Source organism: Lolium perenne, chromosome 6 (assembly GCF_019359855.2).
Source record: "Lolium perenne isolate Kyuss_39 chromosome 6, Kyuss_2.0, whole genome shotgun sequence".
In the NCBI taxonomy this organism is placed as follows: Eukaryota; Viridiplantae; Streptophyta; class Magnoliopsida; order Poales; family Poaceae; genus Lolium; species Lolium perenne.
In genome coordinates, this window is record NC_067249.2 from 257,163,772 (window position 1) to 257,307,950 (window position 144,179).

The 144,179-nt window shown below is 44.6% G+C and overlaps 5 long non-coding RNA genes and 2 pseudogenes across 11 annotated transcripts; all 7 read left to right on the top strand.

Moving 5' to 3' along the window:
* The first annotated feature begins 12,926 nt into the window (after positions 1-12,926).
* LOC127305291 (uncharacterized) lies at positions 12,927-16,920 on the top strand. Of its 6 annotated transcripts, XR_007853798.1 has the most exons (9): positions 12,927-13,310; positions 13,422-13,518; positions 13,624-13,710; positions 13,809-14,018; positions 14,134-14,257; positions 14,415-14,635; positions 14,734-15,525; positions 16,038-16,193; positions 16,610-16,920. It is a non-coding gene; the product is annotated as an uncharacterized lncRNA (long non-coding RNA). The 6 variants fall into 6 exon arrangements; XR_007853793.2 differs by lacking the exon at positions 14,734-15,525 and having other exon boundaries at positions 12,937-13,310; XR_007853796.2 differs by lacking the exons at positions 13,422-13,518; positions 14,734-15,525 and having other exon boundaries at positions 12,939-13,310.
* An 8,527-nt stretch (positions 16,921-25,447) lies between these two features.
* On the top strand, positions 25,448-70,008 carry LOC127305293 (uncharacterized). The gene is made up of 3 exons (XR_007853805.2): positions 25,448-25,504; positions 26,066-26,140; positions 69,577-70,008. It is a non-coding gene; the product is annotated as an uncharacterized lncRNA (long non-coding RNA).
* Positions 49,036-50,825, top strand: LOC127305292 (uncharacterized). The gene is made up of 4 exons (XR_007853804.2): positions 49,036-49,746; positions 49,835-50,042; positions 50,164-50,261; positions 50,745-50,825. It is a non-coding gene; the product is annotated as an uncharacterized lncRNA (long non-coding RNA).
* LOC139829842 (uncharacterized) lies at positions 53,064-55,024 on the top strand. Its single transcript, XR_007853800.2, has 4 exons — positions 53,064-53,793; positions 53,882-54,089; positions 54,211-54,308; positions 54,789-55,024. It is a non-coding gene; the product is annotated as an uncharacterized lncRNA (long non-coding RNA).
* A 23,482-nt stretch (positions 70,009-93,490) lies between the features above and the next one.
* LOC139832711 (uncharacterized) lies at positions 93,491-96,819 on the top strand (annotated as a pseudogene).
* A 5,564-nt stretch (positions 96,820-102,383) lies between these two features.
* On the top strand, positions 102,384-105,713 carry LOC139832712 (uncharacterized; annotated as a pseudogene).
* A 7,559-nt stretch (positions 105,714-113,272) lies between these two features.
* On the top strand, positions 113,273-116,132 carry LOC127309159 (uncharacterized). Of its 2 annotated transcripts, XR_007856970.2 has the most exons (4): positions 113,273-113,540; positions 113,629-113,722; positions 114,101-114,963; positions 115,928-116,132. It is a non-coding gene; the product is annotated as an uncharacterized lncRNA (long non-coding RNA). The 2 variants fall into 2 exon arrangements; XR_007856969.2 differs by having other exon boundaries at positions 114,101-116,132.
* Positions 116,133-144,179: the final 28,047 nt, after the last annotated feature.

A 144,179-nucleotide genomic window follows, 5' to 3' on the forward strand; every position in this document is an offset into this window, starting at 1 on the left:
TAGTTGGTTATAAATGATGTAATTATATACTTGATTAAAAGGTTTCATTGAGAAATTAATTTCAATGAAAGGATATGGACTGAAACATATCTAGTGTCAAGATCTATGAAGATAGATTGAAACACATAATAAGTTTAAGTCAAAGTACATAGAATGGATATTGAAGTAGTTCAATATAGAAATATTAAGAAAATGTTCTTGTCATGTGAAGGATTAACAAGACTTGAGTGTGTCTGACACTCGATGAGTAAAAACACATGAGTGATTTTAGATCACGAATAATATGTACACAATCAGATATCATGTGCTATAAAGTGTTATGAGCATATACCAGAATGATTCATATGATGATCATTGGACAACAGTAAGAATATCCTTGAGTACTTTAGAAGAACTAAGGATATATATATATATTTGTATGAAGAAATGACAAACAAATCGCTGTAAGGTGTTACACCGATATTGGTTTTGTCACATATAAAATATAATTTCAATTTCAAATTAGACTAAGTATTGTTTAAAAGGTAGCACAATGAGCTAGAAGTAGTCTATGCTAGATTTAGAAGAGTTCTAAATATTGTGACGGATTCTACAAAAGAAGGCAGAGTATGTCATTGTTTTGACAATGACAAAGGATGTTAAGTCAAGAGGTTCTTTGAGAACTTGGTGTAGTTCCGACAGAGTCAGAACTTTGAAGCTATATTGTGTGTGACAATGTTAGTGACATATTTCAGACCGCGGAATTAAGGTTCCACCAGAAGACCAAACATATTAAATGCTGACTCATTTGGAAATGAGTGACGCGTTGAGACGCAAATGAATTACAAAATACATACGGTTCTGAGCATGTCAGATCCGTTGACTAAAACCTCTCCCGTGAGCAAAACATGGTAAAGCATCGGAAGGCCAAGGTGTTATATCTTTACAAATGTAAACTAGATTATTGACTCTAGTGCAAGTGGGAGACTGAAGGAGATATGCCCTAGAGGCAATAATAAAGTGGTTATTATTTATATCTTTATGTTTATGATAAATGTTTATATATCATGCTAGAATTGTATTAACCGAAACATTAGTACATGTGTGATATGTAGACAAACAAGAAGTCCCTAGTATGCCTCTTAAACTAGCTTGTTGATTAATGGATGATTAGTTTCATAATCATGAACATTGGATGTTATTAATAACAAGGTTATGTCATTGTGTGAATGATGTAATAGACACACCCAATTAAGCGTAGCATAAGATCTCGTCATTAAGTTATTTGCTATAAGCTTTCGATACATAGTTACCTAGTCCTTATGACCATGAGATCATGTAAATCACTTATACCGGAAAGGTACTTTGATTACACCAAACACCACTGCGTAAATGGGTGGCTATAAAGGTGGGATTAAGTATCCGGAAAGTATGAGTTGAGGCATATGGATCAACAGTGGGATTTGTCCATCCCGATGACGGATAGATATACTCTGGGCCCTCTCGGTGGAATGTCGTCTAATGTCTTGCAAGCATATGAATGAGTTCATAAGAGACCACATACCACGGTACGAGTAAAGAGTACTTGTCAGGAGACGAGGTTGAACAAGGTATAGAGTGATACCGAAGATCAAACCTCGGACAAGTAAAATATCGTGAGACAAAGGGAATTGGTAATATATGTGAATGGTTCATTCGATCACTAAAGTCATCGTTGAATATGTGGGAGCCATTATGGATCTCCAGATCCCGCTATTGGTTATTGGTCGGAGTGAGTACTCAACCATGTCCGCATAGTTCTCGAACCGTAGGGTGACACACTTAAAGTTGGATGTTGAAATGGTAGTACTTGAATATGGAATGGAGTTCGAATATTTGTTCGGAGTCCCGGATGAGATCCCGGACATCACGAGGAGTTCCGGAATGGTCCGGAGAATAAGATTCATATATAGGATGTCATTTTATGTGAAATAAAATGTCGCGGAAGGTTCTATGGAAGGTTCTAGAAGGTTCTAGAAAAGTCCGGAAGAAACCACCAAGGAAGGTGGAGTCCACATGGGACTCCACCTCCATGGCCGGCCAGCCCTAGATGGGGAGGAGTCCCAAGTGGACTCCTCCATAGGGGGCCGGCCACCCCCCACATGGGAGGTGGAAATCCCACCTTTTGGTGGGAGTCCTAGTTGGGCTAGGTTTCCCCTCTTATGGAAGGTTTTTGGTTCGGGTCTTATTCGAAGACTTGGACACCAACACTTGGGGATCCACCTATATAATGAGGGGCCAAGGGAGGGGGCCGGCCACCCAAAGACCACAAGCTGGCCGCCCCCCTTGAGTGGCCGGCCACCCCCTCCCAAACCCTAGCCGCCCCCTTCTCCTCCATATCTCCCGCGTAGCTTAGCGAAGCTCCGCCGGACTTCTTCACCGCCACCGACACCACGCCGTCGTGCTGTTGGATTCAAGAGGAGCTACTACTTCCGCTGCCCGCTGGAACGGGGAGGTGGACGTCGTCTTCATCAACAACCGAACGTGTGACCGAGTACGGAGGTGCTGCCCGTTCGTGGCGCCGGAACCGATCGTGATCAAGATCTTCTACGCGCTTTTGCAAGCGGCAAGAGATCGTCTACCGCAGCAACAAGAGCCTCATCTTGTAGGCTTTGGAATCTCTTCAAGGGTGAGACTCGATACCCCCTCGTTGCTACCGTCTTCTAGATTGCATCTTGGCTTGGATTGCGTGTTCGCCGTAGGAAATTTTTTTGTTTTCTATGCAACGTTATCCTACAACAACTCATGGCAAATCACTCTTACTTCAGACAAGACGAACATGCATAGCAACTCACATGATATTCAACAAAAGAACAGTTGATGGCGTCCCCAGAAACATGGTTACCGCTCAACAAGCAACTTATAAGAAATAAGATACATAAGCGACATATTCTTTACCACAATAGTTTTTAAGCTACTTTCCCATGAGCTATACATTGCAAAGACATAGAATGGAATTTTAAAGGTAGCACTCAAGCAATTTACTTTGGAATGGCAGAGAAATACCATGTAGTAGGTAGGTATGGTGGACACAAATGGCATAGTTTTTGGCTCAAGGATTTTGGATGCACGAGAAGCAATCCCTCTCAATACAAGGCTTTGGGCTAGCAAGGTTGTTTGAAGCAAACACAAATATGAACCAGTACAGCAAAACTTACATAAGAACATATTGCAAGCATTATAAGACTCTACACTGTCTTCCTTGTTGTTCAAACACCTCACCAGAAAATATCTAGACTTTAGAGAGACCAATCATGCAAACCAAATTTCAACAAGGTCTATGGTAGTTTTTCATTAGTAGGTGCAAAGTACATGATGCAAGAGCTTAAACATGATCTATTTGAGCACAACAATTGCCAAGTATCAAATTATTCAAGACATTATACCAATTACCACATGAAGCATTTTCTGTTTCCAATCATATAACAATGAACGAAGCAGTTTCAACCTTCGCCATGAACATTAAAAGTAAAGCTAAGAACACCAGTGTTCATATGAACAAGCGGAGCGTGTCTCTCTCCCACACAAGCATGAATTTATTCAGAGAATGAAAATAACAAAACGAAAATAAAAGCACACAGACGCTCCAAGTAAAGCACATAAGATGTGACGGAATAAAAATATAGTTTCACTAGAGGTGACCTGATAAGTTGTCGATGAAGAAGGGGATGCCTTGGGCATCCCCAAGCTTAGATGCTTGAGTCTTCTTGAAATATGCAGGGATGAACCACGGGGGCATCCCCAAGCTTAGACTTTTCACTCTTCTTGATCGCATTATATCATCCTCCTCTCTTGACCCTTGAAAACTTCCTCCACACCAAACTCAAAACAATCTCATTAGAGGGTTAGTGCATAATCAAAAATTCACATATTCAGAGGTGACATAATCATTCTTAACACTTCTGGACATTGCACAAAGCTACTGAAAGTTAATGGAACAAAGAAATCCATCTAACATAGCAAAACAGGCAATGTGAAATAAAAGGCAGAATCTGTCAAAACAGAACAGTCCGTAAAGACGAATTTTTCCGAGGCACTTAACAGGCTCAGATGAAGAAGCTCAAATTGAATGAAAGTTGCGTACATATCTGAGGATCATTTAAGTAAATTGGCAGATTTTTCTGAGTTACCTACAGAAGGGGCTACTCAAATTCGTGACAGCAAGAAATCTGTTTCTGCGCAGTAATCCAAATCTAGTATCAACCCTACTATCAAAGACTTTACTTGGCACAACAATGCAATAAAATAAAGATAAGGAGAAGTTGCTACAGTAGTATCAACTTCCAAGACTCAAATATAAAATAAAATTGCTGTAGTAAAATAAAAACATGGGTTATCTCCCAAGAAGTGCTTTCTTTATAGCCATTAAGATGGGCTCAGTAATTTTAATGATGCTCGCACAAGAAATAAGAGTTGAAGCAAAAGAGAGCATCAAAAATAAGTATAAAACAAATTTAAGCCTAACCCACTTCCTATGAAAAGGAATCTTGTACACAAATAAATTCATGAAGATCAAAGTGACAAGCATTGGAAGATAAAACACGAGTAACTTCAAAATTTTCAGCATGTAGAGAGGTGTTATAGTACCATGAAAATTTCTACAACCATATTTTCCTCTCTCATAATAATTTCCAATAGCATCATGAACAAACTCAACAATATAACTATCACATAAAGCATTCTTATTCACATGCATAAAAGTATCATTACTCTCCACATAAGCATAATCAATTTTATTAGTAATAGTGGGAGTAAAACTATCACAACCATCATTGTAATCATCATAAATTGCAGGCATGGTATAATCATAATAAACTTTATCCTCCATAGTAGGTGGCGCCAAAATACCACTATCATTATAATCATCATAAATGGGAGGCAAAGTATCATCAAAGTAAATTTTCTCCTCCATGCTTGGGGGACTAAAAATATCATGCTCATCAAAACCAGCTTCCCCAAGCTTAAATTCTTCCATAGCATTAGCAATAATAGTGTTCAAAGAGTTCATGCTAATAACATTGCTACAACTATTTTGCAAACAAAGTTCCATGGGTTTTTTAATTCTCTCTTCAAACACATCATGTCCTAATTCAATATAAAGTTCATAAAGATCTCTAATTTTTTTGTTGTTTTCCATTAAGCCTAACTAGTGAAAAATAAAAAAAGAAACAAAAAGATGCAATTGCAGGATCTAAAGGAAATAGCTTCGAGCACTCACACACCGGCAACAGTGCTAGGAAATAGCTTAGTAGTCGGAGGATGTGAATACCTTTTACCTTACCTCCCCGGCAACGGCGCCAGAAAATAGCTTGCTGTCGACAACTGGCGCGTGGTTGACGTGGGAGGTAGAAATCTCTGTGGTGTAGCTTTTCTTCGTTCCCCGGCAACGGCGCCAGAAAATAGCTTGCTGTCTACAACTGGCTTCTTTCCTGTAGACAGTGTTGGGCCTCCAAGAGCAGAGGTTTGTAGAACAGCAGCAAGTTTTCCCTTAAGTGAATCACCCAAGGTTTATCGAACTCAGGGAGGTAGAGGTCAAAGATATCCCTCTCAAGCAACCCTGCAATCACGATACAAGAAGTCTCTTGTGTCCCCAACACACCTAATACACTTGTCAGATGTATAGGTGCACTAGTTCGGCGAAGAGATAGTAAAATGCAAGTGATATGGATGAATATGAGTGGTAATAACAATCTAAAATAAATATGGCAGCAAGTAAACATGCAGTAGAACTTGTTGGAAACGGTGTTTCAATGCTTAGAAACAAGGCCTAGGGATCATACTTTCACTAGTGGACACTCTCAACATTGCAATCATAAAGGAATATAAATATAAGCACTTCACTATGCTATTCTGAACTACTCTCTGGCGGGATAACGAACACTAATTCACCGTGTAGGGCTGCAAAAACAAACCTTAAAGATGTATTCCCAAGTACTAATAAACACCCCACGCTGTCACTGTGAGCATTCATAGGAGGTACTAACACACAACAATTTCATAGAGACATCCAACTCAAATCATAACTCAGTGAATAAGTATTCTGTGAAATATAGCCTAAGAGACCCACACGGTGCACACACTGTCACCTTTACACACGTGGGACAAGGAGTCTCCGGAGATCACATAAGTAAAACCCACTTGAATAGCATAACGACATCTAGATTACAAATCTCATCATATGGATCTCAATCATGCTAGGCAAATCATGAGATCATTGTATTGAAGTACATGAGAGAGAGATTAACCACATAGCTACCGGTACAGCCCTTAGCCTCGATGGAGAACTACTCCCTCCTCATCATAGGAGACAGCAGCGGCGATGAAGATGGCGGTGGTGTCGATGGAGATGACTCCGGGGGCAATTCCCCGTCCCGGCGGCGTGCCGGAACAGAGACTTCTGTCCCCCGAATCTTGGCTTCGCGATGGCGGCGGCTGCGTAACTTTTCTCGTCCCGTGGCTTATTCCCTTAGGGTTTTCGCGACGGAGTCCTTAAGTAGGCGGAAGGGCAGCCTCGGAGGGGCCCTGGTGGGGCCACACCATAGGGGGGCGCGCCCAGGGCCTTGGCCGCGCCGCCCTGGCGTGTGGGCCCCCCTGGCTCCTCTCTGGCCCTTCTTCGGTGCTCTGGAACCTTCCGGGAAAAATAAGATGCTGGGCGTTGATTTCGTCCAATTCCGAGAATATTTCCTTTCTAGGATTTCTGAAACCAAAAACAGCAGAAAACAGCAACTGGCTCTTCGGCATCTTGTCAATAGGTTAGTGCCGGAAAATGCATAATAATGACATAAAGTGTGAACAATAATGTAGGTATTGTCATAAAACTAGCATGGAACATCAGAAATTATAGATACGTTGGAGACGTATCAGCGATGTAGATGCCTCCGGCGATGATTTCCCCCTCCTGCAGGGTGCTGGGAAGAGCTTCAGAACCCTCCCGAGCTAGGGTCTGCAATGGCGGCCGCGACAGAACTTTTCGTGGATGGAGGCTCAGGTGTTTAGGTTTTTCCCGAGATCATGAATAAATAGGCGGAGGGGCGATGTCGGTGGAGGCCAGGGGAGGCCCACACCACCCCTAGGTGCGGGCCAAGGCCAGGCCGTGCCTAGGTGTGGTCTGGCCACCCTGTTGCCTTTCTTCGACCCCCCCCCCTCCTTTGGAGTCTGTCTTTGTTACGGTAAAATATTGACTTCGGCTTTTGTTTCGTGCAATTCCGAGAATATTTCCTATACAACTTTTCTGAAATACAAAACAACAGAAAACAAGGAACTGGCACTGTGGCATCTTGTTAATAGGTTAGTGTCAAAAAATGTATAAAAGTGCAACGAAGCATGAGCAAAACATATATAAATTGGTGTAAAACAAGCATGGAGCATCAATAATTATAGATACGTTTGAGACGTATCAAGCATCCCCAAGCTTAACTCCTGCTCGTCCTCGAGTAGCTAAGTGATAACAAAATAATTTTTGAGGTGACATGCAGCCAACACAATCTTGATGAAGTTAATGTAAAGCATTGTGAGCTGGGATCAAAGTACTCTAAACATAGGCATGATAGATATAATTCTAACAATAGAACTTAGCAACTATGTTATAACATGAAGAGTAACTCAAACAAAGGATCATGAATAATAGTGCATTGAAAGCAACTGTTTGTTTATAAGCATAGAGTAAACATAACAAAGTGGTACTCAACATGTCCTTTATGAAGTAGCAAAACATAAATGCTAGGACACCTTTAAAGTTCAAAGGGTGACTAGATACAAGTAATTTAAGAACAAGCAATAGTCATAATCATGAATCAATCAATAATAATTTTGGGACTATGCACATTGAACTAAGAATGACAACTATGCTCTCTTAATTGGTGCATAAAGAAGAAGATGAAGACTCAACATAATAGTAAAAGAGAGACTCTTTGCAGAGTAAGCAAGATAAACAAGTTTTATAAACCTTCCAAAAAGTATGGTACTCATTAGCTTTGAGCTCTGATTGCCCCTATCATAAGCATCTTGAATGATTAAAGTTAATGTGAGGTAAATATGAGCTATATGCTTGACAAATCACAAGTTGAAAATCTCATGCCCCTTGAATACGAGTACCTAAACCTCATGCTACTCAACTTAGGTCCCAAATAAGTTCTTATCATTGTAAGTATACATGTATCATCGAGAACCGCCAACGGGGTACCTCTTGCCCGATGATATGGAAGTACTCTTGTAGGAGCAATCACATGCCAAAATGACAAGACAAATAGACAATGAGCATCTCAGCAATATTTTTATTTACTATGGGTATAGCTTTTTATTGAAAATGCTTCATAGAATGCTCACTATGGTTCGCTGTAAATTTCCACCATGAATGATGCATGGCTTAGATTAGCGGCCCAGACATTTCTCTAACTCATATACAAACTCCATGGACTTACAAGTTTCCATTTTATTTCGCACCGCTAGGCATCCATAAACAAAAGAACATGACATCAACTAAATATGAATAAGTGCAATGTTGAAAGCGTTCCCCATGAAAGCATGGTTGTGCTAACTCCCAACTTGCAATTTGCAAACATATAAAATTCATAAGATACTCACAATGATCAAGTTTATTAAGTGCAAGAAAGTAAATGTGCCATCAAGTTCGTGAGAGCTTTACTGACTAATTTTCTCTTGCCAAAATTTAATTTGGAAGATAAATAAAAACATGATGAATATACTTGGAATAACAATAATGCTACTAGGTAGATAAGGTGGACACAATTGGCAAACTTTAGTTATTGGTGGTTGGATGCACGAGTAGAGCTCATACTCAGTACAGGCGAAGACTAGCAAAAGACTGGGAGCGACCAACTAAGAGAGCAATAATGACCATAATCATGCATAGCAACAAAACATTATCAATCAAAGCATAAAGTGATATTACAAGTCAAAAACTAAATGATCATAGAGGCTTTAGTTGACTGGTTATAGTCATAGCATGGTATAAGCATGTGCCAAGTCAACCCAATAAAGCATCAAAGGAGAATACCACAATATTATGCTTTTATGATGGAAACAACACATGATTCTTTCAATGACACATTATGCACTCTCAGCTATTTGAGACAAGTCATGCTACAATAATAAATACTAAGCATATGACAAGAATAACATCCAACATGACATGCCAAAGTCTATACCACAGTCTAGACAAGCTTCATTTTGCATCACTATAGGCATGAAACATTTTACTCGTCTCCAACACCAATCAACTTATTTGAAATAGCTCTCAGAGATGAAAATCAATATGGACCAGAGAGCTAATCATACATAAATAAAGAATACTAACGAGCTCTGAACAAAATTCAAGTGAAAGAAGCTAAACGCAGTACTAGAAAACTAGAACACTCGCAGAACAATAAGAGCGAAAACTAGAGCGTTCTATGCAATTAAAACGGAGCGGATCTTTCTCCAAAACAAATGTGCCGGGGTCCAACATATGCTACAGCAAACTAAACTAAACTAAACTAAAAACAAAAATAAAGACGCTCCAAGAACAACACATACCGTATGAAGCAATAAAAATATAGCGCATAGAGAGATGACCTGTTGCTTTGTTGATGAAGAGGGGATGTCTTGGGCATCCTCAAGCTTTGACGCTTGTACCTCTTGAATATTTCTTGGGGTGCAGGGGCATCCCCAAGCTTGAGCTTTTGTCCATTCTTCATCTCATTACATCATTTTTCTTTCCCTACACTTGAAAACTTCCTTCATACAAAACTTCACAGAATTCTTTATTAGCAGCATTAGTACAATCAAAATAAACAAATCCACTTGGGTTCAGTTCTAAGATATATCAAACATTTATTAAAGCATTAGCTACTGTAGCAACTCTTCAAAAAGCTCTTTGATCAAAAGAACTCAAAAAGAAAGAGATTAAGAGGCAAATAAAAAATAGTGTAGAAATCTATCAAAACAGTCTTAATGACCCACAAGTATTTCAAAGGGTTCAGTTCTAACATATATCAAACATCTATTAAAGCATTAGCTACTGTGGCAACTCTTCAAAAAGCTCTTTCATCAAAAGAACTAAAAAAGAAAGAGATTAAGAGGCAAATGTAAATAGTGCAGAAATCTGTCAAAACAGTCTTGATGACCCACAAGTAATCCAACTGTGTCTATGACTAATAATCCACCTTCCGGTTATCGTCCGAACCCCTTTCAGTATTAAGTTGCAAGCAACAGATTATCGCATTAAGCAATGTGTGTAAAGTAAACAATAGAATTACCCTTGGATAAAACATTGTTGTTTTCAACCTAGTAGCAACAACACATCTACAATCTTAGAAGTTATTGTCACTCTTCCATAAACCTAGAGGCATGAACCTACTATCGAGCATAAATACCCCCTCTTGGAGTCACAAGCATCTACTTGGCCATAGTATCTACTAGCAACGGAGAGCATGCAAGATCACAAATAACATATGACTAGAATATATAATCGATCTCAACATAGTATTCAATATTCATCGGATCCCAGCAAACACAACATGTAGCATTACATAAGGATGATCTTGATCATGTAGAGCAGCTCACAAGATCTAAACATGAGGCACAAATTGGAGAAGACAACCATCTAGCTACTGCTATGGACCCATAGTCTAGGGATGAACTACTCACGCATCACTTCAGAGGCGGGCATGGCAATGTAGATGCCTCCGGCGATGATTTCCCCCTCCAGCAGGGTGCCGGGAAGAGCTTCAAAACCCTCTCGAGCTAGGGTCTGCAATGGCGGCCGCGACGGAACTTTTCGTGGATGGAGGCTCGGGTGTTCAGGGTTTTCCCGAGATCGTGAATAAATAGGCGGAGGGGCGATGTCGGTGGAGGCCTGATACGTCTCAAACGTATCTATAATTTTTGATGCTCCATGCTTGTTTTACACCAATTGCTATAAGTTTTGTTTACACTTCGTGGCACTTTTATACATTTTCTGGAACTAACCTATTGACAAGATGTCACAGTGCCAGTTTCCTGTTTTCTGCTGTTTTGCATTTCAGAAAAGTTGTACAGGAAATATTCTCGGAATTGGACGAAACAAAAGCCGAAGTCAATATTTTACCGTAACGAAGACAGAGTCCAGAGGGGAGACGAAGAGGAGGCGCAGGGCGGCCACACCTACCCTAGGCGCGGCCTGGCCCTGGCCCGCGCCTAGGGGTGGTCTGGGGCCACCAGGCCTCCACCGATCTCGCCCTTCCGCCTATAAAAAGCTCCCGACGCAAAAACCCTAAATCAATCAGCCTCCGTCCACGAAAAGTTCCGTAGCTTCGCCGCTGTCGCAGACAAGATCCGGGGGACAGAAGTCTCTGTTCCTGCCGGGACGGGGAATTGCCCCCGGAGCCATCTCCATCGACTCCACCGCCATCTCCATCGTCGTTGCTGACTCCCATGATGAGGAGGGAGTAGTTCTCCCCTTGCCCACCGCTGCCTGCATGCCCCGGTCGGCGGTGAAGAGCGCGGCGAAGCAGTTGCGGTAGGCGAGGATGACGGCCATGGCGAGCAGGCCGATGAGGAGGGACTGCAGGATGACGGCCACGACGGCGTGCTTCGCCGCCCGGGGACGGCCGGAGCCCAGCTCGTTGGAGTCCCGCACGCGCTGATCGCCGCGTTGAGGCCGATGAAGAGCATCGCCGACCAGCGAGCTCGAGCTAGGTCAGTGACGATGTGAGGCTGCACGTAGACGCGGGCAAGACGGCGGGATTCCACGCACAGGAGGTCTCGCTCGCGTGCATTCGTGTGGATGCGGTTGACACAACATTTATTTTATTTTCTTTTCTTTTCGAAACACGGAAACAACAACATTTATTTTAGAGTAAAGTCTGTTTTAAACCTTAAGTTTATAGAGTAAGACGAAATTGAACCTTAAACTTCATATCCCTGAAATTAGCACCCCAAACTTCCATTCCCGGTCATTACTTGCGAGGTGCTCGTTTTCCGCCTAGGATTTGCTGATGTGGCAGGTCAACGATGGGATTGCCGAACTCTGACGAATCTGAAGAGAGAACCTGCACCTCCTCCCCATCGTCTTCCCCATGTCGGAGCAGTCCATGGAGACAGCACAACCATCCACGATGGCACCGGAGGCGCATACTCGCTGGCCATCTTTGAGTTCAACGGCAGCAGCGGCACCCGGTCGACAGCGACCTCCGCGTTCAAGCGTCGCTCGGCCATGTCGACGCGCTCTCCGAGCTCGAGCACTATGACGGCTACGGCGTGTGCTGCTCGCTACTCCACCTGTGTCGCCTCCTCATCCATGCCAACGGCCGGGAGCTCGTGGCTGCAGTCACCGCGGATGCCTCGTTGTTCAGCGCCACGGGCATCGGAAGCAAAGTCTTCGTGCGGCACTCGTGCCTGCTCGGCGACTTCGGGTGCCGTGCCGTCGTAGATGCAGCTGTATGCGAAGTGCACATCGCCAACCACGTCCTGGCCGAGTGGTTCACAGTGCGGGCATGCGGCCGCTTGGCAGTTGGCACGGACAGAGACCCAGCGCCATTAGAGGAGGACGCGGGGATTGCATCTGCGCTCGAGCTGTACGGTAGTACGAGTGAGACGAGAGTTCAAGAGAAAGGAGAAGATTAGGTACAAATTAGGTACAGAGGATGAAGAAGACATATTGGACAGGTGGGCCATGGACGTCAGCGACAGAGATGAGAGGGCAGAGTAATCCCACTGTTTGGCAACGACCAAAATAATACCTTAGACCGGAAATGCTAAGTTTAGGGTGCTGATTTCCGGGATTAGAAGTTAAGGGCTCGATTCGAACATCCTGTACGAATTCAAGGTTTATTTTAGACTTTACTCTTTATTTTATTTTCTTTTTCTTTTCGAAACACGGAAAGAAAGCCGCAAACCCACGTTCCTTCATTTGCCTCCACTCACACACACCAACACAACACCCATTCCATTCCATTCCGTTCTCTCCTCCTCGCCGCGCGCTCTTGCCGGCTGTGCAAACCCTAGCCGCTCGCTCTTGCCGGCGCTCCCCACCCAGCCTCGCCGGCGCCGCACCTCCTCCCTCCCGACCTCCCTCCCTCCCTCCTACAACGCCACTTGATCCCAGCGCCACCAATCGCGCCTTACACAGCCCTAGCTGCTCGCGTACGGCCGGATCACCTGCCCCACAGCGACCAACGGGGCATGGACAACATGGCCGTCAACTTCCCGGCCGGCGCCCTCCTTCACCGGCCGCCTTCTACTGCGGCGACCCGCCACCGCACCGCCTGGGCTCCCACGTGCCCGCCCGCCCGCCGGAAGCAAGGCCTTTCCCGGTCAGACCTCTAATCCCTCCCTCCTCCTCCTCCTTACGGTCTTGAACAAAGCCACATCTAGCTGATTCGACAAACTGCTTTCTTCCTAACCGATTCCTTCCGTATCTCCAGCCAAAATGCTGCTGGAATTCGATTCCAAGCCCGGAACCAAACAAAAGCGTCTTCTGTATGAGAAACAAAGAACTATCAACTTGTCCTACCTACAGATGTATGCTACATCTTGGATTTGTTATCCATATAATAATCGCGACCTAATGGATGGATAACACAGCATTTCAAAACTTCTGATTTCTTTTTCTTTTTTCGCTTGTAGCTGCCTACTTGCTTGAACATTGTCAAATGCTGTAATTTGCCGATTTCATGATGCCCCCACAGTAATCGCGGCCTAAAAATTTGCAAGGTTTCTTCCTTCGACATTCCTAAATGAAATCGTTAGTACTATAGTTTGCACGGCCTCAAGCTTTGATTTCATTAAGTTGGTGCATTTTTCTTTTGCAGCACACTGCCTACGACTGTGACCGTTAATGGGTCCAAAGCAAGCCGGTCTCAGTAACAGTGACAAGCGAGCACTCTTCTGCGATGCGTCTCCCTGCTTTTCCCTAGGTGTCTACCCGTCCTGACCAATTCCATAATGTTTGTGTGTGCTGAAGGAGGCCTATCCCACTCCCACCCTTCCCCTGGACACCTCCAGTGCACAAGTTTGAGTTGGTAAGTAATCCTGGGCATATTCATTCTGGGCTGCCTTGTTGCTGATTCTGAACTTCTTCCTCATATTTTTTGTGTGGCGCTGACACTCTTTTTCTTGATTACGCGGATGACGAAGCACGAAGGGAGGATGGGGACGGCGTCAACATGCAGTACCCCACCCCGGAGCTTGACGACGAGGTAGTTCAGTCCCATCTCGAGCTCAAGGGAAACGTCGATCACTATGGGGCGCCCTGCAAAAGGTCCCTTTTCCCCATCTTCTGCTATGCTCTAGCCTATTTTCCCATGGCTGCAAATTAACTACTGCACAGAAATTTTCCTTCCTTGTGTTGCTGCATCTGCTCCCATGTGGCTAGCAGCACTAGCCGAGCCGTTGACATCCTTGTGTCCTTTATGCAGCATCTGTGCTCATTAATATGAAGAAACAAGCTGCTGCCATCTGTGATGCCACAATGTTGACGATCCGGATCAACTATGAGCTCTCCGTCAAGAGCAGTGCCACCTCACCAGTCCTGCCAGTCCATACCACAACCAGGCTGACCCTTTCCGGCGAAGTGATGAAGAGCGGCAAGTACACGCTTGGCTATAAGACAGGCTTCAAGATGTGCGTAGCTCCAAGGGTATGTATCTGCACCTCTTTTTTTTTCTCACCGCTGAGTGGATTATTAGCTGTGGCTGATTGATTGCTTCATTCACTTGCTGGATCGGCATAGAACAGTGGTTTAGAATCTGGACTCTACTGGAGGCGTGATGAACTTTTCGTACTTGACCCTTTTCGTAATTAGCACTGACCTCTAATGTCTAGTCGATAATGGAAGGCTGAAACATTTTCGTTTGCTGATACTATTTGTGTTTTTTGGTTGGTATCGTGTATCCCTAAAAAAAGGAGTTGTCTTGTTACTAGCTTTTCCATTTCTCAAATTTATCCCATCGTACCCACCTGGGTCTGTTTAGTTCTCGCGTCCTTTTCCACTTGTGATATTTTATCCCATTGATACTATATGATGAAGACTTAGGTTATCTTGTCCCTGGAGCATGCCCCTGCTACTTCTGTGTTTTCGTCTAGTTCTCCCTTGTTCTTCCTCTAGTTTGTCGTTCCGTTTGGCTAAGCTGTATGCCGCAGCACTGTAAACCTTGTTGAACCTGAGGGCTTTATTAATTTAAAGTCGGGCACGTTGTTGCCTTTTTTTTATATTTATATACTATATGATGAATATTTGTACGTATTCTGATGTGCTGTATCAGTCTTTAAATGAAAATTTCTAGTTCTGGCAATAGCTGCTATTCTATCTTGCTATCTAATTTACTCTTGTCTTTCTACTTACTGAAATTATATGCGATCTGTATCTTTCATGGATGGTCGCCGATTGGGACCATCTGTCCAACGAGTTACACAGTGATGCTCTGCTGATGTTGCCGGAGAGGACATCACTGTCCTGCTGCCGTGTACAACCAGGACCATCTGTCCAAGATTTATCCCCGACCTCTGGTGTCTAGTGGATAATGGGAGGTTGAAACATTTTCAATTGCTGATACTTTTTGTATTATGTGGTTGTAGTCTTGTATCCATCACAAGTTTTCTGGTTACTTCAGATTTTCTACTTCTCAGATTTTATTCCATTGATACCCGCCTGGCTCGTTTTTGTTGTGTCTTGGCATTGTTTTCCACCTGTCCGCCCTCCTAAGTGTACTGCCTAATTAGTACACGGTTGAAGATATGTTTCATTACTACATAACTTGATAGATGTCCCTTCAACTTGGAATGTTCTGCCATGTGATTTAACAAGAAACGATTCATTTTATCCTGTAGAGTCTTTTTCTGGATACATTTCAACTCTATGTCAACCGCTGGAGCCAGTAGTGTTTAGGGAGAGTTCTTGTCATTACTGCCTGTTAATATTTGTATGCATTCTGATATCCGTCTTCTACATTAAAACTGTCTGGAAATTACGTTTTCTTTATGTCATGATTATATATATATCTGCAGTGGTTTAGAACCTACTGAAATGATATTTGATTCAGCACCACCGGCAGGAAGGGGCTCTCATGGCTGGTTGCTGATGGGGATCTCCAACCATCTATCTGATGTGCTGCTGATGTTGTCGGAGAGGTTGCTCGGCCATGAAAGACCAGACTTGCTTGACACACTCTGGCATCACCATCAAGTATGACGTCGAGGTAATATCACTCTCCTAAACCCTGCTGGTTTGGTATGTATGGTTGCTTCAGATGGTGATCGTTGTGCATTATGCTCTTGCCAAATGTGAGGAATATGTTAAGAATTCTGTCCCTGGGTCTGAAATTTTTCTATGGAGGTGTTCATGTGTGCATGTACTCTGCACAAGAGAAGAGGGTTAGGAATTTACACATGGGATAAGATATCATGCTAGACTTACTCTCAAAGGTTTGTTAATATGTTTAGTTAATGTTGCGTGATATAAACAAGTTGTACGAGATTACAAGTTAAAACAGGTTAAATGCAGCCATATGTGGGCATCACTTTATCATTTTATATTTCTCTCTTATATTTAAAATTGTATGCCAGACGTACTGGAGTTTTTTTCCTCTTGACTTAATTTTTTTTTTGCTTGTAGATGATACAGCAAAGCAACATGGAGCCATTGTTCCAGAACTTAGAGAAGGGTTAAGAGTTGTCTATGTGACTGAGCCATATATGCGCATGAAAATTGATGGGTGTTTACTGAAGCGTGTCTCCCTTGCGGCCTGCTGCCTCTTTCATGCTCGTCTGTTTTGTCGAATGGTGTCTTGTTATTTTTGCCAAGATCATGTCATGTAATCATTTGTAATCTTCAATTCTTAGCTATTGCTTGTCTTTGGTTAAATCTCAGGTGGAGCTGGATCCTACATCTATATAATGTCATATATGCTTGTCGTGCTGTATGTATCTACTATTATCTTGAACTGTTTTGCTGTTTGACCCTAATGTCTGAATAATTAGTCTAGGTCATGCCAAAATTTTGGGTGAATACGGGGAAGCAATTTTGAGATAAAATAAAGGGCTGTAGAAAAAAAAGGAAAATGGTACTGTATATGTTTTTCATTGAAGTTTATTTCTGCGGCAAAATGTTCATGTTTATGAAGTAAAATGTACTTTAAGAAATTGACTGCTTGATTTTTAAATTATATATATGTATTTTTCATTGAAGTTTCTTTCTCCGGCAAAATATCCATGCATCTTCGTATATGCTGTAGATTGATCCATCCAGGCTAGGGATCGTGTCGACGCGGATATGGTGTGTGTCCAGCTCAGCGAAACGGGGAGTCGAGGGAAAGGTCACCGAGTCCATGTTCTTTCGAGCGAGCCGACGGGCAGGGCGACAATTTTGTACTGATTGCCATAATGCATGCATAGGAGCTCGTACTTAATGTAGGAGAAGGAGACGATGAATTTGAAGAGCCTCCTTAATTAATTATTGTGTTGCAATTAACGGCGTGTGTATATGCAAAGCTTATTAATTGGGAGGAAGTCACGCACGCAAAGTTTATTAAATGTGAGGAAGTCGAGGAGGTGCCATGATTTTCCTGGTCGTCTTAATTAACAGTGGTAATTGATGATCAATCACTCCACATTCCAGTCAATGAAATTACTCCCTCCATACCGGATTAAAAGGCAACTTTGCAATCGCCGCGGGACCAAGACAGAGCTTGATTGGCTCCAAATAGTTGCGTTAATCCTTCCGTTAATTTGGGTTTGGAACGGAACCGTCGGACGAGGCCCACGAGAGTTACTCCTCCTTCCCTGCATGCAAACGATTGAGCGCATGCATTGGCTGAAACTGGATACGCACCGTGTGCATGACCACGTTCACACTGCATGCAACCTAGTACTGGGGAGGAAAACGAAAGGATGGGAGTGATTATAGGAGCCCAGTGCAGGAGTTAATTGTGCGAGTTAATTGGGGATTCCTAATAAAACGGTTGCCCTTCAAATCCGAAAGTTGTCTTTTAATCCGTTATGGAGGGAGTACTCAAATTCGTCTCCTGCGGATCGCCCCCCCGAGAACCCCGTCTGAGATGTCCCCGATGATATTTTTAACAACAAGGTGGTAATTCATTGAAGTAACACATGGCAGGTACAAATTGCAGATAGGCCCTTTACAACACTCGCCCTAAAGAACCTGATGTTTAAGGATAAGACATGTATATTTACAAAACACACCCTAGAAAAAAAGCAATCATGTCCTGGGACTTCTCCGCCACCGGTCGCCAGCACTCTCAAAGCGTCGCCGCCAAGGAGCATGGAGAGGTCATTCGCACTCCTTCTTCCGGCGAAGAACCGCCTCCGCTGGTCACCTCCACTCCGCAGCCAGTGGCGGAGCCACACATGAGCTGTGTAGTCAATACAATGGAGAAATCATGTGAAAAATAATGAAAAATTCATATAAATACATGTATTTGACTACACAGTTTTGAATTGACTACACAAGGTTGAAGTCCTGGCTCCGCCACTGTCTGCAGCCGGACAAAGAAAGAAGCAGGGCAGAGTAGCATCTCCATAAATAGCCCAAGCCAACCCTACATGTCGCACTCTTAGCAGGGGAAGAAGAAGAAGAAGCAGCAGCAGCAGCGCAAGATCCCTCCTCGCCTCCACGGCCGGCCAGGGAGCAGAGCATGTTGATGAGTTCAATGCCGCCACACTTCTTCTCCTCACCGCCACGGCTAGCCAAAAGAAGTGAGAAAACCTCCAACCACTTGCAAAGAGAGAGACATCCAAAGATCCCTTTATTGAAGGAGATCCCGGCGCAAAAGAACCTCCATGTTTGCTCCAACCAACGGAGCTCGCCGCTGCAGTTCCACCGTAGGAGATACTAGATCCTGGCCAAAGATGTAGTTGCCCTACTCCTAAAACCGGCAAACAGCCGAAAAACATACTCATGGTCCTAGATCCTACTCTGGCGCCTCTCCTTCGCCATCTCCGGCCGGTTAATACGGCGGAGATAGCTCGGGATTGACCCGGCCAGGACTCTCAGAGAAGGAGGGAGGAGAAAGGGGAGGGAGGGGGAGAGAAGAGAAAAACCTAGGTCCCGGTGATTCAACGGCCCCGAAAACGCCTCGGTCTCTCCCTCCATTCCCGGGAACTTTAATCAACTGGTTCCAGTGCATCGACCATGCAACCTTAGTTCAAAAAAAATGCAACAGTAATTAACGGGAGTAATTATCGCGCATTAATTACTTTCTCGTCGTCTCGCATGCCTACCAAAATCGGGATTCACTCGGCCATGAGAGGTCAACTCTCAGAGATAGAGGGAGGAGAAAGGGGAGGGAGGGTAAGCTCCTCGGTTCCTCCCTCTGTTCTCTGCTCCTCAAGCCGATGACCTATGGTTTAGGTTTGGTGGTGGTGGTATGACTAGGATTTGGTCATGACACTGAAAGGGCTGGTAAATTTCATCTTCTGTGATTAGGGATTGTTTGGTTGTTACTGGAGGATTTTTAGCTGTTTGGAGGGTTGGTGTCTATAGAAGTTTGTTCATGTCCATGCACATGATAGAATCGTAAGCTTGATATTAATGGTGCATGACTGGTGCCCTAGTTGTTGTGAGTATCAGTGTATCAGCATCATTGCTGTGGTTGCTATCTTTCCGCAACAAAATAAATGTCATCTCGTGGCAATTTCTCTCTAGGTGTCAATGCATATGTAAATATGCGTCGTTGTATCTAATAATAGGTGATGATGGCATGCAACTGTGTAGGCTTATCTTGTAACTGGGCTCTCATTTTTTCTTTGATGTTTGGAAATTTGTAGGGCGACTTGTGTGATTATTTTCTTCTAGTGACATCCATGTAGCTAATTTCTGGTCATAGTTCTCCTGGCATTTGTTTCTTCGTTGCTTATACAATTTTGATTGGTTGCTCTGATATGAATTCTACTGAACTGAGACACTTCTCTGTTGTTGCTAATAGACTAATCAGGGCAACTCCTTCTAAATTCATTATACTTATAAAGTTATCTTGCTAAAATTGTCTGCCAAGTTCAATATGAATAATCAAATTATATCTTCCTGTTTGAATTGTATTCTCTATGTGAATTTTTTTGGTCGCTTTGTTTCCAGCAGAAGTGAGAATGGCATGGGTGAACGGCAAGCTGGAGGGAGGATGTTTTGTTCCTTAAGGTACTTCTGAATGTGAACTAAACTTACGCATGTTCTCTTTGGACAGTACTAGATTGGTGCATTTGATGCTGAGAAATATATTGTAGTTATTTGGAATCTGCCTTGCATGAGAAGTGTGAGGCTGTGGTTGAGAAGGACACCTGGCTGGAGTAGCACATGACTGCACTATCCACTTCTATCTTGTCTCTCTTAGGGTATTGACCAAATGCACTGGTTGCGTGATGAATAGCTGAGCTCTAGAATTTGTTGTCATTGCGGAAGTACTCTAGATTGCGTGCCCTAATTAAATGCTAATCTGGTTGTTCTTGGTGGTTGCACTACATAGCTAGCTTTGTAATTGTGGTTAATATATTGAGAAGTTAATATGTGATCTTATTACTGTCTTTTAAATCTTCAGTCTTGTTGTGTATGCTCTCACCATTTGATGAGGTTGAACGGCTTGGTTTAATCGTAACAATGCGGCAATATAAAATGTTGTGAGGGTAACACATAAATACTTGCATGCTTCCATTTCTTTGTTGTTTAGATTTGTTATCAAAGATTATATGCAGCAGATGGTGTTGTACAGAGAGAAATCACCACTTGATGCATGATTAAAAAGAATCTGAGTACCATTGCCTTGTAAATTAGGATTTCTGTTGCTTATATATTCTCCCTTGATGTGTGTGTAGATGCTGTGACTGATGGAGGATGGATGCTGATCCGCTCGGCATGGTGTTGGTCTCCGGCACCATCCTGGTCGTCAAGAATCCACCATCATTATCAGCGGACTGGCACACGGCGAGGAGAAGGGCCAGGCAGCACCGGCGAACTCCTCTGTTTGCCCATTCCATGCCGTTTGGGTCGTGGGTCATTGTGACAGCATCCATGATGATGCCGGAGGCTGCGCCGGTGCAAGAGCAAAACCTTGTCTCCGACACTTTGTCACCAGGAGGTTAGTTACCAGACCATAAGGTACTCTGCTCTGTGCTCTTCTTGCGACCGACAGTTAGCAGTTACAAATGTTGGTGTGTTGACGCTAAAGCAATGTGCAGGGAGAGGCATCTTCGTGTGCGTGGAGCGGCTGGAGCTGGGTGAACAAGCAGTGCGCTGGTCCAAGGAACGGAAGGTTGTTTTTTCTATCTCCATCCTCTTTCTTTGAACTTAACATTCATCGTATTTGGCACCTCAACACAAGTCTGGTGTTCAGAAAATTGTCACCGAAAGGTGCAAATGCATATTCAGTGTTAACATGAGGCACCTAATTCAGTTGGTGCATATATTAGAAGCAAGCAATCTAATTTGTGGTCACCTTTTTAATTACGCGGTTTGGTTTATAAAGGAAATTGATTTTCTATAAATCATGGACGTTTTCTTAATCTGAACATCAACCCATCCATCCAGAACGTGATACTAGAAATATTTTTTGCTATAATTGGTGTATAAGTAGATCTTTTGTCTTTTTCCAGGAGGGATACTAGTACTAAATGTAATTTATCAATATTTCTTCTTGTTATAGGCCGTTTTCTTGTGGACGTCATGGATTGGTGTTGTGTTGTAATGATGATCAAATTGTGTGTATGTAGTGATCATGTTGTTACATGCTTGCTGTGGCCTGATTCTGATTATAGCATCGATAATAACTAATTAGTACTGCATTTGCTCTTATACCTTGTTAAATCCTGCATGCTAGTAGGTATTCTTGCTTCATAGAATCTATTTTCCCTCCGTGTCTAATAATCATCATTTTATGTAACTTCACTACTGGGTATACTAGTGGTATCATGAATTACAAAGTTAGTTCTATGTACCTTTGTGAAAATGAAATGGCAGTGCAGACTATTCTTGATATTCAAGTCTTTTCATGTTCAGAACCAGCTATGCTTGTATAAGGAAAAGTCGGTTCTAAACTGATAATTATCTGTTCTTAATTTCAAGTGTCTTTTCTCTGTGCAGGGAGTGTGAAGCTGGTTGCACACAAGGCCTACCGGGGTGAAGTTGCCACCACCATTCAGGAGTTCTTTGACATCAGCATCCAAAGGTACCTCCTTGGTCGCGCTCGAGTCGGTTGCTGCACTTGTATTCATATATTGTGCCAGTTATTGCACTTCCAAGCATAGACATGTCAAGCAGATAGATCTTGTAGCAATTCCATTATCCAACGAGTCTCTGGTCTTGTAGAATTTGCAGGTAGATCATGTCGACGAGGTGCCTGTCCTGCTGCTCGCCCTCGTGGGTGGATTACCAGTACTTTGGGTGCGACGCCAACACACCGCAATCTACCTCTGATGTCTTGGCCTCTGCTATTATAACTTATGGTGAGATCTGGTTTCCATCTCCTCTACATTCTATGTGGTAGTATTTGCTCTGGTCGTCGAGGCCCCCTGCGTGCTTTTGGTGATGTGGATTAATGAGTTCCTAGGTATTTTTTAACTAGTGAGAAGAAGTTGATCTCTTCTGTTGTCCAGGAGGGATACTAGTACTCAATATGCAATTCATCATTTTTTCTTGTTGTTAAAGGCCTTCTCTTATGGACATTATGGATTGGTACTATGTAGCAATCTTAATGAAAATTTGTGTAGCCTTTTTATTTTCTTGATTTTATTTGATTCTGATGATAGCATAGACAGCAACATAAATATATTACATTTGATCTGCTGCTTTGCCTCCCTGTCAATGCAATGTTTGCTAATGGTAGTGATGTCTGTGAAAAAATGTTTATTTGTAGCTCTACACCAAGATCTTGACTAGTTGCTTGCAAGGCAGATCGATGCAATAGTTCTTAAATATAAATAGTTTGTACATATTTTTGAGTCAGGTTGATTCTAGCCGTTGATGTTCACCAGATTACATGTATTGCACTCTGCTATGAATCTTGAATTTCTCATGCTAAATTTTCTTGAATATCTTATGCTAAATTTTCTCTTGCACTGGTTTGATGGATCTATTAATTATTTTGCTGCTGTTGTGCCTGGTTATGTTACCTGCAAGTGTTCATCTCTGACAAGGAATTTACCTTTCAGGTCGCTCGCTTGATACCCTTCTGCCTGCTCCTTCCCTGCCTCTTGGTGGACCTGGCAGTGGCCGAGACAACGCTGAAGACTGTGCTTCTGAAGGAGCAATACCTCATCTTCATCGCCGGCTCCATGGAGAAGGTCGGCTCCCAGACCGCCAGGTACTCTGTTATGTGTTCTGCTCTCTTGCGTCCAATAGTCTATTCCATCTATTGCTGCCCCTACTATTGGTGGTTGATTTCATTATCTCTGGCTAACATATTCACCTCTACAGTTTGGAACCGAAGTAACCGATTTGGAACCACCGGCAGGACAACCGGGATTTTGTGCACCATCTGTCCCATGAGTCCTGCTGCTTGTATCGAAGGAGTGGCTGTGCTGCTGGCCCGTTGGTTGATCACCAGGACTTGCAGTGCGATGGCGGTGTCTTGACTGCTGTGCCGAAGCAACCGGTGATGTCTGGGTTTAGCCGCACTGACCCTCTGGTGAGCTTCCTCTACGTGCTCCATGGTGCTATCTGCTCTAGCCCTCGAGCTCCCATGCTTTATTTGTTGAGATGATAGCTAGTAAGTTCTTTAGGTTTTAACTACTATAAGAAGTGGATCTCTTTTATTGTCCAGGAAGGATACTAGTCAATGTTATTCATCAAATTTATGTTAAAAAGGGCCTTTTCTTGTGCACGTTATGGATTGGTGCTGTTTAGTATTCTTGTTCAGTTTTTTTATTTGCCCTGGTTCGATTCTGATGATAGCATGGATAAGAGCAGAATAACTACTACCTCCACCACAGAATATAAAACGTTTATGTAGACTATTGTAGCCTACCAAAACATTTTATATTTAGGAATGGAGGTAATACATTTTTATCTTAGCTTATTCTTCCTAGTATTCTTGTTTCACTAAATCAATTAGCAAGCCCTCTTCCCAAATTTTGGAACCAGGCCTTTCCTGGGCCCATTAGGCTAAGCTAAAAAATTATCATCTTTCTCAGTTCCATTTAAACAAATATCGTTCTAAAACCACATGGACTTGCTAATCAGTAGGCAATAACCGGCAACCGAATGTTCAATCATGAAGCATCAGAAAAGGGCACTATCTGAACTGACGCCCTACCAGTGTTCGATTAAATTTTTTATTTGATCCAAGAAACGTTCTAGTGTATACCAGACCTCCTAGGTCGATGATTTTCTCCAGAACCTTTGTTTGTCAATGTGGTTTTAAGGCCATAGATATGCTTTTGCAGTATGCATGTGTTGAATTTACAGAAAAAGACAATTCTCTCTTTGATGCTATCTTTTTGTGTGCTGAAAAATGCAGAGCTAGATGCTTTGGAAGCTGACATGGACTTTGAATCAAACTCAGTCCCATCTTACCTTCAACCGGACAAAGAGCTGGATTTGGATTCTGAGCTCAACTTTCGTGCTGCGCCAGGTGGTCATGTAGCAGACCCGGACTTGCAGCAGGTATGTCAGCTGTGAAAATTTCCCTTATTCACTTTGATTGTGGTCCTGATATCCTGTATCCATAAGGAGAAAATCAATGTTATAATCACATTTCCTGCTAACTATGGGTGCAACTCTCTAGTTTCAATACCTGCACATGGTTATTTTGTTTTAGTCACTCCGTTTTTCATTTGAATGCCTCGTTCTACTCTAGACTTGAGATTTTAATTATGCAACTCCTGGCTGATGATAACCTTTTAACAATCTTACCTATTGTTCCCCTAATATTGCGCATTTATTGTTTGATGCCGTAATTGTGGTTCAGTTTTCTGGGTTTGCGAAATTTCCTGAACACCACCGGTGTCTGGTGGTGAGTTGCCTGCAAGTTTTCTGTAAATACTTCTTTTTCACATCTGTTTGTAGATTTCTTCTACTAATGTTGCCCCCCATATCATATGTCGTTTCGTAATCTTGCAATAAATGGAACTTAGTTTCTCGTACTGGAAACATGAGCCTGCTGGTTGTCCTCATCCTAGGTGTAATTTATTGCTTAGGATTGCTATTCATGTTTGATGGTCTGTAGGTGGCTTGGTCTGTTTGTATTGTCCCCTTGTGCTTGCGGCACCAGAAGTGTGTAGGAAATGAGGAACCCAGATTCATTGAAGTGTATGCTCCTGTAAACTTATTCAAGTGTATGCTTATGCTTTTTTTTCTTATATATGAACAGGGGGCTGTGAATGATGGAGATGAGCAACAGGAACAGGTTGGATGATCATCTACATCTGTGTTCGAAGGAGTGTGCCGAAGCTGAGAAGCAGGATATAATCAGATGGTTCTGCTGCGGTGGATCGTTGATTCGTGCGTGGGGCGTGGAGCATGTATGCAGACTGAAGGAAGTTGCAGCCACAAAGTGCCGTTTTGCAGGTAACTTAATGGCATTGATCTAGACTTGTATGAATTAAGCTTCTGGACCTTGGAGCAAGCTACGTTAGCATTTGGCGCTCCATTTTATTTTGTCTTACTCCTCTGCATATACTCTTTACATAGGTAGGTATCTACATAGACCTGGGAACTAGCTACACACAATTTTTTGCCAACTTGATATCCTTATGATGCACATATCTCCTTCATGTATCCCTGGTTTGACTTGCAATTTCAGTAAAGGAACCAAGTAGTTAAGACTGCTAATCTTAATGGACACAAATATACTCGCTGTCAACTATTTGGGATTTGTGTACATGAATGTTATTTTTACAATGTGGCAGACTCTATGAATGCATATGTGAGCTTTGCTGTTTGATCCCCTGTTTCTGCATCATGCTATATAAGAATATCAAGCTCCTCTATGCTTTGAAGTTCGATGTTATACTATTATCTATTCTTTTTGATTGCTTTGAACTCGATCCTATTGATTTAATTTGCAATACTACAACATTACCTTTCTTGTACTGATATCTGATGTATCTTAACTGCGAGTTTTGGAAGCCTTGGAGCATAGGAGGTTGTTTTCCGATGCATGCTTGGAAGGTGGTCTTCTTCTTTGACTCCTGTGGGTTTTTGGTCAGTTTCTCATGCCAGTCTCCTCTCCGTGTTGTGGTGATATGGCTATATGAGCTGTAGCTTTAGTTTGTTCCGGCCATGGAGCCGATGAATGTGTATATTGCTAGGTTCTTGCGTTCAAACCTGGCTTGGGGACGCAAAAAATACCTTTGCAGGTAGGACAGTTGCAACTGGTCCTGAAAATGCATATCGTAGTTTTGATTAGATGTAGATTCAAGCGAGAAAAAACAATGTCTCTCGAACCAAGTGTTGTGATTTTGAAGTCACTGCTCAGCATGCAGCCGTTTTGTAAGATGTTGTGGAGGAAAACACATATGGCAGTTTCTTGTTATGTTGTATTTTGCCGTTTTACGATTCATGGGACATGTTTTGTGTTTATGCCAGTCTCCAAGATGTGAATGTGCTGTGCACAGTACTAGATGCCTACTTTAGCTTAATCTTACTGCTCTGCAGTGGCATTTGTGTTTAGCATCCTTACATCTGAAGAGATACAGAGATAGAGAGAGAACGAATGGATGTGAATGATTGCTTTATTGATACTTTGGTCAGGTTTATATACTACCCGAACCGTCGCTTACAATGTCGGTTATTACATGTTGGTGTCTCTTGGCAAAGGACACAACTGTTCGCTTCGCACAGCGATTGGACAAATCACTAATATGCTAACTGCTATAAGGAATATTCTAAGGAATCTGCTAACTGCTTGATTAGCCTAAAACTAAAGCTAATTTATTCCTAACACTCCCCCTTGGACAACGCTGCATTCTAATCTTTATTGTCTTGATAATCTTCATATATCTCCGAGTGATGGAAAATCTTAGTAAGATCCTGATAATTTTCAATCTTGAATAACAGACTTTTTGTGACCTTCTTGAGTTGATATCCTCCAACGAAACCTGTAAAATTATAAGGAGAAAATATAGGAATCCGATATACCATTGGTATAATAATTGTATCATTTAAAACCTATATGAGAAATCCATTGAAGATCTCATAAGGAAAGATTACAATATATTATTATCGGATGATAAATACTAAGTTCAGTCCTGGGAAATTTCTCCCCCTGAATTTTGCAAATTTCTAAGTCGTCTCATACCAATGCCATGAATGCATTTTTGAAATGCAGCTGCTGGTAAAGACTTAGTGAACAAATATGCAAGATTGTCACATGATTTTGTTTGCAAAATATCAATTTCTCCATTTTTCTGTAATTCATGAGGAAAAAAACAGCTTTGGAGCAATATGTTTTGTGATATTACTTTTAATATATCCCATATGCATTTAAGCAACACATGCAGCATTATCTTCATAGATAATAGTTGGTGATTCTAATGAACCTATGCCGCATGAGGACTGGATGTGATTAATCACTCTGCGAAGCCATACACACTCACGTGAAGCTTCATATAATGCAATTATTTCAGAGTGGTTAGTGGAAGTTCCTACTAAAGTCTGTTCAGTTGACTTCCATGAGATAGCAGTTCCACCAAATAAAAATACAAATCCAGTTTGTGATCTAGCATTATGGGGATCGGAAAGATAGCCGGCATCAGTATAGCCAGTTAAAGTCATGTCTTGATTTTTCTGATAGAATAAACCAAGATCTTTAGTACCTTGTAAATACCTGAAGATATTTTTCACTCCAGCCCAATGGCGTTTTGTTGGAGCTGCACTGTGTCTAGCCAGTAAATTTTCATCAACATAAACTGAGATGATACAAAATCCTTTTGAGGATTTCTTTATGAAAACGCATGAGCAATCATCATTATTTGCGTATCCTTTCTGAAGAAGGAACTCACTAAGCCGGTTATACCACATTTTACCCGACTGCTTTAAGCCATAGAGTGACTTTTATAATTTTACACAATACATGTTGTGATTAGGGATTTTAAGTCCATCAGGGACTTTCATATAAATATCCGCATCGAGTGACCCATATAGATATGCGGTCACTACATCCATTAACTGCATTGATAAATTCATTTGTACTGCCAATGATATTAAGTATCGAAACATAATTCCACTCATTACAGGAGAATATGTATCGTCGTAGTCGATACCGGGTCTCTGCGTAAACCCTTGTGCTACTAGTCTCGCTTTATATCTCACCACCTCATTATTTTCGTTCCTTTTTCGAACGAAAACCCATTTAGCTCCCACAGGGAAGACTTTATGAGGAGTAGGTATTACTTTAGAGAATACATCTCTTTTATTAAGCGAGCGCAGTTCTGCCTCAATTGCCTCCTTCCATTTAGGCCAATCCGAGCGCTTCATGCACTCTTTCATAGATTTTGGCTCTGGATCCAGTTGAAGGGTTTTAGCAATTTTAGAGGAGAAATATGTGTCGACAAGTGTAGTCTTTCTATTATATGATTCTCCCGAATCGATATAGTTTATCGAAATTTCATTAATTTCTTCAGGCACCGTGTGATTTCCCATAACAACGGAGTCTGATTATTTCGATGTCCTAGCATTAGAATTTGTGTGAACATTTATGCTAGGTTCTTGATGTTGAACATCATCTTGGTGTCTATCAACTTCAGGTTGATTTGCATTTACCGTCATAGATTTTCTTTGTTTCCGCGGTGGCTTTGGAGAAGCCTTTTTCCCTTGAGACCAGATTTCTCCCCCTTTTATTTGCAATTGGGAGTTGAGTAGTTTTATTTGGTACCTCTACTCGTTCTGGTGCATTGACTGCAGGGATATATGATTTAGTGACACCTTTGTGATCAGTAAATGCGTCTGGCAAGTTATTTGCAAAGTGTTGCAAATCTATTATTCTCTGAACTTTAGATTCAGATTCTTTAGTACGTGGATCTAAGGATTGGATGCGTGTTACATTCCAATTTAATTCCTGGCATTCTTTGTGATTTGTTTCTCCCCCTAATGCCGGGAAATGATCCTCATCAAAAATTGAATCAGCGTACCAGGCTGTAAACAGGCCTCCTGTTAGGGGTTCTAAATATTTTATAATTGACGGAGATTTATATCCCACATAGATTCCAATTTTTCTATGGGGTCCCATGGAGGTACGCTGCGGTGGTGATATCGGTACGTATACAGCGCAACCGAATTTTCGCAGGTGGGAAATACTTGGCTGATTGCCTCGTGCTATTTGAAATGGGGAAGTTTCATGATATGCAGTTGGTCTGACTTGTATCAGATCTGCGACGTGTAAAACCGCATGTCCCCAACAAGAGGTTGGTAAATTGCAATTCTGCAATAATGGTCTAGCAATTAATTTTACCCTTTTGATTAAAGATTCAGCCAATCCATTTTGAGTATGAACATAAGGTACAGAATGTTCTAGATGAATGCCTAAGGCCATACAATAATCATTGAATGCGCGTGAACTAAATTCAGCCGCATTGTCCATTTTTATTGTTTTAATCCCGTGTTCAGGATGATTTGCTCTTAATTTGATAATTTGAACTATTAATTTGGCAAAAGCATGGTTACGTGTTGATAATAAACACACATGTGACCATCTAGTGGATGCATCAATTAGCACCATAAAGTACCTAAATGGTCCAGATAGATCCTTGAATTCTTTCAAGAAAATTAAGTGACTCATTTTTAACTTTGAGGTAGGATGTCCTAATAATTAATTTCCCGGTAGCACATGCGGTGCATACAAAATCTGATGACTTGGAAAATCTTTTAATTGGTAAATTATGACCAATAGAATTTCTTATAATTTTTCTCATCATACCTATTCCAGGATGACCAAGGCGATCATGCCAAGTCTTGATTTTATCAAGATTTTGAAAAACTATTTTGTACGCAACATAAGGTACGGGTTTGATGTATGTAAAGTATAATCCAGATGAAAATGAAGGGAATTTTTCAAGAGTTTGTTCCTCATATCCGTCGCTTTTTGTTAAAAGCAAATATTCTTTCTTATCCATCTTAACAGTTTTAAGATGGAAATCATTTGATCGGATATCTTTGAAACTTATAAGGGTACGTGTTGATTCAGGATACAAAAGTGCATTCTGAATTACAATAGTAGTACCCATAGAGAGTGTGAATGTGGCTCTTCCTGAACCAATTATTGCTTTGTTACTCCCGGTTATAGTCATAACATCTTCCTTTCTCTTAGTAAGAGTTTGGAAGTATTTTGTTTCCCTTAAAATTGTGTTTGTGGTAGCACTATCCACTAAACATAATTCTTCTTCCATCGGATTTTTCCCGTAAGATTTCTAAAAATAGAAAAAAAATTAGAATAAATTTATTTTATTCATATATTCATCAAATTACATACATAGTATTTATATTACAAATTCAAAATATAAATACATTACAATATTATGTCTGATTCACATAATACAATACATGTAGTCTGAAAGACTTTATTCTACTTGTTGTTATACAATATATAACACATCGTAGTATTTGAATAGCTAAGTGACATCAATTGTTTAGGAGATCAATTGAGGTCTCCAAAAACATCTTGGGTGTAGTCCACAAGCATGTCTTCATCGAGGATGATGTTGTCCTTTGGCTTGAATTCTTCAATAGCACTTTGAGAAGGACTAGCTTGAGGGTTGTCTTCAATGGCGTTGAAGTGAGCTTCAGCCTTGTTTCCATGAACTTGCTTCCCTTTTCCTCCATACTTCATGTATAGATCCACTAGGTGCTTGGGAATACGACATTTGTTTGTACGATGATTCACACATCCACACCTTTGACAAACTTGAGAGTTGTCAATTTGATTAATTTTCTTGAAATGACCTTTCCCCTTAAATTGACCATTAGTCTTCTAACCATTGTTCTTCCACTTTCCCTTAAATTTTCGGAAGTTCCTTTTACGATTTCCGAATTTATTAGTAAAATGAGCATTAGCATGTGCTTCAGGGATCAGCATGGCACCCGTTGGGCGAGCATTGTGATTTTTCATAAGAAGTTCATCATGCTTCTCGGGCTGAAGTAATGTGTATATAAGCTCAGAATACTTCGTGTATTTGTGTTGACGATATTGCTGTTGCAATATCCTCATCGAGGGGTGGAAAGTGCATAAGGTCTTTTCTATTAAATCTTCATCTGAAACTTGCTTATTGCAAGATCTCAGTTTGGAGTTGACTTTATGCACGGCAGAATTATATGCCGCAACAGACTTAAAGTTCTGGAACCTTATGAGAGCCCATTCTCTCTCGGCTTCCGGCAACATAACCGCTCTTTGCTGGCCATATCTCTCCTTAAGGGAGTTCCATAAAGCTGGTGGGTCCTCCTCCATCAAGTATTCGGTCTTCAAATCAGGATGGAGGTGGTGCCTTATGAAATGTAATGCCGCATACTTTACCATTTGAGGTATTTCTGGAGCATTTTCGGGGGGTGTGATAATCGTGGGACCAAGGTTACGTCCAGTTAAATTTATTTTCATATCCATGGCCCATGATAGATAGTTACTTCCATCAAGTTGCAGTTCTTGGAATTCTCTTTTATTGATGCTACTCATTTTTCCTGCATGTGTGATCATGCATTTAATTAATTTTACCTGATAGTAAAATTAATTTTGGTAAACAACAAGTATGTTCTAGAGGAACAATTTGGAAATGGATGCTTATAAGCCATATATGTGTAGATTTTCGAGATAGTCACATATTTTTATCTCAAAATTTGTTAATGAGAAAATTGAAAGAAAATTCAATTTCAAGCGTGAAATAATCATGTTCTACCAAATAACATATTATAAAAAGCTAAAGGCAAATATATTGACAATATGTCATATTACATACTTGTGACTTCTCACAGACGTAAGGTCTAGAGTAGATGTATTTACATCACACTACACTGCTAATTTAAGTAGAGCAAACCGAAAGTTCCTAAACAGATTTATTAAATAAGCTTATACTAGTACTGCACAGGACTGAGGTAACATCAGACCGTGGCTTGTAAGACTTTAAAGGTGTGTTTGGTAGCCCGGGGCTACTCAAATTTGCTATCTCATCTTAGCAATGCTGACCTTAGCTATGTTGAGGTGAGATTTTAGCATGTGTTTGGTAGGCTAGGGCTGTTGAGATATGTTGAGCTAAGATATTGTTTGTTAGACTGTGTCTGTTGAGATGTGTTGAGCTGAGAGGTTGTTTGGTAGGTTGCATCTGAGTTAGATGTGGTCACCTCCTCTCTGAGTTGGTGAGATTACCATCAAATGAATACATATTTCAGAAAGTATACATCATAATTCTAAATACACGTTAAGCAAATTTACAACACCAAATAATGCATTTTAATACCATAAAAAAATAATTGAACCAAAGATGATTGAATGCATAATCCGAAGTGCATACGTGCTCCATAGCAAGTCAATATTACAAAGTCTACATGATGTTCTAATTAGCATTACAAAATAGATAGATATTTTTCCAAATTGCATCAATCAACACCAAGTCAAAGAAGATCAGGATTCTTTGCTATGATACGCTTGAATGCGGCTTCACGGACGGCATCTTCCATTTTCATGAAATTCAGGCCTTTACCCTTATGCTCTGTCAGATAATCTAGAACAGCCAACTTATGATCCATTTCAAAACCAGGAAGGTCCATGACAGTTTTGCACAAATCAGGGTGTGTTTCGGCATGGCAAGTGTTATTGATAGCACCAGCCACAACACGTAATGCATCAGACATGTTGCTAACCTGAACTGAATCTTCATCACTCAACATAGAAGCCCTTTTTCTCTTCTTATTTGAGCCAGAAGAAGGTGAAGGAGTGGTTGCATCCATACCTTCACCACCAATTCCAAATGCAGCTTGAGCTTCCACAAACCCTTCTCCATTTGTTTCACCACTCTCCAAATCAATAGACTTTCCTGGACACTCTACCTGAATGGGTTTCCCCAAAGCCTCATTAGATCCCATAGCAAACTTACCCGTGGCTAGCTTATTAGCAAAGCAAGCTTCCATATATTCATAGTTTAGAAGGGGTGTGTTCAGAAATTCTACATCCCCTTTATGATCCTGCACATGTTTCCAATAGATTTCAGCACTAAAATACATAGCTACAACACAATGATAGAGTACTAGCAGCATGTATATGCATACCTGAGTGTGATCCAAGTAGTGTTGGTCGGCTAGAACAATCATTTTTTCATCATCATTCCAAAGCGCCCCACTTAAAGTTCTAAGTTTGTCAATTTTCTGCCACCTAGTCTTCCATTTGCGGAGATGATTCGTCACTTGGGTGGTAGTCACCTCATATCCAACAAGTTGTGTCACATCTTTTGCAGCCTTGGTAATATGGACCTCCTTAAATCCTTTATCTGTCTTGACACCTTTCGCTGCTATGTGGGCGAGACATTTCAGCAAGCAAGCTGACATAGGAGGCGTCCAGGTCATAATCTTCGCTGCCTTCTTAGGTTGAGGAGCATCATCCAGAATTTCCTCAACAGGTTCAGCCATCTGCACCAAACAGATTTCATCAGCAAATGACGCATTCCAGCAATATAGAAGTCTACCGCTGCCATGACATTTTGGGTAGTGCCATCTTTCCTACCCCTAAAGGCGGCTGAGATATTGACTGGAACTCTAGCCTGAACATGCGTTCCATCTATTGCTCCAATACAATCCTAAATGGGAAAATGACATTATGGACTATTCATGGCTGTTATAGAGATAACAATATCTAAATGTTCAAAATAGGTTACTGATACGTCCAAAACGTATCTACTTTCCCGAACACTTTTGCTATTGTTTTGCCTCTAATTTGTGTATTTTGGATACAACTAACACGGACTAACGCTGTTTTCAGCAGAATTGCCCTGGTGTCTTATTTTTGTGCAGAAACTCAACTTTCAGGAAAATCCCCGAAAATAATTGCAATGGGCCTATTTTCACAGAAGATTGACGGAGCCAGAAGACGAGACGGAGGGGGGCCACGAGGCGCCCACCCCACAAGGCGGCGCGGTGGGCCCCTGGGCCGCGCCGCCCTATGGTGGCGTCGCCTCGGCCACCCCCCGACGCTCCCCTCTGGACTACTTAAGGCTTTCGACCTAAAAACGCACGGGGGTTCGACGAAATTACCAGAAGACATCCAGAACTCCGCCGCCATCGCGAAACTCCGTCTCGGGATCAGAAACTCCATTCTGGCACCCTGCCGGGATGGGGAATTGGAAGAGATCATCGCCATCATCACCACCGACGCCTCTCCATCGACCATCCATGTTTCCCCCATCCATGTGTGAGTAAATCCCCGCTGTAGGCTGTAGGGGATGGTAGGGATTGGATGAGATTGTTCATGTAATAGCATAAGATTGTTAGGGCATAGTGCCTAGTATCCGTTGTTGGTACTTTTATGATATTGTTGCAACTTGTTATGCTTAATGCTTGTCACTAGGGCCCGAGTGCCATGATTTCAGATCTGAACATGTTATTGATTCATGATGATATTCATTGTTTTATGATCTTACCTGCAAGTTGTATACACATATTGCTGTCCGGAACCCGAGGCCCCAAAGTGACAGAAATTGGGACAACCGGAGGGGAAGGCTGTGATATGAGGATCACATGTGTTCACGGAGTGTTAATGCTTTGCTCCGGTGCTCTATTAAAAGGAGTACCTTAATTACCAGTAGATTCCCTAGAGGCCCGGCTGCCACCGGCTGGTAGGACAATAGATGTTGTGCAAGTTTCTCATTGCGAGCACGTACAACTATATACGGAACACATACCTATGGTTATTTAGTACTTGGATGCTGTTTTATTACTATCTGCAAATGCCCTGCCTTGATTGTTACATGAGTTCTCTTATCCATGCAGCGCCCGTTCATCCATCCCTGTGCCTACAGTATTTTAATCCTGCTGTTTACTATAATCACTACTGCTGTCTTTATTACACTGCTGCTTATATTTCACTACTGCTACTGCTATAAAACTGTTGCTACTGATAAACTCTTGCGAACAAGTCTGTTTCCAGGTGCAGCTGAATTGACAACTCCGCTGTTAAGGCTTACAAATATTCTTTGGCTCCCCTTGTGTCAAATCAATAAATTGGGTTTTACTTCCCTCGAAGACTGTTGCGATCCCCTATACTTGTGGGTCATCAAGACTATTTTCTGGTGCCGTTGCCGGGGAGCATAGCTTTATTTGCAAGTTCACCTGGATTGATATTGTTCGCTGCAAATCCTCCATCATGGGTAAACCTCGCGATGCTAAAGTCGCCATATTACCATCCACTACAAGAAAAGGTACAACTCTGAGTACCTCTGCTGCTCTTGATTCACCATCCGTGATAAGTCAACTTGTTTCACCACCACAAGCTTCACATGCTGGTACTTCTGCTGAATCTGAAAATTCCTCTTATAATCTTGATGATGCTTCTGCTGTGCTTGATGATAATGGTTCATTAGGTTCTTTTCTAGATGCTACAATTGCTAGGTCTAGACAAATTGAAAATACTGAAATTCCTAATGAAAATACTGTTACACCTGTTAATTCACCTGAGTCTGTTGAACACTCTAGTGATGATCTTGATGAAGATTATGTGGAACTTCATGATGATTTTATTGATAAATGTAATGCTACTACTGGTGCAAGTAACATTAAAAAGCTTCTTGCACAACATGCTGTTAGATATAAACTGTCTCCTGATCCTAAATTTGCCACATCTCCTGTAAACATTAAGGATAAGGATTATGATTTTTCTCTTGATTTATCTCATATATCAATTGTTGAGAAAACACCTTTCTGTGGTACTGAAAAAGAAAGTGCTGTAGAACACATGAATGAGCTTTCTACTTTGAGTAGCTTGTTTTCTGATGATATTAAGAAGCGTACTTATTTTGTTGCTAAAATTTTTCCTTTCTCATTAAAGGATGATGCTAAAACCTGGTATAATAGTTTGCCTCCAGATTCTATTGATAGTCCAAGTGGTTTGCTTGATGTTTTCTTTCGGAAGTATTTTCCTACTAGTGCTCAATATATTGCTTTGCAGAAAATTTATAGTTTTGACCAGGAAGATGGAGAGAAATTGCCTGAAGCTTGGGCAAGGTTTTGCTCTCTTATCAGAGCTTGGCCTGGACATGATTTGGAAAAGCATGACTTACTTGATATATTTTATAGTAGACTAACCATTGAGTCTAGGGCATACCTGGATAGTTGTGCTGGTTGTGTTTTCAGGAAAAGAACTCTGCATTTAAGCTGAAGAATTAATGGCTAGAATAAGCCAAAATCATGATGATTGGACTACACCTGAACCAACCCCAACACCAATATTGAAGAAGAGGGGTATGATTAAATTAAGTGATGAAGATATGAGAGAAGCCAAGAAATCTCTTAAAGAGAAATGTATTAAATCCGAAGATTTGAAGAATTTACCTCCCATAGAAGATTTATGTAAGATAACTCCCCCTTCATCCACAATTGAGGTACATTCTCTTCAACGCTTTGATAAAGAAGATATTCCTTACTCAAAACCTCCTGATCAATGTTTAGATGAGTTTGATAATTATGTTGTTAAGCAAGATAATTTTAATATGAGAGTAGAGAATCATTTAATGGAAAATTCTCGAGCTATTAGTGAATTGCATGATATTGTGGAGAGAACCTCCAATGATGTTAAGATGCTTGTTAAACATTTTCATATGGTTCAAACTCAAATTGATCAACTCACTAAAGTGCAAAATGACTTGTTAAGAGATACTTCTAAAGAAAAACATGCTTATGAAGTAACAACTAGAGGCGGTGTTTCTACTCAAGATCCTCTATATCCTGAGGGGCATCCCAAAAGAGTTGAACAAGATTCTCAACGAACTAAAGAAATTAGTGCTCCTTCTAAGAAAAAGAAGAAGAAACATAAAACTGTTGTAGAATCTTTTGAGCCTGTTAATGATCCTAATAGTATTTCTATTTCTGATGCTGAAACTGAAAGTGGTAATGAACATGATAAAGATAATGATAAGAATGATGCTTCTGATAAAGAAGAGGTTGAAGATGAACCTGAAAAGCATGCTAAAAATAAAAAGTACACTAAAGAAGATTTTATTGCTAAGAAACATGGTAATGAAAGAGAACCTTGGGTTCAAAAGCAAATGCCTTTTCCTGCTAAGAAACTAAAATCAAAGGAGGAAGAACACTATAATAAATTTTGTGATTGGATGAAACCTTTGTTCCTGCAAATCCCTTTGACTGATGCTATTAAATTGCCTCCTTATTCAAAGTATATGAAAGATATTGTCTCTAACAAAAGGAAGATTCCTAATGAGGAGATTTCCACTATGCTTGCTAATTACTCTTTCAATGGCAAGGTTCCAAAGAAGCTGGGAGACCCAGGTATACCGACTATCCCTTGTTCCATCAAGAATAATTATGTTAGAACTGCTCTATGTGATTTGGGAGCAGGAGTTAGTGTTATGCCTTTTTCTCTTTACAAAAGACTTTATTTAGATAAGTTGATACCAACTGATATATCTTTGCAAATGGCTGATAAATCTACTGCTGTTCCTGTTGGTATATGCGAGGATGTTCCTGTTCAAGTTGCTAATAATTGCTTAATATTAACTGATTTTGTTGTGTTGGAAATGCCTGAAGATGATAATATGTCTATTATTCTTGGAAGACCTTTTCTTAACACTGCAGGGGCTGTTATTGATTGCAATAAAGGAAAAGTTACTTTTAATGTTGATGACAAGGAGCATACTGTTTATTTTCCCAAGAGGATTGATAAAGTATATGGAGTTAATACAATTTCTAATTTGAGAACTATCAAAGTGGGAGTTATTGATTGTCCTATATATGAGCCTATACAAGGATATCAAAGTATTATGATTGGATCCATATCAATACAATATAAGGTAACATGATTGATTTGAGGTTTATTTCTTCTTATGTCATGTAAAATTTATTTGGTGGCAAGACTTGATCAACCTTGTTAACAAGTACATTTTATATGCATAGAAGAGCTAAACAACATTTCTTTCTTTCTCCCCACTTGTTTGCTTGCTATAGTACTACTTGTTTTGCAAGATGTTTTAGTTGTTTAGAAGTTTGAAAATTTTTTCTGTCCTGAAATAGTAATTTTAACACCCAGAAATGTGCGTTTTTTGAAGTTTTCAAAAAATTACAAAAATTATACCGCTGGTCTTATTTTTCGAAATGCAACCTGGGAGTGCCTGGGGCTGACCAGTGGGGCACCCCAGGGCTGGCCCCCATGGGCCGGCGCGGCCAAGGAGGGGGGCGCGCCACCATGTGGTGAGGGCCCCACCTGGCCCCACTCAGTCATCTCTTCCACTCATTCCACTCTCTCTCCCGAAAAAACTCGTACCAGTTCATTCTCACTCGCGTTTTTGCCCGAGAGCTCAGGATTTCTCGATCTCCTTACTCAGCCCAGATTTCTGTCTGAAATTTGGCACATTTGTTCTCCGGTATGTGACTCCTCCGATTATCCAAATGGAATTTTGTCTGGTTGAGTATATCTTGAGTATTTTGCTGCTGTAGGTGACATGTTAAGTGAGTTTGCATGCTTGTTCTAAGTTGTAAAAATTAGTTTTGATGCATGTTTAGTACTCTACCAAGTTCCTATAGTAGTTTTCCTCATTTATATTTCTCAAAATCAACTTTTATAATGATTGTTGAAAAATTTCAGAAAATGGAGTGGAATAGACACCAACTCAACCAACATGAATTGGAGGTACATGAAGTTATGAGAGTCCACCGTGAAGAGGGAGTATACTCCTCCTACTACCCATGCACCGATCTCATGAGGAGTGCGGGAATTTTTCAGGATGTTCAAAATCTGATTTCTAATGCAGGGTTGGAAGATTTTGTTGTTGGTGAACCTTACCAATATGCAAAACTAACCATGTCAGTGGTGCAGGATTTTGAATTCCATTGGTCCCAATCTAACCCCATGGTTCGATATAAAATCTACAATAAAATTATCAACTTTCCCTTTGATGATTTTTGTGCAGCTATTAAAGTGCCACAATGGGGATCATGTGAGAAGATTAGGGGGCTGCCGCAGGAACTCTTGAGTCTATACAAGATGATCTGTCAAGGGAGAAGCTTCTCAGATGAGAGTGGTAAAATTCGTAGTATTCAACTCTCAGCTATTCGCTATTTTGCTTACTTTATCACCAAGTGCGTACTTGCTAGAAAGAATGCAAATAAGTTATCCATCCATGATTTGGTTTTCTTAGCTGCTGCATTGCAACGTGATAGAACTTATAATTTGGGTGCTTTGATAGCTTTTAGGCTTGCTACTAACCGTGATAAAGGAGAAATTTGTGGAGGTCTCATTGCCTCTCGTTTGCTAGCTATGCATGGTGTAGAACCTCACCCTCTTGATGTTCAGCTCTCTATAGAGAAACTTGATATTGTTTCCATGATAAAACATGACTTTGTTTCTAATTGGTCTAACTTGAATAACCTGTCCTATGAGATAACATTTTTCAAGAAAAAGTGGAGAGTAACTAAATCTGAAAGGCTAGTTGGATTGCCTGCACCTGCTTTGTTTAACCTTGGTTCCAGGGAAAATTGGTCGGTCACAGAAGATGAACTTGATGCATACATAGAGAGGAGCGGCCATCATGCAGGGGACGGCATGGAGGAGGCCGAGGAACCCCTCGACTTGTCATCCGATGCAGCAAGTTCTTCACATCAGCACTTTGGGCATGTGGAGCCTTCATCCTTTTCTGCTGCACAGGGATCTTATTATGACCACGCCATGTATGATCCACCGGCGTGGAACCCTGACCCTTGATGGGGTTGATCTCCACTTAGGCCAAAAGCCTAAGCTTGGGGGGAGGTATGCCGGCATCACTCATTCATTGCATATTACTATTGCCGGTCATTTGTATATACTTGTTTCGCTTCTTTTGGTTGTTTCTCTTTCGGTTATTTTTATTTCAGTAGGCTCTTATTTTAGTTTTTGAAGGTTGTTACTACTGTAGTAACCTTTACTTTTACCTTTTTATTTCATTTGTGTACCGATAGTTGCCTCTAATATGAGGAAGATGATATTTGGGGAAGTGCTGTCTAAAAAACAGATTCTGGACTGATACTAAAAAAATTCTTAAAAATAGCCAGAACGTTATTTTGAGCAGCCAATTTTTGTACATGTTCCCCAGGTTATCATCTAACTTTCATTAGTTGATCACTTTTCGCGTTGAACAGCGGAAGATTTTCGTAAAAAATGATTACTGTACTGCTATCAAGTTTGACGGATTTCTGCTGCTTTGCTTTTATGTGACTCTTTTAGTTTTCATTCTCTTGTTTTTGCTTTGTTTCTTTCCTAAAACACAAAAAGACCAAAAATATTTCTGTTGTTTCTCTTTACCATTTGTTTATTTGGTTTCTCGTTCCTATTTTGCTTTATTTACTACCGTTGGTTTGCTATGAGAAAATCCAAAAAGATTTTACTTTGTTTGCTTGTTTCCTTTTGTTCTTGTTTCCAATTCGAAAACACCAAAAATATTTGTTGTTCTTCTTTGGTTTTGTAAAGTTCACTATGGAGTTCAGCGGTCTTCGGTGGTTGGAGCTTGGTTTTCATTCCATCTTATTTAAGCCACACAAGTGAAAGGCAATAATGACGACCTACGACAACTCGACTGTGGTGAGAGGCTGGTATGAACTCTATTTGTTTTCATTTTTGTACATATACTCATCCATGTGAGCATGCTTAGTTGGTTCATGTGAGGTATATGTCATTTAATGAAAGTCTAGTAGTTCATGATCTCTCATGTTTAGTTCCAATTTATTAATATGAGTAGCATGTCATGAATACTTGCTTGCATTGTTTTATTCATAGATAGGTATGACATTGTGGTATCCTCCTCTGAATAATTCATTTGAATCGACTTGGCACATGCTCACGCATGCATATGACTGAAACAAAAGTCAATTAAGCATCGGTGATTTACTTTGCTTCAGAGTTCTTGTATCACTTTTATGCCTCCGTTAATTTTATTTTGTCGCAAGCATGATTATGACAGTTATTGCTCTCTTGATTGTCGCTTCCCAGTCTATTGCTAGCCTTCACTTGTACTGAGCGGGAATACTGCTCGTGCTTCCAAACCCCTGAAAACCAAGTTATTCCAAAGTGTCCACCATAAATACCTATGCATGGCATTTCAAACCATTCCAAGTAAATTTTCATGTGCTACCTTTAAAACCTTCAAAGTACTTCTCAATTTGTGTCAATGTTTTATAGCTCATGAGGAAGTATGTGGTGTTATCTTTCAACCTTGTCATTTACTCCTGACAGACTTTCACCAATGGACTAGTGGCATATCCGCTTATCCAATAATTTTGCAAAAAGAGCTGGCAACGGGGTGCCCAGCCCCAATTAATTAACTTTCATTAATAATTCTCTTCACATGTTCTGCCCTGATTTATCAGTAAGCAACTTAATTTGCAAATAGACTCTCCTCCATGGTATGTGAATGTTGGAAGGCACCCGAGGATTCGGTTAGCCATGGCTTGTGTACGCAAAGGTTGGGGGGAGTGTCATCCATAATGAAACTAAAATACATGTGTAAACAAAAGAGAAGAGGGATGATTTACCTTGCTGGTAGAGATAACGTCCTTCATGGGAGCCGCTCTTGAAAGTCTGGTTGACGAGGTAGTCAGAGTACCCACTACCATTCGTTGACAACAACAAACACCTCTCAAAACAATTTTACTCCTGTTTTTAAAATGAAAAGCTCTAGCACATGTTAATCCCTGCTTCCCTCTGCGAAGGGTCAATCTTTTACTTTTATGATTGAGTCACCATCCTTTCCTTGAGCACCTTCTTGAGAGCATAATTGTCATTCTTAGTGTAATATGCTTGTCCCAGAATATGGTTAACTGTGGTATAACTTTGATGCTTTTATCTTTGATAATCTTTACTTCTAGTCTTTCCATGAAATTCAGAGGTGCCTGGGCATTTATGTTTTGCTATGCAAATACGGGCAAGCGAGATACCACTTTATCATATCTTTTTATGAACATTGCAATCCTGCTGATAGATATGATTCATGATGCTTATTATTAGTTTGTTGGTATCTTTTTCATGATTGACATAACTATTAGATGACTTTATTTGCATGTATCTTATTATGAATTGCCTAAGTACTCGTCCATATCATGAGAATATTTACATCATATGAACAAATGTGTTCGTGAAAGTTCTTTTATCGCACTCAGTTGTTAACTGAATTGCTTGAGGACAAGCAATAAGCTAAGCTTGGGGGGAGTTGATACGTCCAAAACGTATCTACTTTCCCGAACACTTTTGCTATTGTTTTGCCTCTAATTTGTGTATTTTGGATACAACTAACACGGACTAACGCTGTTTTCAGCAGAATTGCCCTGGTGTCTTATTTTTGTGCAGAAACTCAACTTTCAGGAAAATCCCCGGATATAATTGCAATGGGCCTATTTTCACAGAAGATTGACGGAGCCAGAAGATGAGACGGAGGGAGGCCACGAGGCGCCCACCCCACAAGGCGGCGCGGTGGGCCCCTAGGCCACGCTGCCCTATGGTGGGGTCGCCTCGGTCACCCCCCGACGCTCCCCTCCGGACTACTTAAGGCTTTCGACCTAAAAACGCACGGGGGATCGACGAAATTGCCAGAAGACATCCAGAACTCCGCCGCCATCGCGAAACTCCGTCTCGGGATCAGAAACTCCGTTCTGGCACCCTGCCGGGACGGGGAATTGGAGGAGATCATCGCCATCATCACCACCGATGCCTCTCCATCGACCATCCATGTTTCCCCCATCCATGTGTGAGTAAATCCCCGCTGTAGGCTGTAGGGGATGGTAGGGATTGGATGAGATTGTTCATGTAATAGCATAAGATTGTTAGGGCATAGTGCCTAGTATCCGTTGTTGGTACTTTTATGATATTGTTGCAACTTGTTATGCTTAATGCTTGTCACTAGGGCCCGAGTGCCATGATTTCAGATCTGAACATGTTATTGATTCATGATGATATTCATTGTTTTATGATCTTACCTGCAAGTTGTATACACATATTGCTGTCCGAAACCCGAGGCCCCAAAGTGACAGAAATTGGGACAACCGGAGGGGAAGGCTGTGATATGAGGATCACATGTGTTCACGGAGTGTTAATGCTTTGCTCCGGTGCTCTATTAAAAGGAGTACCTTAATTACCAGTAGATTCCCTAGAGGCCCGGCTGCCACCGGCTGGTAGGACAATAGATGTTGTGCAAGTTTCTCATTACGAGCACGTACGACTATATACGGAACACATGCCTATGGTTATTTAGTACTTGGATACTGTTTTATTACTATCTGCAAATGCCCTGCCTTGATTGTTACATGAGTTCTCTTATCCATGCAGCGCCCGTTCATCCATCCCTGTGCCTACAGTATTTTAATCCTGCTGTTTACTATAATCACTACTGCTGCTTATATTTTGTAACATCCCAAGTTTCAACAATAATAAACAAGAAAGAGAAATTACCCAAACCCCAAAATGTGCAATTAACAAAAACTTTTTCTATGCATATAGTGCCACATATAGATATATGCATTTGAGTGATATTCTTTTGTGCAATTGCCATGATGAGTGTTAGTATGTTGAAACATTGCTATGTGAACCCTAAGCAAGATCACTAAACCCTAATTTGAGGGGAAATGGAGAAAATGAGAAAAACTCATTTCTCACTCACATACACAATATGCAATTTAGCAAATCCTCAACCAAGGCCAAGATTGCTTGCTCCCTTGCTTCTAAAATACTTCAATGTGATAAACTAACACAATTGCACCCTTGAACCAAGAATCAAATGCAAAGAAATCAAAATTCTCACATACATATGATAATGGCCACTTGTCACAAAAATATTTTCTTCACCTCTTTACCCCCCTGGTTTTCTCAATTCTTGAACTAAACTTGGTCAACCAAAGCCATGTCATCCAAGACCATGTCAAGGTGAGCAACTTTGATGTTGACCATCATGGCTAGAGTTGACTAGGTTGACCAGAATAAAAGTGACAAGAGGGGATGCTGAAATAAAGAGAAGATTATGTCACTTTTGACATTTTGCAAAACAACTCCAAATTGAGTGCCACCACCACCAATACTTCACATTATTTATATAAATGAGATTCCCCAAAAAGATTTCCAAAATTCAAAAGAAAAGTTCATGCGGCCATTGTGTCGAACAGGTGGCAGGCATCATTTCCAAATTGAGACACACACTATTACACACTGGTTTCTTCCCTAAACCCCTTTAATTCTTGATCATCACACTCTCTTACAACCCCTGCTTCACCCCAGTACCTTGCTTGATCGGTTAAAGTGAGAGGAGAGGGAAAGAAAACCTAGTCTAATGCACACCGTGGCCATGCCGGCCACCTTTGGCATCTCCACCTCCAGCCCTCATCTCAACTCTTGCCCTTGTCCTAGAGCATCTACACAGCACAAGGACACGAATGGTACAAGCCCCTGCAACGCCACGGCTCTACTTTGGCCGGAACGCCCGCGTCCAGAACCTTGCCAGCACGCGCCCGTGCACGCGGTGAGCGCGCACTGGCAGCGCCAGGACGTCGCCCACTTGATCGCCACCGTCCTCGCCCTGCATCCCTACCGCGGCGTTGAGCAGCTACTCCCCGCCCTCTACACGCTAGACGAGCGCCCGTGCCTGCCCTGCACCGTCGCCGTCGTCCTCGACCAAATGATGCCGCGCGCCCAGTGACAGACTTTGCAAAAGCTCGAGCAATCCCGTCGCACTTTCTCTGCGCCAGCTAGCCGTTGAGCATCGCCAGGACGACGCCTACACGCTGCCGTCCTCGCCTTGCCCTTTCGACCACCGTAGACGCCGTGCCATGGACGCCCCTTCGCAACACCCCGCGGCATCCTCCATCCGCTATAAATAGGGGAGCTCTGAGCTCCATTTCTTCACACAACTCGCTCCCCTCCCTTCTCTGAACAAGCTCCCCACCTCAATTTGGCACCACCTCGCCGGAGCAGAAGCAATCGGGAGCTGAGGTCCACCGGAGCCCGCGGAAGCTCTGCTTCGATTGGCGCTTCCCCGAGCGCCGCCGCTGCTCCCAGGGCTTCCCCATCTACTACACCTTCTCCGCGCCTACTGCCCGACCCCTGCACCGGCCTGGTACGCCCTCCGACCCCCTAGGCTCGCCGCCAGGGAGCCCGCTGCTCGTCGGAGAAGACGACGTTCTCACGCCGTCGGATCCTAGTCTAATCCTACGGCCTAACGCGCGCGTACCGATTCGGCGTTTAAAGAGGCGCCGACAGGTGGCCCCCACCCTGTCAGCGCGGCCCGAGCGCACCAGATGCGTGTTGGGCTGCGAAGTGGGTGTTTAAACCGTTTCGGCCCAGTAACGCTTCCCGCCTAAGCCCAAGAATTCAAATTTGGTTTAATCTTATTCAAATTTGCTCTGCTGAAGGTTTAGTAAATTTTGAATAGTTTGAATTCTGCCAAACCAAATTTAGCAAACTTTATACCGTTGGAAAGCCCATGAATTTATCTATCCAATGCCACTGGCCCCATCTCCTTTTTAATTATAGATTTAATTTGACAAAAAAGACAAGACAGGGACTTTTGAACATTCAAACTTTATTTAAAATTCAACCAGAATAGATTTTGAAGTAATTCCAATTCTAATAAATCACAAATGATGTCCTCTAATTGATTATGCAATAACATAGCCCTGTTGTTTGTATGATCATGGACTAGATCAAATAGAATGGCTATGTAGTCATTTCTAGAGCTTTTTAAATTGGAATTCAAACTCAACCCTAATATGACAGTTACCTCTCATTTAAATTTTGATCCTAAGTACTAATAACCAGGGGGAATGACTTAGGCTAATGAACCCTTGAGAATTATTACTTAGAGATTTTAATTCATTTAGAGGTTAAGTATTAAAACTATGTGAAGTGTAGCACTTCAATTAAATTGAACTCACATATAATAGATATGAAATGTTGACTTTGGGTCAACCTATATTTCATACCTTATTATTATATGAAGAGATTAAATCTTAATATTAGGTAATGAAAAGAAATGAATTCCTTTAAAGACCTACATACCAATTTCAAGAAATAGGAGTAATGAGAGGAAGTTAATTTCTTTCAAATAAAGACTAATCAAATAATCCACCATGCCATGTTTGATTGATACTAGGACTAGTGTGTGAACCCTTTGGAGTGTTTCTAGTATAGTATGTGAGCTTGGTTTAGTATTTATACCTCGTATTAGTATATAGACGCTAGTAACGAGGAATACCAAGAGGAGGAGGGCTACTCTCAGGAAGAAGAAGAGAACTTCGATAACTACCCAGCTCAAGGCAAGCTAACCCTTGCTAAACACAAGTGCTTAGCTCTACAAGAGCAAAGGCACCATCACACTTTACTTTTATGTATTACCTATCCCATGTTTTTACCTACTTTTACTTTTGCTTATTTATCTCAAAGTACCTTTTTGATTGATGATTCAATTGGTCTAGAGTAGAAAAATACTTGGAATGGATTAGCACCACTCAAAGCTAGATAGCACCCCTCATATAGTTGCTAGTGCTAATCAATTAAAATTGACTACTCTAGATGGGAACATGGTGAAGTGAAATGACTTTGAAAGAAAGTAAAGTGGAGGTGGTTTTTGAACAAGAGAAGATGGTGATTTTTGATAAAATAGATGATTGAGTTTGAATGCGATACCTTTCCAATTATACAAGTACCCCCACAATACCTGATTATGGGTAGGGCTTAACTAGAAACTTGTGTATTTTAGTATGGGTTCCCTCTTAACAAACATCATAGGGGTTACGCTGCGGCTGCCTCCGTTACTTGTGGATTGAGGTTGAAATGAGGTGAATGTACGGCCCAAGCCCTGTGCAGTTCCCGGGTTAACTGCGGTTTCCACCGGGAGGCCAAGCTCATGGGGAGAGGTGCTCATACTAGCATATATAAGTGAAAGGTTTCGATTGATGATCCGCGTACTGTGTTACGATGATTCGGGGTTATCCTCGACGGATGAAATCAAAAGTTGTGGCACAAGAGTACAACCTCTGCAGAGTGTTAAACCTATTCGAATAGCCGTGTCCACGGTTACGGACGATTGGAAAGGCCATACTACCTCCGTTATCATTAAAATGTTTTGATTCTAGAAATGAATGGTGGATTGAAAGGTGACATTTTGGTGAACCATAATGAGTTGTGGGAATGACACTAATGTTCCCACTTGAGTTAGTCTAGCACATGATATAGGCTTTTACCAAAGATTTATGAAACTAAAACTTGGCTTTATGCAAATCAACCTAGAGCTTAGTATCCCCTTACACTTATTGAGTTTTTATCTTAGAGTTAGTTTGCGAGTACTTTAAAAGTACTCATGGCTTTGCCCTGGCTATTCCAATGCCAGACTATGAAGGAGAGCACCAGTATCAGGATGACGGACAACAGGACGTCTACGATAACTAGGATCGTCTTCTAACGTCAAGCGTTGTCTGTGGAATAGATCGTCCACTACTACTTCGCTTCCGCTACTATTTGTGATGTTGAACAATATATTCGTGTAATATTGGATCATGTGATCTATGGTTGTAAGACAATATGTGTTGTAATAAATGATGACTCTATGCTACTTACTATTATGTCTCGCAAAAACATTATTCCTGGGATTGCGATGTACGGCATAATAGGCATCTGGACTTAAAAATCCGGGTGTTGACAAGTTGGTATCAGAGCCATTGTTTGACCTTAGGAGACCCTAGTTAGAATGGACGCTCAAAAACTTAGTTTCAAATTCCATGATTTGACTAGTTATGAAAACCTTATTCACCTTCTTACCTTGAAGAGTCTTTTACAAACTTTAAATTCATGCCCTTCTTCTAAGTGAATTAAAATTTGGAACACTTGCACTTATCTAACTTAATCATCTCATCTCTCTACAGATGGATCACGTCGTGGACGCGCAGCCCTTTCTCCAGGTCGAGTTCTATCGGTTGGGGAACGGTGGAGAGATCATCTTCGAGAGGGACCTCTTCTCCCTCTCGTAGTTCCTCGGCGCCCACCACCGGAAGTCTTTGGCGGAATGCCGAATGACCAACCCGGTGGTCAACTTGATGGGTGATCATGGTGGACCTTCGTGGAAGGTTCACACTCCCAATGAGCGCAAGGATCCGATTCTCCTTCGGGGAGAACAACTCGGGCGGATGGTCTCGCAAGGGGACTTCAGAAGGACTCGCACGTACGTGCGAGCAAAACTTCATGGACTTCACGGATAGTCGCTTTGTGCACTATGCAAGGCACAACTCCCTCGGAGTGCCAATGAACCTGCCGTCGCACCCGCAACTTCGCCACCATGTTGATCATCTTGACTTCATGCTGAGCGAGACCCGCATCGACCTCGACAACTCCCGCGAATACGCCAACCACACTCACATCCAGTTGGCGCAGCAGGCGGACACCATCAGGGTGATCGCCGGAGAACGCAGGGCACTCCGCCGTGCCAACCAGAAGAAGGATCACGCCATCAACCGCCTGAAGGCCAGGATCGCCACTCTGAAGGCGACCATCGCTGCCCAAGCTGAGCAGATTCAGGAGCTGGAAGGCGAAGGTGAAGGGGAGAACATCCAGGGGGACGGCTACTCCTACGTCAGCAATGACAACGACTACGAGGAGGAGGAAGACGACGACCTGGAGTTCCACCCTTACGAGGATGGCCACGAGCACCTCGATGCCGGGGTAGACTGTAACGGTCCAGGGTAGTACCCCTATAGATTTTGTTTGTTATTTTTCTTTTATGCATCATCATGCATCATGCATCATATCATCCATGTTTGTTCTTACAAATAAAATTATTTTATAAATCCTATATTATTTTGTTTTGTTTCCTCTCATATGGTTTCTATGTAAAACTTTTCCTCATCTTTTCTTTTAATAACACTCTAACACCAAACCTACCTAACCAATAAAATTATTTTTAAATGTTCAAAATTCAAAATAAATATTTGTACTGCTTTGGTTTGGTTTGAAATGGTTTTCCAAATCTGGTTTTAAAACAAAGAAAGAAAAAGGTTTGAAAAAACCCTAATCTAACCTAACCTACCGGAGCAGCCCAGCAGCCCATCTAGTTCCACCCCGGAGGCCTGCCTCTCCCTTTTTTTTTCCGCGACCACCTCCCCTCTTTTTCCTTGGCCCAGCCCGGCCTGCTTACCCTTTCGATGAGAAAAGTATCTCCCTCCGTTGTCGTCTACCTCCTCACGAAGATGGCGTGGAGAGCCTGTGGTCCTCTCCCTCTCAACCACCACCGCTCCTGCGTTGCCCTCCCCTTTTTAATCCATGTGCCAAACCCTAGCCCCTCTCCCCTCCTGCCGCCGCCACTTCCTCTGTCTCCCCCTCCACCTTCTTCTTCTTCTTCACGCAAGGATACAGAGAAGAAACGAACAAACAAACCATGGCCGGCCTTACAGTGACCTCGACCATGCCGTCGCCACAGGTGCTCCCTCGCCGAGCTGAGACGACCAGAGGAACCGCACCATCGTCCTCTCCATCTTCCCCAAAGGAATCGAGCCGGGGCATCTCCAATCACCCCCAAATTCGCCAATTCCATCTCCGATGTCGGCGAGAAACTCGACGAATCCGGCCGTCTCCGACCTCCCCCGCCATCTCTGACCTTCTCCTCACGATCCTGGTGAGTTTCCCGTCCTCCCGAGCTTCTCCACGACCTCCCTCTCTCTCCCTAGCGTGCTCTCATCGTTGGCTGCTGCCCGCCGCTGCAGGTACCCGTCGCCGGCGGCGCTCCGGTGGGTCCCTGGCACCATGACCGCCACCAGAAAGTTCCCCATGTTCTTCCGCTTCAAACGCGCTATCTCTCGCATCCTGGCCCGCCCCGAATCGCCGGATCGATGCTCTACAGTATTGTTTTCCGTCCGCCATGGTCATATCCTGGAAGTCCGGCCTGTGCTACCTCATATTGTTGTACGCCTGGTACTGTTCATCAACCCTCTACCAGCCCAGCTGGTTCGGCCCTGGTTCCATACCAGCAGATCCCGAGTTCAAATCCCATTGGTGTGTTTTAACCCAACCTTTTTATGTTCTTTTCCATCAGATCTGGCGTCTACTGGACCTTGGCCCATTTCTCTCCCGGTGTAGCCATCGCCCACGCGCAGCAGCCCGCTAATCATCGCCTCACGCGGGCCAGAGCTGGTCCGGCCCTCTCCCTTCTCTGTTTTCTTGTTCTTTTATTTTTGTTTTGCAAAATCTTGCTAAAATCGTATCTCTCAAACCGTAACTCGAAATAAAATGTGTTATATATGAAAATTGATCAGAAAAACGTGAGGAACATGAATATGCCATTCATATGCTTGTTTGCATCTCGCATCATGTCGCGCGTTGATAGTTATGCATGTTCACCTAATATATATGCGGAGTATTTCGGATACCGACTATGGATTTCCCCGCTCCGTTTAATATTGAAGTAGCCCACCCCTGCCATGTATGCCATGCTAATCAACACTGAACTTTGTCGGTAGAAATGCAACTCCAACCTAATTTGTTTGTCCGGGGTTCCGACTCCGATTAATATGGATAAGTTGCACCGCCGCATCATGTTTGCCATGCATATCATATCATGATCATGCTGATCCTTATATCCGTAGTAGTAAGACTTGCATGCGTTGTGTGTTCCAGCATTTGCTTCTTCTCGGATAGGATCACGAAGTGATGATGTGAGATACGACGAGTTCTCCGACAAGTTCTCCTGCTGACTTTTCACAAAGTGAGCCCACCCCTTCACCTATTTTACTTTTACATGCTCTTTTGATCTATTGCTATCCTTATGTTGCGATTCTGTTGTGTCACGTGTCCTATCCACCTGTTACCTATATGTCCGAGATACACCTCCTCGCCCTACCTATTGTTTGTTGTTTGCCAGCTTTGCGAGTCGTAGGCGAGTTTAGGGTCTTGTTGATATCTCGAGATGTTCGGGATATCTTGTTGGGAGGTTATCACATGCTATATCTTTTGTTGGAGATAATCACACTTTACTTTATTGTTAACAACTAAAATTGTAAGCAGAGGCATCATGAGCCCCTTTGCGAAAGCATCTAACTTTGACTTGCTAATGTCCCCTAGGACCCGAGTTCTTGTTATCTGTTCCGAGATTGAGCGCTCTACCCGTACGTGGGGGAGTGGGACCCCCATCACCCACTACCTTTCCTCGAGTCTGTTTATTGGGAGCCACAACCTTGGTTTTATTTGCCCATATGCACGATGCACGATTTACTTCTGTTGCCTTCGGGTGTTTATATTATGTATTGTACTCATCTCGTGGAACGATTAGCGGCAGAGTTGTTCACACTTAGCTTAGCCGTTGGCACAAACCTCTGGGTCCGTATCGGATGCACGGCCGAACTTCGTCACGGGTAGCTTAGCGGGGTGGCTCCCCTTAAACTTTCTCTTGCATTGGGAACGGTCTTGATGTGAGACTCCACCGTAGTAAGTGGGTTCGAGCATGCGTATGGTTACATTTGGGCAACCCTGCGGTGTACATCTTATCGATAAGCCGTGTCATGGTTATGGACGACTTGGAATTGTATAGCTTGATCATAGAACAACTTACACCGTTATTTTGTTGCTAATAATCTGATAATAACTTGCGTAGTAATATAGCCTTACTACAACCGTTACCCAATAAAACTTGTCCACCGTTGAGTGCCTTTTACATTGCCTCTTCGCAATTGTTGGAGGGGATATGTGTAATCGGCTGGGTTATGTTTGTGTAGTATTTATCTGTTACCTTGTGCGCTCTCTTATCTTCTCTGAGTAGACGGATGTTGTAGCGTGTCTCTATTGGATAGTAGCTTTGCTGCCGCTAAACTCCACATATAGCCGGGTGAAGTTTATACCGCCCACCGAGCATAAATGGTCTTGTCTCGCAAGTACGTGCCAATGGTACTTACCCTCGCCTTTCTTTTCTTTTTGTCTCCTCCCCCTTTTGTCGACAGCCGATGGCCCGACTTTGTGACAGTACGAGATGACGACGTTAGCAAGGTTACCCTTCCGCTTGGCACAGGCGGGGTTATGGACGCCACTGGTTATCTTCAGGACTCTTAGTCCAATTTGTATCTTGTCCGTACTCGGATGTATTTGATCTTCTGTATGATTTGGATCTTTGTATATATCTATTTGTATCTTGACTCGTTGGAGTTGTTGTTGTAATATATGTATCTTGTGGGCTCTATTGTAATCCTGTTGTAATGCTACCGCTCGTGTTAATTCCTCTGGCATCACGTGTGTGATTTGTCGCGCACGTCGTGTCGGAGGGCGTCACAAGTTGGTATCAGAGCTCAGGTTGACGGTACCCCACTAGTCCAGCCTGTAGGATAACCTTGCCAACGGACGTTGTTGTGTCTAGTGTCAAAACTATTTTCTGAAAATTCGTTGGATAGATCTGATTAGCTCTATTTTTCTCCTTGTGCCATTCTTGCTCCTCTTATCCTTGCGAGTTTTGAATCTCCTCTTATCTGTTTCTCCGAGTCTTAGGTCTCTACGTGGGTTGGACGATCTTTACCTTTCACCTATTAGTTCTGATCTTCGGAGGTCCCGACGCAAATGCATCATCAACATCAGAACCACGACTTCTTGTTAGTGGTGTCGCCGATCTACGTGGAGCAAGAACTCTTGTTAGTGGTGTCGAGGAGATCGACACGTCGCCAGAAGATCCGATAGTCCACCTCTCTCCCCCGTACCTTGACGTGGAACCTCGGGGCGAGGTTCCTTGTTAGTGGTGTCGATTGTAACGGTCCAGGGTAGTACCCCTATAGATTTTGTTTGTTATTTTTCTTTTATGCATCATCATGCATCATGCATCATATCATCCATGTTTGTTCTTACAAATAAAATTATTTTATAAATCCTATATTATTTTGTTTTGTTTCCTCTCATATGGTTTCTATGTAAAACTTTTCCTCATCTTTTCTTTTAATAACACTCTAACACCAAACCTACCTAACCAATAAAATTATTTTTAAATGTTCAAAATTCAAAATAAATATTTGTACTGCTTTGGTTTGGTTTGAAATGGTTTTCCAAATCTGGTTTTAAAACAAAGAAAGAAAAAGGTTTGAAAAAACCCTAATCTAACCTAACCTACCGGAGCAGCCCAGCAGCCCATCTAGTTCCACCCCGGAGGCCTGCCTCTCCCTTTTTTTTTCCGCGACCACCTCCCCTCTTTTTCCTTGGCCCAGCCCGGCCTGCTTACCCTTTCGATGAGAAAAGTATCTCCCTCCGTTGTCGTCTACCTCCTCACGAAGATGGCGTGGAGAGCCTGTGGTCCTCTCCCTCTCAACCACCACCGCTCCTGCGTTGCCCTCCCCTTTTTAATCCATGTGCCAAACCCTAGCCCCTCTCCCCTCCTGCCGCCGCCACTTCCTCTGTCTCCCCCTCCACCTTCTTCTTCTTCTTCACGCAAGGATACAGAGAAGAAACGAACAAACAAACCATGGCCGGCCTTACAGTGACCTCGACCATGCCGTCGCCACAGGTGCTCCCTCGCCGAGCTGAGACGACCAGAGGAACCGCACCATCGTCCTCTCCATCTTCCCCAAAGGAATCGAGCCGGGGCATCTCCAATCACCCCCAAATTCGCCAATTCCATCTCCGATGTCGGCGAGAAACTCGACGAATCCGGCCGTCTCCGACCTCCCCCGCCATCTCTGACCTTCTCCTCACGATCCTGGTGAGTTTCCCGTCCTCCCGAGCTTCTCCACGACCTCCCTCTCTCTCCCTAGCGTGCTCTCATCGTTGGCTGCTGCCCGCCGCTGCAGGTACCCGTCGCCGGCGGCGCTCCGGTGGGTCCCTGGCACCATGACCGCCACCAGAAAGTTCCCCATGTTCTTCCGCTTCAAACGCGCTATCTCTCGCATCCTGGCCCGCCCCGAATCGCCGGATCGATGCTCTACAGTATTGTTTTCCGTCCGCCATGGTCATATCCTGGAAGTCCGGCCTGTGCTACCTCATATTGTTGTACGCCTGGTACTGTTCATCAACCCTCTACCAGCCCAGCTGGTTCGGCCCTGGTTCCATACCAGCAGATCCCGAGTTCAAATCCCATTGGTGTGTTTTAACCCAACCTTTTTATGTTCTTTTCCATCAGATCTGGCGTCTACTGGACCTTGGCCCATTTCTCTCCCGGTGTAGCCATCGCCCACGCGCAGCAGCCCGCTAATCATCGCCTCACGCGGGCCAGAGCTGGTCCGGCCCTCTCCCTTCTCTGTTTTCTTGTTCTTTTATTTTTGTTTTGCAAAATCTTGCTAAAATCGTATCTCTCAAACCGTAACTCGAAATAAAATGTGTTATATATGAAAATTGATCAGAAAAACGTGAGGAACATGAATATGCCATTCATATGCTTGTTTGCATCTCGCATCATGTCGCGCGTTGATAGTTATGCATGTTCACCTAATATATATGCGGAGTATTTTAGGATCTGACTATGGATTTCCCGCTCCGTTTAATATTGAAGTAGCCCACCCCTGCCATGTATGCCATGCTAATCAACACTGAACTTTGTCGGTAGAAATGCAACTCCAACCTAATTTGTTTGTCCTGGTTAGACTCCGATTAATATGGATAAGTTGCACCGCCGCATCATGTTTGCCATGCATATCATATCATGATCATGCTGATCCTTATATCCGTAGTAGTAAGACTTGCATGCGTTGTGTGTTCCAGCATTTGCTTCTTCTCGGATAGGATCACGAAGTGATGATGTGAGATACGACGAGTTCTCCGACAAGTTCTCCTGCAGCTTTTCACAGGCGAGCCCACCCCTTCACCTATTTTACTTTTACATGCTCTTTTGATCTATTGCTATCCTTATGTTGCGATTCTGTTGTGTCACGTGTCCTATCCACCTGTTACCTATATGTCCGAGATACACCTCCTCGCCCTACCTATTGTTTGTTGTTTGCCGACTTTGCGAGTCGTAGGCGAGTTTAGGGTCTTGTTGATATCTCGAGATGTTCGGGATATCTTGTTGGGAAGGTTATCACATGCTATATCTTTTGTTGGAGATAATCACACTTTACTTTATTGTTAACAACTAAAATTGTAAGCGAGGCATCTGTGAGCCCCTTTGCGAAAGCATCTAACTTTGACTTGCTAATGTCCCCTAGGACCCGAGTTCTTGTTATACGTTCCGAGATTGAGCGCTCTACCCGTACGTGGGGAGTGGGACCCCCATCACCCACTACCTTTCCTCGAGTCTGTTTATTGGGAGCCACAACCTTGGTTTTATTTGCCCATATGCACGATGCACGATTTACTTACATTTGCCTTCGGGTGTTTATATTATGTATTGTACTCATCTCGTGGAACGATTAGCGACGACAGTTGTTCACACTTAGCTTAGCTGCTGGCACAAACCTCTGGGTCCGTATCGAATGCAGTAGAACTTCGTCACGGGTAGCTTAGTGGGGTGGCTCCCTTAAACTTTCTCTTGCATTGGGAACGGTCTTGATGTGAGACTCCACCTGTAGTAAGTGGGTTCGAGCATGCGTATGGTTACATTTGGGCAACCCCCCAGGTGTACATCTTATCGATAAGCCGTGTCCGCGGTTATGGACGACTTGGAATTGTATAGCTTGATCATAGAACAACTTACACCGTTATTTTGTTGCTAATAATCTGATAATAACTTGCGTAGTAATATAGCCTTACTACAACCGTTACCCAATAAAACTTGTCCACCGTTGAGTGCCTTTTACATTGCCTCTTCGCAATTGTTGGAGGGGAGATGGGTCATCGGGTGGGTTATGTTTGTGTAGTATTTATACATTACCTTGTGCGCTCTCTTATCTTCTCTGAGTAGACGGATGTTGTAGCGTGTCTCTATTGGATAGTAGCTTTGTTGCCGCTAAACTCCACATATAGCCAGGGTGAAGTTTATACCGCCCACCCGGCGAGCATAGTCGGTCTTGTCTCGCAAGTACGTGCCAATGGTACTTACCCTCGCCTTTCTTTTCTTTTTGTCTCCTCCCCTTTTGTCGACAGCCGATGGCCCGACTTTGACAGTACGAGATGACGACGTTAGCAAGGTTACCCTTCCGCTTGGCACAGGCGGGGTTATGGACGCCACTGGTTATCTTCAGGACTCTTAGTCCAATTTGTATCTTGTCCGTACTCGGATGTATTTGATCTTCTGTATGATTTGGATCTTTGTATATATCTATTTGTATCTTGACTCGTTGGAGTTGTTGTTGTAATATATGTATCTTGTGGGCTCTATTGTAATCCTGTTGTAATGCTACCGCTCGTGTTAATTCCTCTGGCATCACGTGTGTGATTTGTCGCGCACGTCGTGTCGGAGGGCGTCTCTGAATCGATATCGTGCGGATTTCGGCGGGATCGCTGGAATCCTCAGGGTACCGGTTCCGGGGCGTCACATAGACAATGTCTACCCTATCAACGTCGATGGCGAGTAGTCCCGTCTGAGCACTTGCGTCCCGTGTTATGTATCGGTCCTTTGTATCCGCCCCATGTATCGTAGTTTGTTGAAAGGGTTCTTAAAACCCTCCTGAACATTTGGCTTGTAATATGTGCTACCTCCATGACTATGTTTGTGTGTGTGTAATATTATTATTATTATGAATCAAGTTTTAAGTTGAAAATTTATCCCAAAATGAGCCATAGACATTTCCCTCTTATCTCATTATCCATATCCCTGTTCAGATGGCACCTCCAACTCGCAACATGACTCAGGAGGCGATGATGCAGATGTTGCAACAGATGTTGGCTGATAGAGAAGTTGAGAGGGCTGAACGACAAGCCAACCTAGCTGCACTTCAACAACTTGCTCAGGGCAACCAAGGCCACGAAACCACGACCACCCAGCGTCAAAGCAGAAAACCTTCCGAATACTAACCCACCTGTGTTCGGCAAGACAGAGGACCCCCTCGAGGCTGATGATTGGCTGCATCCTAGGGAGAACAATCTTGGGGGTGCCGGAGTGGAGGACCGGGGGAAGGTGTGGGTCGCCACCCACTTTCTGGCTGGACACACGTGCACGGTGGACAAGTACCGCGCCTTACATGCGGGGAACCCGATGACTTGGGAAGACTTCAAACTCAAGTTTAGCAAGTATCATGTGCCCCGGGTTTGATTAAGAAGATGAGGATGAGTTCAGGGAGGCGAAGCAAGGCGAGAATGACCGTGGTAGAATACCGCGACAAGTTCCTCACCTTGTCAAGGTACGCCCGGATGAGACGGACACCGTCGAGAAGAGGAAGGAGAGGTTTCGAATGGACCGCATGATGAGATGCGGTATCGCATCGATCAATATCCCCTTTCTTGACTTAGAAGCCCTCGTTGACTCCGCCATTCGGATGGAGGAAGATACACCAAGCCAATGAGAACGCAAGCGCCGTATGATGAACCAGAGTGGGCCCGACAACAACCACAAGTATCGCCCCAACTCGGGTGGAGGGTTCGCCCCAAGAAACAACAAGCCCCCGATGCGAATCCACGTCCGAGTTATCGGAACCGGAGTGGAGGAAACCCCGGATCAGAGGACACAACAACTACAACAACAACAACAACTTCAACCGCGCTCCACCTCGCGCCCCAACAATAACTCCAACAACTGCTCCAAGGAGGGAGTAACGCCTGTTCCCATCACCCCCAAGGACAAGTCCACCTACAAGCGCTACGAGTGCGGAGTAGCTGGGCACTTCTCCTATGAGTGCCCCAAGAAGCTCGCCAAGACCGCCGCCAACACCTCGGGCCTGCGCGGCCAGCAGCGTCGCGTCACCACCAACAAGAAGTTCGCCCCCAACAACCCGAACAACCGCAACGGCCGCCTCTACCACATGAATGCGAAGAAACTCAGAAGCCCCAGACGTTGTCTTTGGGTATGTTCTCTGTTAACTCAATACCCGCAAGAGTCTTTGTTTGATTAGAGCATCGCATTCATTCATTACCGAAGATTTTGCATGCACTAGTAAGATTCAACCCATCGGTTTGAAGCATGTCATGATAGTTCAAATACCGGATCAACAACTAAAGCTAGAAAAATTTGCAAAGATGTGCCAATCAGAATACATGAAATAGAATTCTATGCAAATTTGATTGTTTTGGGAGCCAAAGGTTTGGAAGTAGTCCTGGGAATGGACTGGATGGCGAAACATCATGGACTGATTGATTGTGCCAAGAAGGCCATCACCATGACTAGTAGCACCGGAATAATAGTCGAACACCTATCACGAAAGATGCCCCAAAGTTCACTGTAACCAAAGCCTAGCCAAACCCACCTTGGATCAGATCGGGGTCGTTTGTCGATATCACGATGTGTTCCAGGATGATCTACCGGTATGCCCCCGGATCGGGATATCGAGTTTATCATCGAGTTAATCCCCGGAACCGGACCTATAGCCCGAGAGCCTACGGCATGAACCCGGCAGAGTTAGTGGAATCGAAGAAGCAACCGGATGATATGCTATTCAAAGGTCTGATTCAACCAAGTGCGTCACCTTGGAGATCGCCGCTTTGTTTGTGGATAAAAAGGGACGGTGCCACTCGTTTGGTTACGGACTATCGTAAGCTTAACGATGTCACCATTAAGAACAAATATCCGTTGCCCAAGATAGAAGATCTGTTTGACCAGTGGCCAGGAGCTGAGTATTCTCCAAGATTGATCTGCGGACGGATACCATCGATTGAAGATTCGTGCCACCGATATCACCAAAGCGCCTTTACCACTAGATATGGATTGTATGAGTACAATGTCATGTCATTTGGATTGACCAATGCCCCCGCTTACTTCATGAATCTCATGAATAAGATCTTTATGAACTTCCTGGACAAGTTTGTGGTTGTCTTCATCGACGACATCCTCATATACTCCAAGTCCGAGGAAGAACATGAGCAACATTTGGAAGTGGTCCTAGATACCCTTCGGGAACATCAGTTGTATGCCAAGTTCAGCAAGTGTGAGTTCTGGTTGGATGAAGTAGGATTCTTGGGTCATATCTTGTCGGTAGGAGGAATTGCCGTGGACCCCGCAAAGATCAAGACTGTTGAAGAATGGAAAGCCCCAACCACCCAGACCGAAGTCCGTGCATTTCTCGGATTGGCGGGATATTACCGCCGATTCGTTAAAGGATTCTCGAGCATAGCAAGACCGATGACCCAACTGTTGAAGAAGGACCGGAAGTTCGAATGGACCGACAAGTGTGAAGAGAGCTTTCAACAGCTCAAGTTAAGGCCGACAACAGCCCCAATACCGGTGATGCCGGACATTACCAAGCCCTTCGATGTGTCTTGTGACGCCTCCAAGATTGGTCTTGGATGTGTCTTTGATGCAAGAAGGCAAAGTGATATCTTACCTATCAAGGCAGTGAAGCGGCATGAGCAGAACTATCCAACACATGACTTAGAGCTAGCGGCGGTGGTGTTAGCACCGAAAGTATGGCGTCATTACCTCATGGGTAATCGATGCGAGGTTTACTCGGATCACAAGAGCACAAGTATATCTTCACGCGAAGGAGCTGAATATGAGACAGTATGAGATGGATAGAGTTAATCAAGGATTACGACATGGAAATCCACTATCACCCCGGCAAGGCCAATGTGGTAGCAGATGCTCTGAGTAGACTGCCATGTCAGTTGAACTCCATGTTAGCAATAGAGCAACCTAGCCTGTTTGAAGAGTTTGAGCAGTTTTGGCTTGAACTGGTTAGCGAAGGATACCTCGCCAGCATTGAACTCCAACCCACCCTGGTTAGTCAGATCAAGGAAGCTCGAGAAAGGAAATGCTAGCATTGACGGAATCAAGAACCAAATAGCCGCCGGAAAGGCGCAGGATTCACCGTAGATGAAGAAGGAGTGCTATGGTATAACAAGCGCCTTTGCGTGCCATCGGACTCCGAGTTGAAGCAAGTTATCCCTGAAAGAAGCCCACGACACCACCTGTACTCCATTCACCCGGAGGAACCAAGATGTACCAGGATTTGAAGGAACAATTCGTGGCATGGAATGAAGAGAGAAATTGGAAGCTACATCGCCAAGTGTGACATCATCAAAGAGTCAAAGCGAACACCAACGCCCCGCAGAGCTGTTGCAACCCCTACTGATTCCCGAATGGAAGTGGGATTCCGTAGGAATGGACTTCATCACCGGACTGCCCAAGTCTAGTAAAGGAAATGATTCCATCCGGGTAGTGGTCGACAGATGACCAAAGTCGCCCACTTCATCCCCGTCAAGACCACCTATCAAGGACCGAGACTCGCGAGTTATATATCTCAAGGATAGTTAGCCTGCACGGAACCCCGAAGTCGATAGTATCCGACGAGAGGATCCCAATTCACCTCCCGATTCGCGGAAAGTACATGAAGGACTCGGAACTCGTCTGAATTTCAGCACAGCCTATCACCCGCAGACAGATGGACAGACTGAAAGAGTCAACCAAATATTAGAAGATATGTTAAGAGCATGTGTGCTAGAGTATGGATCTAAGTGGGAAGACTGCTTGCCGTACGCAGAATTCTCGTACAACAATAGCTACCAAGCCAGCTTGCAGATGGCCCCTTTCGAAGCACTGTACGGAAGGAAGTGCCGTACCCCTCTGAATTGGTCGGAAGTAGGAGAGAGTCAAATCTTTGGACCAGATATTCTCCGAGAAGCCGAAGAGAAGGTTCACAAGATCCGTGAGTACCTCAGGACAGCCCAATCAAGACAGAAGAGCTACGCCGACAAGAGACGCCGAGAGATGACCTTCGAGATCGGAGATTTCGTATATCTCAAAGTGTCCCCTCTTAAGGGAATGCAGAGATTTCAGCTTAGAGGAAAGCTCGCACCCCGATATGTCGGACCTTTCAAGGTCCTGAGTCGCCGAGGAGAAGTATCCTATCAGCTGGAGTTACCGGAAGAAATGTCAGTGGTGCACAATGTGTTTCACATCTCGCTACTCCGGAAGTGTTTAGAAGTGCCTGAGAAGACCGAAGTTTTCAAGAACATCGACCATCGAGCTGTGGATATCAACTCAGATCTGACATACCGCGAAGTACCTATTCGCATCCTGGAAGAAGCTTTCAGAACCACCCGTACCCGAAGTATCAAGTTTCTGAAGATCCAATGGAGTAATCACACCGAAGAAGAAGCCACTTGGGAGAGAGAAGACTTTATGAGGACTGAGTACCCAGATCTCTTTAGTACCTAGTTTTCTCAGATCTCGGGACGAGATCTTTTGTAAGGGGGAAGGGTTTGTAACATCCCAAGTTTCAACAATAATAAACAAGAAAGAGAAATTCCCCAAACCCCAAAATGTGCAATTAACAAAAACTTTTTCTATGCATATAGTGCCACATATAGATATATGCATTTGAGTGATATTCTTTTGTGCAATTGCCATGATGAGTGTTAGTATGTTGAAACATTGCTATGTGAACCCTAAGCAAGATCACTAAACCCTAATTTGAGGGGAAATGGAGAAAATGAGAAAAACTCATTTCTCACTCACATACACAATATGCAATTTAGCAAATCCTCAACCAAGGCCAAGATTGCTTGCTCCCTTGCTTCTAAAATACTTCAATGTGATAAACTAACACAATTGCACCCTTGAACCAAGAATCAAATGCAAAGAAATCAAAATTCTCACATACATATGATAATGGCCACTTGTCACAAAAATATTTTCTTCACCTCTTTACCCCCCTGGTTTTCTCAATTCTTGAACTAAACTTGGTCAACCAAAGCCATGTCATCCAAGACCATGTCAAGGTGAGCAACTTTGATGTTGACCATCATGGCTAGAGTTGACTAGGTTGACCAGAATAAAAGTGACAAGAGGGGATGCTGAAATAAAGAGAAGATTATGTCACTTTTGACATTTTGCAAAACAACTCCAAATTGAGTGCCACCACCACCAATACTTCACATTATTTATATAAATGAGATTCCCCAAAAAGATTTCCAAAATTCAAAAGAAAAGTTCATGCGGCCATTGTGTCGAACAGGTGGCAGGCATCATTTCCAAATTGAGACACACACTATTACACACTGGTTTCTTCCCTAAACCCCTTTAATTCTTGATCATCACACTCTCTTACAACCCCTGCTTCACCCCAGTACCTTGCTTGATCGGTTAAAGTGAGAGGAGAGGGAAAGAAAACCTAGTCTAATGCACACCGTGGCCATGCCGGCCACCTTTGGCATCTCCACCTCCAGCCCTCATCTCAACTCTTGCCCTTGTCCTAGAGCATCTACACAGCACAAGGACACGAATGGTACAAGCCCTGCAACGCCCACGGCTCTACTTTGGCCGGAACGCCCGCGTCCAGAACCTTGCCAGCACGCGCCCGTGCACGCGGTGAGCGCGCATCGGCAGCGCCAGGACGTCGCCCACTTGATCGCCACCGTCCTCGCCCTGCATCCCTACCGCGGCGTTGAGCAGCTACTCCCCGCCCTCTACACGCTAGACGAGCGCCCGTGCCTGCCCTGCACCGTCGCCGTCGTCCTCGACCAAATGATGCCGCGCGCCCGGTGAGACTCTGCAAAAGCTCGAGCAATCCCGTCGCACTTTCTCTGCGCCAGCTAGCCGTTGAGCATCGCCAGGACGACGCCTACACGCTGCCGTCCTCGCCTTGCCCTTTCGACCACCGTAGACGCCGCGCCATGGACGCCCCTTCGCAGCACCCCGCGGCATCCTCCATCCGCTATAAATAGGGAGCTCGAGCTCCATTTCTTCACACAACTCGCTCCCTCCCTTCTCTGAACAAGCTCCCCACCTCAATTTAGCACCACCTCGCCGGAGCGAAGCAATCGGGAGCCGAGGTCCGCCGGAGCCCGCGGAAGCTCTCGCCGATTGGCGCTTCCCCAGCGCCGCCGCTGCTCCCAGGGCTTCCCCATCTACTACACCTTCTCCGCGCCTCGCCCGACCTCGCACCTGCCGGCCCGTACGCCCTCCGACCCCCTAGGCTCGCCGCCAGGAGCCCGCCGCTCGTCGGAGAAGACGACGTTCACACGCCGTCGGATCCTAGTCTAATCCTACGGCCTAACGCGCGCGTACCGATTCGGCGTTTAAAGAGGCGCCGACAGTGGCCCCCACCCCGTCGGCGCGGCCCGAGCGCACCAGATGCGTGTTGGGCTGCGAAGTGGGTGTTTAAACCGTTTCGGCCCAGTAACGCTTCCCGCCTAAGCCCAAGAATTCAAATTTGGTTTAATCTTATTCAAATTTGCTCTGCTGAAGGTTTAGTAAATTTTGAATAGTTTGAATTCTGCCAAACCAAATTTAGCAAACTTTATACCGTTGGAAAGCCCATGAATTTATCTATCCAATGCCACTGGCCCCATCTCCTTTTTAATTATAGATTTAATTTGACAAAAAAGACAAGACAGGGACTTTTGAACATTCAAACTTTATTTAAAATTCAACCAGAATAGATTTTGAAGTAATTCCAATTCTAATAAATCAAAAATGATGTCCTCTAATTGATTATGCAATAACATAGCCCTGTTGTTTGTATGATCATGGACTAGATCAAATAGAATGGCTATGTAGTCATTTCTAGAGCTTTTTAAATTGGAATTCAAACTCAACCCTAATATGACAGTTACCTCTCATTTAAATTTTGATCCTAAGTACTAATAACCAGGGGGAATGACTTAGGCTAATGAACCCTTGAGAATTATTACTTAGAGATTTTAATTCATTTAGAGGTTAAGTATTAAAACTATGTGAAGTGTAGCACTTCAATTAAATTGAACTCACATATAATAGATATGAAATGTTGACTTTGGGTCAACCTATATTTCATACCTTATTATTATATGAAGAGATTAAATCTTAATATTAGGTAATGAAAAGAAATGAATTCCTTTAAAGACCTACATACCAATTTCAAGAAATAGGAGTAATGAGAGGAAGTTAATTTCTTTCAAATAAAGACTAATCAAATAATCCACCATGCCATGTTTGATTGATACTAGGACTAGTGTGTGAACCCTTTGGAGTGTTTCTAGTATAGTATGTGAGCTTGGTTTAGTATTTATACCTCGTATTCGTATATAGACGCTAGTAACGAGGAATACCAAGAGGAGGAGGGCTACTCTCAGGAAGAAGAAGAGAACTTCGATAACTACCCAGCTCAAGGCAAGCTAACCCTTGCTAAACACAAGTGCTTAGCTCTACAAGAGCAAAGGCACCATCACACTTTACTTTTATGTATTACCTATCCCATGTTTTTACCTACTTTTACTTTTGCTTATTTATCTCAAAGTACCTTTTTGATTGATGATTCAATTGGTCTAGAGTAGAAAAATACTTGGAATGGATTAGCACCACTCAAAGCTAGATAGCACCCCTCATATAGTTGCTAGTGCTAATCAATTAAAATTGACTACTCTAGATGGGAACATGGTGAAGTGAAATGACTTTGAAAGAAAGTAAAGTGGAGGTGGTTTTTGAACAAGAGAAGATGGTGATTTTTGATAAAATAGATGATTGAGTTTGAATGCGATACCTTTCCAATTATACAAGTACCCCCACAATACCTGATTATGGGTAGGGCTTAACTAGAAACTTGTGTATTTTAGTATGGGTTCCCTCTTAACAAACATCATAGGGGTTACGCTGCGGCTGCCTCCGTTACTTGTGGATTGAGGTTGAAATGAGGTGAATGTACGGCCCAAGCCCTGTGCAGTTCCCGGGTTAACTGCGGTTTCCACCGGGAGGCCAAGCTCATGGGGAGAGGTGCTCATACTAGCATATATAAGTGAAAGGTTTCGATTGATGATCCGCGTACTGTGTTACGATGATTCGGGGTTATCCTCGACGGATGAAATCAAAAGTTGTGGCACAAGAGTACAACCTCTGCAGAGTGTTAAACCTATTCGAATAGCCGTGTCCACGGTTACGGACGATTGGAAAGGCCATACTACCTCCGTTATCATTAAAATGTTTTGATTCTAGAAATGAATGGTGGATTGAAAGGTGACATTTTGGTGAACCATAATGAGTTGTGGGAATGACACTAATGTTCCCACTTGAGTTAGTCTAGCACATGATATAGGCTTTTACCAAAGATTTATGAAACTAAAACTTGGCTTTATGCAAATCAACCTAGAGCTTAGTATCCCCTTACACTTATTGAGTTTTTATCTTAGAGTTAGTTTGCGAGTACTTTAAAAGTACTCATGGCTTTGCCCTGGCTATTCCAATGCCAGACTATGAAGGAGAGCACCAGTATCAGGATGACGGACAACAGGACGTCTACGATAACTAGGATCGTCTTCTAACGTCAAGCGTTGCCTGTGGAATAGATCGTCCACTACTACTTCGCTTCCGCTACTATTTGTGATGTTGAACAATATATTCGTGTAATATTGGATCATGTGATCTATGGTTGTAAGACAATATGTGTTGTAATAAATGATGACTCTATGCTACTTACTATTATGTCTCGCAAAAACATTATTCCTGGGATTGCGATGTACGGAATAATAGGCATCTGGACTTAAAAATCCGGGTGTTGACATATTTCACTACTGCTACTGCTATAAAACTGTTGCTACTGATAAACTCTTGCGAGCAAGTCTGTTTCCAGGTGCAGCTAAATTGACAACTCCGCTGTTAAGGCTTACAAATATTCTTTGGCTTCCCTTGTGTCGAATCAATAAATTGGGTTTTACTTCCCTCGAAGACTGTTGCGATCCCCTATACTTGTGGGTCATCAGTTACCTTGAAGTATGGATTGAAGCGGCTGTTTTCTTCAATTTTATCATGGATGTGAGTGGAGGGATTACGGATCATTTCAGCTCGCAACTCACCAACAGCATATAGCACCGCTTTAAAATACCTACTAATTACTTCTGTAGATCTCCTAAAAATCGGTTGTAGAGCTCTAAACCTTGTGTTGTGGCCAACTACTAGGAGAAACATGGCTACTTGTTCCTCTATAGAGGTATGAATACTATCTTGCAATAACTCTCTCTCTCTAAACAAATTGCACAAATGAAAGAAAGGTGCTTTTTTCATTCTTAGCTGGTTTGAGCAATTTATGTCACTAGAATGATAGATATATCTCAGATTTGATTCCCTAGCAGCATCCATATCAATCCTACGACCTATTAACATCGGAGTTTGTTTCCTAGCTCTCCTTGAGATAAAGATCATGTATGCACCCAATACAGCTGCAATACCGGCTGCTTGCACAATTAGTTGGCGCCGCTTTCTTGCCAAATCATCCATCTAGCAGAAACAAAAATAACAACTCGACACATCAATTTTACAGCAAACAATAAACAAAAGGGTGCAATTTTAATGCCCACAAATAGTTAGCAAAAGTATACCATACTGCTAACCACAAACGTATATCATACTGCTGCAATTTTAGTGCCCACAATCGTATATCATACTACTGACCACAAATTAATAGCAGGAAGAGGGTGTTGTGCTACTACCTTGGGAGCTGCTTCTTGCTGGTGATGCACAAAAGGGAGACGCATGATCTGGCGGGGCGAGCTGGCTGCTGCTTTGGTCCTGGTCCTGTGCAGGGGAGATGGAGGTGGACGGCCGTCGGAGAAGGAGGCCGACGCGCGAGGTCGAGGGATGGCCTGGTCAGCCTTGACCGACGGGCGCTGAGGTGGAGCTCGACAGCTCCATGCCGGCTCGATCTGCGAGTTCGCGGCCGTCCAGGGGAGGAGCGTCGGGAGGCTGCCTCGATCTACCTTCCAGCGGGTCTCAGGGGAGCAAGGGGAGTCGGGGGAGCCGGCGAGCTTGAGGCGATGGCGGCGGCGATGCGTGAGGAGGAGAGAGGAGCGGGGGTTTCTGGCTCGGGGGTACGAGGTGGAGGTGAGACGATTCGCGAGAGTGGGATGCGCGGAGATTTTTTTGGGGCCGCACGGTCTCGCTTTCCGGACGAGCTCAACCGAGCTGAGGTGAGAAGCTCGATTCGGGCTTCGCAACCGGGCAGGGCTGAAGGCCGTTTTCCATATGAGGTGGGCACTGCCCAGATACGCTGACCCGACCTAACAAACACTGGATGGCCCAAAATTCTCGGTTGGGAGGAGATTTTCTGGGTATACCCGACCTACCAAACACACCCTAAGTTCACGGGCACCGCTTGGACCAGGGGTCAAAAGTGTGGTAGAGGATAGCTACACAGCCTATAGGATAATTAATCCCGTCGTCTCCTTCCTCTGTCCCCACGATTTCTCTTCCTAGCACCGCACCAGCGCCCGTGGCCAGCGATTTAGCGCCGGCTTGATCCCTCCGCTGAGAAGGAGTAGTGGGCAGGCTCGTCGAGGCAAAGCTCCGCGACGCGGCCGCTGAGGCCGAGGGCCTCGGGGGACCAGGTCCCTCTGCGGATGCCGGCGGGGCGGGCCGCCATGGATGACGCCAAGCGGCGGAGGAGCACCCGGGCCTCCGGCGAGGCTGTGGGGAGGCTGGGCGTGTGTGGCGCGTCCTCGTTCTTCTCCTCCTCCACGTCCTGTGCGGGGAGGTTGAGGTCGGGGAGTGCCGTCGGTGGCGCGTCCGCGGGAACAGCAACCGGCGGTTCGAAGAACTCCGTCACTGGGGCGTAGCCCGGCGGCGCGAAGTGCTCCTGCTCCTCGTCGGACGGCGTCGGAGATGGCAGGCACGGCCCGTACCCGTGGCGCATGTAGTAGTACACCGGCGGAGGCGGCTGCGTCGCGAGTTCGTCGTCGCTGAAGTCGCGGTCGGGGTCGTCCACGAGCCATCCGGCACTAGGCCCGCCCAGCAGCCAGTCCATGGGCGGGACAGTGAATGCCGGCGGAGGAGGTAGAAGTTCGTCGGCGTCCGCGGTGATGTTGGAGGCGGAGGCGTCGTTCTTGAACTCTGCAGCAACTTCTGGCTCGACGGCAACGATCTCCGGCGCCGCAGCAGCGACCTCCGGCACAACAGCAACCTCTGGTAAGGCCGGAACCTCTTCCCGGGGCACAACTGCCCTAGTACTTGCTTTTGGTGTTCCAGTGAAATTGCTATTCTGCACACAGCGGTGAACATGGTTGTAATGCTGCCGATGGTTGTGGCGGCGGCGGAGGCCACCACCAGGGCTGTAGCGACGGCGAGGGACTGCTCTGCGGTGGCGGAGGCTACCGTTCATGCTTTGGCGGCGGTTGAAGTTCCGGCCGAAGTTCCGGTGGCGGTTGAAGTTCAGGCGGAAGTTCCGGCGACAAGCAGCAAGACCGAAGGTCCGACGGTGACGAGTATGGAAGCGACGCTCCTCTCGTGCCACAAAACGAGCGAAAGAAAAAGCCAAGGATGGCAGGATCGCTAGGGACAGAGCAGAGTGCTGATGACATGAAGAGATACAGAGATAGAGAGAGAACGAATGGATGTGAATGATTGCTTTATTGATACTTTGGTCAGGTTTATATACTACCCGAACCGTCGCTTAAAATGTCGGTTATTACATGTTGGTGTCTCTTGGCAAAGGACACAACTGTTCGCTTCGCACAGCGATTGGACAAATCACTAATATGCTAACTGCTATAGGGAATATTCTAAGGAATCTGCTAACTGCTTGATTAGCCTAAAACTAAAGCTAATTTATTCCTAACAACATCAACCACATTTATGCGAGGTGCACAAGTGTTCCCTGTTCTTGACAAGATTATGTGTGTGTATATTGCTGTGCTTTTTGCGAACTTGCTCTATCTAGTGTAGCGAAATGATTTCTATACTTTGGTAATAAACTTGTGTTTTTTTCTGTTATCTGCTGGAGAGCGTGAGACGCCGGTCGAATGCTGTAGTGGGTGGCCTGGAGCATGTGTGTAGACCGAAGGAAGTCATGCACCAGGGATGTGCAAGTTGTAGCGACCGCTTTGCAGTTATTGGGAACTAGCTACCTGGTCCGGTTCTGGGAGTTAGCTAAGCTAGAATTTGGTCGACATTTTGATTCGACTTCAACTGGGCACACTCTCTAGTAGATCATAGTATCACTTTAAATGTGGTTGTCGTGCTTATAACTTGAAACTTTGTTACTATTATATGGCAGCCTCTTGCAAAGCCTGGATATTTGTTCTTGAGTGAATTTTGCATGTGGCAAATTCAATGCTTACCAACTAGGTAGACCTAGTGCTCGTGATTAATCAGTGGCATGCATGAAACAGGCAGTAGCTACTAGTGTTTTTCCTCCTTGTAAGGAAATGAAGATATAAAGTTTCTTAGCTAAAGAAAGATATATAGTACTCCGTATTTGATATGATGTAAGAAAACAATCTGGTACATGCTCACCTTGATAGGAAGTTCCACTGGAAAAAGAGAACACCTTGCGGCTATCCATCCATCACCTATCGAACGAGCAGTAGTAGTTCATGGAGCTACTAATAAACACCTTGTTGTAATTTTCACCTATTTGTCGAATGGACTTCCCTTGCTTGTGCCTGTAGTACATGGTGGTTGATGTTTATAGCTTAGCACATCTTGAAGCCTGTTGTGTGCTTGTGCTTACTTAAGTGGAGTTGAACCTCTATCTCACTTGGTCTCTTGTTGTTTATGCAGGTGATGGATAGAGGACGAGCTTGCCGAGCCTTCTTATTTGGCCGGTCTGTGGTATCTGGCTGGTGCGCGATGCTAGAGGAGATGTGCAGGGAGCAGTAGTCGTCGGACTGCTGTGGGTGGCGCTTGCGGAGGGGAGGGGTGGATGCGCTGCCACCCGCCACCGCCTGATGCAGCAACGGAGAGAAGTGTCTTGGAGGGAGTCGTGGCGGCTGGCCTGACTTCCTCTTTCTCTTTTTTATTTTCTTGAACTGAAGTAGTGATGTGGTGTCCTGGAAGGTTGATGTTGTTTGCTTTTTTTCGATAAAGGGAATATATTAATATCAAAAGATACCAATTGCACCCAGGCTCTGCAACAAATGTGATACCAATTTTTTGTTGTGGTGTAATTGTCCACAAAACAACAGAATCTTTGCCAAAAATTTGATCACGGGTGGTCGTACAAGTTTACTTTTTTCCCTTTCCTTACTTCGTCAGGTGATCTTGGTCCGCCCTGTAGTGAGCTGATGTTCATGCATCACTGATGCCACCAAATAATTAACGTACTTTTACTTTGTTTTGAACCTATGATGTCTTGAAGTCTCTAATAGTTGCTGTGTGATGTATATGTCCAAAAATTCTGGAAGGTCATGTCAAAAAGTGTAATTAACTTCTAAACTAGTTCAACCGCGGACTAGTTGTTTCTCTCGTCTACATGCAAAATGGCATCAGGCCATCAGCCAATGAAATCTGGCAAGGGGTAAAGACGACGCCATGGACGTCCATCCTTCAAAACAGAGCGTCATAGATTCGTTTCTCTTCTGTCACAGATTTGTTGTCGAATGGAATTTATCATCCCTACACGTTTAGGATATTATATATACGCTTCCATGGGAAAAAGAAAACTCGTGAAGTCGTGAAGCTGCATGCTTTTAAGGGCTAGCTTCCCCGGAAAGCTCAAATGTAGCCCAGGCTACATGTAGACCGGTTTTATGTTTTTTTTTTCAAACTTCAAATTTTTTGATTTCAAAGTTTCAGAAATTTTTGAAAAAATAAGTAGACATAGAGAATGCTGAAATCTATTGGTGTGTAAATTTTTAGATTGAAATACATCATATATTGCTCTCAGTAAAAATAACAAAGTCTAACAAAATGACGAATTCTAGATTTTAGTATCACCAATACTGAAATGATACTAAAATCAAGATTTATTATTTTTGCTGAGCCCAAAATACAACATATTCCATTCTGAAAATTTACACATCAATAGATTTTAACATTCTCCACATCAACATATTTTTTTCGATTTTTTTAAACATGTTTAACGTAGCTTCCCAGCCATTTGATTAGTGGATTATATTGGCATGACCGCTGGTATTGCCACTGAGCAATTGTGTAGAACTTGCATGCTTTTAAGGGCCAGCTTCCCAGCCTTTTGATTAATGGATTATATTGGTACGACCGTTTTATTTTTGCGGGTAGGTATGACCGTTGGTATGCCACCGAGCAGTTGTGTAGAACTTGTTGTACTTACGTTAGGGCTGCTTGGATCCTCGAAAAAGACCCAATATATCATTTGACAAGCATGCTCTTTTGTGCACTATTCCATCTAGAGTAGAACAATCTAAGAGCTCTCACCTCTCACGTTATTGTTGCATGCCGCAATACTACTTTGTCAATAGATTGCTGCAGCCGATCACTGCCCATATATAGCCCATCTACTATGTGGGTATATTTCATTTAGCTAGAGAATGCTACCATAGTACGGTAATGCTGGTTAGGATGATGAAGTGGATGGAGATGAGGCCAGCACTCTTGATGTCCATCGTGCATGCTCTTAATGTCCATCGTGCATGCAAATAGTATTTTGTTGTAATTTTGTGCGTGGAGAAGTGAAGCAGCTGTGAAAAGTTAGGTGCTGCCTTGAGTCATGTGACTAGCTAGATTTTTAGTAAGAGGTCATATGAGAGTTTCCGGCCCTGATTGTATTCGTAGGAGCCGAGTAGTCCCGATTATCTCTTTGTTGTATAGCATGCACAGCTTGTTCATGTTGAGTCAGGATGCAGGCGGACGCGTGCGTGGAGTCCATTACGTCTACTGACTAAGCTGTTTAAGGGCATGTACATTGGTTTAGATGGATGGTATCTGTAATACTACTCCATGTCATCTATAGACAATGATATAGACAGTGTATACAATAGTCTGTCTGTCTGTAAGTTATCTATTTTTAGTCATATCTATATGTGAGTATAAGTTAGAGACACCCTTCATACAACAACAAAAATGGTATCTGTAAGCTGTCTGTAAGAAGCCTACAGACTGTCTGTAACTTTACAGACAGCCTCCTTCTCTCTCCTCATTCTCTTTCCTTCACATCACCAAAATCACATATAACTACCACTAGTGGAAAACATGGCTTCCATGGGAGCCTTTTGTCGCGGGCGCGCCTGCACCCGCGACAAATGGCCTGGCCACGTCGCCCCGAAACCATGTGGAGCGCGCAGAGGCTTTTGTCGCGGCCTTTTGTCGCGGGCCGTATTACGACCCGCGACAAAAGGGGTAGGAGCGACGTGGCCACCCCTTTTGTCGCTGGTCGTAATACGGCCCGCGACAAAATGTCCCCCCTATATATATAGAAGCAGCCAGCCACCCCCCACCTCATTTTTTCCTTGGTGGTGAAGGTGGAGGTGTATGCTAGCTCATTTTTTCTACATGTGCACAAGAGGTGTTTGATGGAATGCTTGTGAGAGGGATGCCACTTGGTTTTATTTGATAAGATTTCTCCTCTTTTTGATCCTAAAAGGTTAGCAACTATTTTCTCGACTATATATATATGCATAGTCCGTACAATACTAATTTTAGCAAGGTGATTGCATCTGATACATATATAATTGTACTTATGATGCAGATGAGTCATCCATGGATGTACGGTAACCGATGTGCTCCCGCTTTCAGAGAGGGCGTGAATTCTTTCTCGCTTGTGGCCGAGGCCAACAAGTCGAAGCAAGGTTTTATGTGCTGTCCATGTCTAAAATGTAAGAACGAGAAGGATTACTCTTGCTCAAGAGATATTAAGAGCCACCTGCTTCGGTTTGGGTTCATGTCCAGCTATAATGTTTGGACCAAGCACGGAGAAGAAGGGGTTATGATGGAAGACGGCGATGAGGAAGAAGATAATGATGAGAAGTACCGATCTATGTTCTCTGAATGCTTTGATACCGCAATGGACGACAATGAAGAAGAAGGAGGTGAAGAACAGGCATCGATGATCCTGTTGATGATGATCTTCGTCGGGCCATTTACGATGCAAGAAGAGACTGTGACACGGATAAGGAGAGGTTGCAGTTCGACAAGATGTTAGAGGACCACCACAAATTGTTGTACCCAGGTTGTGAAGATGGGCATAGAAAGCTGGGTAGCATATTGGAATTGCTGAAATGGAAGGCAGAGGTCGGTGTAGTGACTCGGGATTTGAGAAATTGATGATAATATTAAAGAAGCTGTTTCCAAGAAATAATGAATTGCCCGTCGGTACATATGAAGCAAAGAAGCTTGTCCGCCCTCTAGGATTAGATGTGCGAGAAGATACATGCATGCATTAATGACTCGTATCCTCTACCGCGGTGAGAAGTACGATAATTTGAATAAATGCCCGATATGTGGTGCATTGCGGTATAAGATCGTAAAAGATGACCCCTGGTGATGTTGAGGGCGAGCCACCCAGGAAGAGGGTTCCTGCGAAGGTGATGTGGTATGCTCCAATAATACCACGGTTGAAACGTTTGTTCAGAAACAAAGAGCATGCCAAGTTGTTGCGATGGCACATGGAAGAACGTAAGAAAGACGCGATATTGAGGCACCCCGCTGATGGTCGGCAGTGGAGAAACATCGGGAGAGAGTTTCCGGATTTTGCAGGTGACGCAAGGAACTTATACTTTGGTCTAAGTACAGATGGCATGAATCCTTTTGGGGAGCAGAGCTGCAGTCACAGCACCTGGCCCGTGACTCTATGTATCTACAACCTTCCTCCTTGGTTGTGCATGAAGCGGAAGTTCATTATGATGCCAGTGCTTATCCAAGGCCCAAAGCAACCGGGCAACGACATTGATGTGTACCTAAGGCCATTAGTCGATGAACTTTTGGAGTTGTGGGCCAAACCAGGTGTACGTGTGTGGGATGAGCACACGGAGCAAGAATTTGACCTACGAGCGTTGCTATTCGTAACCATCAATGATGGGCCTGCTCTCAGTAACATTTCAGGACAGACGAACAAAGGATACAATGCATGCACACACTGTTTAGATGAGACTGAAAGTAAATATTTGGGAAAAAGCAGAAAAGTTGTGTACCCGTTCAATCGTCGTTTCCTTCCACGCAAGCATCCCTTAAGGAAAAAAGGCAATCATTTTGATGGCGAGGCAGACCGCCGTCCGAAGCCTGTCCCCCGTAGTGGTGCTGATATATTTGACATGGTCAAGGATTTAAATGTTATCTTTGGAAAGGGTCCAGGCAGTCGACCTGTTCCGAAAGACGATGACGGACACGCGCCCATGTGGAAGAAGAAATCTATTTTCTGGGAGCTAGAATATTGGAAAGTCCTGGAAGTCCGCTCTGCAATCGACGTGATGCACCTGACCAAGAATCTTTGTGTGAATATTCTAGGTTTTCTGGGCGTGTATGGAAAGACAAAAGATACAACAGAAGCACGGGAGGACCAGGAACTTCATAAAGGACGAAACGGCAATCATCCAGGGCAGTTTGTAGGGCCTGCCAGCTATGCTCTTACCAAACAAGAGAAGGAGATCTTTTTTGAAGCCCTATTCAGTATCAAGGTTCCGTCTGGTTTCTCGTCGAATATAAAGGGGATAGTAAATATGAAGGAGAAAAAATTCCAGAACCTGAAGTCCCATGACTGTCACGTGCTTATGACACAATTGCTTCCGATTGCATTGAGGGGACTTCTACCAGAAAATGTTCGACTAGCCATTGTGAAGATATGTGCATTCCTGAACGCAATTTCTCGAGAAGGTAATGGATCCGAAACTTTGTCGGGATTACGGGAAGATGTGGTCCAATGTCTTGTCAGCTTCGAGTTGTTGTTCCCACCATCCTTCTTCAATATTATGACGCACCTCCTCGTTCACCTAGTTGAAGAGATTAGAATTCTCGGTCCTGTATTTCTACACAATATGTTCCCCTTCGAGAGGTTCATGGGAGTCTTAAAGAAATATGTTCATAACCGAGCTAGGCCGGAAGGAAGTATCTCAAAGGGCTACGGAACCGAGGAGGTCATTGAGTTTTGTGTTGACTTTCTTCCTGACCTTAAGCCGATTGGTGTTCCTGAATCTCGGTATGAGGGGAGGCTGTTGGAAAAGGCACACTAGGAAGGAAAGCAACGGTGTGGAGGGACAAGATTTCTTTCAATCAAGCACACTACACAGTTCTATACAATTCCAGCTTGGTGGCTCCGTACATCGAGAAACATAAGAATGTTTTACGAGAAATAAACCCGGGCCAGCCCGAGTCCTTGATTACACGTCAACACATGAATACCTGTTGGTTGCAAAGACATCTCATTAATGACCCATCTGCGGTGGAGCAGCTGTACTTGTTGGCCAGGTTACCATCTTCAAACATATGTACATTCCAAGGGTACGAGATAAATGGGAATACATTTTACACGATCGACCAAGATAAAAAGAGCACCAACCAAAACAGCGGTGTCCGCTTCGATGCAACAGACGAGAATGGGCAGACCACCACATATTATGGATACATAGAGGAGATATGGGAACTTGACTATGGTCCCACTTTTAAGGTCCCTTTGTTTCGGTGCAAATGGGTGAAGCTCAGCGCTATACATATTGACGATAAGTACGGTATGATAACAGTGGATCCCAACAATCTTGCGTACCTGGACGAGCCTTTTGTCCTAGCCAGCAAGGTGGCTCAAGTTTTCTACGTGAAGGACATGTCTAGCAAATCAAGAAAAAGAAATCAACAAAAGAATACATCAACCGAGGAGCCAAAGCGCCACATAGTTCTTTCGGGGAAAAGAAACATCGTGGGAGTGGATGACAAGACAGACATGTCAGAAGATTATAATAAGTTTAAAGAAATTCCGCCCTTCACGGTGAAAATTGACCCAAGCATCTTGCTAAATGATGAAGATTCTCCATGGCTACGGCGTAGAAGATCACAACACTAGATGGCGATGTAATAATGTATTCTTCATATATAGTTCCCAAGACAATCTCTACATTTATGTAATAATGAGAACCCTTTCCCCAACACTGTTAGAGGAGACGGAGTCTTTCACGGGCTTGCATGGAAATTTTTCCGAGGAGCAGCTTCCGAAGATGCCGTAGGGCGTGTGCACCAACGACATCTTCGAGAAGCTGCGCCACGGGAGATTTCCCAACCCTTTCCTTCATCCATGGGAATGAAACTGTGTTTGGCTTGTTGATCTGCTTGGCAAGGCGTATCGATGCTTTTTTTATAGGCACGGCACCGCTTCTACTTTGTCTTATTCCTTCGACAGGCCGTCGTGCGCTACATGCTTTATCTCATCGAGCAGTGCGTCCACCCACGCGTCCTTATCCTGCCGACACCTTTAGTCGCGGTTGCAGCCACCAACCGTGACAAAAGGTTACCGACACATCCTTATCCTGCCGACAGCTTTAGTCGCGGTTGCAGCCACCAACCGTGACAAAAGGTTACCGACACATCCTTATTATCCTGCCGACAGCTTTAGTCACGGTTGCAGCCACCAACCGTGACAAAAGGCCCTCCTAGATAAGCCTCCCCCAGTCTTTTGTCGCGGTTTGAGCCTCCACCCGGGATGAAAGTTTCGCGCGCCACTTCGTTCCCGCCTATTTTCTTCCCGCATTCCCGCCATTTTTCCACTATATATATGTAGGCTTGGACTCATATCTGCAAACCTCATCACTCCCTCCCATGGCTTCCATCGTATGTCTAACACCCCGGGAGGCGGAGGCGCTTTGCGCCTCGAACTACCCCTGCCCGCCCGGCTACCGCGTCCCGACCGGCTGGTTGCTGAGCGTCGGAGGCGTACCGGTCCCTCCTATCCCTCTTGGTGTGCCACGCGAGATGGCCATCACGAACCACTACTATTTCGAGCTCACGCCTGAGCAGCGGAGGAATCCCCAGTGGCATCCCGACTACAGCCCGACTTGGGACAGCTTCTTCATCAATCGGCGTGAGAGGGCGGTTGCCAGGTACGAGGAGGACGGCCCGCCTCCTTCGAACTTCAACGAGGCCGGCCGTCGGATGTGGTGGCGCGGCCGGACTCTCCAGAGCGTCCTGGCCTATCGTGGCCCCCGCCTGCGCTACCCTCAATCCCAGCCCACGCATGCTCACCCGCCGAGGTTGGACAACCGCGACCCCAATCCAACGGCTCTAGGCCGTTGGATTCAAATGGCCAGAGCCGTTGGATGGGCTGTGCCGCGGATCAGCCCCAAAGGCCTTTTGTCGCGGGTGGGGGCTTGACCCGCGACAGCCCCCACCCCCTTTTGTCAACCACTTTATTGAACAAACAACCGTCAACGACTTTATAAACTAAATTTAAACTAATAGAACCGACAACGACTTTATTGAAATTACAATAAAATAGATAAATTACTAGTCTAGTCTCAGTCGTCGTCGGAGGTTGTCTCCGTCCAAATGTCATCCCACCGAGGGTCGTCTTCGGTCCAAGTTGTATTCGGGTTCTCGAGCTCGAAGTTGGCGACGGCACGACGGTGGCGCCTGTTGGACCTGCGTTGTGCCCTAAGGATAGCGAAGAACGCGGCGGTGTTCTCGACGTCGTTGGGGAACTGCGCCCTCCACTGGCGCATCAACTGCTCGTCGTGCTCGGCGATGGCGATCCTGCGCTGCACCTGGCGGTGCCGTCGACGGTCCTCGTCGTCGACGAGGCACGGCGGTGGCACGAGGAACTCTGCCTCCTCTAGCGATTCAACATCCGGGAAGTTCATGTCGCGCCGTGGCCGCCGAAAACGCCACGCCGCCGCGTCGTAAGCGCGCGCCGCCAGCTCCGGCGTGTTGTACGTGCCGAGGGTGAGGCGGAAGCCACCGGCGCGTATCTCGGCGTAGAACCTACCGCTCGGACGCACTCGAACGCCACGGAAACCGGACGCCCTCGACGACGTGGAGGCATCCCGGAGATGAATGAGCAGAGGAGGCGGTGGCGACGTGTGGTTGCACCCGCACTCGTCGCTATATATAGCGCACGCGGGGCATGGCACGTGTAAGCCACGGCTACACACGTCGCACGCCGGCGTCGACGGGTGAGGCACGTGGAAGCGGTGGCCACACGTCGCACGACGGCGTCGGCGGGTGAGGCACGTGGAAGCGGTGGCCACACGTCGCACGACGGCGTCGACGGGACGCGACACGTGGCACGGGGACGCGACACGTGTGGCACGGCGGCGGTGCACAGGGGTGAAACATACCCGACTATCAACGTTTCATATGACGCGAGATGCAAAAAGGTATATGGATAATTCATGTTCATTACCTTTTTCTGATCAATATTCATATATAAAACATTTGTATTTGAGTTACCATTCAAAAGTTATTGAAATAATAGTTTTTTTAATTTAAAATACAAAAAATAAAGGGTGAAGAGGCTCTAGATGGGCTGATCCGTGGCACAGCCCATCCAACGGCTCTAGGCCGTTGGATTCAAACGGCGAGCCGTTGGATGGGCTGTGCCGCGGATCAGCCCCAAAGGACAAAAGACCCGCGACACGTGTGGCACGGCGGCGGTGCACAGGGGTCTTTTGTCGCGGGTCAAGCCCCCACCCGCGACAAAAGGGGGGTGGGTATAAGAGCGCGGAGCCGCGGGCGGAGCCGCCACCCGCGACTCCTGGAGGCCAACACTTAGCCGATTTTGCGCCGCCAGGCTGCCAAAATTGGCCGCGCCGCCGCCGTCTTCCTCGCCTCCGGCCGCCGCCCTCTGCGCCGCCCCGCCTCTTCCTCTCGGGCCGCCGCCGTGCCTCTGCCGCCTCTCGCGCCGCGCCTCGGCCGCCGCCTGCGCCCTCTCTCTGCGCCGCGCCGCGCTCGGCCGCCACTGCGCGTCGTCCTCGGGCCGCCGCCGCCGCGGCCGCCACCTGCGCGTCGTCCTCGGGCCGCCGCCGCCGCCGTCTGCAAGCCCGAGGTAGCGCCGCCGCGCCTCTGCTCGCGGGCGCCCTGCCAATTTTTTTTTCATTTTTTATACTTAATTGTGTTAATTAGTTATTAATTAGTTAGTATGTAATTAGTTAGTAATGTAATTAGTTAGTTTAGTTAGTATGTAATTAGTTAGTATATAATGTTTAGTTAGTATGTAATTAGTTCGTATGTAATTAGTTTAGTTAGTATGTAATTAGTTTAGTTAGTATGTAATTAGTTAGTATGTAATTAGTTAGTATGTAATTAGTTAGTTTAGTTAGTATGTAATTAGTTAGATTAGTTAGTTTAGTATGTAATGTAATTAGTTAGTTTAGTTAGTATGTAATTAGTTAGTATGTAATTGATTAGTTTTAGGTTGAAAAATGTTTAGTATATGTATTTACGGTTTTTTAGTATATGTATTTGCTTTATGGGTTTAGTTTGTGCCGACACCCTCTCTCCACCGACACCGACACCCTCTCTCGCAAACCGACACCCTCTCTCTCTCGCAAACTAGCGTCGCCGACACCCTCTCTCTCTCTCGCAAACACGCGTCGCCGACACACTCTCCCTCTCGCAAACACGCATCGCCGACACCATCTCCCTCTCGCAAACACGCGTCGCCGACACCCTCTCCCTCTCTCTCGCAAACACGCGTCGCCGACACACTCTCCCTCTCGCAAACACGCGTCGCCGACACCATCTCCCTCTCGCAAACACGCGTCGCCGACACCCTCTCCCTCTCGCAAACACGCGTCGCCAACACCCTCTCCCTCTCGCAAACACGCGTCGCCGACACCCTCTCCCTCTCGCAAACACGTGTCGCCGATTAGGGTTAGGGTTTGGTTTGTGTTTGATTAGGGTTAGGGTTTGGTTTGTGTTTGATTAGGGTTAGGGTTTGGTTTGTGTTTGATTAGGGTTAGGGTTAGAACATGTACTTATCGATTTAATTCTTTTGCAGAAACAATGGATCCATTCGAACGGGACTTGGAACAGGAAGACATGTTCGCGGAGATAATCCGCGATGGTACAGAAGCCGACCGAGAAGACCGCGGCTCCGGTGATGGAGAAGCCCGCGGCTCCGGTCATGGAGAAGCCGACGGCTCCGGTGACGGAGAAGCCGACGACGGCTCCGGTGACGGAGAAGCCGACGACGGCTCCGGTGACGGAGAAGCCGACGGCTCCGGTCATGACGAGGTATTAATGGAATTCTATATGTACATATGTATTGAGGCATTAGTATAGAGGCATTAATGCAATTCTATATGTATTCTCTTAGGCCTCCGAAGATAAGATAGAGAAACGAGGCCCGGCAAAGAAGTTGACCAAAAAAGACCACTTCACAATTGAAGCTATATCGCCGGAAGGCCAACCGGTGGTACCCGAGAATGTCGGAGTGAAGTTCAAAAATCAGTGCGGAGTTGTGGTTAGAGATCGTATCCCGATCACTGTCAGAGAATGGAACAAGACCAAGAATGTGTCCGAAAATCTGGTTGCCGATAGGTACAAAGACACACTTTTCAGAGACCTCATGGCACATTTCACTTTGCCAGATTTGGGATCGGAGTCTGAGAATGCTAAGCAGCGGGCGCTAGTGAAGAAATGGGCTCTTAAGAAGATGGGGGAACTTTTCCGGGCGTATAAGAACCGGTTATGGAAAAATTATAAGAAAGACAAGAAGCCTCCATTATTCGAGAACTACCTAGCGAAGCAGGAGCATAACTGGGAAGAATTTGTGAGGTACAAAGAATCAGAGGAGGCTGTGAACTCACAACGAAAAACAAGAAGAATGCAAGCGAGAAGAAATATCACCATCATACGGGGCGAGGGGGCTACGGAAGAGCCATGCCTAAGTGGGATGCACAAGAGGCTGAGATGGAGCTGAACGGGATCACTCCAGAACCCACGCGAGAAGGATGGGACACTAGGGCTCGAAATTGGTTCCTCGCGCATGGCTGTGAGTATGACATGAAGACAGGGAACATTGTTGAAAGTGACACCAGGGTTAGGGTACCCAGGCAAAAATGGATTGAAGTGACGACAGATATAAAGGCGGGAAAACTAAAGTTTGCTCCCGATAGAGAGAAAGACTTGCTGACGCAACAGATGCTGCAATACCCACTGCTGATATAGCTCCTAAATTTGTCTACGGGGCTGTTATCACCAGAATTTGACCAAGTCAGAGGTGGGCCGCGATCAAGATGGGCTTGAAGATTATATAATGAAGAAATACGTGAATCGGCCTTATATGCGGAGTTTGGGCTAGTTTGCCCTTGTATCTGTAATATAGTAGATCGCATCTTAGATTAGAAGATAGAGCTTGACCCGTGCACGGTTAGGTGCACGCCTAAATTAGAAAGTCCCCTGGACTATAAATATGTATCTAGGGTTTATGGAATAAACAACAACTCACGTTCAACCCAAAACAAACCAATCTCGGCGCATCGTCAACTCCTTCATCTCGAGGGTTTCAATCAGGTAAGCGACATGCTGCCTAGATCGCATCTTGCGATCTAGGCAGCACAAGCTCCACGTTGTTCATGCGTTGCTCATACTGAAGCGTCTTTGATGGCGAGCAACGTAGTTATCATAGATGTGTTAGGGTTAGCATAGCTCTTCGTATAACATGCTTACGTAGTGCAGCCCTTGCATGTCTAGCCGCCCTCACGCCTATCTCAGGCGTGGGGCGGCACCGCTTGTTCATCATCTAGTAGATCTGATCCGTTACGATTGCTCCTTGTTCTGCAAGGATTAGTTTAATATCTGCAATAGTTAGGCCTTACAAAGGGGGGGAGGATCCAGCGGCACGTAGGGTGGCGTTCGCAAGTCCTAAACAGGATGTTCCGAGGATCAACGCCATGTTGGTTTTTAGGCCTTGTTTAGGATCGGCTTATGAGCACCGTGCGTGGCCGCGAGGCCCAACCTGGAGTAGGATGATCCGATTATGCGGTGAAAACCCTAAATCGTCGTAGATCTCATTAGCTATATCTTGATCAAGCAGGATCGCCAAGTATTCGTGCACCCCGTACGAATCATGGGTGGATCGGCTCTTTGAGCCGATTCACAGGATAACCTGAGAGCCGATCGAGGCTCGTATTTAATGTTTACGTGTATGCCATCCAGGAACTAAGCGAGGCATCCCCATCACCTTCCTGACCAGGTATAGGTCAGGTGGCATGCCCTTGCACTTCGCATCGCCGCGTGTGACCAGAAGAGCATTGCGGGCCGTCGCTCGGAGGGGTCTCAGCCAGCCGCAGCTCTAGGCTCTTCCCGGCTCTACACTGTGTTGACAGGCCGCTGCCCGCCGGTGGGTTTTGGCAGTCAACACATTCTGGCACGCCCGGTGGGACACATCGGCTTGAGAAATCGAGGAAATCGGCCAGTAAAAAAAAATTCTCATGGTATACAGTCGATGCACAGCCATCGACTCTAGTACAATTACACAAGATCTACCAGCTGCGTGTTCAATATACGGATTTCGACCAAGTCGGTTTTCAGTTCAGCCTCAAGGCCAACCTCCAACCTTTTACTCATTAGGCCGTTGGTGTTTCGTCTGCAATATCGGCTTTCAAAGGAAGAAAAGGTGATCGGCTCCGGTGGATCTACCGTCGGCCTGGCTAAGTTGGCCACCTTCTCAGTTACGCTCGTAGGAATGGCTAGGACCTCTGCATGGTGGCTGTCTCAATGGCCTGAGTTCGAGGCCCTTGGACTGAACTGTGTGTCCTCGCCACTGTTCTCACCTTAACTGAGGCTCGGGGGGCAGCTGATTTGGTAGACACTCTGTTTTTGGAAGCCGATTGGAGTGTCATCGGCTGACCCTGCATCATAACCTTCTTCGAAAGCGGCGAGTTGTTACAGAAGAAGACTACTAGAGCTGCGGAAAGGAGCCTGAAAGGGAAGCCGTCGTCATCTATAGGGTCTGGACCGTCCTGTTGCTGCAAGAAGATGAAGGAGACTAGATTCTCAAAACAGCCGATGAACAGCCATCGGCTATAGGATTGCAAAGTATTATGGTCAAATGTTAACATGGCAGGGTCTGTTTACCGCCATGGCAAAGACAAAGAAGAGAGCAGGCACTCTGGTGGCAAGGACAAAGAGGAGGCCGGTTCAAGCGATCGGTTTCGATATAATGATAAAAGGTACAACAATGAAGACGGTATAGAGTCTTATAATGCTTTCAATATGTCTTTTATGTGAGTTTTGCTGTACCGGTTCATACTTGTGTTTGCTTTAAACAACCTTGCTAGCCTAAACCTTGTATCGAGAGGAAATACTTCTCATGCATCCAAAATCCTTGAGCCAAACACTATGCCACTTGTGTCCACCATACCTACCTACTACATAGTATTTCTCCGCTATTCCAAAGTAAATTGCTTGAGTGCTACCTTTGAAATTTCTATTCTTTATCTTTGCAATATATAGCTCATGGGACAAATAGCTTGAAACCTATTGTGGTATTGAATATGTACTTATGCATATTATTTCTTATTAAGTTGCTTGTTGGGCAATAACCATGTTCCTGGGGACGCCATCAACTATTTCTTTGTTGAATATCATGTGAGTTGCTATGCATGTTCGTCTTGTCTGAAGTAAGGGTGATTTATCATGATCAAATGGTTTGAGTATGCATATTGTTAGAGAAGAACATTGGGCCGCTAACTAAAGCCATGATCCATGGTGGAAGTTTCAGTTTGGACAACAAACCTCAATCTCTTATGAGAATTTTATCTGTTGTTGAATGCTTATGCATTAAAGAGGAGTCCACTATCTGTTGTCTATGTTGTCCCGGTATGGATGTCTAAGTTGAGAATAATCAAAAGCGAGAAATCCAATGCGAGCTTTCTCCTTAGACCTTTGTACAAAGTGGCATAGAGGTACCCCTTTGTGACACTTGGTTAAAACGTATGCTATGCTATGATAATCCATGTAAATCCAAGCTAATTAGGACAAGGTGCGGGCACTATTGGTATACTATGCATGAGGCTTGCAACTTGTAGGATATAATTTACATAACTCATATGCTTTATTACTACCGTTGACAAAGTTGTTTCTTATTTTCGAAATAAAAGCTCTAGCACAAATATAGCAATCCATGCTTCCCTCTGCGAAGGGCCTTTCTTCTACTTTTATTGTTGAGTCAGTTTACCCATTCCCTTCTATCTAAAAAAGCAAACACTTGTGTTAACTGTGCATTGATTCCTACATACTTGCATATTGCACTTGTTATATTACTTTATGTTGGCAATATCCAGAAGATATACACAAGACTGCATTCAGAGTACCAGGTGCGCAGTGGGCTTGTTTGAATATGTAGCCATGACATTTGGACTGAAGAACGCCGGTGCAACGTACCAAAGAGCCATGAACTACATATTTCATGATCTGATCGGCAAACTGGTTGAGATCTACATTGACGACGTGGTGGTCAAGTCTGTCTCCGTAGAGGGACACTTGGAGGATTTACGACGCATCCGGGACCGAATTAGGAAATTCGGACTAAGGATGAATCCAAAGAAGTGTGCATTTGGAGTGACGGCCGGTCAATTCTTGGGCTTCTTGGTTCATGAACGCAGAATGGAGCCGCCTACCACGAAAAGGGAACTACAGTGTCAAATCGTGCAGAGAAGTTGAGAAGGTGAGGCATCATGATAAAGGATACTGCGACGGTTCTGCCACGACATGACCCGACGAAGAAAAAGCAGAGTGATTTTGGAATTATCAATTCCAAAACCAGGGGGGCATGTGTTATCACCAGAATTTGACCAAGTCAGAGGTGGGCCGCGATCAAGATGGGCTTGAAGATTATATAATGAAGAAATACGTGAATCGGCCTTATATGCGGAGTTTGGGCTAGTTTGCCCTTGTATCTGTAATATAGTAGATCGCATCTTAGATTAGAAGATAGAGCTTGACCCGTGCACGGTTAGGTGCACGCCTAAATTAGAAAGTCCCCTGGACTATAAATATGTATCTAGGGTTTATGGAATAAACAACAACTCACGTTCAACCCAAAACAAACCAATCTCGGCGCATCGCCAACTCCTTCATCTCGAGGGTTTCAATCAGGTAAGCGACATGCTGCCTAGATCGCATCTTGCGATCTAGGCAGCACAAGCTCCACGTTGTTCATGCGTTGCTCGTACTGAAGCGTCTTTGATGGCGAGCAACGTAGTTATCATAGATGTGTTAGGGTTAGCATAGCTCTTCGTATAACATGCTTACGTAGTGCAGCCCTTGCATGTCTAGCCGCCCTCACGCCTATCTCAGGCGTGGGGGCGGCACCCTGCTTGTTCATCATCTAGTAGATCTGATCCGTTACGATTGCTCCTTGTTCTGCAAGGATTAGTTTAATATCTGCAATAGTTAGGCCTTACAAAGGGGGGGAGGATCCAGCGGCACGTAGGGTGGCGTTCGCAAGTCCTAAACAGGATGTTCCGAGGATCAACGCCATGTTGGTTTTTAGGCCTTGTTTAGGATCGGCTTATGAGCACCGTGCGTGGCCGCGAGGCCCAACCTGGAGTAGGATGATCCGATTATGCGGTGAAAACCCTAAATCGTCGTAGATCTCATTAGCTATATCTTGATCAAGCAGGATCGCCAAGTATTCGTGCACCCCGTACGAATCATGGGTGGATCGGCTCTTTGAGCCGATTCACAGGATAACCTGAGAGCCGATCGAGGCTCGTATTTAATGTTTACGTGTATGCCATGCAGGAACTAAGCGAGGCATCCCCATCACCTTCCTGACCAGGTATAGGTCAGGTGGCACGCCCTTGCACTTCGCATCGCCGCGTGTGACCAGAAGAGCATTGCGGGCCGTCGCTCGGAGGGGTCTCAGCCAGCCGCAGCTCTAGGCTCTTCCCGGCTCTACACTGTGTTGACAGGCCGCTGCCCGCCGGTGGGTTTTGGCAGTCAACAGGGGCCGACTTGGTCAGCAGAGAGCAGCTGCATAAACTGCCAACACATATGCGGTATTTGCATCAGTGGTACCTTGATGCATGCAAGGAGAACATAATGTACATCGTGGCGAGTATACCATGAGAATATTACTACCGAAAGGAGGAGATCCATATTGAGATGAATGAACTCTGGCAGTTATTCAATCTAGAAGCCCTCGACAAATCTCTCATGAGTTGCTATTGCTTGTAAGTTGTTAACTACATATAAGTTCATTTTCATTCAGTTCATGTTCGTTTTCATTGCATATATATACTCATTATATCTTATGGGTTCTCTTATGCAGACTGAAGATCAGTGAATGCAAAAGTAATAATATTATCAATGTTGGGTTTGTTGACCCAGATAAAATACATGTTGAAACGGTGAAGCATAAACGCTAAGAAACGGGGGGAAACCTACTAAGGTTTTTGGGGGAGCAATATTTCTGTGATTCAATATTGTTTCCTTACAACTACGAGTGAGAGTCTTAATGATCTTTTATGCACATTCAATTTTTCTTACTCGATGTTAAGTGTAATTCCTGACGTATATGCATAACATGTGCAGCTTCCACTGGATTCTACTAGACATTCAACCTGATAAGGGAATAGTTGAAGTAAAATACCCACTGAGTAGAGGCCTGGACGGGTTCCAGGACTTGCAGAAGTTGCTCCAAGTGTAATTTCCTTCATCGCCGCGCTTTATCTTTCGTGAGATATCAATTAATTATCCACTCATTCAATCATTCTTTTGCCTGGCAGGGCTTGGCAAGCTTTGAAGAATCATCATAAGGAGATTACCTTTGCAAAGAAGCTAACATTTACTCCTGTACCGTGCCCCCAGCAGCCACAAGGGACGAATCTATGTGGATACTACATTTGCGAGTCCATTCGCATGTTAACCACTGAGAAGCAGAACAAAAATAAATTCGACGTAAGCAATAACATTCACAACTTTATTTATTATCATCAATATTTCGTTATCAAGACTGATATAGTCATACTCATCTCATTTTCGTATATAGGTCGACTTCATGCGGGACAGACTCCAACCAAAGGAACACGCACTAGGAATCGCGGAGGAACTGGCGGGACAAACAACAAAGGCTTGTTTAGTCCAAATAGATGCTCTACCTCCAAATAGACGGTCGTTAGTACCGTTTGTCGATCGTGAGCTCCATGTATATATGTAGGAAATCTACGAATATGTGTAAGGGGAATCGACTTTTGCTTCCAATATTTGTTTGATCGATCTATATATATATATAATGAATGAACGTGTACAACTTCTAGTAGCGTACAAATATATGCAACTTTTATTTTCGAACGAAAAAAATGAAATAACAGGCGGTCGGTGGCGGGGGGGGAGGGGTGCTGCACCCCTCAAACCCTAAAGCAGCAGCGTTGTGCGCGCGCCACGTAGAGGGCCTTTTGTCGCGGGTGGTAATACCGCCCGCGACAAAAGGGCCTGTGCCCTGCGCGCCCCGCGGCTGCCACGTGGTGGACCTTATGTCGCGGGTCGTAAGCGACCCGGGATAAAAGGCCTCCCTTTTATCGCGCCTTGCTTGTCGCGGCTGGCCGCCCGCGACAAAAGGCCCTAACCACCCGGATCAAAAGGCCTGTTTTCCACTAGTGTACCTCTTACAGACAACTGAGTCATCATCATTGTACATGCCCTAAGATAGTTTAATTGTCTGTGGAACCCACATAACTGCGTTTAGCTTTCCGTGAAGTCCGCCGGGCAACACGGATATGCCGATGCACACTAGCTAGCTTGTTAGCTTGTATGCGTAGCTTTTTTGATCAACAGCATGTATACAGTAGCTAGCTTAGCGCCTAGCCTGTACAGACATACTTTGATCAAGGGCGGTATATATTCTATCTTGTATACACAAAACAATTCAGAGAATTTATACTTCAGTGTACATACTCTGGTACGAACTATTAAGAAATTCAACAAACTCTTCTATTATTGTTGCACTTCACTCATATCAAATACAAACTAGCACTCCAGTAGGCAATCAGTGAATTTTACTTGGCACAGTTGTTCAAATACATAATTCGCTCTAATCATAATCTATCGTCATGTAGCTATTGCCTACATGCAACCTACACTAATAATCAGTTTCTTTAATCACAGTTTTTTTTTATTTTTTTGCGGGTATTAATCGCAGCTTCTTTGATCAAGCTACATGAATCGTCCACTTCGTTGATCGTCCAGATTGTTCGTTTCCCCCGCTGCCGCCGGACAACGACGGCGGGCAAAGGCCGTCGGAGGCGCTGGTGGTGGTGCCTAATGTGGCAGCTGCATGGGCGACGTAGGGCAGGTGCCTGTGAACTGCAGTGGCGGCATGTACTTCGTGCATGACTCCCAAAAATCAAGCACGACTAGAAGTAGCGGCCATCTCTAGTTTTGGCTTGCAAACAGTGTCATTCCCTTAGCTCTTTGGTGGACTATATGTGTTATTAAGCAAATCATGTCGTGCTGATTATAATTGGTACTCTCATCTGAGAACAAAGTTATATGTTTCAGCGAGGTTGGCACTACTAGAAAAATAGCTATAGGTAATTTTATTACCCGTGGCGCACTGAAATTGTGGTGCGTCACCTATGCTAACTTACCCGTGGCGCACCACTTAGCTATAGGTAATTTTATTACCCGTGGCGCACTGAAATTGTGGTGCGTCACCTATGCTAACTTACCCGTGGCGCACCGTTAGAAGTGGTGCGCCACGGGTATTCCTGGGCTGGGCTGGCCGGTCTGGCCCCTCTTAGCCGTGGCGCACGCGGGTATATTTGGTACCCGTGGCGCACCTGTATGTGCTGGGCCGCGGCTAAGTAAAAATTCAAAATTTGGGGTCACCATACCTGTGCGCACCAGGTAAGTTAGCCATGGGTTGGTCCCCCCCCCCCCCCCCCCCATGGATCGCCTTTTCAGTTTTGGAAAAAATAAAAGAAAATGATAGAAACATCAAAATTTAAAATCCTTTGAGATGTCCATATGTTATGTAATCTAGTTGTTAGGAAAAATAACAAACATGGATTTCGATATATTTTGCAAAAATGATAGAAAAAGCATCTACAGAAAAAGTTACATCCGAATTCAACGACAGTTGGTCGTTTGCGATTTTTTTAGAATCCTCAAATTCCAAAGAGAAAAAGTTAGGATTTTTTTTAGATTTCGCTGCAAAAAAAAGGGGGCCAGACTTACCCGTCGCGCACCGATACTAGTGGTGCGCCACGGCTAAGTTTGAAATGCCCACCTACCCCCACTAACTCCACCATATCCCCTTATCCACCCATCCCTTATCCTCCCCACCCGAGCACTCTTCTTCCTCCCTCCCTCTCTCTCTCACCTCAGCCGAGCCGGCCTAGGGCTCCTTCGAGACCTCAACCTCCTCTCATGCGCAACGGCAGTGCCCCTTCCCCGCCTCATCCTCCTCGGCCTCATCCCCTTCTCCTGCGCGACGGCCGGCGGCCAAGGGCTCCACCTCAGCCTCACCCTCCTCTCCTGCGCGGCGGCAGCGTGGGCCCTTTCCCCGCCGGCCTAGGGCTCCTCCTCTCCCCGCCTCCATGCGCCCTGCCCCGACTCGGCCACCTCCGCCTCCACGCACCCTGCCGCCCCGGCGACCTCTGCCTCCGCCTCTCCCTGCACGACGCGGAGCCGCCGCCATGGAGCAAAAAAAAACGAGAACAAAACGAGCAAAAAAGAATAATTCGAAAAAAACAAGCAAAAAAAATCGCAAAAAATTTCACATTTCAAAAATATACCCGTGGCGCACCGATTTTCCTTACCCGTGGCGCACCACTTGGTGCGCCACGGCTATATGCATTACCCGTGGCGCACAAAACCGTGCGCCACGCCTATTTGTTACCAGGGCGTGCTAGTCGTGGCGCACGGGATGTGCGCCACGGGTAGCAAAAACAGGTGCGCCATGGGTAACCTTTTTCCTAGTAGTGTGGTAGTCATCACGTCGTACCTAGATCCACGTGTGTGGTGAAGCAAAGACCATCTCTCCAGAGGTTCGTGCTCTATCCACTGTTCAGAGGTTTTAATGTGCCTCCCAATCCTTCTTCAAGTACCGGGCGGGTCAAATCCGGGCATGTCACAAAGACCAACAGGTTCGTCCTCCGCGGGTACTGGTCCTGTTGCTGCCTGTGCAGCTACTGCTGCTACATGTGCTGCTACTGTTGCGTCTCGCGCAGCTTTCCTCTGCCTAACATGTTGCTTACTGAACTCATCAACCTGGTCCCGCAAATAAGTGTACTTCCATTCTTGGTTCTGCTTGCAGAGTTTTTTGAACAGATTCATAAGGCTCTTACTCCTAAACTGTGAGAAAAGAATTGCCCCTAGATGGCGCATGCACCATCGACTCTGCATGTTCTGCCATGGCGTTTTTTCGTCGGGCCCAGGCTGTTTCAATCTCTTTATCGCACTGAGTATACCTACATGTCTGTCATGAAGGATGCACACATTTGGCTTATCCTTCACAATTGCTATTTTTAGCTGCCTGAAGAACCACAACCAGCTGTCAGTGTTCTCGCTCTCCACGAAAGCAAATGCGAGTGGGACGAGTTGATTGTTGCCGTCTTGACCAATGGCGGTCAGGCTCTAGCCCTTGTACTTGCCTATGAGAAACGTGACATCTACACATAACACCGGTCGACAGTGCCTGAAAGCTTCGATGCATATAGCAAAAGAGAAGAACACTCAATGCAGAACCCTGACAGCTGGGAACTCAGGCATAAAGAAGTCTTGGATGTTGACATATGTTCCTGGATTCCTCGCCTGCAGTGTGTGGAGCAGACGAACAACAGAGTCGTACGAGTCTAGGAACGACCCAAATCTGATCTCCAGTGCCCTCTGCTTAGCCCTCCAGTGCCCTCTGCTTAGCCCTTCAAATCTGACTCTAACTTTTTTCTGGAGAGCACTCACTTCCATCGCTTTGCTCTCCACTATCTTCATGTAAAACAACCGAGCCAGAAGAGTCAACGAAAGGTTCTGATGATCCTGAAGCATGTGTGAAATAACACATGTGTGCAACACTAAGTCGCTCACCACCCACGTCGTGTCATACTGAGGGCAATAGCCATGCTCCCTGGCGGGACAATCAACTGCTCTGCATACCATTGTCAAATATTTTTTAGATGACACGGTTGTCTTGAAAACCCTTTACGTGGACATTGCCCACGCAATGATTGCGTCCTGCATATGTTTATTGTCGGGATATCTGGCCCCCTTGGCGATGTTGTTCTGGTGATAATCCCAGGCAGAATCATGGCCATCGTTCACGGTCATTGTGGACGAGAAGTTTTGATTCCGTGAATCAGGAATCAGCGCATCCTCTTCATTCTCTTCTCTATCCGAATCATCGGAATCATCGGAATTACCACTATTACCATATGTATCTTCCTCTTCCATCTACCTCTGCAAATTGCCATCTTCATCGTCAGCATCTGCCTCGCCACTATCACCGTCTCCTCTTGTTGCCTGACTACTCTGCCATGATTCGTAACCACCACCTCCAGTGTGTGCTTCACTTCTCTGCCCTGATTCGTAACCACCACCTGCAGCGTGTGCCTGGCTGCTCTGTCCTGATTCGTAACCACCACCTCTAGTTGGTTCACTGCCATGACCAGGATCGTACCCACCCCCGCCTTCAGGCGAAGAGAGCTCCTTCGCCACGGGAAGAAGTAAGGTGATGGCATGAGTTCCCCTGTTTTCGCATCCTTCTAACCAGTGCACCCACTGAGAGGTCCGATCTATCGGCCTCAAATGCCAGAAAATGTTTGATCTTGACTTGGTCCACAATGCATGCACACCTACAATGTATGGTTTAGGATTGATCCCGAAACTTACTGTCAACCAATCCTTCAACAGACTAACGGTCCATGTTTTAGGGGCCGTCAATTCCAACTCCACAAACTGAAACTCACTCAATCAGCTCCCATCTGATTTGTTCGGACAGTACCAGAACCATGGTTAACGACAAATTTAACAAACTCAGACATTGCTGTGCTGGCCTAAAAAATATTTACACTCGTCAAATACTATGCAGAACAACATAATACCGTCTAAAAGATACCGCCGAAACAAAAAGAAACTACTAGGCCACCTAAATAAATAATACCGCACAACCGGTAGCTAACTACAAAATCTAACTAATCCACCGGCAATAAATTCAAACAGCTAACTAGCCATACCCTCATACACGCATTACCAATATACAATAAACTATATTTAGCGAGGGATTAGGGCTTACCCTTGAAGCGTGCGAAGCACCTCCGTCCACCAGCCTTGAATCACCATATGAGCACCACCACCACCACGCAGCTCACCCTACCCACACCAAACTCCAACACTGCACCACCATTGCTTCAAAAGAGCACCACCAAATCGCCTCCACCAGCTAACCCATCAGTACATCGGGGTTTCCCTTGCTCCCTACTAGCTCTAGGATGAAATTTTGGTGGAAAATCGTCTCAAAATCAGCTCAAAATCGATACAGCATTGAGCTGTTTTTGGGAATAGAGAGAGAGAGAGCGAAGGCGAGAGGAGGAAGAAGGAGGAGCGAGGCGTCACGGTTAATTCCTCTGGTGCTGGACCCTTTCGGCGTGGGGATGGCCGAAAGCCCTTTCGGTGTCGACGTGGCCGAAAGGCCGCCGCTCGTGGCCGACAGGCCTGTCGGTGGACGGGCGGGCTAGGCGATACGACCGGTCGGCGTAGGCGTGGCCGACAGGACCTGCTCGGTTTCGCCGTGGCCGATAGGCCCTGGTCGGCATCGCGGTGGCCGAGGCCGTACTATTTTTTGGAAAAACCCAGATTCACGTATTATTTGTGGAAATTAATAAAAAAATCGTATTATTTAAAAAAATAGCAATTATATAACACAAAAATTATACCGTTAGAAAATAGAACATCTAAAGTTTCTAATGATATAACTCTTATTAAGTTGGTCAAATTAACGACCTAAGTATACACGTAGGCCTATTGAGTAGTGTCTCAAGTAACAGATCGTTTGACTATTTATTTGCAACAACACCTAGCGGATGAGGTTGATTGAAATAAAGTTAACACTTCCACATGCGTGTTATTTTTTGCCCTTTCTTAATGCCTTTCCTGTGTCTACTTTAGACATTTGCAATCAGTTCTTCAAAAGAAGAAGAGAAATGACATGCAAGCAGCCATGCACGAACATTCAAGATACACTAGTAGAAAAGAGGGATTTCGCCCAGCCCGAAATTGGGCTTTAGCCCCGGTCGAGTCACGAACCGGGACTAATGACAGCATTAGTCCCGGTTCGAGTGGCCAGGACGCCGCACGGGGACCGCGACGCATTAGTCCCGGGTCGTACTGGACCTTTAGTCCCGGGTCGTGGCTTGACCCGGGACTAAAGGCGGTGCGGCCTGGGTGAGAGACTTTAGTCCCGGGTCGTGTCTTGAGCCGGGGCTAAAGGGTGGGCCTTTAGTCCCGGTTCAAGCCACCGACCGAGACTAAATATTCTTATAAATGCAACCGTCCCAGCCAGCCCTCTCCTCTGTTTTTCCCTCTTAGAAAGTGAGAGGTGAGTACTAGCCTTTTTTTCTTTGTATGCATATGAGGTGTTCGATGAAATGCATGAGAGAATGATGGCACTTAATTTCACACAAAAACAAACATGATATGAGGTGCCGCACTTAAGCTTTCTCATATTTCTTTCCTCGCCGATCGAGGTTAGCAACTTTCCCATTTGATCTGTCATTTGTACAATGCATGTGTGTCATTTCTCTATTCATTATATATATATGTTCTGAAATGGTTTTTTGATATACTTAATTATATGATGCAGATGAACCGGCAATGGATGTACGGTAACCGACGCACTTTCGAGTTCATTTCGGGCCTGCATAATTTTCTCGGTATGGCTCAGCCAAACAGTGAGAATGGTTTTATGTGTTGTCCATGTGTTGACTATCAGAACAAGAAGGATTACTCTTCCTCGAAAACCCTTCACAGCCACCTGCTTCGGAAAGGTTTCATGCCTAGCTATAATTGTTGGACCAAGCACAGAGAAAGAGAGGTTATGATGGAAGACAATGAAGAAGAAGAGGATGATGACAACTATATGTTCCTTGAATACGGTGATACTGCAAGGGGGGAAGCTGAAGATGAAGAGGCACCAGATGAGCCCATCTTAGATGATGATCTTCGTCGGGCCATCGTTGATGCACATAGAGAAGCAGACACTGTAAGGAGAAGGAGATCTTGGAGCGCATGTTAGAGGATCACAAAAAAAAGTTGTACCCAAATTGCGAAGATGGCACCACAAAGCTCGGTACCACACTGAAATTGCTACAATGGAAGGCAGAGAATGGTATACGTGACAAGGAATTTGAGAAGTTACTGAAAATGATGAAGAAGAAGCTACCAAAGGATAACGAATTGCTTGACAGTACATACGAAGCAAAGAAGGTTCTCTGCCCTCTAGGATTAGATGTGCAGAAGATACATGCATGCATTATTGACTGCATCCTCTACCGCGGTGAGGAGTACGAGAATAAGGGTGAATGCCCGGTATGCGGTGCATTGCGGTATAAGATCAGACGAGATGATCCTGGTGATGTTGAGGGCGATGACGAGCCCCCCAGGAAGCGGGTTCCTGCGAAGGTTATGTGGTATGCTCCTATAATACCATGGTTGAAACGTCTGTTCAGAAACAAAGAGCATGCCAGGTTGTTGCGATGGCACAAAGAAGACCGTAAGAAAGACGGGATGTTGAGACACCCCGCTGATGGGTCACAGTCGAGAAAAATCGAGAGAGAGTACAAGGACTTTGCAGATGACGTAAGGAACTTAAGATTTGGTCTAAGTACAGATGACATGAATCCTTTTGGGGAGCAGAGCTGCAGTCATAGCACCTGGCCTATAACTCTATGTATCTATAACCTTCCTCCTTGGTTGTGCATGAAGCGGAGGTTCATTATGATGCCAGTGCTCATCCAAGGCCCGAGGCAACCCGGCAACGACATTGATGTGTACCTAAGGCCATTAGTTGATGAACTTTTACAGTTGTGGGGCAAAAAATGTGTACGTGTGTGAGATGAGCACAAACAGGAGGAATTTGGCTTACGAGCGTTGCTTTTCGTAACCATCAATGATTGGCCTGCTCTTAGTAACCTTTCAGGACAGACAAACAACGGATACAATGCATGCACGTATTGTTTAGGTGAGACTGAAAGTGTACATTTGGAAAAATGTAAAAATATTGTGTACCTGGGACATCGTCGATTTCTTCCGACCAAGCATCCCGTAAGAAAGAAAGGCAAGCATTTCAAAGGTGAGGCAGATCACCGCCCGAAGCCTGTCCTCCCAACTGGTGATGATGTATTTGGTATGGTCAAAGATTTGGATCAAATAGTAACCTTTGGAGAGGGTCCTGGCGGTCAATCTGTTCCGAATGACGCCACCGGACACGCGGCCATGTGGAAGAAGAAATCTATATTTTGGGAGCTAGAATATTGGAAAGTACTAGAGGTCCGCTCTTCAATCGACGTGATGCACGTGACGAATAATCTTTGCGTGAACCTGCTAGGCTTCCTGGGCGTGTATGGGAAGACAAAAGATACACCGGAAGCACGGGAGGACCAGCAACGTATGGATGAACCAAAGAGCATGCATCGAGAGAAGAACGAGAAGGATAAACGTCCTGCCAGCTACGCTCTTACCAAAGCAGAGAAGGTAATATTTTTTGAATGCCTAAGCAGTATCAAGGTCCCGTATGGCTTCTCGTCGAATATAAAGGGAATAATAAATATGGCAGAGAAAAAATTCCAAAACCTAAAGTCTCATGACTGCCACGTGATTATGACGCAATTGCTTCCAGTTGCATTGAGGGGGCTTCTGCCGAAAAATGTTCGAGTACCCATTGTGAAGCTATGTGCATTCCTCAATGCAATCTCTCAGAAAGTAATCAATCCAGATATTCTGCCAAGGTTACAGAAAGATGTGGTCCAATGTCTTGTTAGTTTTGAGTTGGTGGTCCCACCATCTTTCTTCAACATTATGACGCATCTCCTGGTTCACCTAGTCGAAGAGATTTCCATTCTTGGTCCTATGTTTCTACACAATATGTTCCCCTTCGAGAGGTTCATGGGAGTCTTAAAGAAATATGTTCATAACCGTGCTAGGCCAGAAGGAAGCATCTCCAAGGGATATGAAACAAAGGAGGTCATTGAGTTCTGTGTTGACTTTATTTATGACCTTAAGCTGATTGGTGTTCCACAATCACGGCATGAGGGGAGACTGAGTGGAAAAGGCACACTAGGAAACAAAGCAACAATATGTAGGGACGGGCATTCTTTCACTGAAGCACACTACGCAGTTCTACAAAGTTCCACCTTAGTGGCTCCGTATATCAATGAACACAAGGATATATTACGCTCCCAACACCCGGGGCAGTCTGACTCATGTATTACACGTGAACACATGGCGACTTTCGGTGGTTGGTTGCGAACACATCTCATGAATAACACCACTGTTGGAGATCAACTGTACTTCTTGGCCAAGACACCATCTTCGACTGTATTGACTTTCCAAGGGTATGAGATCAATGGGAATACATTTTACACGATAGCCCAAGATAAAAAGAGCACCAACCAAAACAATGGTGTCCGCATTGATGCAAAAAATAGCAATGGGCAAAAGGACACATACTATGGTTACATAGAGGAGATATGGAAACTTGACTATGGACCTTGTTTTAAGGTCCCTTTGTTTCGGTGCAAATGGATCAATCTGAATGGAGGAGGGGTAAAGGTAGACCAGCGGTACGGAATGACAAAAGTAGATCTCAACAATCTTGGTTACAGAGACGAACCGTTCGTCCTAGCCAATGATGTGGCTCAGGTATTCTATGTGAAAGACATGTCTACCAAACCGAGGAAAAGAAAAAATAAGCCAACGAATACATCATACGATGAGCCAAAGCGTCACATAGTTCTTTCAGGGAAAAGAAATATCGTGGAGTGGAGGACAAGACAGACATGTCAGAAGATTATGATAAGTTTCATGAAATTCTGCCCTTCGCAGTGAAGGATGACCCAAGCATTCTGTTAAATGATGAAGATGCTCCATGGTTACGGCCGACGCGATCATAAGCAATGGACATATGCTAGATAGGGTAATAATGTATTAAACAATTTATGTAGGAGTGTGTATCTCAAATGAGCCAATTTTTGGCACAACTGTGTATCTAAACATGGCAATCAATATACCATTCCTTTTGGTACCACTTGGTTCTAAAGAAAATGCACTTTTCATTTATTTAGTGCAAAAACAGTGTTTTTTCATTTATTTAGTGCAAAAATAGTGTTTTTTGTGAAGGAAGTACCACAATTTTTAATTTCTAGTGGTCCCCACCACCCTGGGTGGGTTCTAGGGGACCTTTGGTGGACACTTGAGCAGATGGTTGAATTTGGAATTGACCTGAGCATCCATTTTGTGTCTGGTCAACTGTCGGTCAAACCTTCCGAAATTGTGGCAGTTTTGAACTACAGCTACATGATAGCAACCTCATGATTTTTTGCAAAATTCTAGAAGGATGTCAGTCCGGAAATAATCAGCCTCTACACCCTCCGTACTGTGTTTAACAACCTTCAGGACAATCTTCTTCATCTCTTCTTCATCTCTTCGTCTGGTGACTGGAATTCCCTAATTAGGACTTCGTTCAGTTTGCTAAAATGATGTCACGCGGCTTCGTGGGATTTTCTGACTTCGTTCAGTTTGCCATCTGGCCAAAACAGGGCCCCGGGGACCCCGCAGATCTACCCCTATAGCTTTCTCCGTACGAGGGCTGACCAATGGAGTTTTTTCCTTGTTTTGGTTTGTTTAGGACATATGTACATGAAAAGCAGAGGTTGGGCCTACTTTACCTTAAAATAGGCTCCGGTTGACCCGTGGCGGGAGTTTCCACATACAGATCCAGAATTTTACCAAGTGTTTGCCCATCTCGCCAATATACTCAAAGAGGAATGAGAGAGATTTCAAAACACCATTCTCGACATTCAACAGAGTGGCCAACACATCCTGTGGCCCAATTGCCTTCGCAATATAACCAAATGTGTTCACAGTGGCTCTTCTGATGCCCTTCTTGTGAGCCTTCAACATTTCCAGCAGCTCAAAACAAATTCTCATCCACTCCCTAGTTGGTACAAATTCTGCTCCACGATCAGCAATCCTACCAACTAGATCAATGCAGTTCTCTTGGACCTTCTCGTGCCTATTCTTCAAGATGGGGGTCAGCCGAGGAAGAAGATCCTTGATAGGCGATGTCAACTTGGTCATACCAATCACATTCACGATAGCCTTCAAAGCTCCGAGAATTGAACCCAGGACCTCCGGATACTCCCCTCCCAAGTACTTATACAGCACAACACCGAGGTGACTCATAAGCTGCTCCTCTTGGCACTGCTTCATCACAATGGCTATCCTTGAGATCAAATCAGCAGCTTGCTGCCTAACTTTTGATATATTTCATAGACCCATCCTCCGAAATTTGCCGTGGCCACCAAAAAATCAAAAATAAGAAATATTAAATAATTGATATCTCATAAAGAATAAATTATATTTTGGATGTATTTATTTTATGAACATTTTGATATGCTATATGCATTTTTATGATTTATAATTATTTTACTATGTATTTTACGAGCTTGATGATAGTTTCAATATGAAATAAGGCGGGAACCAAATTTTACACGAAAATTAAAAAAAAATCCAAAACACCCTTTAGCCCCGGGTCAAGCCACGACCCGGGACTAAAGGTGGCAGTTGCGCGCACCTTTTCGGCGGCCTGCGAAAACACCCTTTAGCCACGGGTCGTGGCTTGACCCGGGGCTAAAGGCCTCTGCCTTATATGCGGTTCCCTTCTCCCCTTCCACCAAATCGAGCTCTCGCGAAAATCCACCAAGTCCCAAGTCCCCGTCATCGTCTCCGGAGGCCGCCGCTCGCACCGACGCCCTCAGGCTGCCCAAATCGCCGCCGCCGTCGTCCTCTCCCGCCGCCGTCGTCCTCACCCGCGCCGCCGCCCCACCAGCGCTGCGCGCTCTCCCTCCACACGCGCCGCCCATCCGCGTCCTCTCCGCCGGCGCTCCTCCGGCCGCCCGTCCGTGTCCTCTCCGCCGGCGCCCGTCCGACCGCCAGTCCGCGTCCTCTCCACCGTCCTCGCGTGCAGCTCCGCCCGTCCTCGCGCGCGCGCCGCCCGTCTCCGGTGAGCCTCCCCCTGCCCCCTCTCCGTAAGGGTAGAATTAGTTAGTGTAGAATACGTTAGAATTTAGTGTTTATTTTAGTTAGATATACATTATATTCTATGTATTGATATACATTATATTCGTTGCAAATACTCTATGTATTGATATACATTATAATCTATGTATTGATATACATTATATACGTATAGGTAGAATTTAGTTTGAAAATACTCTATGTATTGATATACATTATATTCGTTGCAAGATTAGGAGCAAGAATTCGTTCAATGAAAGCTGCGATTTTTTTCTCCAAGTATAGGTAGATTTTTTCCCCAAGTGTAGGTATAAATATCGGGACTGGCGCGGCAACGCACGCCACCATTGTCCATATAGTACCGGTCCATAGAGTACCCTGCAATATCGGGACGCCTGCAATATCGGGACTATGGACGGGCGCGGCAACGCGCGCCACCGTGGTCCATATAGTACCTCAACATCGCCGTTAATATGAAACATCGCCGTTAATATGGAACATCGCCGTTAACCACAAGTCAGTTATCTTTGCAGAAACTATGGAACACGACAAAGATGAAGATAACGAATACATCCTCCAGGATATGATCTTCGATGGAGGAAATAACGAAGGAGATGGAGATGACGATGTCATCTCATCGTTTCTAAACAACCACGATGAGGGAGTGGAGCTCTCCAGTGAGGAAGTGGAGGGGGAAGCTGAGCGCTCCGGTGAGGTATATTAATTAAGCCTCTACTAGCTAGCTAGATGCATTAATTGTTTTTATGTACATATATTAATGGTTTTTCTTCTTTAGCCCTTCGGATCGAGCCAATCTTCTGTAAAGAAGCGAGGCGCGGCCAAAAAGTTGGAACAACATGAAAGGTTCAAGATCGAATAAATCCGTGAAGATGGCGAACTGATTGCTCCTGTGAGGCACGCAAAAATATTCACAAGGCAATGCGGAGTTATTGTAAGGGACAACGTCCCGATCACAACTCAAGAATGGCATAAGCCAAAGCAGGATGGAGTAAGTTATGTGGATGACAGAACCAAAGAAATGCTTTGGACTAAGCTCATGGTAAATTTCACCCTACCGCCCGCTGGACCCAGCTAATATAAACATAGAGGAAAAAGTCAAGGAGTGTACTTTGAAAAAGTTGGCCACACAATTCAAGGACTATAAGAAAAGATTGAACTTGGACTATATCCAGAAAAACAAGACTCCGGATTTCACAGGAGCCACTGAGAAGCTAAAAGATCAGTGGGCCGATTTTGTGAAGTACAGGACATCGGAGACAGCTAAGAAAAGGTCAGCAATAAATAAGATAAATGCTGCAAAGAAGACATATCACCATTGCATGATGTCAGCTGGCTACAAGGGTGTCATTCCTAGGATGGAGAAAGAAGAGAACGACCTGGTTGATAAAGATGTCGAACCAGAGACTAAGGACTGGGCCCGAAAGGCAAAGCTTTGGTTCTACGGAATGGGTGGAAGGTTGGACCCAGTAACAGGGAAGTGTATTTTTACGGAAGAACAACTTGCAGCACCCCTCGCAGCCCTTAAAACTGCAATGAACGACGTGAAGGACGGGAAGTTCCGTCCCGACAGAGAGAAGGACGAGCTATCACGCGCCCTCGGGAATAAGGAAAAGACGGGACAAACACGGGACACAGAAGGCTCCGTACCGTGGAAGTATGGGTTTCCCGACAGCACTGATACTTATAGAAGCCGAGGGAGGAAAAAGAAAGGGGATGATGACCGGCTGAAGAAGCTAGAAGAAATAGTAGCGGGGCAGCAGAAGGTACTAGAGTCAATTACCAGCCAGCAAGGTACCGACCCATATAAGCAGCTCGGAGATCCTGCATTATTGGATAGTACCGGCCCAGGATCTCACCGGAAAAGCAGCGTGGCTTCCGCGGAGCTCCCGGCTGATGATCATGATGCAATGACCGAGGCTGCTCGCTACCCCGTGGATGATATCACGCAGCAGGAAAACTGTGAGATGCATGTGAAATTCATGAACATCTCCGTGAAGGTGGCGGACGGCTTTGCCTTACCTTGTAAGGCTAAAGGAACTTACCATTACGTTCCTATTCCAGATGGCTATGCTGTTGTTGGGGTGGATGAAGTTGTGAAGGAGTGGGAGAAGCTGGAGCTTGAAATCCCTGCAGGTGAAGATCGGGAACTGACAGAACTGGGAGAAGATAAAGGTAATACCATTCTATGGCGAAAGGAACACATCGTGCTTCCAGATTGGACGCCAAGGCCACCGACTCAGCAAAGTAGCAATCCAGATCGGTCTCCACCGCCTCCGCTGTGTCCGCAGCCTCTTCCGTCTCCTCCGGCGCGTCACCCATCTCTGCCGCCTTAGCCGTCTCTGCAGCCTCCGCCATCTCCTCCGGTGCATCACCCATCCCCGCCGCCTCAGCAGACTCAGCCGCCTGCGAAGACTCAACCCCGGGTGCTAAAGCGGACCAACAATCCGGCCGCTAGTGCTACAACTCCCAAGAAATCCTCAACAGGTAGTACAAGCAAGAAAGACAAGGCGGCTCCTCCCAAGTTAGCATACGAGATGACTGAAGAGGAAACTTCAGCATCCGTGAAAGCCGATGTGCAACGCCAGTTAGCACCAAAACGGCCCCAGCCGGACAGGTCATAGACCTGGTCAAAGCGAAGAGACTTCTGCAAAACCTGAAGCGACCACCGCCTGATCTGTTATCAGACTATGACCGCTCTATTACGAAGTCACATGAAAAAACTGTGAAGAAGCGGCCGCGTAGAATCGCGAAAAAAGTTCCCCAGCTCGGAGAACAGGAAAACCAATCGTGCCCCCCGCTCAAAGTGTTTTCCGATAACCACTAGTAGAAAAGAGGGCTTTGGTTTTTTGCTCCAAAGAGCATTAGCACCGGATTTGGCACGAACCGGTGCTAAAGGGGGTCATTAGCACCGGTTCGTGCGGTCTAGACGTCCAGGGGACCAGCCGCGGTATTGGTACCGGTTCGTGCGGTATCTTTAGCACCGGTTCGTGACACGAACCGGTGCTAAAGGTTTGTCGCCGGGCACGTGGCAGCCACGAAACCTTCGAACCAGTGCTAAAGGAAAACATTAGCACTGGTTCGTGACACGAACCGGTGCTAAAGCTCCCCTTTGCCCTATATATTCAGCTCACCCTCCAACTAGCCCCCTCGGTTCATTTTTTCTTGGTGGAAGGTGTGAGGGTTGTGTGCTTGCTTGCTTTTCTTTGCCATGCACATGAGGTGCTCGATGAAATGTCTGAGAGAATGATGCCGCTTGATTTCACACAAAACAAAAATGATATGAGGTGCCAGATTGATACTTAAGCTTTCTCCTCTTTCTTTCCTCCTCGATCAAGGTTAAGCAACTTTACCCTTTCATTTGTACGGTGGTAATTTCCACTATTTATATAGATTATGATGTTTTGTAATGGTTTTTTGATAAACTTAATTATTTGATGTAGATGAACTGGCGGCAATGGATGTACCTTGACCGACGCCTACCCGAGTTCACTTCGGGCCTGGAAGATTTTCTCCGTGTGGCTGCCGAAAACCCACAGGAAGATGGTTTTATATGTTGTCCATGTGTTGGTTGCCGGAACTTAAAGCAATACCGTGAATGGCAAGTCATTTACTCCCACCTGCTTTGGAAAGGTTTAATGCCCAGCTATAATTGTTGGACCAAGCATGGAGAAAGAGGGGTTATGATGGAAGACAATGAAGAAGAAGAGGATGATGATATGTACCCTAACTACGGTGATACTGCAACATGGCATTATGAAGATGAAGAGGTAGGAGGAGCTGAAGATGAAGAGGCGTCAGATGAGCCCGTTGATGATGATCTTCGTCGGGCCATCGCTGATGAACACAGAGAAGCAGAAACTGAAAACGAGAAGCGAAAATTAAAGGGCATGTTAGAGGATTACAAAAAAAAGTTATACCCAAATTGCGAAGATGGCAACACAAAGCTCGGTGCCACACTGGAGTTGCTGCAATGGAAGGCAGAGGCTGGTATATGTGACAAGCCATTTGAGAAGTTACTGAAAATAATGAAGAAGAGGCTTCCAAAGGATAACGAATTGCCTGACAGTACGTACGAAGCAAAGAAGGTTCTCTGCCCTCTAGGATTAGAGGTGCTGAAGATACATGCATGCATTAATGACTGTATCCTCTACCGCGCTGAGTACGAAAATTTGGAAAAATGCCCGGTATGCACTGCACTGCGGTATAAGATCAGGCGAGATGATCCTGGTGATGTTGAGGGCGAGCCCCCCAGGAAGAGGGTTCCTGCCAAGGTTATGTGGTATGCTCCTATAATACCACGGTTGGAACGTCTGTTCAGAAATAAAGAGCATGCCAGGTTGTTGCGATGGCACAAAGAAGACAGTAAGAAAGACGAGAAGGTGAGACACCCCGCTGATGGGTCGCAGTGGAGGAAAATCGATAGAGAGTTCCCGGACTTTGCAGGTGACGCGAGGAACGTAAGGTTTGGTCTAAGTACAGATGGCATGAATCCTTTTGGGGAGCAGAGCTGCAGTCATAGCACCTAGCCTGTAACTATATGTATCTATAACCTTCCGCCTTGGTTGTGCATGAAGCGGAAGTTCATTATGATGCCAGTGCTCATCCAAGGCCCAAAACAACCCGACAACGACATTGATGTGTACCTAAGGCCATTATTTGAATAACTCTTGCAGTTGTGGGCCAAACCAGGTGTACATGCGTGGGATGAGCACAAACAGGGATCATTTGACCTACGAGCGTTGCTTTTCGTGACCATCAATGATTGGCCTGCTCTTAGTAACCTTTCAGGACAGACAAACAAGGGATAAAATGCATGCATGCACTGTTTAGATGAGACCGAATGTGCATATTTGGATAAATGTAAGAAGGTTGTGTACCTGGGGCATCGTCGATTTCTTCCAAAGAGGCACCCCATCAGAAAGAAAGGCAATCATTTCGGAGGTGAGGCAGATCACCGGGAGAAGCCTGAACTCCGTACCAGTGATGCTTTACTTGATATGGTCAAGGACATAAAAGTAATCTTTGGAAAGGGTCCTGGCGGTCAATCTGTTCCGAATGGCGTCGCTACCGGACACGCACCCATGTGGAAGAAAAAATCTATATTTTGGGAGCTACCCTATTGGAAAGTCCTAGAGGTCCGCTCTTCAATCGACGTGATGCACGTGACGAAAAATCTTTGCGTGAACCTGCTAGGCTTCTTAGGCGTGTATGGGAAGGAAAAAGGTACACCAGAAGCACGGGAGGACCAGTATCGTATGAAAGTCCCAAAAAACAAGAAAGAAGAGAATTACAAGAAAGATACGGGGCGTCGCTTAAGTCCTGCCAGCTACGCTCTTACCAAAGCAGAGAAGGAAATATTTTTTGAAGTCCTTTACAGTATCAAGGTGCCGTCTGGCTTCTCATCAAATATAAAGGGGATTATAAATATGGTAGAGAAAAAATTCCAAAACCTGAAGTCGCATGACTGCCACATTATTATGACGCAGTTGCTTCCGATTGCACTGAGGGGGCTTCTGCCGGAAAATGTTCGAATACCCATTGTGAAGCTATGTGCATTCCTCAATGCAATATCTCAGAAGGTAATCGATCCAGCTAGTCTGCCAAGGTTACAGAAGGATGTGGTGGAATGTCTTGTTAGTTTTGAGTTGGTGTTTCTGCCATCTTTCTTCAATATTATGACGCATCTCCTGGTTCACCTTGTCGAAGAGATTGCCATCCTCGGTCCTGTATTTCTACACAATATGTTCCCCTTCGAGAGGTTCATGGGAGTCTTAAAGAAATATGTTCATAACCATGCTAGGCCAGAAGGAAGCATCTCCAAGGGCTATGGAACAGAGGAGGTCATTAAGTTCTGTGTTGACTTTATTCCTGACCTTAAGTCGATTGGTGTTCCTGAATCGCGGCATTGGGGGATACTAAATGGAAAAGGCACGCTAGGAAGGAAATCAATGATATGTAGGGACGGGATTTCTTTCACTCAAGCACACTACACAGTTCTACAAAGTTCCACCTTGGTGGCCCCGTATATCACTGAACACAAGAATATTGTACGCTCCCAACACCCGGGGCAGTCAGAAGACTGGATTACACATAAACATATGCAGACTTTCGGCGGTTGGCTGCGAACACATCTCATTAATAACAAAGATGTTGGAGATCAGTTGTACTTGTTGGCCGGGTCACCATCTTCGACTGTAGTGACTTTCCAAGGGTACGAGATAAATGGAAATACCTTCTACCCGATCGCCCAAGATAAAAAGAGCACCAACCAAAACAGTGGTGTCCGCATTGATGCAACAAACACTAACAATGGGGAAAAGGACACATATTATGGTTACATAGAGGAGATATGGGAACTTGACTATGGACCTTCTTTTAAGATCCCTTTGTTTCGGTGCAAATGGGTCAAGCTGGACGGAAAATGGGTAAAGGTAGACCAACTGTACGGAATGACAACAGTGGATCTCAACAATCTTGGTTACAGAGATGAACCATTCGTCCTAGCTAATGATGTGGCTCAGGTTTTCTATGTGAAGGACATGTCCTCCAGACCGAAGAAAAGAAAACATAAGGAAACGAGCTCATCCGATGAGTCAAAGCGTCACATAGTTCTTTCAGGGAAAAGAACCATCGTGAGAGTCGAGGACAAGACAGACATGTCAGAATATTATAATAAGTTTGGTGAAATTCCGCCCTTCAGAGTGAACATTGACCCAACCATCGCGTTAAATGCTGAAGATGCTCCATGGTTACGATCGAAGCGATCATAATATATTATTATCCTGTACCTTGAGCTCATATTGTGAAGGATTTTTTGTGATGTATCAGTAACATTGATCGTTTGACCTAAATGCCATGAAACCTCGAACACGATAGCTCATATTGTGAAGGATTTTTTGTGATGTATGCAATTCTCCAAGTTTATTATTTTTCCTTGAAACTATGACACATAATATGACAGCACGGGAAGGTTTCGCGTTGTTTGGATCGTTTTTGAATTTTTAATGCTCGTTTCAAACTATATTCAAAACGGCGGGCATGAAGATCCTTCGCACGGGGCGGAGTTTCGCTAAACTTGCACTGGATCTCTGATGAAATAGCATGTTATGAACCCAATAAATATTTTTACAAAAAATCTTGAGCATTATATCATGTGCTTGTAGTTCAAATCTGGCCAGCCTCCTACCGATTCGGCAGGAATTTGTCTTTTTCACGAGGGGTCAACGGAAAGGTTCCAGATACACCGGTTGGGAAATTATCCATCTTAGGTGGTCTAGTATTTTTGAAAAATGTGTTGGTACCAATGTGAAACTTTAATTTGGTGGTTGCTTCACAAAACACCCCCTTTTCGGCACCTTGAAAATGGAAAATAGATTTTTCGTGCGGTGAAAAGGAAAACTTCCTCCTGCAACATCGTAAGACATCCCAAGATGCACATGTGTGCACAATATGGGCACATTTTCACAAACTATGTCGCGATTCTATCCGTAACATTGGTCGTTTGACCTAAATGCCATGAAACCTCGAACACGATAGCTCATATTGTGAAGGATTTTTTGTGATGTATGCAATTATCCAAGTTTATTATTTTTCTTTGCAACTATGACACATAATATGATAGCACGCGAAGGTTTCGCGTTGTTTGGATCGTTTTTTAATTTTTTATGCTCGTTTCAAACTATATTCAAAACGGCGGGTATGAAGATCCTTCGCTCGTGGCGGAGTTTCGCTAAACTTGCACTGGATATCTGATGAAATAGCATGTTGTGAACCCAATAAATATTTTTACAAAAAATCTTGAGCATTATATCATGTGCCTGTAGTTTAAATCTGGCCGGCCTCCTACCGATTCGGCAGGAATTTGTCTTTTTGCATGAGGGGTGGACAGAAAGGTTCCAGATACACCGGTTGGAAAATTATCCATCTTAGATGGTCTAGTATTTTTTAAAAATGTGTTGGTACGAATGTGAAACTTTAATTTGGTGGTTGCTTCACAAAACACCCCCTTTTCGGCACCTCGAAAATGGAAAATGGATTTTTCGTGCGATGAAAAGGAAAACTTCCCCCTGCAACATCGTAAGACATCCCAAGATGCACATGTGTGCACAATATGGGCACATTATCACAAACTATGTCGCGATTCTATCAGTAATATTGGTCGTTTGACCTAAATGCCATGAAACCTCGAACACGATAGCTCATAAAAATCCCCTCCTTTTGTACCCTGAGCTACTGGTTGTTGGGTGTATACTAGCAGCTTCCGAGCGGAACTCCTTGTTTGCGGGAAGAGTTAACTCGGGCGGAGCTTCCGAAGATGTCTAAGACGGCCGGCCATCTAAGACATCTTCGAGAAGCTCCGCCGGAGAGGCTCTTTCCTTCAAGGTCACCGTCGCCTGGTGTATACCAGCTCCCAGGAAGCTCTCTATGCTCTCCCCTCCTTACCCTGAGCTACTGGTTGTTGGGTGTATACTAGCAGCTTCCGAGCGGGACTCCTTGCTTGCGGGAAGAGTTACTCGGGTGGAGCTTCCGAAGATGTCTAAGACGGCCGGCCATCTAAGACATCTTCGAGAAGCTTCGCCGGAGAGGCTCTTTCCTTCCTGGTCATTGCCTCTCCTCTCTCTGCTCTCGGGCTGCTCTCTCTACTCTCCCCGGAGGGGCTATATATAGCGGTGTGCCTCCAGATAATCCCCTCCCCCATAGATGAGGCCACCCCAGATAAGGAAAACACCAGATAAGCCTCCCCTAGATTAAGCCCCCCCCCCCCATCTTTAGCACTGGTTCCAGCCACGAACCGGGATAAAAGGGGTATACAAACTAACCCACCATCTCAGATTTAACTAAATTTAAACTAAAACAACGACAACGACTTTACTGAAATTTAAACTACAACAACGGCAACGATTTATTGAAATTTAACAAGATACATTAACTAAATTTAAACTAAAACAACGACAATGACTTTATTGAAATTTAACAAGATACATTAACTAAATTTAAACTAAAATAACGACTTCTACTAGTTCTTCCGCGCATCCGCTGCTGCCGCCTCCTGCCGCAGCAGCTACTGCAGTTCCTCCTCACGACGACGCTTATGCATCTCGTCACTATCCAGATCCGCCACACGCGGCCGCTTATGCAGCTCCTGGAGACTCTACCTCTCAAATGCTTCCATGGTAGCTGCTAGCGCCGCCTCCTCCCACTCCTCTATCTCTGCGAGCTGCGGGTCCACCTCATCCGCTGCTGCACTCCTGGCTGCCGCCTCCTGCCGCAGCTGCTGCTGCAGCTCCTCCCACTCCTCTATCTCCGCGAGCTGCGGGTCCACCTCCACCAGCGGCGGGTGCGGCTTTGGGGGCATTGTGAAATGGGCTAGGGTTCGGTGAGTGAAGTGGGAGACGGGGACGTACTATTTATAGAGGGCGTGTAGGCGGGAAATCTCCGTGCTGCGCGTCGTGGCGGGAAAATATCCCGCGCGGCATCGTGTGGCGGGAACCTATCCTGCGGCGTTGTGGCGGGAACCTATCTCGTGCGGCGGGAACCAATGAAAGAAAAATAAGGCGGGAAACAAGGAAAGAACAAAAATAATATAAAAATTTGACCTTTAGCACCGGTTCGTGGCTGGAACCGGTGCTAAAGGGTGCACTTGGCGCCACCCAAAAGGCAGCCAAAATTCAGACCTTTAGCACCGGTTCGTGGCTGGAACCGGTGCTAAAGGGTCTTCAGCACCGGTTCCAGCCACGAATCGGTGCTAAAGGTCCGTAGTATTTATTCCGCGCCCTCCTCCTTCTTCCCCAGATCGACCAGAACAGAAACGCCTAAGGACCGCGCGCGAGGAGTTGCAGGGATGCTGGCAGGCTGCCAAAATTTCTAGCCATCACCGCCGACGTCCGCCCGCCTCCCGCGCCGCCGCCTCCTCTCTCCGCGCGTCGGCCTCCTCCTCCGCCCGCCGCGCGCCCGTCCGCTCCTCTCCGTCGACCCGCGCCGCCGGCGCCTCCTCTTCTCCGCAGACGCCGCCACCGCCCGCGCCGCCGTCCTCCTCCCGCCCGCGCCGCCGTCCTTCATCCCACCCCCGCCGGCAAGTTGAGCCCCGGCCACCACTTTTTTTTAATTTTTGTTATAAATTTGTTAGTTTATTAGTTAGGTTTATTTTGTTAGTTTATTAGTATAATTTTTGTTATAAATTTGTTAGTTTTCTTAGTTTATTAGTTACTTTTATTAGTATAGTTAGGTTTATTTTTTAAAGTATATATAATTGTTAGATAAAAAGTAGTAGTATTTAGTTAGAAAAATTAGTTAGAAATTTTTTGTTAGATAAAAAGTAGTAGTATTTATATAAAAGTAGTAGTATTAGTTAGAAAAACTAGTTAGAAATAATAGTTAGAAAAATTTTGTTAGATAAAAAGTAGTGAAATATTTGTTAGATAAAAATGTATATGTTAGAAAAAAGTGGTGAAAAGTAGTAATATTTGTTAGTAATATATATTCATAAGTTATTCAAATTCAATATTATATTTTTTAATTATGTTAGTACATATATTATTTAGTTTGCATAGCTACGATGCCGCGCCCGCCGCGTCGTGGAGCTGGGACCGTTCTGGACCAGATGCTGCTGATGGGGGAGGTCCGGGACTGGGCTCCGCCGGGGTGGCACTGGGAGGTGTTATGTTCCGGGGCGCACACCTTGATGCGGAATTCGGGTCCCGTCGTCGACCCGGATATTCTCTAGTGCAGGTCGCGTGGGCCACGGTCATTTCAGAGGGAGCCGGCCCCACAGGAGGTGGTAGCTCAGCGCATTAGAGAGGAGGACAAGCACGTTCGCCGCTACCTGTATGCGTTAGACACCAGGTATACGAGCGGATAGTCAGTTATGCAGGGATCTCACATTAGCTATGATCCTGTTATTGTTCCGTGGCTTTGGGTGTTCAGCCAGCGCGGCTCAGGACCCGGTCGGCGCCGTTGAGAGATTCTAGTGATGTATTAGGGTTAAATAAAAATGGACCCGATCGAGCTATATGTGTAACTCCGATCTTTGATTATGTATTGAGCATTATCCTTAATTAGTACCTATATACATGTGTAACTCTAATATTTGATCATGTATTGAGCATTATCCTTAATTACTGCTTCGCTGTGTTTATAGCATTAGAATAACTTGTAAGTCTTTGCAGAAACTATGGAACGGGACCTAGAAAAGGGATACATCGTCGAGGACATTATGCATGATGATGACGATATCACCTCTCTTTATCTGAACCAATCCGGCGAGGGAGACGAGCAAAACCTTGGAGACGGCTCCGGTGAGGGAGATGAGCAAGACCACCGTGGAGATGGCTCCGGTGAGGGAGAAGGTGACGACTCCGATGAGGGAGAAGCTGACGGCGCCGAGGTGTATATATATTAATTAACCAAGCCTCCAGATTTGTGCATATACATATATTAACATTGTTTCTTCTTTTAGACTTCCCGATCAACAAAATCTACTAGAACTAAACGAGGCGCGGCCAGAAAGATGGAAGACCATGAAAGGTGCACCATCACGGAAATCGCTGAAGATGGCGAACCGATTTCTCCCAAGGCTCACGCAAAAAAGTTTGTAAGTCAATGCGGAGTTATTGTTAGGGACACCATCCCGATCACCACTCAAGAATGGAAGAAACCTACAAATGCGAAAGGAGTTACTTATGTCGACACGAGATCCAAAAATCTGATGTTTAGGAAGCTCCTGGTAAGTTTCATCTTACCGGAGCCAACTGACTCTGAATTTGAAAATGACAGGCCAGACCCTGAGGATCCTGAGCTGAATATCGTACAGCGAAGAGTCAAGAAGTGGGCTCTTAAGAAGATGGCAATACAGTTCAACGGCTACAAGAAGAAATTGGAAAACTTGTTTGTCAAGGAAAAAAAGACTCCGGATTTCAATGGCCCCTATGAGAAGATAAAAGCCCACTGGGAGGAATTTGTGAAGTACAAGACATCGGAGAGGGCAAAGAAAAGGTCAGCCACCAATAAGAAAAATGCTGCTAATAAGATGTACTTCCATACCATGGGGCAAGGAGGCTACAAGGCTGGCAGGCCTAAGTGGGAGAAATGGGAGAACGACCTAATTGGTAATGGGATCCAGCCAGAGGTAGTGAAATGGAACCAGCGGTCAAGGGATTGGTTTTACGCGCATGTGGGCACGTTGAACTCACAAGGGAAATGTATATATACACCAAGACATAAGAAAAACCCACTTTCCATCGAAGCCTTTAGAAATGTTGCAAAGGAAGTTGAAGAGGGGAAGTTCCGCCCTGAAAGAGAGAAGGACGAGCTCGCACGCGCCCTTGGGAATCCTGAACACCCAGGACAAACACGAACCATACTAGGTGGCAAGCCGTGGTGTATTGGGTTTCCTGCAGAAACGAAGAAATATCCCGATAGAAGCCGTCAGAGGAAAAATGATGTGGTTCAAGAACGCGTTTCTAAGCTAGAGGAGCAAGTGAGGAAGATAATGTCAGGCTCCCAAATGGTCACCCAACCTCAAGCTAATCCGCAGATAGAAGAAGCTACATTCGATGCTAGCGGCCAGGGATCTCAGCGGAAAAGCAGCGTGGCTTCCACGGAGCTGCCGGGTGATGATGCAGATGTGGATCCGCAGATGGCTCCTCGCTACCCTGTGGATCATATCACAGAGTCGACACCTTGTGAGCTACATGTCAAAGTGATGGGCTACTTATGGCTCAAGGCGGCGATCGGCTATGTCTTACCGCCAGTACCTGATCAAAGATACCACTGCGGACCGGTTCCACATGGCTACGCTGTTGCCGGGGTGGATCAAGTTATGGATGGGTATGGGCCGCTGAAGCTTGACCACCCTGCCGGTGAAGGGGATTTGCTAGAGCTGGGAGAAGCCAAGAACACTACAGTTCTATGGCGAAAGGAATTCATTGTGATTCCGGGTTGGACGGTGCCAACAAGGTCTCCACCGAGCCACCATTCTCCACCGATGCAGCCGTCTCCAGTGTGTCAGCCGTCTCCATCGCGCCAGCCTTCTCCGCTGCCGCGTGAGCCTTCTCTACCGCAGCGTGAGCCTTCTCCAACGCCGCAGCCCACCACTAAGTCTAAGAGCAAAAATCGGAGCGCTCCGGCAATGAGCCGTAACCGATCACCGAAACGCCGACAAGAGCCCCTCCCAAGAGTACCTAAGGTTCCTCCCAAGAGACCTTACGACTATACAGAAGAGGAAAATGACAAGATCGCAAGGGAACGGTACATGAAACCGAAGTTTGGCAAGAAAAAGCCCCAGCCTGAGCCCGAGCCGCCTATATCTAAGGAAAAAAAAGTTGAAAAAGTACTTTCATCAACCTGAGCCAAAGCTTTCATCGAACTATGACCGCTCTATTCGCAAGTCAACTGTGGTAGAAAAAGAGCGGTGGAAAAAAAGTAAAGTAGAAGGGAAACCAGTTCCCTAGCTTGGAAACCAGAAAAACTCGTGCCCCCCGCTCCAAGTGTATCCCGATGTCCTACAGTGCCTTGATCCGACGCTGGTAGCACTATACAAAGATGAGGCAGATGCGGCCGATATGAGTATTCCCGGGTACTTAAGCCGCATCGAATTCATGAACATGGATGATGTCCAAATAGCATACCAGTACAAGTATCACTACAAGAAATGTGTTGACTTGTGACCTTCTCTCAATGACACTCGGTGAAATCGTCATGACTCTATGACGTTCTTGCACTGAATTGTTGTAAGTTGTTCGGAGAGGTGAAAACCCTAGAAAATTACGACGATTGTAGTGAAAAACGTCGTTATTTCCTAGCACCAAATCGTCATAACCTGAGTTGTGCGGTTTAGCACCTTATATTTAATGGACCATGACCAATTTAGATAGTCGTAATGTTTACACTGAAATGACTAGTCAGCCACATCATCAATTATGTCTACGTGTCATGTCCACATCATCAGCTTTGGACCTAGTGTCATGTCCACATGTCATTTTCCTCTTCCGCTATAAAAATTGAATAAGATAAAAATTGTGTAGCTCCTATTCTACTTATTCATTAATAACAGATTTATTTTTAATTTGATTTTAAATATTTTCTGTGATAATTAATTTTATTCTGCTTATTCGTTATTCACATATAGTCTCTTTTGCACAAGGGACGCCGAAAAGATATTTTCCCTCCAACCGACCAAAATTTCACCACTCCCGCCGAAAAATTGCGCTCCCACGCAACACGAATTTCTCGGGCCTCCCTAACGTGTTGACGTGAAATGACTGAAAGCCCCTCACGCGTAACCTACACCCAGGGATATTTTCGTGAAATCATCACGGAATCCCCATCAAAATCACTGAACCCTAGCCCGCTCCTCCCGCATCCAACCTCCCGCCGTCCTCCCCCAACGCATCTTCACACCGCCAGCCCCCCGGCGGCCCGGCCTCGTCCTCGACCGCACGGACGACGGCGACGGCCATCTCCTCTCGTGTACATGGAGGCAGCCGTCCCATCCCTTCTTCCCCTGCTGTTCACCAAGCCCCCATCTCCCCACCTCCCGTCTCCGGAACCACCTCTCATGTGTGTCACCCTCTTCGTCGCCGTCGTGCAGTGATCCTTCAGTTCGGGCCTTCGATTTGATCTTGTATGCTTCGCCAGTGGTTCTTTTTTCCAGTCATTTTCTGATGAAAATTTTGCTTGGTGCTGCAGGTTCTTGCCGCGGGCTGGTGGTAGGGTTGCGCTCCAGTGCCCGGATGTCGAGCACGTCGCCGTCAACGACCTGTTCATCACCACCGACGACATGGTATCTCCTTCGATTTCCCTGATGTGTTACTGACGTGATTATTCTAGATGTTTTAGTTATGGGATCTCTAGCTATTTATGTGATACGGGTCGTTGTGGATTTGGGTATAGGTTGGGACGGCGATTGCAGATCTGCTTTTCTATAGCTTGGATTTGTCTGTGGGTCGCGATCCACAAGAATCGTAGTTCTAACAAGCTATTGTTGTAGACTGTCCAGATTTATTTTCTCTACAAGTTGTCTTGTGAGAGGTTACTTTGTAATAATTGGTAGCCTCCATTGGGTCTAAATAACGTCTGTGCAGTCGTAGTGGCAGTTTCAGTAACATTAGTAGACATTAGCTTATATTATGATGCTGAATTACGTCCCTGTAACTTGCAGACATACATGTTCAAGTATGACTCTGTTCACATACAATGGAAGCACCATACGGTTAAGGTCAAGGACTCTCAAGACCCTTCTATTCAGCAAGAAAAAGGCTACTTTGTTTGGCTGCAGGTTTGAGCTAGTGAGCTCCCTAACGACTTCTCACTAGTAGTAATATGCAGCGACATGCAAACTGGTTGTACATTGAGTTGTGAGTACATTATCACCTGAACAGCTTCTTGCTTGGTCTGATATAGTGGTGTTCATGACTATTTTTCAGGACCACACGTTGATATATATTGTTGATGGTGGATGGTTTAGTTAACGAGAATTGTATTGTTGTTTGGTGTAGGATATGTTGTCCTTGGACATTTAATACCTTGGAGACTTACAGCATGTTTTTCTCTAGTAGTAGTGATATGGAGTCAAGTCAGCATGCTATGAAAGTCATCATCTGCTTATATGTAATATTTCTGAATTTGACTGCATTTGTGAATGTACAATCATTGAGTTATTCCTAATCCTATGGGGATGAATGCATGTCTTCCTTGGAACAAGTATTAATTGCTATGCATAACTGTTAGTGCTCATGGTAACGTGTGTTATTGCTGTGATAGCTAGTTTAAATAGACAGTTTTCTTGAATGCCAAGTATTATACCTATCATTCTTTGCTGTTTTATGCGAACATTATGGTTTAATAGCTTAGTATAAGGTTCTGGTGTACTTACTGTTCATGGCGTTTTGCATGGTAGTTGTGGTTAGCTTGCATATTGTTCTACTCTTTTCTACATAATCTGCGCATTTGTCTTAATTTGCAGTATTTTGACCCAATGGTCAATGTTAGGCAACCTTCTGCGTTAGCCATAAGCCAACTCAAGTAATGTTCTTCCTTTCATCTATATATGATACTCATGTATCCTTATAGCATTTTTTTTTCTTGCTTGTTGTTATTTCTTTTCTGTAGAATACATATGGGCTATTATCAATGTTGCACATTTCATTCTTAAGCCATGTATTCATATGAACATTGGAAATGTAAACAAAATTAGAAGTCATAAAATTCCTCTATCTTGGTTTTGGTAGCTGTAGATTTTATGTAGGAGATCGAGTGTCACATCTGTGTAATATGTGAGTTATCCTTACTCATACTGGAAGCTCTTGCTGTATCAGTGCAGCCTTGAATCGCATATTGGAAATTTTCTATCTATTTTTGAAGCTTGCATGCATTATGAAGCTTTTTATCTATTTATCTTGCTGTAATCTGTAATGTAGCAATGCTCTGAAGTAATAAATCCAATTTAACATTGTAAAAGCAGTACTAGCTATTCCTGAATCGATCCTTATTTTGTGTTGCGCCAATCCATATTGTTGCAATCTGGGTTAGCTTGATGAGTAAAAGCACTAGGTTAGCTTGATTACTATTTCCTTCACTGTTCTATCTCAAGTGCATGATGCAGCCTGCACTACTTGATATAGTTTGTTTGGTCAGAGACCTGGACCTGCACTTGTTGGAGGAATATATTTTGCTTGTGTATTTTACAGTTTCTCTGATCATGAGGTTTATAAATCTAACCAACTTCTATTATCATGTATTTGAGTTATCATTTTCAAGATCGACAGTGTTTTGAATAAATGGGCATTGCTGGTTATAACCTCCCAGTTTCATTTCTTTCTTGAGGCAACTAGTGCTCATTTGTATTAGTGAAGACATCTGTTGTGATCATTGACATCATGGTGTAATTATTTCATTCTAATATTTATGTATCCCTTATTTCCATGGGTTTGACCAGCAGCAACATCCTATGCTTACTTACTCTTACCTCTCTTGTTTGTTCTCTCAGATCTGGTGGAGTGTGCTGGAGGGCAAATGATTCACATGTCAAGCTAACCGTGTCCTAAATGTAGGGATATAGTCCTGGTGATGCAGCAGCAGCCCAGTCTGTCCGGCCGGAAGGACATGATGATGTTGCGTGCTTGTAGTCGTGTGTCATCTCTTGTATATAAATTGATGTCACATTTTTGCCTAAATGGATGTAATAGATTTAAGGCGTCGTATCCTATGAATCCCCAACTTTCCTGTATCCGTGCATCCGGCTATCCTCGTCCACCCGGTCTGGATCGTGCGCGTCTGCTCATTCCAAGGTAGTTTTTCCTAAAGTGCCACGTCCAGCTCGTTTATTTTGCACATTAGCCCTTGTACATCGAAACACCAAACATGTCAACACCTTGTATTATGCCCTAAACAACAGGCGGCGACTGCGACGACCACGATGAGCTCAGCGGTTCACTCGACGGCGATGGCGACGGCGATGAGGTCGACACCAAGTCTGCGAGACGCGTCTCCAGTGAAAATCCATCCACGCTCGCCGTTGCCGGAGTCGAGTCGCCTCTCGACGGCTCCGATGTGATCTGCCGTGCCTATGGGAGCCGCATGTGGCGCAGGTCCTCATTCTCACCGGTCCCTGACGCGGAGGACGTCGGCGTCTGCAGCCTCCGCACCAATGGCATCTTGAGGGAGCCCCATTTGCTCCTGAAGACGCCGGCCTGCTGCTGACTCGCGTGAGCTGCTAGCACAGAAGAGGATAGATTCATAGCTTGGGAAATTGGCCGGCTACAGGCTCTGAATTTTCATTGTTCTTGTTTACTGTATCTAGTACTTGCAAAGTGTAACTGTGTAAGTTGCTGTGAATGAAAATTTGAGAAAGAACAAGCCATACATATTTTTTAATATGTTAACAAAACCAAATGATTTATACAAGGGAAAAGTGTAACTCAAGGTTGAGAACATATGGAAGTTCAGAGTGCTGAAACAACTACTTACATGAAGTGTTCAAAACATTTTGCAGTGTCTAAGAACTGAAAACCTAGCTACAACCGAAGACCACAATCCAAGATAAAGTGTATTGTTTGGAATGGAGAATTTCCATCATGATTCATGTCAATTTGCGAAAACTTGCTGCAACATGTTGTTGCTTCGAGCTTCCATACCTGATAGAAATATTGTAATTCTTTGCAGCTGCTTACCACTAAGACAAGCAGTTGGACAAAATAAAAATTTCTGAGCCATTACATAAAGACACTTTGTACACCAATTAAAATTTTGATCGGTGCGGCATGCTGCATCAGTTCCACGACTTCCACCTGAGCTTTCTTGCTTCAACTGCCCTCCAAAAGAAAAGTTTCAGATACCAAATTGGCATCATGATAAAGGTTCATGTGATAGGTGAACTTCCATATGTTCTTAATTCTTAGTTTACAATGTTGCCATGTAGCAATTTTTTTTAACATATCAAAACATTTATGCCTGATTAAGAATCTCAAACATGACCATGTTTATCTTCCTGTACTTTTATATCTGTGTTAAAATCAATCACAATTGCTAGAAGCTTTCATCATACCAGCTTGATAGATAGCAGTAGCATACTAGGAGAGTAGCTACAACTGAACTTTTTTCAAGGACCAGCAACCAAATGTTGCTTGTCATTTTAATTAAGGCAGAGAAATGGATTTACAAGGTTTTACATGTGGCACAGCCACCCAGATCGACAACAGCTATAGCTACAATAAAGAAAACTACTCCTCCCTAGTACCCACTAGTCCTCTTCTTCTCCCTGCGTGTGCCAAGTTCCACATCCTCAATTCTTCATTGGCGAGCTGGACGAGCTCCCCAGGGCCGTGCTTTGCCCCTCAAATGTGCGAGCATTGCGTTCCAGCCATATCCTTCGCATGCTTGGCATGGCGATGGCAGCCACTTCTTGCCTTTGAGATTTCGGATGTCGATTGGTAAGTGATAGCCACCAGTAGCTACAAACAGAACAAAGATGTGTCCAGTCCTTATCACAATTAAAAAGATAACTTCATTTATGAACATAAATAATGTGTTTACAATCTGTTATAGCAGCATACAACACCCATACTCTGTTCCTAATAATGGGGCTAATTCACGTGCCAACTTGTTCCGTTTTCATGCGATCTTGATCACTCGGGGTTCAAGAAGTACATCACACAATAAGATAATTTCTATGTAAATGGTGCGTAGTATAGACTCTAGAGACATGAATGCCCCTTTTCTATACTGATGACACCGCCTAAGCACTCTCAGACTCAAGAATCACTAGATTATTTTCGAAGCCAGACGAAGTCGTAAACCATCGCATCGGAACAATCTTCCAGAACTCAACTAGGATAGACAGACTATCACCTGACTAATATCATTCATCACAATCTGCAGTTTAATTGGTACACAGATTAAATCTCACACATGCAGATGCAATTTCTTTAGCAATTTGAGGTCCTCACCTATAGCAGCGACGGGACGGTGGGCCTGAAGTCGAGCTCGGCGGGCGGATCCATGCTGCGCTGCCTCCACAGGATACACCTTGCCTAGCCCCCTTCCATGTCGGTGGTTCCCCTCGGCATCTTCTCCGGCAGTAGCTCGACGGCGGCGGCTGCGGTGTCGCCGACGCTTTTCGACTCTCTGCACTAGCCGAAGGTCTTGCCGACCATATTGAAGGCGGCGCCGGCCTTTAAGTTGCCCACGGTGGAGGAACTTGAGGAGGACGGGTGCGTCCATGGTCTCGTCGGCAGCAGGGGAAATCGAGGCCATTAGTCCACGACTTGGTGCAGGGATCCCGGGTGGGGTTTCAAGAATTAGAGTTAGGGGAGTTTTGCAACAGAAGCGGGAGTGTAATTGCAATTTTTCTACCTACTCAGCGCGAGGCACAAGATTTAGATCGCTCGGCCCGGAATGAACGGATGCAGGGATACAGGAATTTGTTGGATTCATAGGATACGACGCCTAGATTTAATTATGGCTCTTCTTACCAGTAGCCTTTTCAATGTATCCATTGCTTCTGATTAAGTCATCTGTTTAACCTGACAAATACGATAAGTATTAACATGGAAACATACAAGTGGATCAAATCTGTTGTGCCATAGATGTACCTCATTGACCGGTGGGACCAGCCCAAGAAGTAATTAACCGTAAAAACGCCAAGGTCCAAAAAAAATTCTTGTAAAGTGCTAAGCCCCAAATGAAATATGGATCGTAAAAGGCCAAGGTCCAGAGAAGAAAAAGGCCTGAATTAATGGGCTTGGCCCATGAAGACCATCCAAATGGATTGGGCTGATTTTGATCTACGGTGATTTGATTTCGTCGTAATTTTGCCACGTTGGATTGTCCACGTAAGGTCTGATGTGGCATAACCAGATTGACAATGACAATATTGTATCGTCATAAAGGATATGACGATCAAATATCGTCATAGACAACTATGACGTTTTAAGACAAATCGTCGTTGTAGTTGATTACTGACGCTCCGTTTTTGACAATCCATTTATCGTCACAAAATCGTCATGGATTGAAAACCGTGACGAATTAGTGACAAAAATGGAGGGTCGTGAGTCAACACATTTCTTGTAGTACGGGCAACCTCTTGTCAGAGCTGAGGAGTTGCCATCTCTATCAACACAACTGCGAAGACTGCATAAGTGGTACTTGGATGCATGTGAGGACGGTCAGAACTGGATCATGATGGCAATCAAAGATGAGCACTACGGGCGAAATGACGTGATAAACATCAAATTTTCTGAATTATTTTAGTTATTCAATCAAGACGCCCTTGACAAATCTCTGCTGAGTGCCTATTGTCTGTAAGTATTATTTATGTAATTAAGTCTCTACTGTGGCTCGTCCATTGCATGCATACAACTATACTCACTATATTATGCAGAATGAAGATCCGTGAATGCCGACTTGGACAAATCTATGACATTGGGTTCGTTGACCCATATACCGTGAATGAGTATTCTGTCAACCGCTTTCCCAAGGACACGGAGAATAACTTGGTATATGCCTTAAGGAAACACTCATACAAAAGGGAAATACTATTTCCTTACAACTTCGCGTGAGTGTTACTGTCTTCACACATTAAATCTTTTTCGCTTACTCCATGTGTTAAGTGTAATTGATGAGTTATGCATATGTCCGCAGGTTTCACTATATCCTGCTAGTCATTGAACCTGACGCCGGAGTAGTAGAAGTCATGGACTCGAAAAGTAAACCCCTTGCGGCGTGGGGGGACATGGCTGATATGCTCCAGAGGGCTTAGAAATGGTTCACCAACAAGGCTCCGGGTTTGTGGAAAAAAGAGCTTGAAATTAGACCTGTACCGGTAAGTACTACTAGCTAGGCCGTACATCTCTTTGATTCTAGTTTCAATACCATTATTACCATCCTTGATTATTATATTGATTGAACTTTGTTCTCGTAAAGTGCTTGAGGCAAGAGGACGGGAATAATTTATGCAGATTCTACGTATGCGAGTTCATTCGCCAGACTTGCCACCAGGGGGCCAAAATTTTAGATCAACTTGAAGTACGTAAACAACATTCATAACTTTATTTTCTCACCTTGTGCTTCATTCACATACATATATATATATACTGACCACCTTCTTGAAATTATTAGATCCAATGGTTGCGGAACGGTCTTCTAGCAACCGAGCGTGTACGAGCAATTCAAGAAGAACTGGCGGGATTCTTACTTGAGCAAGTCATAGCTCCAGACGAAGCATACTATCAGCCCCCCCCCCCCCCCGCGCCCAATATTGAATAGAACTTATTTTGAAAGTTGATGTAGACATATATATATATGCATGAACGTGTGTCACTTCGATCGATATATTCATAACGTTTTTTATGTAATATAATGGTTTCCTATATATATGTGTCTGCATTATAACGTGTTTCAAATGGAGGCAGACTCTGCCGCGGCAGCGTTTCAGTGTAATTCCCTGCCGTACACTAAAACGCTGCCGCGGCAGAACCCTTTAGCACCGGTTCGTGCCTCTACGGGCCACGTGGTGCCCCTTTAGCACCGGTTCGCAACAGCACCGGATGCGTTGCACCGGTTGCCAATCCGGTATATATGGCCCTTACAAACCGGTGCTAAAGCCCCAATTTTTACTAGTGAACAAGCGTGATGAGGAGCTAGCACAACAGTACGAAGTAAAAGCTGCAGAACTTGGTGTGAGTCTGGCTCAATACTTAAGCATGGTACGAGATGAGGATATCCCCTATGCTGATATCGCATACCAATACCAGGCCGGAAAACCTCTCCTCAGCTCACCTGAGGAGATCGCTAATATATCAACCAAGCAGCGAAGATTGCATCAGTGGTACTTGCATGCCTCAAAGCAAGGGTTGCAATGGATCGATTTGGCAATTAAAGATGAGCATTTCTTCCATGGAGACGCCCAGATACACGTTGAAATGGAAGAATTATTTCAGATATTCAATCAAAGAGAAATCGACGTAGCTATCATCAGTTGCTATTGTCTGTAAGTATTATTTCTCTAATTAAGTCTCTAGCTCAGCTCGTGCATTGCATTTTAATTATCCTCACTATGTTATACAGAAAGAAGTTTCTCGAATGCAAAAGAGGAGGAATCTTGGACATTGGATTCATTGACCCATATGTCAATAATGAACATACGTTAAAGACAAAGCCCGCCGAAAAAGAGCATAACTTGCTAAGGGCGTTAAGGGAACAATATCTCAAAAGAGAAATACTATTTCCTTACAATTTCCAGTGAGTGTTACCGTCTTGTACACTTTTTGTTTCGCTTATTCGAATTAAGTGTAATTGATGAGTTATGTGTGCGCATGTTCCACCATATTCTGCTAATCATTCAAGTTGACGTCGGAAGAGTAGAAGTCATGGACTCGAAATGTAGAGGACTTGAGATGTGGGCGAACATGGGAGAAATGCTCCAGAGGTAATTTCAAACATTATTGCACTATATCGGCAACTTTCATTTATTTCCTTATATCAAGTAATTAATAACTCCTTTATTCATTTTCTTTACCGGGCAGGGTATGGAAACAGTTCACCGAGATTGTTCCAGGTAATTGGAAAGACCAGCTGGTATTTCGAGAACTCAATGTAAGTAGTACTACCTAGGTCCGCGCATCTGTTTGATTCTAGTTTCAATACCATTATCATGCTTGATTATTATTTTGACTGAATTATATATTCTCGTCAAGTGCGCGAAGCAGCCAGAGGGGACGAATTTATGTGGATACTACGTTTGCGAGTTCATTCGCCAGATGACCTGTGAGAAGGGTAGAAGCTTAGAAAAATTACAAGTACATAAACAATATTCCCAATTTTATTTTATTACCATCAATTGTGTTGAGTTTCATTCTTATATATTGACCCCCTTCTTTAAATTAGATCGAACGGATGCGAGACGCTCTCCTACCAACGGATCGCGTGCGAGCAATTCAAGAGGAATTGGCGGGATTCATAATTGACGAGGTCCTATCTAAAGACGGAGAATTCTATCCCTTTGGGAAATAGACATTAGGGATCGCATAAGAGATATTATATTGTATGTATACATGGCCGTGTAGTTGTTGGGTTCGTCGCATAGAAAACAAAAAATTTCCTACGCAAAAACGAATAAATCCAAGATCTAATCTATGGAAAAGCCAAGATCTAATCTATGAGATCGGAGCAACTAGATTGAGATGAGACTAACCCTCGAAGATTCCAAAGCTTACAAGATTAGATCTCGTTGTTGGTGTAGACGATCGTCCCGGTGCTACAATCCGGCAGCATTTCCGTACTCGGCCGCGCGTACGGTGTCGATGAAGCCCGTCCTCTCCCCGTTCCAGCGGGCAGCGGAGGTGTGGTAGATCTCCACGGAATCCCAGCAGCACGACGGCATGGTGGTGGTGGTGGAGAAGAAATACTGCAGGGCTTCGCCTAAGCCTAAGCAGCGTATGGAGGAGGAAGAGAGGGGGGCGACTAGGGTTGGATGGATGGGTCTGTTGGCCGGCCACCCCCTCCCCTCTTTATATAGGGGGAGGGGTCGGCCTAGGGTTTCCCCCTGGCCCCACCTCTTCCTTGGCCGGCGCATGAGGGGGGGAAATCTTCCCCCCCCAAGCCTTCCCCTTTATCTCTTCATTTAAACACTTTAATCTTGAGATAGATTCTATCTCTAAATTTGAACCATTTAAATTAGAGATAGATTCTATCTCTAGGGGTGGGCCGGCCTGGGCCCACATGTCATAGTGGGCAGGACCCACCATGCCATGTGGCTCCTATGTGGCCTCTCCCGGGGTGGTGGGCCCACTGGTGACCCTTCTAGCACATTCTAGAACCTTCTAGAAGCTCCGGTCAAAACACCGGAACTTTCCTGAACCCCGGAAAACGACTTCCCATATATGAATCTTATTCTCCGGACCATTCCGGACCTCCTCGTGATGTCCTAGATCCCATCCGAGACTCCGAACAAACTTCGGTCTCCATCTCATATTCTGAATCTACTTATGCGACATCGAACCTTAAGCGCGTCACCCTACGGTTCGTGAATTATGCAGACATGGTCGAGACTCCTCTCCGACCAATAACCAATAGCGGGATCTGGAGATCCATAATGGCTCCCACATATTCAACAATAACTTAGTGATCGATTGAACCATTTACATACGATACCGATTCCCTTTGTCTCGCGATATTTTACTTGTCCGAGGTTTGATCATCGGTATCTCCATACCTCGTTCAACCTCGTCTCCTGACAAGTACTCTTTACTCGTACCGTGATATGTCATCTCTTATGAACCATTCATATGCTTGCAAGCTAATTAGACGACATTCCACCGAGAGGGCCCAGAGCATATCTATCCGTCATCGGGATGGACAAATCCCACTGTTGATCCATATGCCTCAACTCATACTTTCTGAATACTTAATCCCACCTTTATAACCACCTATTTACGCAGTGGTGTTTGATGTAATCAAAGTACCCTTCCGGTATAAGTGATTTACATGATCTCATGGTCGAAGGACTAGGTAACTATGTATCGAAAGCTTATAGCAAGTTGAACTTAATGACTTGATCTTATGCTATGCTTACTATGGGTGTGTCCATCACATCATTCACCTAATGATATGATCTTGTTATTAATAACATCCGATGTTCATGATCAGGAAACCATGATCATCTATTAATCAACAAGCTAGTTAAATGAGAGGCTTACTAGGGACTCTGGTTGTTTACACAACACACATGTATCAATGTTTCCGGTTAATACAATTATAGCATGGAGTGTAAACATTTATCATGAACATTAAGATATAACAATAACTATTTTATTATTGCCTCTCGGACATATCTCCAATAGTCTCCCACTTGCACTAGAGTCAATAATCTAGTTTACATATGTAAAGATATAACACCTTGGCCTTCTGGTGCTTGTCATGTTTTGCTCACGGGAGAGGTTTCAGTCCACGGATCTGACATGCTCAGAAACGTATGTATTTTGCAATTCATTTGCGTCTCAACGCATCACTCATTTTCCAAATGAGTCGGCATATATGTTTAGTCTTTGGTGGAACCTTAATTCCGCGGTCTGTAATATGTCACTAATATTGTCATACACAATATAGCTTCAAAGTTCTGACACTATCGGAACTACACCAAGTTCTCAAAGAACTTCTTGACTTTAACATTCTCAGTCACAATGACATACTCTGCCTCTGTTTGTAGAATCCGTCACAAAATATAGAACTCATCTAAATCCAGCATGGACTTCTTCCAGCTCATTGTGCTACCTTTAAAACAACACTTAGCCTAATTGAGATTGAAATTTTATTTTTATATGTGACCAAACTAATATCGATGCAACACCTTACAGCGATTTGTTTGTCATTACCCATACAAAACTATATATATCCTTGGTTCTTCTAAAGCACTCAGGGATATTCTTACTGTTGTCCAATGATCACATGAATCATTCTGGTATATGCTCCTAACTCCTTAGAGCACAGGACATCGATTGTGTACATTTTATTCGTGATCTAAAATCACTCATGTGTTTTTACTCATTGAGTGTCAGATACACTCAAGTCTTGTTAAACCTTCACATGAAAAGAACACCTTCTTAATTTATTATATTGAACTACTTCAATATTCATTTTATGTACTTTTAACTTTAAACTTATTATGTGTTTCAATCTATCTTCATAGATCTTGACACTAAATATGTTTCAGTTCATATCCTTTCATTGAAGTTAATTCTCAATGAAACCTTTTTAATCACATCAAGTACATGATTACATTATTTATAATCAACGATATGTCATCTACATAAAGTATTATAAACATGTCTCAGCGCTCCCACTTAATTTCTTGCAAATGCAAGTATCTTCATCATTTCTGATGAAATCAAAACTCTTTTATTATTTCATCCGGTGAAGATTCCAACTCCGTGATACTTACTTCATCCAGTGAAGTTTGTATACCTTTCTAGTATTCTACGGACTTAGCAGAACTCTTGGTTGTATCTTGTATACACCTTTAATACACACTTCTGTTAAGTAATGTATTTTGCCATCCTACTATCATATCTCATAAAAGAAATATGTAGCGATTACTAGAACAATCCGTATAGACTACAAGCATCGCTACGGAAGATCTAATCTTATCGTAGTCAACTCTTTGAACTTCGTCGTAAACAACTTTTTGACAAGTCGAACTTCTTCAAGGATATTCCTATCCAAGTCCATCAATTTTATAGATCTATTTACTTTCAAAAAGTGTTCATCTATCTTGGATTCCATGGCGCTTAGCCATTTTAACGGAGTCAGGGCCCATCATAACTTCTTTGTATGTAGTTGGTTTATCATTGTTCAAAATCAATCCTTTCACAAATCATTTATTTGATCACAAAGTAAACCATACCTACAAGGTTCAATAGGTACTTCGATCTCCATGATTATAACACTTTGTAGACATGGGAGCCATGATCATCGTGGCCGCTTCCAGAACCATTTCTGATGCTGCGCTACTCTGATCATCATGCTCAGGTTCATCAACCTTATTAAGTTCTATTGTCCTCCCACTCAAAAATTTCGCTAGAAACAATTTCTTGGAAATAAGTAAGAAACATCGACAAACACTTTTGTCTTTGTCTCCATAGTGGAAGGAATTCCCAATTTATTCTCTGGGATAACCAACAAAGACATTCATCCGATTTTGGTTGTAAACTTATTTACTTATGCTATGCATACCAAAATTTAAGAAAGGACTATTAGGGTTTATACCCATGCCATAACTCGTATGGTGTCATTTCAACGGATTTATGATGACGCTCTATTTAGTGTAAAAGTGGTAGTCTCTAAAGCATAATCTACAAAATATAATGGCATCAATTTATATTGTCTCATCATTAATCCAACAAGGTTTGGATACGTCTCTCGGATACTTTATCATCATTATGATACTCCAAGAAACGTGAGTTGTAGAACAATTTCATAACTCTCTTAGATGTTCGCTAAAACTCGTAATTCAAATATTTCCACCATGATCCAATCATAGATATTTGACTTTTCCATTACGATGATTTCCACTTCATGCTGAAATTTATTTGAATCTATTCAAATGTTTCAAACTTCTTTCTTATTGAATAAATATATCCTTATATATACACTCAATTCATTGTTGGAAGTTTTCATGAAGTAGAAGAATCTCCCGCACACAACTATGCCCAGTGAACCACATACATCATCATGTATGTTTTCACTAAGTTAGTTGCCCGTTCAACTTTTTGGCCTATGAACAGTATTTCAGTCATTCCTTTTAGAAGAGATTTGCAAGCGCCAAATGATTGAAAAATCAAATGACTCCAATAATCCATTTGCATGGAGTTTCTTCATGCGTTCCTTTCCAACATGACCTAAATGGCGGTTCCACAAATAAGTGGAATTCAAATCATTTGCCTTACGGCATATTAGCGTCAGTGTTATGTATGTGTGTTTCACCATTAAGATTTATAATAACTTATCCATCGTACATGGAGTAAGGTCATAATTTGAACAACTCTTTGTTTTTTATTTGACCAGAGCTAAATAATAATTATGAAGTTCTTTATTATAAATCTCAAGAGTTAGGTAGAATGCCAACGATGAACACAATAACATTTTATTTTGTTCCAGACGTGCATTTCTACCATATTCCTTATCAGTCACTTAGGCCATTGTATTCTTGTATTGCGTTGTGTTGTATGACATCTCATACCAACCAATCCGGTACAAATACCCAAGAACTTCATTGTGTGACCAATCAAGGAATACATTCATAACATGTATATCATCTATATACACCTGAGCTAGACTTTCTAGTCTTTTCTTTCTTTCTGCCAAATATCTTTTGTAGTTTCTCTTTTAGTTTTCCTCATTCTCAGAAAACACTTCACCTTCAATAACTTCTAGGTCCATTGGTCAAATACCAATGACTTTGAGGTTCTTACTTTGAAGTTGATCATCATATGACAAGTGTTTCAGATTTCACTATTAGTAACTTTGTGATGTGATGAACAATTTCACTCATAATTTTATCCATCAAATCATGACGACTTTCCGAGACCATGTCTGTACATGCTAGGCTCGTAAAGTTTAACCTCAGTATTCGCATGTGCAAATCTGGCTTGCACCCGTTGTATGCACACGTAGAATCTATAACACCCGATCATCACGTGATGCTTCGAAACGACGAGTCTTAGCAACGGTGCATACTAAGGACGACCACTTCATGGATGTGTGAATATCGTTTTAGTGCCCAACTAGTTGGAGGATTGGGACGCCTGGCGTCTTCAACCTTCATACATTCCCATAAAACTTATGAGTTTATGTAGTCTCACTAGATTATATTCTATCATCTTGCAATAAGGTCTTAGATATCACATATATCTCATACCTTGCTTATTTCTGAAAACAAAATTTCCAGCTCCTTACTTTTCAAATGGATTTGAACTTCAAGTTTCACGGAGACAAGATGACTTTAGGTACTAATTGAAACCATTGCTCTTTGAATCAACAATGTGAGGTTTACTAAAAGTTTGCAATGGGACTTAATCATTTCTTGATTCTTTCAACAATACGGTACCAGTCCGTAAAGTTGCTTTTCAGACTTAACAGTGTTTCTATCTCAATTACAAGACTAGCGCTTGGTAGATAACGGATGCCAATTCTACAAATTAATTCAAAATACTATTCAGACTATGTTCATGATAATAAGTTCATGTTTTAATCTAATTACTAATGAACTCCCACTTAATACAACATCCCTCATAGTTGTTTAGTGGTACACGATCCATATCCACTACACCAAAACCGATCATCACGTGAGATGATGTAGCTTCAATGGTGAACATCAACATGTTGATCATATCATCCATATGACTCGTGTTCAACCTTTCGGTTTCCTGTGTTCCGAGGCCATGTCTGTACATGCTAGGCTCGTCAAGCAAACCCAAGTATTCCGCGTGTGCAACATGGCTTACACCCGTTGTATGTGAACGTAGAATCTATCACATCCGATCATCACGAGATGCTTCAAAACGACGAACTGTAGCAACGGTGCATACGAGGGGAGAACACTTTATTATCTTGATATTAATGTGAGGGATCATCTTATAATGCTACCGTCGCGATCTAAGCAAAATAAGATGCATAAAAGGATTAACATCACATGCAATTCATAATGTGTGATATGATATGGCCTTTCTTCTTGTGCTTTTGATCTCCATCTCCAAAGCACATGAGCATGATCTCCATCATCACCAGCATTGCACCAAGGTCCATGGCGCCGCTTCATGGTTGTCCATCACTTATAGCTACTATAACAACTACTTGAAATAAAGCTATTACATGATGAATTGACACGCAGGTCTTAACAAATTTAAGGACAACCATTAGGCTCCTGCCGGTTGCCATAATACAACAATGAACATCTCATACATCAAATATAATCATCATCACATTATGGCCATATCACATCACCAAACCCTGCAAAAACAAGTTAGACGCCTCTAATTTGGTTTGCATATTTTACGTGGTTTAGGGTTTTCGAGTAAGATCCAATCTACCTACGAACATGAACCACAACGGTGATACTAGTGTTGACAATAGAAGTGCAAATTGTAATCTTCACTATGGTGGGAGAGACAGACACCCGCAAAGCCACTTATGCAATACAAGTTGCATGTCTAGCGTGGAGCAAGTCTCATGAGACGCGGTCATGTAAAGTTAGCCCGGGCCGCTTCATCCCACCATCCCGCAAGATGTAAAGTACACAAACTAAAGCAACAAAAGCATCACTGCCCACAAAACTATTGTGTTCTACTCGTGCAACAGATTTATGCATAGACATTGCTCTGATACCACTGTTGGGTTCGTCGCATAGAAAACAAAAAATTTCCTACGCAAAAACGAAAAAAATCCAAGATCTAATCTATGGAAAAGCCAAGATCTAATCTATGAGATCGGAGCAACGAGATTGAGATGAGACTAACCCTCGAAGATTCCAAAGCTTACGAGATTAGATCTCGTTGTTGGTGTAGACGATCGTCCCGGTGCTACAATCCGGCAGCACTTCCGTACTCGGTCGCGCGTACGGTGTCGATGAAGCCCGTCCTCTCCCCGTTCCAGCGGGCAGCGGAGGTGTGGTAGTTCTCCACGGAATCCCAGCAGCACGACGGCGTGGTGGTGGTGGTGGAGAAGAAATACTGCAGGGCTTCGCCTAAGCCTGAGCAGCGTATGGAGGAGGAAGAGAGGGGGGCGGCTAGGGTTGGATGGATGGGTCTGTTGGCCGGCCACCCCCTCCCCTCTTTATATAGGGGGAGGGGTCGGCCTAGGGTTTCCCCCTGGCCCCACCTCTTCCTTGGCCGGCGCATGAGGGGGGGAAATCTTCCCCCCCAAGCCTTCCCCTTTATCTCTTCATTTAAACACTTTAATCTTGAGATAGATTCTATCTCTAAATTTGAACCATTTAAATTAGAGATAGATTCTATCTCTAGGGGTGGGCCGGCCTGGGCCCACATGTCATAGTGGGCAGGACCCACCATGCCATGTGGCTCCTATGTGGCCTCTCCCGGGGTGGTGGGCCCACTGGTGACCCTTCTAGCACATTCTAGAACCTTCTAGAAGCTCCGGTCAAAACACCGGAACTTTCCTGAACCCCGGAAAACGACTTCCCATATATGAATCTTATTCTCCGGACCATTCCGGACCACCTCGTGATGTCCTGGATCCCATCCGAGACTCCGAACAAACTTCGGTCTCCATCTCATATTCCGAATCTACTTATGCGACATCGAACCTTAAGCGCGTCACCCTACGGTTCGTGAATTATGCAGACATGGTCGAGACTCCTCTCCGACCAATAACCAATAGCGGGATCTGGAGATCCATAATGGCTCCCACATATTCAACAATAACTTAGTGATCGATTGAACCATTTACATACGATACCGATTCCCTTTGTCTCGCGATATTTTACTTGTCCGAGGTTTGATCATCGGTATCTCCATACCTCGTTCAACCTCGTCTCCTGACAAGTACTCTTTACTCGTACCGTGATATGTCATCTCTTATGAACCATTCATATGCTTGCAAGCTAATTAGACGATATTCCACCGAGAGGGCCCAGAGCATATCTATCCGTCATCGGGATGGACAAATCCCACTGTTGATCCATATGCCTCAACTCATACTTTCCGAATACTTAATCCCACCTTTATAACCACCCATTTACGCAGTGGTGTTTGATGTAATCAAAGTACCCTTCCGGTATAAGTGATTTACATGATCTCATGGTCGAAGGACTAGGTAACTATGTATCGAAAGCTTATAGCAAGTTGAACTTAATGACTTGATCTTATGCTATGCTTACTATGGGTGTGTCCATCACATCATTCACCTAATGATATGATCTTGTTATTAATAACATCCGATGTTCATGATCAGGAAACCATGATCATCTATTAATCAACAAGCTAGTTAAATGAGAGGCTTACTAGGGACTCTGGTTGTTTACACAACACACATGTATCAATGTTTCCGGTTAATACAATTATAGCATGGAGTGTAAACATTTATCATGAACATTAAGATATAACAATAACTGTTTTATTATTGCCTCTCGGGCATATCTCCAACAGTAGTACTAAATGTACATGAGAACTTGTTGTTCGACCAAGCAAGAAGAAAGAGGTCACTTTGATTTCTATATTGATCATGATGTTGTGTAATGGTTCCTTCTTTATTGTATGTAGTACCGTCGAATTGAATGCAAAACACAAAATAAAAAAGAAAACACTAAATAAAAAAATTGAATGGTAAATGCAAATTGAAAATCAAAACCCAAAATGAAACCTAAAACCCTAAACCCAGCGCATCTTTAGTCCCGGGTCGTAATCGCGCCCGGCCGCCCCAGCGCGGCCACGTGGACACCATTTAGTCCCGGGTCGCTACTGACCCGGGGCTAATGGTTTGGGCCTTTAGCCTCGGTTGGCTAGTCCCGAATGGGGGGCCGGGAGTAAAGGGGCTTACGGCCCGGGGCTAAAGGGCCTTTTTCCACTAGTGATAGCCCACTTCTGTCGGTACATCAATCCGAATTACTGCCAAACATGTGCCCTAAACGATTACTTCTTCAGTTACTACCAATACCATAATGCCACGAGTCTATTTTTTATTTTGTTTGTATTGCGTATGGCTTTTTAATGGCTGCCTGTTATACCATATGTTCTTAATTACTGGAAAGGCAAACCTGTTGCTCGTTTAAAGAAACTTGTTTAGAAGCATGCAGCACGAGTGTAAGCATGAAGTTATTCACTATTAGCGTACTCTGCTGATCTGCTATGTCATTCGTCGTTGTCTTGACCTAATTTATTCAACAATAGTGCTCATGAGCTATGCAACTGCGCAGCACAGGCCAGCTAAACACACTTGATTTGGTGGTGTAAAGGAAGGAAATTGCAGCCCCATGCATACACAAAGATAAATAATAATTGTAGTATCGTCTACAGTCTCCGTGACATAGTGCGACCTAGATGTGCCATTGTTCTCGATATCTCATATTCCCACAATTTTTCTATCTATTTTGGTCCTGCTCATCGGCATTTTAATCCTCTCTTATGAGTATCTTATTTTTCACATATATAATATACTACTAGGCGTCTAGAGCTTACTGTGTATTCAGGAGTACTCAGAGTTGTATATATAAGGAGCAAGCATGATTCTGGATAGTGAAGTTGGGTGGAACATTAAATCTTTATCATGAAATAAATACGCATGAGTTGCAATTGGTGCATCGACAATTAATATAAGAAAATTTCCAGCACTTCGTACTCATAAGTATTTTATAATACGAATGAAATAAATATGCAGGAGTTGCAATTACCGCCTCCGCCAAGTTGGATGCAACTTCAAGGGCAAAAGAAATGATTCTCAAGGTTTTCATGGAGGAGACCCGGGTGATGATGGCCGACCTAAGCCTCATGGATGAAATGTCGAGAGCTTCGTACGAGAAGAAGAAGCAATTGATCAATTGACCATTTCATATGTGTTTGTATGAACTATGTGGAATTGGTGGTCGTTTTGGTACTTTCATGCCCGGCGCCGGGTTTTGAATTTGAAACTTTAATATCTATTTGTTTTAACTATGTCATTTGAATATTTATATTTGTGTAATGTGTTAAATTTAGCATATTCTGTTGTTGGTCATGTATATAGAATGGCTGAAATGAGTACAAATGGCCCAAGGCTGACATGGCATGTACGTTTGGGGACTCCGGTGGGTGCTGGTGCAGACACAGTCCGGGGCCGGCTTCGGAGGAACAGTGCAGCATGTACGTCTCCGACGTGGCGCTCAGCGTCCAAAGCACTACAGAAAACTGAAATGATCTAGTAGCTGGACTAAATCTTCTTTACTATTAAACAACAATCGGTGGTGGTCGTACGTAAGAAAACCCTTCGTCCGTAAAAAAAAAAATCGATCCTTCCGTGCTTCTCGCTTCGTTAGATCGAACAAAAACCGGTCCTACGTTGTTCGTGCGTTCGCGCTGGCGCTAAAAAACCGGAGAGAGTCCTTGTTTCGTGCTTGGTTTCGTCCGTCTAGAAAATAGCTCGGATCCTTTGCTTTCCTAGCTCGTGGCCGAGAAAGAGCTCGATGGATCCGATCTATACTCCAACTCCGGCAGGAGACACGGAAATAATCCTCATAAGGCCGGCAAGGCCTGAGTTCTTGGTTTTCTTGTAATTAAGCACGCACAGGCCAACGTCTTTGGATCGATTTCCCCATACGCGAGCAGCATCACCTGGCGGTTGTTGCCGCCGACTACGGCCGCGTGCGTCGGTGACGTCGACGGAACATCGATCGATGGAACAGGCTGCTCGCAGCCCCACCATTAGGCTTCAGCTCGCCCCAGGTGTCACCGCCGCCAGGCCCTGGAGCGCCGACTACATTCACGCTTCATCTTCAGCCTGCAGGACTGCCATCACTCTGGCGACCGATGGTGCCGCTGTCCTATCCCGCACCGTGCTGGGGCGTGCCCTCAGTGCTGCCGCAACAGCAACCGCCCTAGCGCTGGCCGCTTGCACCGCCACATATGCAGCACCACCAGCGGCCGCCGGCAACCTAGGGCTACATGAGGCCGTCGGCACCTGCTGCTGTGTCGCCGCAACATCCGCCGCGTTTTGAGGACCAACATCATATATACGCAGCAGCCCAGGCAGGTGATTTACCTTTAGGGACTGTTGTCTGCATAGCCTTTGCCAGCATGAGAGTTTACTACACGGTGACAGCGGATTAGGGATAAGATTACCCATCTTACTAGAATTGAGAACTGTCACAATAACAGACGACGATCTCGACGGCTCACCGGCTGGAAGGCCATGGATTTGGTGCACGTTGAGACGTGGTTCTACAGGTCGCCAGGCACTTGGCCGAGTTCTTCATTGGAGTCTCCCTGCTGTTGTGCCTTTTCTTGGAGGATGCTTCATTGCCTGTTGCGTTTTTGGTTGCGGTGAAGTGCTTCTTCGTTTTCTGAGATATGAGATGAGTTTTCTTCATTGCCTGTTGCGTTTTTGGAGTATCCGATGGAGGACCTTGAGGAAGTTCAGAACATAGATCCCACCATGAATTGATGATTTCATTGGCAGGCATGTGGTCGCCTTGGTCATTCCTGGCCACCAAGAGGCCACCATGACCTGCCGAGATGTTGTCATCGACCACACACCTGGTGTTCTTTTCTGAGGCGGTGCCCCTGAGGTCAATGGAACGCCTGGTGTTCTTTTCTGAGGCGGTGTTCTTTTCTGAGGAGCGCCTCAACACTCGAAATTGCTACTTGGAAAACTAGGCTTCGTCCTGCTGAGGATTGTCGTTTCGCTAGCAACTCAGCTAGAGGCCAACTCCGTGAGAAAATAAGGTACATCGAAATAGATTACTATGTGTATGTGAGGCTGGAAAGAGCATAGTCAACGTGTTAATCTGGTAAATGTGTATTCTTTATACTACGGAGTACATCTTAGTACCCTGTCCAGAATGTTGTTTTGCATATATCGCATGCAGCAATCAAGACATGTGTTGGGTGGTGCGGAGCGACAACATGGCTTTGCTTGAATTCTTCGATCGAGCCATGTTAATGCCAGATCGTCACCTCGGCAAAGGAAACATTCAATGGTAAGAGTTGCTTAGATAAAAGGAAAAGTTTATTTTCCTTTAAACATTTTGCAACAACTACTTCGGTTGTTTATTAGTATGATTTTTTTTAAGCATACGGCTTGGTTTAGATAAAATTAGGCTCCAAAGCCTGACGGGAATATCAAACGCTCATGGTTGTTATGATAATTTTTCTTTATTCAGGAAATTTTTGCAGCTCCTTGTACCAACATTTCCTTTTATGTAGAATCATCCTCGATCTACGTGGCGTTGTCAACTTATTGATTATTTTCGTGCAAACTCATCTTTCTTAAAGTTTTAACGATTAATGAGACATATCAAAGGCTTACTGTTTGTCATAAAGTGTTAACGATTAATGAGACAGAAAATTTGGTGGTGGTGGTGACACTTTGTTACTTTAGATTTTCTGAATGAAGATTTGCTATATAGATGATCGAATGAAAATGAGAAAAGTAGCACAAAATGTTTTCATTGTTGAATTAATATATATTATGTAATAATTTATTAATCCGTAGCAACGCACGGGCACTCAGCTAGTCATCATCGTCTTAGAACGGACTAGAATAGTAGAGGATGAGTCACGGCAGGACAAGGCGGATTCCATCTGCCCGGTTACTCAAGGGACACCGGGACTGCTTTCAGTCACTACAGGAAAACGGTGATATACCGACGGCCTAGAGCTATGCCGATGGCCAATTGTCGGGGCCGTCGGCGTAGCCTCTAGACGCCTACGGCTAGAAAAGGACCGTCGGCACAACACTGTCATCAGCATAGCGGGGGCTAAACCGACGGCCACCGTCGGCGTTGCCATGCCGTAGGCATTTCCAGAGATATGCCGAGGGCTACCGTCGGCACAGCGTCACCGTCGGCATACTAGGCTGACACATGGAGCTGGAGGTCCCCTAATGACGGCCGTTTGACGGTGCAGAGCTATGCCGACGATAAGGCCGTCGGCATAGCTCTTTTAACTTTCTCACGCCAGCGCGCCGTCGGCATACCTCTTTTACCTTTTTCCAAATTAATGCTTTTAGTTCCTATATATGATTTAGTTATGTTTGCATTTGATTTTTTTGTTGTTCCATGATACTTTTAGTTTCTACTAATACATCACATAGAACGAAGGTGTAAACCAGCCATATACACCGCCGTTGGACGTATAGGGGGGAACTCCCTCGTGGGGTCAACCGGAGGGAATCTTCAGAGAATATGGGCTCATCCTTGTTACTACATGTTCCTATGACCTAACCAAACACAAAGGAAGGCAAAAGTCCATTGGGACACCACCGTTGGGATCCGGTCAAAGGGGTAGAACGCGCGGTCAACGGCACATGGTTTCGCTGGATCCCGCTCCTCGGAGGGTCAGAATCCCCCCAAAACTTGCGTGTGTCCCTATGGTATGTATACAAGTGTGGTGGGAGGTTGGTAGATCCAATATTTATCCCCGGGTGTGACCGGCTTCACGCACATGCGCTGACGACACTTAGGAAGGTTCTGGATGTATAGGGGGAAACTCCCTCGTGGGGTCAACAGGAGAGAATCTTGAGAGAATATGGGCTCATCCTTGTTACTACATATTCCTATGACCTAATCAAACACAAAGGAAGGCAAAAGTCCATTGTGACACCGCCGTTGGGATCCGATCAAAGCGGTAGACATAGGGTTTCGCTAGATCCCGCTCCTCGGAGAGTCGGAATCTCCCCAAAACTTGCGTGTGTCCCTATGGTATGTATAAAAGTGTGGTGGGAGGTTGTTAGATCCAATATTTATCCCCCGGGTGTGACTGGCTTCACGCACAATGGCTGACGACACTTAGGAAGGTTCTGGACGTATAGGGGGGAACTCCCTCGTGGGGTCAACCAGAGGGAATCTTGAGAGAATATGGGCTCATCCTTGTTACTACATGTTCCTATGACCTAACCAAACACAAAGGAAGGCCAAAGTCCATTGGGACACCGCCGTTGGGATCCGGTCAAAGGGGTAGACCGCGCGGTCAACGGCACAGGGGTTCGCTAGATAACGCTCCTCGGAGAGTCGGAATCTCCCCAAAACTTTCGTGTGTCCCTATGGTATGTATACAAGTGTGGTGGGAGGTTGTTAGATCCAATATTTATCCCCCGGGTGTGACCGGCTTCACGCACATGCGCTGACAACACTTAGGAAGGTTCTGGACTTATAGGGGGGAACTGCCTCGTGGGGTCAACCGGAGGGAATCTTGAGAGAATATGGGCTCATCCTTGTTACTACAAGTTTCTATGACCTAACCAAACACAAAGGAATGCGAAAGTCCATTGGGGCACCGCCGTTGGGATCCGGTCAAAGGGGTAGACCGCGTGGTCAACGGCACAGGGTTTCGCTGGATCCCGCTCCTCGGAGGGTCGGAATCCCCCCAAAACTTGCGTGTGTCCCTATGGTATGTATACAAGTGTGGTGGGAGGTTGGTAGATCCAATATTTATCCCTCCGGTGTGACCGGCTTCACGCACATGCGCTGACGACACTTAGGATGGTTCTGAACGTATAGGGGGAACTCCCTCGTGGGGTCAACCGGAGGGAATCTTGAGAGAATATGGGCTCATCCTTGTTACTACATGTTCCTATGACCTAACCAAACACAGAGGAAGGCAAAACTCCATTGGGACACCGCCGTTGGGATCCGGTCAAAGGGGTAGACCACGCGGTCAACGGCACAGGGTTTCGCTGGATCCCGCTCCTCGGAGGGTCAGAATCCTCCCAAAACTTGCGTGTGTCCCTATGGTATGTCTACAAGTGTGGTGGGAGGTTGGTAGATCCAATATTTATCTTCCGGGTGTAACCGGCTTCACGCACATGCGCTGACGACACTTAGGAAGGTTCTGGACGTATAGGAGTGTGTACATGCAGCCGCTTATCGATGATTTGCACCATTCTTGGGACCACGGGACGTGGACGTACAACCGAGCATCGAGGACAAACTTCCTCATAAAAGTTTGGTTTCACTATTCCATGCATGACCTACCCGGGTACGCCCTATTCTGCGGACATTGTACAGTTGGGAAGATGCCATGTCCAGTGTGCAGGCATGCTCTCAAGTTCATGTGGCTGAAGAAAGGTGGCAAATATTCCGCCTTTCCCAAGCAGCGACAGTTCCTCGAAGAAGGGCATCGATTCAGAGAAGACAAAAAGCACTTCACGAAAGGCAAAGTTGTCAGTGAAGTAAACAAGATACCAACGTTCGACGGTGCAGTTGTTGTTGCCGAGCTACTTGCGCTCTAGAGCCTAAGCCCAATGGCAAAGGTTTTGTGGGATATGGTGAGACACACAACTGGACTCACGTTGCAGGCTTAACGCAGCTCCCCTATTACAACGACCTCAAACTTCCCCATAACATCGATGTGATGCACACCGAAAAGAATGTTGCAGAGTCCCTCTTTCACACTGTCCTGAACATTCCTGAGAAGACAAAAGATAATGTCAAGGCTAGAGTCGATCAAGAGAGGCTCTGTGATAGAAAAAACCTAAACATGCGGCCTCCCCAGGCCAATCGAAGAAATTGGGTCAAGCCAGATGCCAACTTCTGCCTTCTAACTCCCCAAAAGAAGGAGGCATTCAGTTGGCGCAAATACCTCGTGAGGTTCCCAGATGGTTATTGTTTGAATATCAGTAACAGAGTCAATCTTTCAACGGGCAGAGTCACCGGGCTCAAGAGTCATGACTATCACATATGGATTGAGCGGCTAATGCCAGTGATTGTTCGAGGCTATCTCCCCGAGCGTGTCTGGCGACCGCTTGTGGAGTTGAGTCATTTCTTCCGCATGCTCTGTGCTAAAGAAATATGTGAGGACATGATGAATGGACTGAGTGAGAAAGTGCCGGAGTTGCTAGGCAAGTCAGAGATTATCTTTCCGCGAGGCCTCTTTACTCCGATGGCACATCTCATTTTGTATCTATCTTACGAGGCAGTCATGGGGGGACCGGTCCAGTTCCGTTCGCAGTTTTGTATTGAGAGAGAATTTAAGCATATTCGAACAAAATATGGAAACAAAAATCAGATTGAAGCATGCATATCCGAGGTGTATATCATCGAGGAGGTGTCAGATGTCACGACAACGTACTATGCCGACGATGTTCCCACTCTGCATAATAAGCTCTCTCGGTACAATGCCGACGAGCCCAAGTATAAATCCAAGCTCCTCCTCTTCCAAGGGCAAGGTGGCAAGTTTGGTGGTCAACATAATTATACCGTGACGATGGAATAGTGGGAGGACATCATGCTCTATGTGTTGATGAACATAAAGGAAGTAGAGGAGCCGTTCATGAGGTAAAAATTGTGAACAAATTACTTTGCAACTAGTAACTGGGTTTAGGTCCAATATGTGTTCTTTTTTTCTTTTAGACAATTCCTGGAATAAGAGTGGTCGGAAATGTGGGCTCCTAATGACGCGGAGTGTGATACTCTTCTAAGAAAGGGTGCCCCCGGAAGGAAAAATTTCGTGGCTTTTTCATGGAAAAAGTAATTTCTAACTTATCCCTCTTACCTAGTTTAACATTTGTAGTTTCTATTACACGGAACTGATGCACCCTACAATTTCAATTGAACTTGTAGGGAAATGATCTCAACACATCTATGATGGATGAATTGAGATGGGTTTCCCAGGGTTTCGACCGTAAGGTGGTGAGGTATGAGAAGTATGATGTGAATGGGTATCGCTTCCATACGGAGGAGCACCAGAACAGTCGGCCTAATGCAAAAAACCGTAAATACTGGAGTGTTTACCCGAGGTCAAGATAATGTTGAGTACTACGGAAGGTTACAAAATGTATATGAGCTGACATTTCATAAAGGGCCACATCATCTCACTCTCGTTGTGTTCAGATGCCATTGGTTCGACCCAGATGGTGGACATCGAACTATCCCTTCCATTGGTTTAGTGGAAGTTAGGCCTTCAACCACCTATCGCGGGTCCGATGTCTTTATTGTGGCTCACCAGGTGACACAAGTTTATTATCTGCCCTACCCATGCCAGAAAGAGGAACTAAAGGGCTGGAAAGTTGTTTTCAAGGTATCGCCACATGGTAAGCTACCCATGCCAAACGAGGACGATTACAACAACATAAACCCCATCACATACGAGGGAGATTTTATCCAAGAGGAAGAGGACGGCGGGGACTTTGATGTACTTATGGGTGGTCTTGAGGACCTCGAGGACGATGCACAAATTCGTGGTGAGGCAGTTGTAAATATAAAGGACATAGATATGCTCTCCAAGTTACATCTCGACAAAAGTGACAGTGATGATCATGAGCCTCCACCGTTCGAGGGCCTACCTTACTTCTCACGTGATAGTGATAGTGATAGTGCTTACGAGTGATGATTCACGGTGAGGGTCTTTGTGTCTTTTTAGTACGCTTCTTAGTTGCATCTATATTTCATTATGCCTACTAATTGCTACCATGCTTATTTATTGCCACCATGCTTATTAATTGCTACCATGCTTATTTATTGTCACCATGCTTATTACTTGCTACTATGCTCATTCCTTTGCATCAAGATTTAACTCTTCCTTACTAATTGTTTACTCGTTCTCAATGCAGGTGATTGAACCATGAGCAAGAATTCCATAAAAAACGTGCTTAGCAAGATGTTCACCTAGAATAAGCCAGGAGCAACTGCTCGAAATAGAAGACCTCCTATTCACTTCGGTGACGAGGAAGGAGGAGGGGATGAGAGTCTACCTCCACGAGGATGAACCCGGAGGACCACAGTTGAGGAGGTTGCACCTTCACAGCGAGGACGACCCCGGAGGACCACAGTTGAGGAGGCTGAACCTTCACAGAGGGGTAGACGATGGCGGCGGCCTTCGACGCCCTCCCTTAATGAGGTACTAATTGCTACTATGCCTACTAAAAGCTACTATGCCTACTAATTATTATTATGCCTACTAATTGTTACTATGCTTAGGTACCCTCCGCTAGTGGCACCGCAGCTTCCAAGGAGGAGGAGGACGACGAGAGGGTGGAAGAAGACCCCCAGAGGACGAGGAGATACCCTCTTTTGAGGAGCAGCACCAGGGCGAGGAGGAGGTACCCTCTTTTCTCCTTTTTTCCCCACTTCCTTTCATTTACTTACATTTAATTTGAATTTTAATTTGCATTGTAATTTTAATTTGCAGCACCACGAGGAGGAGGAGGCTGCGGGAGACGAGGACGCGGAGGAGGTACCCTCTTTTGAGCAGCAGGAGAGCAGGTCGGGGAGGCCGAGGAGGTTGTGGGTTCGTGGGATAGCAGGTCTCCCACCTGTACCCAAAACTGACACGGAGAAACTTCGCCTTAAGCCGAGGAAGAAAGAGTAAGTGGCTATCTCGATCATATTTTGAACATATAATTCCATTGTGTTAATACTAATCTAGCACATTCTAATATTTTGATTCATGTGCAGCAATTTTGCTTTTGTTGGTCCATCGGGCCGTCTTCCAGGCGGCTTGCTTACGACTCTGCCGAAGAAGTATTGGCTAGGCCTCTACAAGGTGGGCGATGATGGGCGCCAGAAGTTAGCACTCAAATGGGGGGACTATGAAGCCGCTAAGTTGGCGAGCCATGGGACCGATGAGAGAGTTGTGCCCACGTGTGCACAAGTTGTGATCTCCACGTTTTGGGTAAGACTTTTTTTTAAGCACACAAGTCAGAATTTTGTCGAGTTTTGTTCATGGTTCATCACCCCACGGTGCTAGCTCATGAGTCTCACCATTCTTGTTTTATGCATGATTGTAGGACTATTACAAAGTGGATGGCGAGGATGCGGAGAAGTAGAACAAGTTCTTGGTGACGATGACGAGGATCAAGGTACGCCAGTTTCTGTATGATGCTAAAATCACGGCCATCTCGCACTTCTACGCCGAGACTAAAGGCGGGAGGAAATTGAAGGCCGAGATTATTGAGAAAGATCTTAATATCGAGCCGGAGGAGTACATGAGCGTAAGTAAATTGTCTTTGTATTCTCTGTTCATCCTAAATTGCATTATCTGTTCTTGAATTGAGATGTTTTCATTCCTTAGATTCGTCCAAAATGGTGCGATGGAAAGGCGGGCGGTTGGGAGGCCTTGGTGGACTTGTGGACCAGGAAAGATGCGGACTTCAAGGCCAAAAGCCTTCAAAACAAGGCCAATCGCGGCAAAGAGGGAACATACAATCAAAGAAACAGGGACTTTTATCGCTACAAGGAGCACAAGGTATATATATGGAACAACCTCCTTCTATTTCTTGTCATGTTCCTTTTTTATGCATACCATTTGTTTTTTGCACTACAGGTGGCCTCTAATGGAGGGCAGGACATTCCTGACTTTTTAGTGTGGAAGGAGGCTCATAAGAAGAAGGAGGTCGTGGCAGGCACGAACCCATACTACGGCACAACAACCCATGACTTGGAAGAGTACTCAAGCGAGTTCAAGAGGTTGCATGGGGAAGATTCTGAGCCCCTTCCACAGCCGCTCGACTCGACGGCGGTGATGATCTCAGGGACCGGCAAGAGACATGGCTGCTTTAGGATTCTTGATGCGTTAGTCGAGTCTTCTACCACTCTCACACGGGTCCGAGCCACTAGCACGAGCGACACTTTGTCTATGCTACCTCATCCACGGCGTGGTGGATCGACCCAGACTTGCGGCGATGTAAGCTTTTTCTCATTTTTATCCTCATTTTGACTTACGTTCATGCATGTCTATCTTGATGGGATTCATTATGTCAATTAGTAGGACCGTTGGGAGGAAGCCTATGACCAGCTTCATGAGGTGTATCTGTAGAAGATGCAAGAATACGAAAAGGCGGTTAATGTCGCCGACTCGCACCAGAACGAAATCAATAAGGTTAGTTGTTGCCCATTGTAGCTACTTTTACTATTTTCTAACTTTTTCCCTTTGCCCCGTGTGACATGTAAACTACCTTGTAGGCGCTTTTTTTGCCTCTGAGAACTGGTGCACCGCCGCCCGAGTATGTCGATCCTCCACAAAAACCACCGATGCCAAGGATGCCATCGAAGGAAGAATTCCTCGCACATATCGCCACTGGGACTCCGGTTAGTACTTTGCCATACTACTAGGTTACTAGTTACCGTTTCTTTCCACATAGATATTTACACTTGCCATATTTTGCTCAAACATGTAGGGATCGTCGGCTCATTCCAACAGTTTCTTTGGTCGTGCTTCTGCCTCGCCCCACGAGTCGCCCGTGGTCACGCCGTGAGTTGCACCGACACTCGCCGATGCTGGTTAGTTCCAAGCAAACTCTTGCATCAAGGCAACACGGACCAATTTGACATGCATGAACTTCTACTTAGACCAATTTGATGGGTTCGTTGCATGGAAAACAAAAAATTTCTACCGTGAACATGAACAAAAACCAAGATCCAATCTAGGAAGAAGCAAGATATAATCTACCAAGATCGAAGCAATGAGAAGATCATGAGACTAACCCTCAAAGATTCCAAAGCCTACGAGATTAGATCTCGTTGTTGATGTAGTCAATCGTCTGTGCTGCAATCCGGCAGCACTTCCGTACTCGGTCGTGCGTACGGTGTCGATGAAGCCCGTCCTCTCCCCGTTCCAGCGGGCAGCGGAGGTGTGGTAGATCTCCTCGGAATCCCAGCAGCACGACGGCGTGGTGGTGGTGGTGGAGGAGAATTCCTGCAGGGCTTCGCCTAAGCCGGAGCAGAATTGTGGTGGAGGAGAGAGGGGGGCAGCCAGGGTTTTTGGGGAAAGGTGTGATGGCCGGCCACCCCCTCCCTTCTTTATATAGGTGGAGGGGTCGGCCTAGTGTTTCCCCTAGGGCCCACCCTCCCCTTGGCCGGCGCATGAAGGGGGAGAACTTCTCCCCCAAGCATTTCCCTTTATCTCTAAATTAAACTCTTAATTTTAGAGATAGATTCTATCTCTAGATTTAAACCATTTAAATTAGAGATAGATCTTATCTCTAGGGGTGGTCCGGCCTGGGCCTACATGTCATAGTGGGCAGGACCCACCATGCCATGTGGCGCCTATGTGGCCCCTCCCGGGGTGGTGGGCTCACTGGTGACCCTCTAGTACATTCTAAAACCTTCTAGAAACTCCGGTCAAAACACCGAAACTTTCTTGAACCCCGGAAAGTGACTTCCCATATATGAATCTTATTCTCCGGACCATTCCGGACCTCCTCGTGATGTCCTGGATCCCATCCGAGACTCCGAACAAACTTCGGTCTCCATCTCATATTCCGAATCTACTTATGCGACATCGAACCTTAAGCACGTCACCCTACGGTTCGTGAACTATGCGGACATGATCGAGACTCCTCTCCGACCAATAACCAATAGCGGGATCTGGAGATCCATAATGGCTCCCACACATTCAACGATAACTTAGTGATCGATTGAACCATTCACATACGATACCGATTCCCTTTGTCACGCGATACTTTACTTGTCCGAGGTTCGATCATCGGTATCTCCATACCTGGTTCAACCTCGTTACCGACAAGTACTCTTTACTCGTACCGTGGTATGTCATCTCTTGTGACCTAGTCACATGCTTGCAAGCTAATCAGACGACATTCCACCGAGA